Consider the following 144179-nt stretch of genomic DNA (forward strand, 5'->3'; position numbering starts at 1 on the left):
CTTTGAGACCCATCCGCTTCACCCTGGCCGGTGTCCCCAGGGCTCACGGCGAAGTGCCCGGACAGGGGCGAGGGTCTGCTCGGGACGGGGCGACTCCAGAGTCCGGGAGCAAAGCCGGGTCCGGGACGGGGCGGGGACAGGAAAGCTACTGCGCCGGGAGGGCGGAGGCCAGGGCGCCCCAGCCCCCCGCCCCCGCTCCGCGCCGGCCGTGACGTCAGAGCCGGACCCGGTAAACTGAGCGGCGGCGGCCGGGCGCTGGGGTGGAGACTGCGACCGGTGCCGCCGGCCAGACGGAGCCCACGGCGGCCAGGGCGGGCAGCTGCAGACCACCCCGAGGTAAGGCCGACCCCGCTCCCGGCCCGCGGGGCTCGGCGCTGGGGACTGATCGCCGCCCGGACGCAGGGAGAGCGGGGCCCGGCCGAGGACAGGGGAAGCCCCCGGAGGCGCCACGCGCGGGGTTCCGAGGGGTCCCGGGAAAGCCGAGGTGCAGGACGCCTGGTGCGCGGGTGGCGCGCAGCCCTTTCCGAGCGCGCGGAGGGTGAAGTGGGCGCGGGCGGCGGAGAGCCGGGCGTGGCGGGGGATCGCGCCCCGACGGCGCTCGCCGGCGTTATTACCTCCGGAGCGCAGGTGCTGGTGAGAACGCGCTCGCCGCACGTGAGCCGAGGGTGGGACGCCGGGGACCGTCTGGGGCCGCCAGGTGAGCGCCGCTCCCCGAACGCCCCTCCAGCGGGCCGGGCCGGGCGAGCCCTGGGATCGAGGGAGCCCGCGGCCCCGTACGGTCCCTGACCGCGCGCCGCGCCCGCAGCTGAGCCCAGGAGTCATGGCCCTGAGCGAGCTGGCGCTGCTCCGCCGGCTGCAGGAGAGCCGGCACTCGCGGAAGCTCATCCTGTTCATCGTGTTCCTCGCGCTGCTGCTGGACAACATGCTGCTCACGGTTGTGGGTATGTACAGACCCGGCGTCCCAGTCCCCCGGCGCGCCCCGCTTACCCCAGCGCGGTGCGGGCAGGTTGGAGAGAATACGTTTTTCAAAAAGATGTTCCCCGCCCGAGACTGTCTCGCTTAGGCTAGTGGCCGCGTTTGCGGCTTCGTTTTCCTGGAGGTCCGGTCAAAAAACTGTGATATCAGATAAAACCCAGAACTTTTGTTTCCTCCTGATAATTTCCTGCTTCCCCTTGTCACTTTCAACGCGATAAAAAAAAAAAATTTTTTTTTAATATTCTATGAAGGAAGAGCAATTTCCAGGATTCAGAATATTATAATAATTATTACGCCCCCCGAAAAAGGTGGGTTAATAATGTGGTCTGTCACCTAAAGGAACAGTCAGCATACCTCCCTCCATAGAAGGAAGGGACATTTAAATGTAGCGACTCTGCAGATGACTTGACATGGACACATGTCAGGACTCCTATCAAGAGCAGTTTTAACTGTTGGTTTTCATCTTTTTTTGCTGTAATAGATTTTTGAACAGCTACATAATTGACATCCAGGTCTCTTAATTAGCCCCATGAACAACAGGTTTGGCACGCATATTTTCCTGAAAAATACCCCAATTTTTAATGAATAAAAAATACTTTTTAAAGGGTCATTTCCCTTGTCTCTGTTTAAGTTTTTCTCTCTGGACAGTTTTCAGAGCACCAGAGAGTCAGGTTTTCACTTCCAGAAATATGGGAGCTTTGGGGCTCATCCCAGTAGAGTAAGAAGGGCCTGTGTCCTCCTTTGTCTTGAATCCTCTGTTATACACATGCCCAAAGCTTCGATTACATCAGCTTTCTTTTCCTTTATGAAAGTCTCAGGAAGTCTTGAATTTGCCAAGTTGTATGAAACATTGCTGCTTCCCCCTCAAGTAATAGAAAGATAAAGTGAGTCTAGTGCAGAATTTCCGAATTATTACTTCCTGCAGGTTAATTTTTTTTTTTCTCTAAGACACATAATGAAATTTAGGTTTCTGTTTTCCTGATTCATTCACTTAAAGGTCTTTCTAGCCTCTTTCTGAGAAGCCCTGGTTGACCCCAGGTCAGCACGGACCAGATTTCAGATTGCATCTTTTTCCTTTCCTAAAATAGTCCTATGAAGGAGCCCTGTGAGAAGCACAGGGAGCTCTGGGGCTGGTCAGGTCTGCTGGCCCTGAGAGCTCTCACAGCCTCTGGGGCTTTGTTCTCAGAGCTTGTTGTTTAGTCGTTCAGTCATGTCCGACTCTTTGCAGCCCCTTGGACTGCAGCCCACCAGCCTTCCCTGTCCTTCAGCATCTCCTGGAATTTGCTAAAACTTAAGTCCACTGAGTCAGTGATGCTCTCTAATCATCTCATCTCCTGTCACCCCTTTCTCTTTCTGCCCTCAATCTTTCCCAGAGCTAAACAACATAAAATTGTTCAGTGTCGGTGCAGAGGTTCCCTTTCCTGAGGCAGGCACGCCACTTCTCTGGGTCTCATTTAGCATTTGACAAGACCACAGTTTTGATGGCTTTGGTCCCAGGGAAGCTTTCAGTGTAATCACCGTTGTCCTGCTCTCGTCCCCAGTCCCCATCATCCCGAGTTACTTGTACAGCATTGAGCATGAGAAAGATGCTCTAGAAATCCAGACCGCCAAGCCCGGGCTCACAGCCTCCGCCCCCGGGAGCTTCCAGAACATCTTCTCCTATTATGACAATTCCACCATGGTCACCGGGAACAGCACCGACCACCTTCAGGGGGCGCTGGTGCACGAGGCCACCACGCAGCGCATGGCCACTAACTCGTCCTCGGCCCCTTCCGACTGTCCCAGTGAAGACAAAGACCTGCTGAATGAGAATGTGCAGGTCGGGCTGCTGTTTGCCTCGAAAGCCACTGTCCAGCTCCTCACCAACCCATTCATAGGACTGTTGACCAACAGGTAGGTTATATTGTTTTGGTCAAGGAGCTAAATATTCATAATATTGTTCCAGATCATTTTGTGTCTCATTCGTTGATCAGAGTCTGGAGATCCAAATCTGGAGGGGAAATCCAGTCTCCTTCACCTTGTGTTTCCATCTTGAGTCAGTCGAGATTTCCCACTTGGTGCTCCTCTTCATTGCCACCGTGGCCATCATTGTGGGATTGTATGTGCCACTTAGCTTTATCTTCTCTTCCACCTCTGGTCATGGACTTCCCAATAGACAGCTGAAGTGGTTTCCTTCAGGGCTGGCTTGGTCAAGGCTCGTGTGGATGGCCAGGTAGGGAACGTGGCATGTGATCCATAGTCCTGCTGATAGAGGAAGCAGCTCTCTGACACTGAGGCCCTGGGCAGTGCACCTTCCCCTGCCACGTGCTGAGCTGTGTCCACGTGCACACCAACGAAGAGAATTTTTTTTCCTCAGATAATTCAAGCTGCCCACACAAGCTTTATATTAATCCAGATGTTCTGGAGTCTTTTGAGACCCAGTTTTTCTGAATAATGGTTCACATTTCCATTGTTGGTGGCCATCCAGCTAATATTTGTTTGTCTCCAGCTAAGTTGGTCCAGCTCTGCCCAGGACTTGGGGGCTGCAAGCACAGGACAGGGGGCTTGCAAAAGAGGGGAGGAGGTGTCTGTTGCAAAGAGTGGGAGCTGGTAGAGTGAGCGGTGGTGGTGGGCTCCCATCTAAACAGTGTGACCCCAAAAGCAGAGATTTGAAAAATGGTGGAGGGGGGCGGTGCCCAGAGTCCTACCTGTGAAGCAGGCTTAGACGCACAAAGACAAGGACCAGAGGTGGGAAAGAGAGCAAAAGAGGGGTCCAGAGAACTGAGGAGGGCAGGTCTGGGGGACTGGGCGGGGCTGGGCTATGAGGAGCCCCACGTGCTAGATGACAGTTGTTGCAGGAGCACTTGGGAGCCACTAGAGGTTCCAAAGCTAAGTTGAAGAGTCAGGGAAAGTGAAAAGTGAAAGTGTTAGTCACTCAGTCCTGTCCGACTCTTTGCAACCCCATGGACTGTAGCCCACCAGGCTCCTCTGTCCATGAGATTTCCCAGGCAAGAATACTGGAGTAGGTTGCCATTTCCTCCTCCAAGGCCCAGTCTTTTATTAAAATATTGCTAATCATATCGAGATGGTGACAATAGAGGGGTCCTGTGCGGCTGAGAGTGGGGCCAACTCTGGAGGGCTGGGGGCTCTATGAGGTAACGAGGCCTCGGGTGGCAGCAGGGGCTCAAAGTGACCACAGCAGGCCTGCCTTCCTCCACACAAGCGGCCCTCTGGAACAACGATTTCTGGTAGGGTACCCATGGTGAGTCGGATGGAAGCAGCTTTTCTACCTCTGCGATGTGATTTTCTGGACTGGGTGGTGCCATTGAATCCATTTTAACCCTCCCAGGCCACATCCAGCCTGTAGGCTGTGTGGCAGTGTTACCAGGCATCTGCCTAAAATGCTGAGCAGATGAATGCAGGACGCTGGGCCGACTGGGAGCCCACCAAGAGGCACCATTATTAAGGTGGCGTTCGGCATTTCGTCTGTTCTTCAGGAGGAAAACCAGGCAGACCCCCGTGGTTTACAGGGTTTTCTTTCTTTTCTCACGCCTAAGAGCACTCCTTAAAATGCATCTGGTATAATTACAGAAAACAGCTCAGGGTTTTGTATTCTGAGAAAGTAAACAGCTCAAATACTATATGGGAAAATTGAGGACATTATTGTAATAACACCTTGCCAGTCACTTGAACATGAATGTCACTAGCTGTACAGCGCAATACTTAGAAACTTGGCGGAAATGATGTGAGTGTTCCAATCTTCCAAATGTAAATGGCAAATGAAAAGCTTTAAAAAAAATCCCATTCTCGTTTCTAATGCTTTGCTTATGCCAAGGGGCGGGAGCTTGTTTAAAACCAGCGAGACTTTTGCCCTATTATATACTCCAAACACTTGGACGTTGCAGCCACCTCAGCGGTAGAGAATCTGCCTGCAATGCAGGAGACGCAGGAGACGCAGGAGACGCAGGTTCGATCCCTGGGTTGGGAAGATCCCCTGGAAGAGGGCGTGGCAACCCACTCCAGTGTTCTTCCCTGGAGAATCCCATGGACAGAGGAACCTGGCGGTCTTACAGTCCATGGGGTTGCAAAGAGTTGGATGCGACTTAGCATGCATGCATGCAAGGCTTGTGTTTGGGCCTCCTAAAAAAAATTATCTTCCAAGAGAAAACTAATTTCCTTTAGTGACCTGTGAAATTTAGTCTATTTGTATGGTGGAACTTGTCAAGAACAAAATTTTCCTCCCTAGCTGATTTCTCCCAGCTCTCCAGCAAATTTCAAAATAATCTTCATCTTCTAGCACTGCCTTGTAATGTGGAAATGGAAACAAATTTTAATATCAATGCAGGCAGGAAAAACAATTGAACAAACTCAGTTGTCCCTCCAACATGGTCATGATAAGTAATGTTTTCTAATATTTTCCAAGCCCAGTAGATATGAATTTGGGGACTTGCAGCATTTCTGGGCACTCTGCGGCTCTGCTCAGAGAAGTGATAAATATATTTCTGTTTACCGACTCTTCCCTTGTGAGCCATTGCAAATAGCCTTTTGATGTAATTTGTGCCAATCACATCCGCAATTACCAACGAGATATGTGACTCACATTTTCAGGGTTGTAAAGAACTGAGTTTAAAATAGCATTTTACACTTGGTTAATATGTTTCTGATTAAAGAGTAGTTAAAACATGAAGCATCAGATCTTGAGGAGGCTTGAGCAAAAGCTTTTGGGGGTGTCTTAGTATTTTTATAGTAGTGGTCCCCAACCTTTTTGGCACCAGGGACCGGTTTTGTGAAGACAATTTTTCCATGGGTAGGGGGTGGGGGATGCTTTGGGGATGATTCAAAGGCATTACATATATTGTGCACTTTATTTCTGTTCTTATTACATCAGCTCCAGCTCAGATCACCAGGCGTTAGATCCTGAAGGTTAGGGACCCCTGCTTTATAGCCAAAGGGGTTTGCCACTCACGAGGAAAGGATTCCTCAGTGACTCAGTGGAATGAAATTGCAACCACTCCAGTATTCTTTCCTGCAAAATCCCATGGACAGAGGAGCCTGGCTAGCTATAGTCCATGGGGTGGAGAAACAATCAGACACAACTTAGCGACTAAACAAGTCAGGAGGAGAAAGCATTTGTCCAGACTCTGGCTGATGTCTTCCTGTCTTCTGGTTCTTTCCACCAGCTTACTGTTAACCCAATTTGTACCTTTAGTTACGGAATATAAATAATATAGGTAAAATCTGCCTTTTTTTGCATCTACTTGGGCTCTCCCTGGGTGCCCCAGGCTGAATGAGGAAAAGTCCAAACAGTGAGTTGTTGGATGCAATTTTTATTCAGTGGGAGGGAGTTTAGGAAAAATCAGCCTGATCTGAGGGATCTCAATCCTCACCCACCTCCCTGGCCCTAGAAAACTATCTTTTTCCATCCCACGATGCACGCTGGCCCAGTCTCCTGGTGTCTCTGCAATGCTTCTGACAGTGGGGAAAAAAGAGACCTCTTGCATCTCCAGAGATGTAGTAGGGAGCTTGGAGCCACTCATTTCTAAAGCTTCTTGCTGTAAGCAGCAGCTACTGCTGCTGCTAAGTCACTTCAGTTGTGTAAAATGAAATACCCAACGTCACACCCATCATAACCCGTTGAACCCCCGCATTACAGTCCAGCACCCCATTGTTTGTGGTCACGATGCTGCCATGTGAGTGGCTTTTGTGAGTGGGTAACAACAGAAGGCAGCCTCCTGTCTTTTGTTTTAAATATTGGGTAAGATCTCATGTTGAACCATGAAAAAAAATATCACGATTCTTCAGATCAGATCAGATCAGTCGCTCAGTCATGTCCGACTCTTTGCGACCCCATGAATCACAGCACGCCAGGCCTCCCTGTCCATCACCAACTCCCGGAGTTCACTCAGACTCACGTCCATCGAGTCAGTGATGCCATCAGCCATCTCATCCTCTGTCGTCCCCTTCTCCTCTTGCCCCCAATCCCTCCCAGCATCAGAGTCTTTTCCAAAGAGTCAACTCTTCGCATGGGTGGCCAAAGTACTGGAGTTTCATCTTTAGCATCATTCCTTCCAAAGAAATCCCAGGGCCAATGATGATTCTTGGGAGTATTTAAATGCTCACTTTGCTGCTAGATGGTACAAGTAATTCCCGTTTCATTTCTTCTGTAGGTAGCATATTTTCACTGAATAATTTGTGACCAGATAGGGAACAAAGGACATTTTGACTACGGTGAGGGTGGTGATCACAGGCCCAGTAACACACTTTCCAAAGCCTGTGGGTGTGTGTCTTGACTTGATTGCCATCTTTGAGGCTTGTGTGACTTCTTTTCTGATTCCAGTTTAACTCTTCATTTCATGATTGCACTTGTGAGTGAAATGGAGTGGAAGGACTTATACGAGCAACAGCTGTTGTCCTTTGGCCCAGTAAGTGGACTTTAGAGGTGCACACACATAAAAAGCATGTTCCAGGGGGGTAAACAATGTGAAAACCACCTTTACGTTTCTCTCTTCCGTAAGTCAAGTTAAGAGCATGGCACCATGGTCTTCACTTGCTTAACATAAGGCTTACATAGTAGTTGTATCTTTAGACCCAAGACATTCCAAATGAACCCAATGGCTTGGGAAAGGGTTAACTCTGGGGACGGGGGTGGGGAGAGCTCCCTCCTCAGCTTGTCGCTGTCTCAGTGGTCTGCTTTTTATCAAACCAGCATCAGTGGCTTAATTTATTTCCATAGTTACCTAGTATATTTGAAAGCCAGGTATTCTTCCTCACAAATCTTAGCTCACATCTGAACGACAGGGAGAAAGCTGCAGGGCATGAAATCCCCACCAAATCGACTGTGTGCTTTTGTGGGTTTTTTTTCTCTAGCTTTAGGCAGTTGGTCTGAAGTGGGTTCTATAGCAATAAGCAGTGACCTTTTCACAAAGCGTCTCCATGGACAGGGAAATCAGCCATTCTGGGAAGGGATCTCCCATCCCAGACATCGTGAGGATGGAGAGGGTGTGACAGAGTGTTTGCTTTGAAATCAGAAGAAGCTGGCCATGGATTTGGGTCCTTCCCATGGGAGCAGAGCCCTCACGTGATCTGTGCATCAAGGAACACCTGGGAGAGTAAGAAATTCAAGACTCATGTAGCTCACTCCACACATGTTGTAACTGAAAGAGACAGACCCAGGGGCTAAACTTAAGGATTTTCTTTTATTTATGAAATGGTTGACCACAAGCTTCCAAGCCCTGTCAGACTTTTTGTGACCCAATGGACTGTAGCTGGCCAGGCTCCTCTGTCCGTGGCATTTCCCAGGCAAGAATACTGGAGTGGGTTGCCATTCCCTTCTCCAGGGGATCTCCCCGCTCCAGGGCTGGACCCTGTGTCTCCTGCACACCACTGAGCCACTAGGAAATGTAAAATACCTCTCTGTTCACTGCTGTTCACCATTTAGGAGTGTGTTGAGATAATTGCAAAGGGAGATGTCACCTCTTGTCTCCTCTGGGGCAGTTTGTTCCCTTCTCTGTCCCCTATTCTGCGTCCTTGCTTTGGTCACATACCCAGAAGAGGGAACCGAGGCAGATGTTAGCAAGCCTGGGACAAGAGCTTACATTAATCTCTGTGGTAAAGATAAACTAGTCCGTAGCATAGAGAACAAGTATTGATTGCCAGTGATAATTTAGGAACATAATAGGGTTTCGCCACTGACTGTGTATGGATACATAATACATGTAACTTTTATTGCTTTGCACTCTCTTCTAGGATTCAAATATACAATTTTTACTGTTATTCCAATTGGATTAACTGTTCCCTGATGCCCTGTGGAGATGACTGTGGGCCAGGATGACTCACGAAGGGGTGATAATGGGATGCTTGGGTAAAGGTTTGCCGCATCAAACATGGCTCGGCTCAGTATCACTTTAATTGAGATGGCATTGAATTGCGGCAGGAGGCCAAATCAGACATTTATGACTAATGTCAGTTGAGGTTCTGACCATTTAGGAGACATTGTGGGGAGGGAGAAAGGACAGTGGCCATCTGCCCACCACTCAGTGACCCTGGGGCCTTGGGCAGCTGTTCTGAGGCAGGTGTTCAGGGGGACAGGGCATTCTGAGGGTGGAGAGCCAGGAGCTGCCCATTGGGCTGCATTTGCCTTGGGGCTGAGCTCCAGAGAAGGATGCTGCCCAGCACTTGCCACTGGGCAACCCTGCCAGTGGCTTGGCCGGTGTTGAAAGCGTAGGGCACACGAGTCTGGTAGTGAGAAGGAAGCAGCAGGATCCCAGTGATACCCAAAGTGTGTGGTTTGCTCTGCAGTTGTGGCTGAGTCACAGGCTCCACCTTTGAACCTTGACTTTCTCATCCGAGATGGGGGTTTGGACTGGCCAGCCTTTGAGTTTCCTTCTAGCTTTGCCATTTGGTTCTCCAGTCATGCTTTATTAAAATCCCAAAGCAACTGAGAAACACAACAGTAGCTGCTGCATTTTTAGAGAAAAACACAACACCTGGTCTTGGTTTAAAAGAATCATCCGTAAGTGCGCAGCCCTGTGGGTACCAAGCCACCTGGTATTAACAGGTACTGTGGACCCACGTTCCACGCACCCCGTGTGAACCTTTGCTCCTGAGACTGGTGTCCCCACCAAAGTGTATACTAGTAGGGCCCGGCCTCATCGACACTCAAGATTATGCCCTCTGCCCTGACTCTGGGGCAAGTTACTTAAATCTCTTGAGCCTCCATGTAGCCATCTGAAAATAGGATTGGAGCCAGCTACCACATGGAATTGTGACAGTCACAGGTGACTCTGCACGCTTATCATCTCCAGGAGTGCTGGAGCCTCCTGCTAAGAAGGCGCTCACACCAGCTGTGTCCTGCCAGGTGACCTTGGTCAGTGGCCAGGCTGTCAACTGGATGTAATATTACTGGTATTCCAATAGCTTTGGCTTAAGTCAGTGGTTTTCCAAGCTGGATGTTGAAAGGGATAAGAAGCCTCTGTTCATTCCAGGGCAGTTGTGTGTTCGTTCTTCCCCCAGACATGCAACATTGTTCAGTTGCTCAATCGTGTCTGACTCTTTGCGACCCCATGGACTGCAAGCACCAGGCTTCCCTGTCCTTCACCAGCTCCTGGAGTTTGCTCAAACTCATGTCCATTGAGTCGGTGATGCCATCCAACCATCTCATCCTCTGTTGTCCCCTTCTCTTCCCTCCCTCAATTTTCCTCAGCATCAGGGTCTTTTCCAGTGAGTCAGCTTTTTGCAGCAGGTGGCCAAAGTATTGGAGCTTCACCTTCCAATGAATATTCATGGTTGATTTCCTTTAGGATTGACTGGCTTGATCTCTTTGCAGTCCAGGAGACTCTCAAAAGTCTTCCTCAGCATCACAGTTCAAAAGCATCAATTCTTTGGCTCTCAGCCTTCTTTATGGACATGCAGCAGTTGCTAAGAAAATAAACTGCCTGTGACTTCTCTCGGAGCCTCCTGGAAGTTTCCTTCATCAGTTTCCATTAGTGCCATGTTGGATCTGGTGTTGTGAGCAGGTTTCTTTTGCCTCCAGAAGTAAGCACAGAGCAGTCGGTTCGGGGCTGGTGGAGACGAGCAGCTGTCATTTGACGGCATCTGAACTGCAGTTCAGCACCTCGGTATCTTTCCTAGTTCACCAGATTGGTTTCAAAGCCTGCTTTGTGAGTTACAAGCTCACTTCAGGTTACAGCAGAGGAGTCTTTGCATTGGTTTGTGGGGTGGTGATTGCCTGAGAATGCGATGGTTTTATGAGGCTATTTGTTTCCTGGATGCACATGAAGCAGTTAAAAAATTATGTAAGTGGGACCAGAACTTTTAGAAAGTTCTGTTCAAAACCATATATGCCTTTTGGCTACCTGGGGAGGTTAGTAAAGTAAGTCTGCAAGGAGAAGGACTGGACGGAATGGCCCTGAGTGGAATTAGCCCTAGGACATCAGACAAGTCAGTTTTTCATACCTCATCTGTAACATGTGGAAGTGGTCCATCTGCTCTTATCACATCAGGGAGCTCATGGGTGGAAGTGCTTGGAGAATGGAGTGTAACCTTAGGTGAAGGTATTGTTATGATTTTTCATTCCAGCCTTGAGTAGAAGAGCCCTCCCAGGCTGTGTGACTGGTACTCAGGGCTCCTTGTTCCTTGTTGGGTTTCTCTCCAGGGTCTTGAGTGTCTGGGACTGGAGGAAGATGAGGCCTGGAGATGCTCAGGGCTATTCTGGGCTGTGACACAGATCTCCTCGAGGGCTGTAGCTCAGCCAGTCCTGGCCTCTGCTTTTTTGTGATTTGTTCCTGGCAGAAAGGAGGCCAGGGGGCAGGAAGCTGCTTTACTCTCATGTGCCATCTATATGACAGGGACCAACCTGCTTGCTTAATCTGCGGAAACAGGTAGGGAAAACAGGAAGAGAATGAGGGATGAAGCAAAATTTCTAAAGCACTTGTCTATGTTCCGGGTGCCCTGGTAGCAGTTTAATAGCCATGTCTCATATCATACCCTCTCCACCTCCCAGGTGGTACCAGTGGTAAAGAACCCACCTGCTAGTGCAGGAGACATAAGAGATGTGGATTCACTCCCTGGGTCAGGAAGATCCCCTAGAGAAGGACATGGCAACCTACTATCTAGTATTCTTGCTTGGAGAATCCCATGGACAGAGGAGCCTGGTGGGCTACAGTCCATGGGGTTGCAAAGAGTCAGACATGACTGAAGGGACTTAGCATTCCACCTCTGGGAAGTGGGTGGTGGTCTCTCTTTGAGCCTCAGGGGAGATCTACTTGAGTTAAATGGCAAGGCCAGGTGTCCAGCCAAGGGTGTGATACCCAGACATTGAGGTCTCCCCACCTCTCCTGTCTGCCTGGTGGCGGAGCCCTGTGCTCTGTGGTCTTATGGAGCAATTAGGATGTTGAAATTTTTGCACAGAAAACAAGGTCTGTATCAGGGTCAAGGTGAAGATAGATTTGGAAATGTCCTCGTTTCCTGATGCCTCTTAGACGTACTGCAGTTGTGTCTGCTGCCCATGGAATCTCTTGATGACCTTTTACTAGAATCATTTGATTGCAGCTGTCCCTCTGGGGAAGCTTTAGCCAAGACTCTAATTAAAGAAAGTTTTACAAAATGCTGGAAACAGGGGCTGTGTATTTGAATGTGTTCTGGGTTACTTGCCAAGATTTTATTAACATTTATGCCAGAGAAATTTCCCCTCAGAGTGGCAGTCCCTAAATGTATTCATGTTCTAAGACAGTCAAACACCAAAAGGTCACGGAGGAAGCACCAACTATATGAATTTTTAGAAAAGTTGACCAGACGCTTATCCACCAGATCCCAAAGACTAACAGGAGAAACTCAATAGAAATACGGAGCAGTCACTAGGTTCTCTCTGTGGTTCTGTTTTGCAGAATTGGCTACCCAATTCCCATGTTTACGGGATTCTGCATCATGTTTATCTCAACAGTTAGTAAGTGTCTAACATTTGCCTTCTGAGTTTGGGTCACTGGGTGGGCTCTGACCAACACCAGCTGGGAATTGAGAACACAGCTGGGATGGGAGTGGGGGTAGGTATGTTGGCAACAACTGCAGAAAGGAGTGAGGGTCTTCAGGGCGGGTGAGGTCTTCAGGGAGCCAAAGCATGATGTGATTAATCCAGAAGTACCCTCACCAAGTTAAGGGAGGCCTTTAGAAAGGTCCTGTTTGAGCAGATTTGGTCACCGTGCCAGCCGGGTCTATACTGACTGTGGCCTGGCCACTCTCTCCGCAGTGTTCGCCTTCTCCCGCAGCTACGCCTTCTTGCTGATCGCCAGGTCCCTGCAGGGCATCGGTTCCTCCTGCTCATCTGTAGCTGGTAGGTGTGGAACCAACTAAGTCTGTGCCCCGGGGGCTTTGGTCTGTGGGAGGACCATGGGCACCGCCTTGGCTGGCGACCCTTTACGAAATGAGCTGGAATAATTCAGGCAATCAAGGTATCGGTGGTGGTGGTGGGTGATGGGTTTTTGGATGTTGCTTGACCTTATGTTTTGTTGGTCTGGCAGGTGTGGGAAGACCACCGTCTGGGCTGGGGGTGGGCAGGGGTGCGAGTACTGAAGATAATTCTGTTGCTTCCAGAGCTTGGCTGTCACCGTTTCTTTCCCTGATTAGGCATGGGCATGCTGGCCAGCGTGTACACAGATGACGAGGAGAGGGGCAATGCCATGGGGATCGCCCTGGGAGGCCTGGCCATGGGGGTCCTAGGTGGGTGAGGGCTGCCGTAGAGGGAAGGGTCTATCCCGTGTGGGACACTGAGCCCCTTTGCACTCTACTGTCCTCTGTCTCCTTCCTCCTTTCATGGAGACTTTGAAAAATGGGACATGTCCTGACCTGGGTGGTCCTGGGCTCCCCAGTCCTCTCTTCCCAATCCAGATGAAAACGAGTCTTGAACAGGATGCTCTGCCAAGGTCCCTGCCCTAGAACATTCTCTGAGTTTCCATCCCGCCCGAGGACCTCCCCACTTTCTGAGCCTGCCTCCCCGACTTGCCCTGGCTGAGCTCCCAGACCAGGAACAGGCACCTCCCCTGACAGATCCAGGTCATCTGCCTTCTCTGTACATTCCTGACCTTCGTCTGGGGGCCCACAGTCCCTCCCTGTCTGCTGCTTCATAAGGACCCTGCAGTCCTCCCTGGCCTGTTTTCCTATGCATGTCTGTGCCTGGGCCTTACTTCTCTCTGACCTTTACTTGTGGGGTTTCCCTCCTAGGCTCTTGCCCATGTCTCAGGTGTAGAACCACTTAGAGGAGTTGCCAGGGTGGTTTAACACTCCTGAACAGAATATAGGGTGGTCCTTTCACATACTGTCTGGAACCAAGTAGAGGGGCTTCCCGGGTGATGCTCGTGGTAAAGAATCTGCCTGCCAGTGCAGGAGACTCAGGAGAGGAGGGTTTGCTCTCGGGTCAGGAAGATCCCCTGGAGTAGGAAATGGCAACCCACTTCAGCATTCTTGCCTGGGGAATCCCATGGATAGAGGAGCCTGGTGGGCTACAGTCCATGGGGTCACAAAGAGTCAGACACAACTGAGCAACTGAGCACACATCGCAAGAGGAGCACAAAGAAGATGGTTCTGGTCGAGGGGGTGGTCGGCAGTCCTGGGCCTGGTACCAGCCCCGCTCTGTCTTTCTTGCAGTGGGCCCCCCCTTTGGGAGTGTGCTATACGAGTTTGTGGGGAAGACAGCTCCATTCCTGGTCTTGGCTGCCCTGGTGCTCTTGGATGGAGGTGAGTGAGTGAGTCCCCTGGGACCCCTGGCCGTGACCTCGGGGCCCTCGGGCTCAGCATCCTTGTGGGCAGTTGCTCGGGGCCACACCTCTTCTTTTTCCTCCCATAGCTATTCAGCTCTTTGTGCTCCAGCCGTCCCGGGTGCAGCCAGAGGTGAGCAGCAGGGCCAGGTGGGCACTGTGGTGGCCGCATGGCCTCTTCTAACTCCTGTTTTCCCAATAGAGCCAGAAGGGGACACCGCTCACCACCCTGCTGAGGGACCCATACATCCTCATCGCTGCAGGTGGGGCTCCCCCAGCACCCTGGCACTTCCCCGTCAAGCGGGTGGGGGTGGGTGGCGAGGACCAGTGTTGGTTTTGCTGCTGGAAACATTGCTGCTGCTGCTAAGTCTCTTCAGTCATGTCCGACTCTGTGTGACCCCATAGACGGCAGCCCACCAGGCTCCTCCGTCCATGGGATTCTCCAGGCAAGAACACTGGAGTGGGTTGCCATTTCCTTCTCCAATGCATGAAAGTGAAAAGTGAAAGTAAAGTCGCTCAGTCATATCTGACTCTTCGCGACCCCATGGGCTGCAGCCTACCAGGCTCCTCCATCCATGGGAGTTTCCAGGCAAGAGTACTGGAGTGGGGTGCCATTGCCTTCTCCGTGCTGGAAATGTTGGGCTGTAGAAAAACATAAAAGGCACAAAGAGGTCACACATCAGAAGAAATGTTTTTCTTCCGTCGTTGATTTCTGACACAGCCGAGCTGCTTTGTTGTTTTGCATTTGGGGCAAAGATGTCTGAGTCACAGAGATGCCCTCCATGGAGGATTGTTTGGGGCCAAGCTTATTCGCTGTGTTTGTGTCAGCGGGCATCACTGTTTGGCCTTGAGCTTCCGGAATGGGTCCGTGGGCTCCCTGCAGGCATCTTAGGTGGGTGGTCTGATTTCACCTTGCCATCTGGGAATGGAGACCGACAGCAGGGCACTGGAGGGTGAAGGGGCGCCCCCTTTCTGCAGAGGGTGTCCTGTGCAGTGGCCAGAAGACATCCTTTGTGTTCTTAGCAGAGAGAGGATCAAAGGAAGCTGTGGGGTGCTGTGGCTCTTGCGGGGGATAATGGGCTGTATCCATCCAAGTGACCATCTTCCCAGGACCATCCCTGTGACCTGGGCCTGAAACTGCCTCGTGAGGAACTAGTTTTAGGTGGCCTGGGCCTGGACACAGTGGTCAGCAGCAGCCTTTGAGATCAGGGGAGCCGTGCAGTGTGGGTTCCCTCCTGTTAGGCTTAGGTGTGTCTAAGCAGGGGTCACAGACATGAAGGCTGATTTTTTTTTATTAATATTTAAAAATTTTTATTGGAGTATAGTTGCTTTATAGTTTTGTATTAGTTTTTGCTGTGTAACAAAGCAAATCAGCTATATATATGTATGTATATACATATATGTGTCCCTCCTTTTTTGAAGCAGGCTTGGCAACCCACTCCAGTATTCTTGCCTGGAGAATCCCCATGGACAGAGGAGCCTGGCAGGCTACAGTCCATGGGGTCACAAAAATTCAAACATGACTGGGAGACTAAGCACATCCCTCCTTTTTGGATTTTTCTTGCCATTTATGTCATCACCGAGCATTGAGTAGAGTTCCCTGTGGTATACAGTAGGTTCTCCTTAGTTATCTATTTTATACATGTATCAATAGTGTGCATACGTCCATGTGGAATCTGAAAAAGTTGGTACAGAGGATCTTATTTACAAAGCAGAAATAGAGACACAGAGGTAGAGAATGAACGTTTTCTTACCAAGGAGGGGAGGAGCAGGTGGGATGAATTATGAGATTGGGGTTGACCTATATACCCAGGCAGACTTTGTTAAGCCGTCTGCCACTGGGTTTGGTTCAGGGGGCACGCATGTGGCCCTGGTCTAGACCTTGTCTGTCAGACCCGTTGACCAAAGGGTAGTAAGCCTACCGTGGTGACCGCCTCCTGGAGGAGGCCTTCTGTGTGCCCCCTGCAAGACAGAAAACATTCCAGAGCTGGGATTCCCCTGGAGCCCTGGCTGTCAGAGCTGAGGATGAGAGATGCCACCCTGCACCTTGGGGCAGATGTGTGGGCAGGTGTTGCTGCCTGTGACCTTCCTGCCCCTGCCTCTCTCTGACCTTCTCTGACCTGTCTTGTTCCTATGTGCCCCCTGACCCGCCATGGAGGAAGTACAGAGACCCAGCCAGCACTCAGTGTCAGGCCATCACAGGTCTGGGCAGCCTGGCCAGGGGGAGGGGTTAGTTGGGAGCCTGGTGTGTCTCCTTTGTCAGTTTATGGAGATGACTGAGTGATGGATGACACAGAGAGGTCAATACCACTGAAGGAAGATTTTGTTAGTTGCATTTCCCAAGAAAAGGGAGCATGCCACACTGCTCAGGGCCACATGGGGAACTGGTTTGGTCAGGAGGCACAAAGGGGCTGGGGAAAGCCCAGGCCAGATCCTAGGGGCTTCTATGTGAATATCAGGGCAGGGTAAGCAGCTTAGGGTTGGCTAATTTCAATAATCCCAGTCTGGGTGCTCTCCTCAGTTCCCTGGGTGAATTTAGGGTGGGGAGGGGGCACTGGTGTCGTGGGTCAGAGTTGCTAAAGAGGGAGCTCAGAAGATGGGCTCTGGTTCACAGGGGAGACAGTTTGGCCCTATAGTTAATGTCAAATAGACAAATACAGAATCTAAGGAAACACAAAATAGGTGAGTGAAGGTAGTCCAGCCATTTCAATATCATTTTTATGTTCTGTCTTTAAATTTACAAAGAATGAAAAAAAAATTTTTTTTCATCTGTAAGCACCTTAATTATGGTTGCACGATGTTCTTTGAATCAGAAGTCTAGAAAATTAGAGGATTCACAGCGCAGAGCAGAGGAAGCTTTCAGAATAAAGGGGACAGCGGTGTGTGTGTGTGTGTGTTTCCCAAAGGTTCTGCATTTACAAAGGGTTCTGGTTAACACAGTGATGATGGATATTTACCCTATAGGTATAGTTGTTTAAAAAGAAAAATTCCTCACCAGCATATTTGCACCGAGTGCACTGGAATTTCAAGCAACCAGGGGCATCATTAGAAATATCTGTGTGATTGCACAAAGTGTAGGAGCCTCAGGTTGCCTGAGTCTGTGTGTGATCAGTCTGAGCTGCTGAGTGGCCTCAAGCACATTACTTTCCTAATAAATTGGGAAAGTTTAAACCTAGTGATCTCTAAGCCTTTCTCCAGTTCCAAACTTTATGACTCTGAGATGCTAGTTGTCTCAAGTACTTAAAAGAACAACCCTCCCCACTATCCCCTTGATCTATTATTCTTACAAAAGTAGATGTTCTGGATATCTGAGCTGATTGTTCTGGCTGTGGGCACATGGGATTTAGCTGTGTTTGGGAATGGTAGGGGACACTGGAGACCCCAAACAGAAGGACACTAACCCTCTTCCTCCCTTAAAGGGTCCATCTGCTTCGCAAACATGGGGATTGCCATGCTGGAGCCAGCCCTGCCCATCTGGATGATGGAGACCATGTGTTCCCACAAGTGGCAGCTGGGTAAGACTGGGCTGGGCACTTCTGATTCTAGAACTGTTGTCCCCAGGGTAGGTCTCATTATTGTAGCCCTGCTGAGCTGCTGGTGGCAGGATGCTAAAGCGATTGTTTCTGTTTGACACTTAAGGGGGTCAGTGCTTAGGTTAGCAGTGAGCTTTGGGGTTTCTTTCAACTCCAGTTTTTGCATCATGCCTGATAGAGGTGCAGTTAATGCAAAGAGCAGAAATGAGAGAGGAAAAAATGCATTCAGTATTTCCTCATGTTTCTGAAGCTGAACTATTGTATTAAATGTATGTGGATAGCAATCAAGTTTATGGAAAAGATAATAACAAGAAACTTAGTTTTATTTTTCAAGGGGGCTTCCCTAGTGGCTCAGTGGTAAAGAATCCACTTGCAGTGCGGGAGATGCGAGTTGGTCCCTGGGTCAGGAAGATCCTCTGGAGAAGGAAATGGCAACCCATTCTTGTATTCTTGCCTGGGAAATCCCATGGACAGAGGAGCCTGGTAGGCCACAGTCCATGGGGCTGCTAAAGAGTCAGACCGGACTTAGCAACTAAACAATTTTTAAAAAAATTGAAGTTCAGTTGATTTACACTCTTTTGTTAGTTTCTGATGTACAGCAAAGTGGTCTAGTTATGCATGCATGCGTGCTCAGTCACTCAGTCATGTTTGACTCTTCAAGACTCTGCAAACTGTAGCCCACCAGGCTCCTCTGTCCTTAGAGTTTTCCAGGAAAATTTCGTCCTCTAGATCTTTCCAACCCAGGGATCAAACCTGAGTCTCTTGTGTTTCCTGTATTGGCAGACAGATTCTTTACCACTGTGCCTCCTAGGAAGGCCCAAGCATATATATACATATTCTTTTACACTATGGTTTATTACAGGATATTGAGTATAGTTCTCTGTGCTATAGAGTAGGCCCTTGTTGTTTATTTATTTTATATGTAGTAATTTGTATCTGCTAAGACCAAACTCCTAGTTTATCCCTCCCCCACCTTCCCTATTCAGCAACTATGTATTTTGTCTTCCATGTCTAAGTCTGTTTCTGTTCCCTAAATAAGTTCATTTGTGTCAAATTTTAGATTCTGCATATAAGTGGTATCATTTGCTATTTGTCTTTCTCTGTTTGAGTTACTCCCTTAGTATGATAATCTCTAGGTCCATACATGTTGCTGGAATGGCATTATTTCATTCTTTTTATGGCTGAGTAGTATTCCATTTTATATATATACCACATCATCTTTATCCATTACAAACTTAGTTTTTAAGAGGATGAATTTTTTAGAGTATTTTTTGTTTATATAGTAATTCATGCTTATTGGTGGCTGTCAGCTGGTAAAGAATCCACCTGCAATGCAGGAATCCTGGGTTTGATCCCTGGATTGGGAAGATCCCCTGGAGAAGGGAACGGCTATCCAGTGCAGTATTGTGGTCTGGAGAATTCCATGGACTGTATAGCCCATGGGCTCGCAAAGAGTCAGATATGACTAAGAGACTTTCACTTTCGCTTTCATGCTTATTGTTCAAAACCAAAGTACAGGGAATGAGGAAGTAAAATTTTTTAAAAAATCTCATGCATCTTTCCCCTTCTCCCAGCCCAGTCCTCTGTGACATAACAATTTTGTGTCTTTTCTGGTTCTGTGCCATCTGTATGAAGTGCTTGAAAACCCAGCCCTTGTGAAATCTTGTTATTTACATCAACATGTGACCTCTTTTTTTCATGCTTCTGTGTCAGAATGGGTAGATTTACTTTTCACAGTTAAATTTTAATTTTTATCAAAATTGCACATGTACATAATTTTTAAGCAAAATATTATACAAGTCGTAGTGAAAAGACAGCAGTCTTTTCTCAGTGCCTTCTCATCTCCAATCTCTTCCTCAAATTTTGTTCACCCTCAACTCTTTTAGTTGTTTCCTCTGCTAATTCCTTTATGTCTCTCAATAACGTGTGCACCCTTATTTTTTGATTTTCCAATTTCTGACTTGTCCACCAGCTTCCTAATATAATAGATGAAGCTTTAATGCCATTGTTGCTCTACCTGAGAATATCAAACAAACAACTCACGTGTTTTCTCATCCTCTATTCTCCTAAAACAGTTCTCTACCAGGCTTTGTTTACATTGGCTTTCAGTGTTGACATTACTGTGACTGTGTAAATATTGTTCAAAGATGAGCCATATAGGGTTCTGTGATTATTTCCTTTTAGTGTGTGTGTGGAATCTCGTTTCCTAACCAGGGATTGAACCCAGGGCCCCTGCAGCAGAAGCGTGGAGTCTTAAGTACTGGACTGCTGGTAGTTTCTTTCTCTTTTACAAGCTGCCTGTTTTTCCTGTAGGTAGTAATTGCTGTCTTTCCATTTCCTTAGACTCCTGTGTAGCATTTGTGAATATATCCCTCAAACTCTCCTGCAGAGATGAGAGACCCTCTAAATACAGCCAAGTGCATCCACAGACCTATCCTTTCTGTGTTTTTGCTTGTTTGTGGACATCTGTTCCATGTCATTCTGTTTTCCTGCTCCAGTCTAGACTTGTGCTCTAGGCCATCCTGAGACTTTTCTCTTCTAATATCTGGGCATCTTCTTTGCCTCTTCTGTTTCCTGTGCCCTCCTCTCCTGCATTCGTCTCCTTGGTTTACATTCTCGTTATGCTGGAACACATCGTCCAGCAGCTTCCTGAGGTAAAAGTTCTCTGGGATCCTGCATATCTGAAAGTGTCTTTACAGAGGAGGGCATGGCACCCCACTCCAGTGTTCTTGCCTAGAGAATCCCATGGACAGAGGAGCCTGCTGGGCTACAGTCCATAGGGTTGCAAAGAGTCAGTCATGACTGAAGCAACTTAGCACACATACATGCATCCTTACCTCAATTTTATCCTGAGTTTGATTGCCTTAGTCTGTTTGGGTATATTATTCTTGGTTGGAAATGCTTTTCCTTCAGAGTCTTATAAAAAAATTTTTTTTTGACCACACTGTGTGGCATGTGGGATCTTAGTTCCCCAACCAGGGATCAAACCCATGCTCCCTGCCTTGGAAGTGTGGAGCCCTAACCACTTGACCACCAGGGAAGTCCTCCTTCAGAGTTTTGAGGCCACTGCCCTGTTCTTCTGGCAGCCAGGGTTGCTGCTGAGGAGGCCAGTGTCCTCATTCCCCATCTTCTGCAGGAGCTTGAAGGGTCTTCTGTTTGTCTCTAGGTTTTGAGCACCCACGATGGTGATTGACAGGAGTCTTGTTTTCCTCCGCTCTGCTGGGCAGTAGCATGGGCTGCCTCCTCACTTGGGAAACCCCTTCTTTCAGTTCTGGGAAACCTTTTTATATTATTTCTTTAATCCTACCCCGCTTCCATTTTCTCTCTGCTCTTTTCTGGTGCTTTGGTTGGTTGGATGTTGGACCCTACATTTTATGCTTTAATTTCTTATCTTGCCTTTCCTGTTTCCACTAATTTCTTCATCTTCATCCTCTGAACTCGACCGAGCTTTTATAATTGGTGTCATCACGTCATACATTTGAAGAGTCTTTTCATATTTTCTCTGAGTGGTTTTGTGTGTGTGTGTTAGGGAGTGGTGATGGGGTTGTTGAAAGAATATCCTCTTACTATTTGGTAGGAAGACTCTCTTCACCTCCTGTTTCAGCCTCCCGTGTCATTATCTGGGGTCTTTGAGCCTCTTCAGTTCAGTTTCTCTCAAGAAACTGTCTTCCACCAGGTGAACCACCGAGGACGGGGCGGGTGAGGGGGCAGTTCACCCTCTTTGTGGTGGACTGCCTCCACTCTCAGCCTTTCGTTCACAGCACCCACAGCCTGCAGCTCCTGAGCGTCCTGGGCTCTGAGGCACGAAGGTCTCACTGCTTCTGCCCACTCTGTGTGCGGGTAGAAGGTTCCAGAGCTCTCTGCCATGTCCCTCGCTTCTCTCCCTCTGTTTGATCTCCCTCTCACTGCATTTTGCTTTTTCATTTTGTTTCTCCTTGAGCAGACAGGGGAGGGTCTGTAGTTTTCTTTTATTCCTTTACTAAAATTTAAGTGGAATTTAGAAAACCCTGTAGATTCAGTCTGCCCTGTTTAACTGGATATGGCTTCCCAGATGGCTCAGTGGTAAAGAATCTGCCTCTAATGCAGGAGATGCAGGTTCAATCCTTGGGTCAGGAAGATCTCCTGGAGAAGGAAATGGCAACCCACTGCAGTGTTCTTGCCAAGAGAATTCTATGGACAGAGGAGCCTGCTGGGCTACTGTCCAGGGGTGTCGCAAAAGAGTCAGAAATGACTTGGCAACTAAATAACATCATTCCTTTTTTAAATTTAAATATTTATTTATTTATTTGGCTGAGCAGGATCTTTAGTTGTGGCGTGCGAACACTTAGTTGCTACATGTGGAATCTGGATCCCTGACCAGGGATGGAACCTGGGCCCCCTGCATTGGGAGTGTGGCATCTTAGCCACTGGACCACTAGGGATGTCCCCAACATTCCTACTAGTGATTTCTTTCTGTTCTGTGTTATGATTATACCATACATTTCCCACCTGTCCCTAGCTGGACATTTGGTTTCATTCCAGTTTTTGCCATTAGGAACCACACTGCAGTGAAATATCCTTTCCATGTATTCCTACTCAAGTTTGAAAGTACCTATGTCTATAGGGCAAATTCCTAAACTTATTATGTTTTGATATTTGGTGGCCTTGCACTAAAACAGGTGTTTTCAGCCTTTCCCCATTGAGTGTATGTGAGAAAGGGGGTCTCATATTGATTTATTTCTGCTTTGTGAGTGAAATTGAGCACCTTTTCATATGTTTATTATCCATATCTATTCCCTTTACTGTGAATTTCTGATTAATATCCTTTGCCCATTTTTTTCTATTGTTTCATCCTTTTTAAAAAAGTTGTGTTCTTTGTATGTTCAGATATTAATCTTTATCAGATGTTTTGCAAATATGGCCCTTTGTTGTATGTCTTTTGACTTAATAGGTATTCTCAGGTTTTTTTGTTGTTTTCCTTTTTGTCACTTGGAACATTTAAAATGCCCTGAGTCATATTTAGCAGGCTTCTTCATCGTTTCAAGTCAGGTTCAGGAAGGCCTTTCCTATGTCAAGATTATTGTTTCACTGAGTTTTTTGCATTTAACTCTTGGTTTTACAGAGAATGCATTTTTCTGTAAAAGAGTGTGACAAGGACCTGGTGTTACTGTTTTCTTTATAGCCATCCAGCCCTACAGCCAGGCACCCCTGGAGTCCATCTGATATTTCCCATGTCCAACTTGCTGGAAATGACCGTTTCATTCTCGGGTCTGTTTCTGGGTTTCTCTCTTGTGTTCCATTTGTCTGCCTGTATCCCCTTGTCAATACCTTACTATTTAATTACTGTAGCCTGAGAATCCTGCTTAATATCTGGAAGACCAGTTCTTGCACATACACATTTCTTTAAGGATTTATCAATTGTCCTTCCTAGAGGTTTAGTTTCTTTTCACGGTTCTTTCACATTACGTACTGACATCTTCAGATGGAGACTCTCAGTTCTGAATAAGCCCACATTTTTAGAGCCCCCCAACTTTGTCTGGTAGCTCAGCTGGTAAAGAATCAGCCTGCAATGTGGGAGACCTGGGTTTGATCCCTGGGTCAGGAAGATCCCCTGGAGGAGGGCATGGCAACCCACTCCAGTATTCTGGCCTGAAGAATCCCCATGGACGGAGGAGCCTGGCGGGCTGCAGTCCATGGGGTCGCAAAGAGTCAGACACAACTGAGTGACTGAGCACAGCACCGCATAGCACTGCCTTCCTCGGGTGAGCTTGCATGCCCCTTGCAGACTGGAGGCTCCCCAGGGTCCTAAGGCGAGCTTAGTGCTTCGCAGGAGGCATGGACTTCTGTCCTCAAGTTAGTGAATAGCAGTTTTGCAAAGGATGAGACGAGCTTCCGTCTCAGTGCTGATACCAGTGGATGACATCATGGGAGGTGTTTTTCTCGGGCTCTTTCCCTCTGGCCTGTGCTGACTGGGGCCTCCAGGGGTCCTCAGGCAGTGCCCTCTGTGTGTGTGTAGGGGGGGGAGGGGGGTGGCGCGTGGCTGTGAGTGGAGCTACGTGTTGGCTTTGCACGTGCTCCTGGGCAGGGATGCTGCTCCGATGTTTCTGTTTTCTCCAATTAACTGACTTATCGCCCTAATTGACCATGTCCTGGCCGTACGCAGGGCTCTTCAGCGGCTTCGCCTTCTTCCTCTCCAGACACGTAAACACAGTCAAGTCTTTCACGTCAGTCAGGGACCCGGGCCATCCGGATTAGATAGCCGGCCACAGGCTGCCTAGATTTCATCAGGAGGACCTCCTGCAGGGCTTATCTCTCCGGCCAGATGGTCCCCCAACCCCATACCTTTCCACCAGTGACCTGGCTCCTTCCTTGCCTCAGAGCTAGATTTGTGTTTCCTTCAGGGAATCAGATTTCTGTTCCCATTTGCAGTGTCATCTCCTGTGGGAGGGGGGAGGGGGAATCTCCCCCCACCCCCACCCTGTGGGCCCTTGGCACCTTGCTGCCCACCTCTCCCGAGCCCCTTGGGCCCCTCCCAGCCAGGTGAGGAGCCCCCAGGCTGGGCCTGTCCCCGAGGTGTGGACCCAGTGACAGGAGGCCGCACAGCTCTTTCCCAGAGGCCTGGCAGCTCTGCCCCTCTGGTCTAGGGTCTTGTGAGGTGGGGGTTGAAGCCCACTGTTCTTGGCCCTGGAATATGAACCAGGGCTGGTGGGTGGAGATGATGGGAAGGCTTAGGGCTTGGTGTCAGGGTGCCTGCCCTGTCCTAGGAGGTGCCCCTGAAAGGCTGTCTGGAAAGGTAATCAGTTGCTAGCCCCGGTCTCTAAAGCAGAGATGGATGGCCCCCTCTTGGAACACTGGAGCAGTTCCTCCGTGAGGCCCACTGAGGTCTCTCTGAGTTCCGAGAGGCTGGTTCTGTCGATGGTGTAGGTGGTGGAGGTCCCAGAAGGCAGAGGATGCAGAGGCTGTCAGAACATGAATCGGGAGCTTGGAGCCTGAGGTCCAAAGAACACGTGTGGCCCTGTCTGCACCTTGGAGAGAGAAGGGGGCCTCTGGGCTCCCGAACATGTACCCTGTCTGTTTCCCCATGGCGCAGGCTGCTGGACCAGTGGGGGCGCCTTCAAAGGACGGCCTTCAGCTCTGTGAAGTGAACATCCTTGCTCAGGGCCTTTCCTCTAAATGGTCAGCTGATTCTGGGCACCTCCTGTGTGCCGCCATGGAGCAAGTCTGCAGGGAGACAGATGAAGTGCTCCCCGCCCACAGCAGCTTACCGCAGTGTGGGGAAGGTCAGCGTGCCAGGGTGAATGGTGGGTCAGGTGGGGTGAGTGTGGAGTGACAGGGCACAGGGATCGGGCTGGGAGGGCAGGTGCCAAGGCTCTTGGTGCTCACTTTGCCACGTGATCCTCAAAGCCTCCCTGTGAGGTGTGTGCAGTGGGAGCTGTTGCCGTCTCTGTCTTGAGGTTCAAGTGACCCATTCAAGCCTCAGCTGGTAAATTCCCAGCTGAAATGAACACCTTGCTGCCTGCCTCCTAATTCCATGCTTCTGGCTAGAGAATCATGAAGTTGGTGTTTCCCATCTGAGAATACAGCTGACCCTTGAACAATGGAGGGGTTAGAAGCACTGACCCTCCACACAGTTGGAAATTCGCTATAATTTATAGTTGCCTTGGTTTCTGTGGTTCCACATGTGTGGATTCACCCAACCGTGGGGCATGTAGAACTGTAGTATTTACTACTGAAAAAAATCTACACGCAAATGATTCTGAGCAGTTCAAACTCATATTGTTCAAGGGTCAGCTCTGTTTGCTGTCCGTGGAAAATAACGTGTGCTGGCTCCTGGGTTATGCCTCTGTGCTCAGCATCCCAGCTGGTTTGCTTGGGAAGACGTAGCTCATCTGGGGTGTCCCCTGAGCTTGTCTGCATCCCTGCTTTGAAGTTTCGGCTTCAGAGATGCTTCCCATGTTTCACCTAGGGAGTCAGGAGTCACCAGCAAGCCATTCTGGCCAGATGCTGTACCAACCACTTTCTCCAACCTCTGCTCAGGTTCTGGGCCAAATTCAGCCTAGAAGTACGTTTTGCTTGGCTGGCACAGGTGTTGGCATGAGGTTTATGTTTTTAAAATATGAATTGCCAACGTGTAAAAATTAGGAGACTTCATGTAAGAATCTGGAGTTCCAACTTTTCTAGAAAAACCAGATGGTCTCATTTGGGACTTCAGTCCCCCAGGGCAGTCAGTGTCTGGGCAGAATGGCAGCTGTGCCCTTAGGTGGGTCTGGGGCCTCCCGCTCTGTTTTCTTTTTGTTTCTCTGATGCTGAAGCTGAATGTCAGCGGCTCTTTATCACAGTGCTCGTGCTGTCGCTTTTCAGATAGTTTGCGTGCTTTATTCATTAATGCCTCCCTGACACTCATCCTCAAACAAAGGCCCTCGTGATTTCTTACATTGCCAGACTAGTTTAGTTCTCTGCTATGCCCCTTCCAGGGTCAGGTTTAAACACCAGCTGCTTTGGGGAGCTTTGCCAGCCAGACTCTGGTTCCCAGAGCACGGCATTGGTACCTGTGTGCATCCCCAACTCAGTTCAGATGTCCTCTGATCCTTTGAAGAGACTCTCATGGTGACCAGGACCATGTTGTGGCCATGGTCTTTGCCGCAGCCCAGCACTGAGCTGGGCATGAGCTGCCGGTGATGTTTGCCGTGCCCTGTCACCTCCAGCACTTATGTGGCCGCTGTATGTTGCTAAGTGCGATGGAAATGGTTTCCTGGAACGTGAAATGAGATTGCACTTAATTGTTATTTTCCAGATTATCAAATCTAAAATGATTTGGTTTTAGATTTAGCTCCGGTAAGCAATGACTGTTGAAGTCCCTTCTGTTCTGGGAAGCTTGGCTTTTCTGGAGGGTTTTTTTTTTTTTTTTTAATTAATTTTTATTGGATCATAGTTGCTTTACAATGTTGTTTTAGTTTCTACTGTACAGGAAAGTGCAACCTGCTGTATGTTTACATATATCCCCTTTTTTGATTTCCTTCACTACTGTGTATCTGAGGGTTTGATGGCTTGTGTTAGTGCCTGTGGGGGAGCAGTGGAAGCCAGTGTGTCTTTGGAGAGGTAAGATCACACTTGCTGCTCGTGTGCTGGTGAGCTGCCTGTACAAGGAGGACTCTGGCTCTGGGCCTTTGGAGTGAGTGGGGACCTGCTGAACATTTATACAGTCAGATGATTGGGAACAAAGCAACATTTACCACTTGTGGGCAAGGCTTAGGAACCAACCTGGTGTTTCTGGATTTCAAGGGGAAATACCAAAAGTGTGAAAAGTTTGAAAAGCCATCTTTGGAAAAGAGATTGTCCTGTTGTCCTAAGGATGGATTGAGGCCAGATGGAGTGGACAAATGCCCTGGCCAGCAAGCGTGGGCTGGCTTGAATAGGCTTTCCTGTTCAAGGCAGAGAGGTATGTTCAAGGCAACCATTGCCCTCGTCAGCTGTGAACTCAGCTTGGGGCTTGCAAAGTTCCTCTCCTGGGAAAACATGAAACTGTCAGTTACATAGGATTTGGCCACAAAAAAATGACCACATATTTATTTACTTATTTATCTGGCATGGACACATGTCCATAAAGGTAACTGAAAGCAGAATGGGGCTTCTCTAGTGGCTCAGTGGTAGAGAATCCACCTGCCATTTTAGGAGATGCGGGTTTGATCCCTGGTTCGATCCCTGGAGGATCCTACATGCCACGGGACAACTAAGCCCATGTGCCACTACTGAGCCTGTGTTCTAGAGCCCAGGAACTGCCACTGCTGAAGCCTGTGGGCCCTAGATCCTGTGGTCCCCAACAAGAGAACCACTGCAAGGAAGAGTAGCTCCACTCGCTGCAACTAGGGAAAAGCCTGACCAGCAATGAAGACCCGGCATAGCCAAAAATAAATAAATAAATCTTAAAAAAAAAAAAAAAAGCAGGATGTAGAACCGTAGGTATAGTACTAATTTTTTTTTCTTTAAAGACACAAAACTGTCTTATGCATTTATTTATGTACATAGGACTTGCAAGGCAAAACAACTGTGGGATTATCTGAGCGATGGAACGTGGGAGAATTTTAATGTTTTTTTCCTTTGTGCTCATCTCAGTGTTCCTGACTTTTGTCAGTGCCTGTGTCTTTGCTCTGCTGTACACATACGAAGGGAGGCACCTGGGAGCAGATCACCACCACTGCTCACTGCCTTTGTGCTCATCTCAGTGTTCCTGACTTTTGTCAGTGCCTGTGTCTTTGCTCTGCTGTACACATACGAAGGGAGGCACCTGGGAGCAGATCACCACCACTGCTCACTGCCTTTGTGCTCATCTCAGTGTTCCTGACTTTTGTCAGTGCCTGTGTCTTTGCTCTGCTGTACACATACGAAGGGAGGCAGCTGGGAGCAGATCACCACCACTGCTCACTGCCTGCGGGCGCCAGCTGGCGGCTGCACAGCCCGGAGCTGTCGCTGTCGTCCACCCCAACTCCCCTGGTAAAACCCGCCACCAGGCAGAGGTGGGGGCGAGACGAAGCCCACGATAGAGGGAGGAATCGCATTTCTAGAGTGTTGAGGCGGCTGGCGGCTTCGTGTGGACGGATAAGCTGTGTGGAGTCCAGACTAGCTCCATCAGACACCGGATATTAGCTGCTTGGGTGCAGCTCCCAGGGCTTCATTTCCTCAGCTCTCATCACAAGCGTGGTGCCTCACCATTATTAGTTTTTCTCACACGTGACTGATATCTGTACTGATAAGGTGTCCCTTTCATAAATTTACAGGCGTGGCTTTCTTGCCAGCTAGCGTCTCTTATCTCATTGGAACCAATGTTTTTGGGATCCTCGCACACAAAATGGGGAGGTAAGATGAAATGAAACAACCCAACACTCAGTTACAGTAACGAACTTACTTTAAAAAATTCCAAGTGTTTCTAGTTTCAGTACTGTTAGAAACTTTCACTACTATAAACTGTTATTTCCACTGAAAACCTGGATGGTGGGGGTGGAGAATCATTTCTTAATGGTGCTTTTTTGTTTTTTGACAGATGGCTTTGTGCTCTTCTAGGAATGATAATTGTCGGAATGAGCATTTTATGTGTGAGTAAAAGATGACATTTGGGGAAAAAAAAAAAAAAAAAGATGACATTTGGCAGGTCAATAATACAGGTTACAAATAACCTGTAAATGAAACTTTTGCTTTGGGCAAGAGTCACCAACAAATATGGCAGTTTGAAGTTTGTTGACACTTAGTTTTATTAATCTTCCATTTTCTTCTCATTTTTTATCATGTTAAAAACTTCAGACAAGATTCTCCAAAGGGTTTATCTTTATTTTACCTCAGTTGGAAATTACTTAGAATGTTTTATTACACTGTTTTTATTTCACCTTGTTCCCCTCTCCCTGTGCATCTGAAACATTACAGTGTCTTGAACACTTTAGGGCAACCAGCCAGAAACAATAGCAAGATGTTTTTCTAGAATAAAACATCTTCTACCAAAGGCTAATATCTAGCCCAAATGAGACCTTCTGGTTCTTTTAAAAAATGGAGTATGGTATGGGCACTTCACTGGTGGTCCAGAGGCTAAGACTTTGCCCTCCCAGTGCAGTGGGCCTGGGTTTGATCCCTCGTCAGGGAACTAGATCCTACATGAAGCAACTAAGCGTTCGAACGCTGCAGCTGAAGATCCCGCATGCTGCAACTAGGACCCAGTGCAGCCACATAAATAAAAATAACTATTAAAAAAATGGAGTGTAGACTAGGCTGAACTTTCACATATGGAAGTGAACTAGCTTTTCGTGGTGGTCACAAAACCCATTTCAACTCTATTAAAGATTTGGAGGGTCCTCTTCTGCCCAAACCCCGTCTTGCGCCCTCCTCCTAATTCCTTCAGAAGGGAACACACATAACTGGCCAGAGAAAACCTATCTTTAAGACTTTCTGTGATAATTCAGAATTGAATAGCATGTTCTTTTGGCATAACATGTATTTCCTCTTACAGATTCCTCTTGCAAAAAACATCTACGGACTCATAGCTCCCAACTTTGGAGTTGGTTTTGCAATTGGTAAGTCACCGGAGCCTTGTGCCTAAATTTAACACTTTGTTTCCCCAGTACCAAGAAAGAGTTCCTCAACTTCCCTGGCAGTCCAGTGGTTAGGACTCTTGTACTTTTACAGCAAGGGCTTGGGTTCAATTCCTGGTTGGGGAACTAAGATTTTGCATGCTGCACTGTGTGGCCAAAACAAACAAACAAACAAAAAAGAAAGAGTTCTTACTTGGGCAGACTTCAGTTCAGTTTAGTTCAGTTGCTCAGTCGTGTCCAACTCTTTGCGACCCCATGAATCGCAGCACGCCAGGCCTCCCTGTCCATCACCAACTCCCGGAGTTCACTCAGACTCACGTCCATCGAGTCAGTGATGCCATCCGGCCATCTCATCCTCTGTCATCCCCTTCTCCTCCTGCCCCCAATCCCTCCCAGCATCAGAGTCTTTTCCATTGAGTCAACTCTTCACATGAGATGGCCAAAAGTACTGGAGTTTCAGCTTGAGCATCATTCCTTCCAAAGAAATCCCAGGGCTGATCTCCTTCAGAATGGACTGGTTGGATCTCCTTGCAGTCCAAGGGACTCTCAAGAGTCTTCTCCAACACCACAGTTCAAAAGCATCAATTCTTTGGCGCTCAGCCTTCTTCACAGTCCAACTCTCACATCCATACATGACCACTGGAAAAACCATAGCCTTGACTAGACGGACCTTTGTTGGCAAAGTAATGTCTCTGCTTTTGAATATGCTATCTAGGTTGGTCATAACTTTCCTTCCAAGGAGTAAGCGTCTTTTAATTTCATGGCTGCAGTCACCATCAGCAGTGCTCAATTTAAAATTTCTAGATGTTTGACAGGAGGCTGCAGCAGCTTAGCTCATGTACAGTTTGTAGATTGTCCACAGACACTGGCTTTCATGAACTAGTCATTTATTTCCTGAAAACCAGTATTGTAAAAGCCTGATATTTACAGAAGCAAAACGACACTCCCCTGCTGAGCCTGGGCAAACAGGAGAGCTGCTTACTCAGAATCCATCTGTTTGGGCTCATATCTATACACAGACTTTCTCATATGAGGCTGGGGGACAAAGGCTTCACATGTAGTTTTCAATAAGGCTTGGTACAGAAAAGGTAGACTGATGTATTGATGACCAGCTGTACTGCGGGAATTTTCACAAGCAAAGGGGACAAGTCTTTGGAGCAGTGTGAGGCACAGTAAGTAATGTGTTAGGAAAAATCTAGTTCATATTTTAGATAAATAGCACATGCTTGTTTCTCACTTATAATATACAGATTAATCATGAAAAGGTGAATCTGTCGCCGGGTAAAGGCAGAAGTTGGATCTTTGGTACAGTAGAGAGGATGGAGCCTTTGCTGACGCCTTAGACCAGGCTAGGTTATCCCAGCTTATGTGCATACATATACATATACACATACACATACATATGTGTATACATACACATAGCTTCTCACAGCGCCCTCATAGCATCACTCACAATCATAATTTATTTTTCAACTCTTTGCTCTGTTCACCCTTATCCCAGCATCTTGCACGTTTCAGGTGATCAGCACGTATTAGTTGAATGCAAGAAATTTCCCTTACCCTCCTGCCTCTGTAGGGGTGCAGGTGAGGGGTCTGATGTTTGAATGCCCTGCCAGGTGTGTTCACAGCCACCGTCTAATTCAGCCAATCATTATCATCTGCATTTTATCCATGGGGAGAGTGGCGTTCAGAGAGAGAAGGCATGACAATGCTCCACCACCCAGGGGTTTGGATTTAGAACTCCGAACACACACGTCCTTTCTTTATGCTTCCTGTTCGCTGACTGTTCTAGAGACCAGAGGTTCTAATACAGGTCTTGGCAGTGGTGATGGTTTTTGGTGTTTTAGCCAACTAAAGGAGCAAACCTCTTTTGATTTTAGTTTCCTGAGTAGGGCCAGGCAATCCCTCAGACTCTTTCCTGTTCTGGTTCCTTCTGATTCTCTCTATGCTTTCCAACTTTAACTCTCATAATCTAAGAGTGAGGCCAAGCTGTGGGTGGGGAGGAGGCTGGGTGAGGCGTGTAGTGTACCCATTCTTTGAGGGCAGAGGACGATGTGGACCAGAAAATAGTGAATCAGGAAAGCACCTACAGGAAGCAGGCTCAGGGTTCACACAGCCAGTAACCAGCATCCCTCCGGGTCTGTAGAATGGCAGGCAAGCCCCTAGAGGACTGGGTACCATCTACCAGACAGTGGAGGACAACATGAGGCAAGACAGGGAACAGGCAAATAGCAGTCTGAGTTCCAGTCCCAGCCTCAGGCACCTTTAGTCTGTCTTCAGTGAAAGGTCTGTTGTAGGGAGTTTGCCTCAAGACTTGGCAGACAGCAGTGAATAATCTTGGCAGGGTTGTGAGGTTAGGACACAGTCGTTGACGTTCAGCCCACTGTTGGTTTCCATCAGTTTTCTGTAGACTGTCTGTGTTCCCTGACTGTCCACAGGCATGGTGGATTCATCAATGATGCCCATCATGGGCTACCTGGTCGACCTGCGGCACGTGTCGGTCTATGGGAGTGTGTACGCCATTGCCGATGTCGCGTTTTGTATGGGATATGCCATAGGTAAGGACGTTGGGTTTCCAAAAGAACTTTTTTTTCTCAGTACACCATTGATAATGCCTACTGAAAATTATTTAAACCTTTGCATCTTTCTGCCTACATCTAATTCTCTGTTTCCTGAAAGGTCCTTCTGCTGGTGGGGCTATCGCAAAGGCAATTGGATTTCCATGGCTCATGACAATTATTGGAATAATTGATATTCTTTTTGCTCCTCTTTGCTTTTTTCTTCGAAGTCCACCTGCCAAGGAAGAAAAAATGGTAAGAAAAATTTTAGGATGCAGTTAAGTGTTTCTTGATGAGTTTAGCATGGTCTTCTGGCTGGTGTCTTATGGCTTGGTTCTAAAATATATTTCTACTCCTTTTGAACAGAACTCCCCAAATATAAATTGTAAGAGTTTCTTTTTAGTTTATACCACGTGGAGCAGATACTTCTTTGACTGTATCAAGCATTATGTTTATACATTTGAAGAGTGAAATAATTTTCGTACATAGATTAGCTGTTAGTATAGATCTCTGTCAACCAAATATAAACATAGATTTATATTGAAAATTAACAATTAAATTTTCAAAGATTCTTGAAATCTTGAACATAACTTTTTAACCTCCTGTGCTCACTCCTAAGATCAACCGTTTTTGGTCCTGTTTGCTTTTCTGCTAACCCTTACAGTTTTCAGTAGTAGCGTCTTAGTCTTTACTGCATAAGACTCTGGAGATGGTTTTAATGTAGGCAATAGACACTTATGGAAAAACATTGTTTTATGTACCTTTGGGCACATGTGAGCACATCTTTATAACGTTTAAGTTAATAATTTCATGACCAGAATCCTAGCTATAGGCAAGATATAGTATTGAATATAAAGTGTTCCCCTTTTGAACAAATTCAAACTTATCAATTCTAAATTTGAATTTTGAAATGCATCAGTCATTTTACCCTTTCCAATAAGTGTTCATACCTGGTGCTGCTGCTGCTGACTTTTTTTAAACGTCCGATGCTGGAGGACATTCATCTGGTTAAAAGAAGAGGGCCTTAGATTAAGAGTGAATGAGAGAAGCAAGGCCGGGGGAGATGGTCTTTTTTTGTTTAGTAATGGATGTGAGGTTCCCTTGCGCTGTGCTCTTGGGAATACGTCAGAAGTTCTCCATGATGTTTGAACTGAAATGGGTTTTAAGGCTTTGGCATTTCTTAATTGCCCCCTTCATGATCTTCCCCAAAGAGCAGGTTTAAAGACAGACACAGACCCTGAAGTTGGGTCGTGTGTAGTCTTTGTTTTGGGCATTTGGGGCATTTACTAACATGTTCAGTATATTTAAGAAGTGTATCCAGCACTGAGCACTGGTCTTATGCCCTTTATTATATATGATTTAAGTAGGTATCTTTGAATTATTCACACCCATCTGACTCTTCCTCTTGCTGACGCCTCCCCAGCTCCGAACAACGTTCCCGTCTCTCTCAGGGCACTTCCTGTTTTCCAGCCTGGTCATCGGAGTTCCCTGGCCACCTTTGTCCGACCCCAGCAGAGTTCCTTGGCCCCCATCAGGGTCAGGAAATTCTCTGCAATCACAGAAAATAGTTCTTGTTCTGTAGCCACTGTATCAATCTGATTAAGGCTGAATGAAGATTACTCCCAACCCTATTTAACCAAAAAAAAAAAAAAAAAAAATCACCTACAAATGATTCTGTCACCCAGGAAACTGTGCAAGACTCAGGAGGTAGTGCAGGGGCCCTGGAGCCGAGCTGTCTCTCTCATAGGAAGACGATTTAGCCTTGACCTCACAGGGTGGTTTGAGGATTCAGTGAAAGAATCCCAGCAGAGTGTGACCCCCATGTCTGCACACAGTAAATGCTCAATAAGTTGTCACTAGTTTCCACATAACCCCACTCTCCTTTCTTGCTCTTCCCTAACTCTGACGCACTCTGTCATCCAGCAGTCCCTCAGGTCCCTCCCTCTCTTCTCTCTGTTGAGATGAGAACTCTCATAACCCAGCACTGCCCAGTGGGCTTCCCTTGCCGAGCAGACGTTAGTGGCTACTGTGTTATCCGTTTGTCAGTAACAGCTTCGAGGGCTTATCTGAGGTCTTGGAGGAAGTGGGTGAGGTCAGGGGACTAGTTCCCACTCTGGGGTCCACACATGATGGGCAGAAGGCCTCTGTGCCTCTTCCCACATTTAAACCAAGGCTTTAGTTCATTTAAAAAGAAAAGCGCTGAAGGAAGTGGAAGAGACAATCCTGAAAGACAAAGTGATAAGAAGGGCCAGGCTTCCAGAAGCTACTGCCACTGTAAAATGTCCCTTAATAAGTGCCTAGCAAGATGAATCATTGAAAACCAGAGAGAATGTGTGTCTCCCTGCCCATAATTGATGCCTGTAATTGAAGGCATCACGTCAGATCCATTTGAGGGGCACGATGGTGACATGGGAAGGTGGCAGCCAACAGCCGCTGCCTGCTCACTGTGCAGGCAGGAAGCAGCCGATAGCACCGAGTGATGAGAGGGAGCGAGGGCAGGAAGCGGTGCGTGCCAGGGTGGAGAAACGATTGATTACCACCCACTTGAGAAAATCCAATACCGCCAAGCGCCGGCATTCAGAATCAGCAGTTACCAAGTGCAGGGGACAGGAGAGCCAGAAGGCGTACAAGTCTTAGCAAGTAATCCCTTCATTAGGAATCATTCTGATTAAGTGGTGCGTGGACTTAAGCTTGAAATGGAAAGTTCGAGTGCCATTTTATGGTTCCCAAGTCATCCAATCATGAACCAGTTTGTGAGCACCTGAGTTTTGCATTCATTTGGTTTATTGGATTTCCGGGATTTTGTTTGTTTGTTTGAAATCAGTGTTATCATACAGGCAGAGAGAAAAGCCTGTTACTGTAGTCCCTCTGCAGGTATAAGAAACACCAGCTCTGTCATTTGAGGCAACTGCGTTCCACTTATAGGAGATCGATTGTAGCCTCTGGCTCTCAGAGTAGCCAGTGAGGAAACTGGTTTCTGGAATGGACTTTTTTCAGGTTAAAATTTTTTTAAAGATAGGGCACATTTCTTAGGTCTCAGTGGACATGAGTTTGAGCAAACTCCAGGTGATGGTGAAGGACAGGGAGCCTGGCGTGCTGCAGTCCATAGAGTTGCAAAGAATCACGACTTAGCGACTAAACAATTTAGGTCTTACTCTTCAAGTTTCTACTTGTTGCTCAGACAGGAAAGTAGGCGATTTGAGGACTGTAGCTTGCTTTTACTGGCTGATCCTGATGCAAAACCATCATTTTTTTTTTTTTTTAAAAGATAATGTGGTAAATAAGTCTTTTCGAGCACACGGGAGCTCTGGTATCTTTCAATGTCTTTAAGTCTGGAACTCTTGCATTTTAATGCTTTGATGGTTTCACTGTCCTAGCTTCATATTTATGTTATTTTTACACTTCACTTGGTCCAGCATGTTTTCACTGTTTTGGAAATCCTGACTCTATGGTGTCTGATATGAAACCAGGCATTTGGCAGGACTGGAGCTCAACTCTCAGGAATGGGCTTTGCTCTGGATACAAATGACAATCCCCTGCACCCCCCCCACCCCCTTTCTACTTCACTTGAGAGTCAAACACACCTTTCTCCCCACAGCAGTGCACGGAAGACTGTTCTAATTACCAGGCTGCTCCCTAGGCCCCTCTGTATGCGTCCCTCATGCCCGTGACTTACCCACTTGATGTTGTTCATGCCTCTCTTTTCATGGCACTTTTGGACTATGACATGCCATCTGGCTTAATCTTGTATAACTTAAAAAAAAAAAAATGGCACAATAAATCTTTCAAAAGAGTGTCCAGAAGCCAGTAAGCTAGGTTTTAAAAGTTACAAATGATCTTTTAAGAAAGAAAACTCCTTTACCTGGTACAGGTAGTGTCAGCAAATGCAGTGGGGTTAATAAGTTCTGAACAGTGCCAAATAATTGGTCTGACTGAACGTCTTCCCTTGCAATGCAGTTTTTAAATTGGGTCCCTGTTATGTGCCCAGTGCTAGGTTCCAGAAGTCCTTAAGTCTATATAGTGCATAGTATAATGGTGGACTAGCCAGGGGAGAGGCCTTTGTGGTAAGGAAGAAGGATGGCCATCCTTTGCAAGGCTGGCTCTCCGCCTGTGGGCCTGGGGTTAATAAGGCCTCTTGCCTGGCCTTCAGGGTCCTACAGTCTGGGTTTGGTTGGTCTTTCCTGTGATGTGGTCTCACTGTACCTCAACATCAGATCTCAGGGTTGGCAGGAGGGTGGGGGAAAAGGCAGGCTGCTTTAATGTCCTGCAAGCTTCAAGTCCACCCCTATCTTCTCCACGTGCTTTCCCCAAGCACTTAACTCCCAGTCAGCACTCTGCCCACAAACCCTCTGGAACCCTCACTTGTGTGCAGTGAGGTTCCTAAGTTGCTGGAGAGGACCTTAAAGGCACACATCTGATAGGAGCCCAGTAAGCTGTCGTCAGCTGTGTGACCCTGCTTTGTCCCAGAAGATGCCACACATGAGTCATGTGGTGTTTCTCACAGCATGTTGACACCAGGGTCACCAAGGGTAGGAACCTGGGATTCGATGTTTAACCTGCCCCATCGAGTGATCCTGGGCACATTTCTTTGAGGACTGTGACTCCAGAGGCAAGACATGGAGCTCTTGATGGCTAAAGCTTTTATGTTACAAGCACATACCCATGTGGCAAGAAGGGTCCTGCTGTCTATCACTTCAGTTACTTTTAAAAAAATTGAGCTCTCCATGAAGTCCATGTATCAGTTCGCTTGGCAAGAAGCATAATAATGAAAAAAAAAACTAGAGTTGAATTTGCAGCTGACAATTTGAGCTGGCAGCCTAACTTAGAGAGTCACGGAAGTCCTTATCATCAGAGGCCACATGGCAGATCATTTTAGAATTTCTTGGGAAATGATAAATGGGTTAAGGAGACACAGAAGCTTATCAAATCTGCGGGACAAGAACTGGGAGGAGCAGCTGACAAGTGCCAACATCGGTTGCAATAGGCCAACAGAAGATTAATTTAATCCAGATAAATGTTGCCATTTAGATTTTCAAATGCACAAAAAGGCACTGGCGGGATAGCTTACGTGGAGGGAAACTGAAAGACAAGCCTGGTGAGAGAATTAATTTCAGTTGCACCCAATGTCACGCTCTGCACCCCTGGCTGTCCTGTGGGGGCGTCACCAGAGCAGATGCTGGCACAGGCTGCTTGGGCTTGATCCACCCCATTTAGCAATACATCTCTTGGTCAAGGTCTTTGACCCCTGTGCCTACACAGAGGGTGATCAAGCTATCACATAGGGCTGTTGTGAAGTAGAGGTGTATTGAAAATGCCTAGATAGCACAGTCTTGGCATGATAAACCCCATCGCTATACTCAACATTACGTGCTTGGTCCGTATACCTCCAGGAGGAATGATGACTATAGCGCTTATCAACTGAGGATCAATTGATCTTTAAAAGGTTTGTTACAATAAGGGAGCACATAGAATTTTTAAGTGTATGAGAGAAACATACTTTTTATTAATAAAACACACTTGAGCAAGAAGAGGCCAGCCAGGACTTGGGAAGACATCCTTCCGAGATGCCATATTTAAAGATAAGGGCCCTCTGATGCTTAATCCAGGGAAATCAAAGGGGCCATACCTGTGGCCTTAACTAAGGAGGATCCGCCCACCCTAAGTATAAACTAAACCCAACCTAAATACCCCTTTCTTCATAGCTTACAGGTTCCTCCAAATCAACTTAGGGTCCCTGGCAGATGTAATAGGAACACTGCAGAGACTGCTTCTGCTGCCTCCTCCTGCCTGGTATGTCCACTCTAGAACTCCAGGTCTTCTAGGCCAGGCACCTGGCAGTGGCACCAAATTACTGGTTGGTTAATATCGGGTGGTACTGTAGGAAGTTGTCAAGCTACTAATCCTTCGTCTTAAGCAGTCTCTGGCTTCTCTTTGTGAACCAGTGAGTTAATGTATCTGCACCTGCTCTCTCTTAGGCTATCCTCATGGATCACAACTGCCCCATTAGAACAAAAATGTACACGCAGAACAGCAGCCAGTCGCATCCAATAGGTGAGGATGAAGAATCTGAAAGTGACTGAGACCCGCAAAAGTCCTCCAATACCTAATTGTATAAAAGTGTTTCCAGTGAAATGACTCATCCAGAACTGTCTTAGTCATACCACTCATCCCTGGTGAAAGTCATACAATCAAAGGTTCTTTCTTTTCCACGGTTATGATCGATTGCCAACGGCCTTATAAAGAAAAAGCAGCTTTTCTAGGGGTTTGTATAAATAGTGTTGAAAACTTTATTTTATGTATTTGATTTTATTAAATATTATACAATATATTTTGACGAAATATAGTGTAAATCTATAAATATTTGAATCCAAATCAAATATAATTTTTTAACTTACATTCACAAACACCTGGGCAAAAAAAAAGTCTTATATTTTTTTCTGAATATTGGTAATGAGTGTTTAAAGCACACATTATCTCCGAGACACTTCCAACAATGAGAAACTAGAAGGAAGTCTGAAAAAAGAGAGTCAAGTAAGACGGCATATATTAGGTAGTGACACTGAATGTTACTGAGCTTGGAATTACAGTTGACCTGGAACAATACAGGGTTTGGGAACGCCAACACCCCACACAGCTGAAAACAATCAGCCCTCGTGTCCGTGATTTCACGTCTGTGGATTCAACCAGCCATGGGCCACGTAGTACTGCGTCTGTTATTTGCTGAAAAAACTCTGCATATAGGGGCACCCATGCAGCTCAAATCACGCTGTTCGGGGGTCAATTGTACTATCAGTATATTCATGAGGTAAAAGCTAGTTATCTCAGATGCAGAAGAACTTGAGTCAGTCTCTTTCGGATTTAATCCACGAATCTCAGTTGGCATTAGTTTTCTATGTAATCACCTACCTGGAAGCAGATGGTTGTAAATTATATGTTTACATGTCTTGTGGTTGGCAGCAAACATTAAAGCCAATAAGGGTAAAACAGTGAATGTTCTGAAAGCAGAGAAAAGCACCCAAATATATAGTTATGAACAACCAGAAGCTTTCTCTTTCAGATACATACTTGTCTTACCGGATGACAAAGATTGAGAAAGAAACACCTTATACTATCAGGATTGTTGAAGCATGATGAGATATACCAACATCTAGCTGAAGTTTTAGAAAAGAAATTTAAAAAGCTAATAGCTGCTGTGACGTGAAAAAAAAAATATCCCAGACTATAATTTTCTTTTACCTGGAAGTCAAGTGTTTTCTAGGGATCTGTTTATTTTTTTTGATAACTATTATTTTAGATGAAGATGAAGGAGGAATAAAACTGTCTTGAATCATGTTAGGAAAACAGGTAAAAATAATAGGGTGGTCAGGGCACACTCCCTTTCACATGCAGGAAAAACCCCAAACATCTAAAGATGTCTATGTAATACTGTATCACCTAGTGCTGTGTGATGTAGTTTTTCTGAGCATGATAACATTGCTGTGCCTTTTCGATGTAAGTACTGTTAGTGAACATTGTCTGTTTACATCATTTTGTATGATATGAAGATAGTGTGGAATGTCTCAAAAACACTTGCTCATTCTGTAGTTCTGTAATGGTAAACAAAAACTACCTGATGTCAGTTTTTTTGTTAAGCTAAAATTGTTTCTGTTAAACTTGGAAAGACTCTACCTTTTACTTCCCTAAGAAAGTAGCTAATACTTCCTTTCATTTTCTTCATGAAGTTTTTTGTGGGGCTTTGATCTGAAGTCTGGTTTTTTAAGTGCATGTGTGTGTTGGAAGCAAACTGGCTTCCTACTCATGTATTTGCATTGGGCGACTCACACAAGGCCTCTGCTTTGCTGGAGATGCTTCTATGGCTAAAGCAAAAAACCGGGATTGTTCTCTACTTCTGTAGGGGAGACCCTTAAAAAACAGGGTGCTGCAAATCAGTTCTCTTGGAGGGTTTGTAGTTCTCCCCACTCCTAATACTATATAGCTTTAAAAATTTTTGCCTGTAAGGCTTCAGTCTCAAGAATGACTGGCAGCTATGTCTGCTGGTGATCCCTAGAGATCATATAAATGTTATTCAGACATGTAGTGAGAGCAAAAGGAAAAGCTGTATCTGATGAGGAAAAAAACTATAAGGTCTTTCATGTAAGTAATATTCTGGGGTTGGCAAAATATGAAAAGAGGGGCTGTTTTTAAATATGTGTATCAGAACAAAGAACACACAGCTCTCTGAACTGTTTGTTTTGAGCAGAGGTGGTTTTTATGTTTGTACCTAGCAAAACAGATACAAAAAACTTAATGAGGTAGCAATGAATACTCAGTTCTTTCTTTTGACTGCTAAGTGTATCCACCTACATTCTGTTTTAGCTAGTTTACCTAATAAATCTTCTGAACACTACTGTGCCTGTTGTTTTCCTTTGTTAACCACATAATATCATCAGAATAAAATATGTGAGAACATATTAACTGTGGATATTCAATTAAAAACTATTCTTTTTGCTTGCAGGCGTCAGGTAAAATCTGCTCCAGACTAGTTTGAACCATATTTTCTGGCTTTGCAAAATTTGTTTTAAATTGAAATCTGTAACTAGCCCCATGGTGTCAATGTGGAACCAACCAGTAAGTTACCCTTGCCTCTCTAAAGTTGTACTGTATTCCTGATTGCTCTGAGTAACTATGGGTGATAAAAATAACTATGATATGCAGCCACTTGACACAGGAGATCCACGGCCATTGAAGTACCATGAAGTCTAGGATGTGCTTGTGTGCATCTTTCAGGGGTGAGAATCCATGGTTTTAAACAGATCTTCAAGTGGATCCATGGCTTAAAAAGGATTAAGGGAACCTCCCCCAATCCCATTTTTAAAGAAAAGCTATTATCTCTCAGTTTAGAAATAAACTCAATATATTTTAAAATTAAAGTGATTTTGAAGTTACTCACTTTTACGGGAACTTAAGACTTTATTATTTTACTATTAGTAAGAGCCAAATGTCTTCAAACTGCCTTTCGAAAAATTCCGATATACTTAAATTTAGAACTGACAGTAACCTGCAAATCTTTACTACCCTGTGTTTTTTCCTCTCAAAATCACGAACGGCCACAGGATATTTTAACTAGTTCTGATACTTAAGAATGTAAGGCTTGATATTAAGAAATGTGGCATATGAATTGATTTTAAAATAATGCTAAAACGTTGCTCAACTTGGCTGTCTAAACATTCATCTGAATACCGATATGTGGAAAATATACTTTAAATAGTCTCGTTACTCCTAGATAGCAGAGGCAAATAGATAAATCTGATATTTCACAGCATAAAAAAAGAGTAAAACCAAATTTAATGCTTTTAGACAATTTTCAGAATAGCAATTTTGTTTAGCAAAAGTGGACTTTTTAAGCTTGTTTTCATGGTCCAATTATACAGGCAATAATTCCACAAAGATGCAGTATTTTTTTCAGATGTCGTTAAATGAAGATATTCTTGTTTTCTTGGTAGTTTTTATTTATTATTATTTTTAAGCTATTGATAACATAGCATGGCAGAAAGATTACATCAGGAATGTGATATAATACAACTGTTTTCATTGAAGCTTTAGACCTTACTATTCCCTAGACGGCTGGGAGGGTTCCCCTCCCTTGCCCTAAAATACAACTGTGATGCCTCTATTGCCTCTCACCAGTAAATAGGAAAATACCGCACTACGCTGAAGGTACATTTTACAATCGTCATTAGCAGCATTTCTGAGCTTTCCATAATTGTGGTTCTACAGAGTCAGATACTTTAAAAACATGAGCAGATTTTTATGAAAGCAAAGCTTTGCATTATTTCTACAGCTGTTTCAAATGCATCCGTTTCAGCAGCATGCTTGGATGTCACTAAAACTTCCATGGTATAATCCAAAACCACCAGTCACTTACTCTACCTTCCAGGTTGTCAGTGGTAAGTGATTTTTTTATGTTAAGATGAAAGTTTGTGATCACACTGGGCAGATTAAACTACTGTTTACAGAACAGTATTTTAGCTTTCAGTGAATCTGGTGTATAGAGACTTATATAGCAGTGTTCTTTTAAAATGCAAGCATGCTTAAACAAAAAAGGGGGCATACAGAGATATATTTTTGTTACAAACTTGGCCAAGAAAGGTACTTAGTTTCCTTGTATTTTACTTGATAATAAAACAGCAAGAATGAGAACTGGCTATTGATTTTAAAACTGGAATAGCTTTTCTACCCATAAAAATGTTTTTACCATCCATGTAAGTCATCCCTTTTATTTGAACAGCTTTTTACTATTCAGAGAACTTCCACAGTTATGCTGTTGTTACCCTCACAACAATTCTGTGAGGTAGTTAAGAGGAAGTTTTGGTTTATTTCTACTTTAGAGCCGGGGAGACTGCAGCATGGAGCCCTTCTGTGGCTTGCTTATGGTTACACAGTTTGCTAATGGCCAACAGAAGAGCTTCAACTTAAACTCTTGTATGGAATCCTGGGTTATGGACCTGGGCCAGAATCCTTACTATTATATGATGCCTTTTCCTGCCAGTTATAAAAGCGGTGCTATCTAGTTTTAAATTCATGTCAGTTTCACTATATAGCAATTATAGTAGCTACCTACGAAAGGGAAAAACATGTACATATCTTTTATAGACACATAAAAGGCCAAAACTTTTATGGTATACCAACAAAGGTCATGCTCACATGTTTTCCCTCAGTCATGTGTTACCGAGGCTCCACACAATGAACTATTACAGTAGACCTTCCTTTTAAGACACCTGGTCCCAATTCCTAGGTATCTATGCTCTCCAATTTTTTTTTTAAATGAATAAAAGTCTGAACTATAGAAGCATTCAGAATGATCATTCCTTTAAGTCTGCAGATGTCAGATAAAACAATAAATGTTATTTTGCATGATTCCTTTCATTTACAACATTCTCATGCATGAAAAAATTTCTAAAACAAAATAGCCAAACCAGATATCAACAAGGTCATTTTAAGAACAGTCCTCTGAAACTTCTAATATCCTTGCACATGCTTTATTTCCTATGGGAGAACTGAAGCTGAAAAATAATCATAAATGCTTAAAACTTCTACTTGAAAGGAAAGTATCAATATTTTGAAAGATTATATTTCAAAATCCTATGGTTATTGTTTTTTTTTTTAGTAATCTTGTTATCCTCTCAAAATTTGTAACCAACTGCATTCTATATTTATTCCCTATTACATTTTGTTTTTCAATGCAAGCTCTTCAAATTAATCACTATATTCTTACTATACTTAAACTGCACAGAAGCTTTAGAAAAAAATTTCACAGAAGCATAAAAAACAAGCAATATATGTATTTTTTTTTTTTTTACTAAATCAGCATAACTAACTAAAGCTGCAGCATCTGCTTTCATATTACATTTGGCAAAATCAAAACAGAAAGCATCACCTCCAAACCCCAAAATAACAAAAATCTCAAGCAAGTAGAAATGACAAACTTTATAACACAAAGTAAGATTCAAAACCTGTTCCCTCAATGATTGCTGTTGTCAAGTTGGGCATGCAGCAAATTTGTTGTTACAACCGTGATGGAAGTGAAAATATTTCAAGAATCTGGACAGTATGCTATTTAACACTAATTCAAAAACTAGGAAGAGGAGGGGGAAAAAACACAACGAGACATCACACATTACAGAAACACAAAAAGTCAGCTTACATAATTACATAATTAGAAAAAGTTAAAAATAAATTAGTAAAAATAAATTCCCAGTATAAACCCAAAAAAGCATAGCTATAAATGCAATCTGAAACAACCAATTTAGTGGGCTGGTCATGTTTTTGCTGGAAAACCACCTTTTCCACTCTAGTTCTCACGCAAGTAAATAACTGTGAAGAAGCAGGCCAAAGTGCATAATAAGAGGGTTTAAACGTGGTTGTATCTATGGTACTTTAGATGCCACTTTTCCTCAATCACTTGAAAGTTTAAATATGGACTGTTACACAGACTCAGATGGGCCAAATAAGTCATCTGATATGCTACTGAATGGCTGAGAGTCTATGAGATGGGTTATTTCACTGTCGAGGTCTTCTTCTGTGTCATCTGTGTACTTGCTGATTTTCTTGGCATGCTGGTCTAAAGACAGACTTTCTAAAGATTCAATATCTTCAATGCCTGCTCTGTAGTGGATCATGAGAAGTGTTAGAGCTTGTAACCTTTCACTAGATTTAGCCAAAGACGCAGAAAGAAGTGACTTTTTCCTTGTATCGGTTGTCTCTTTTTCTTCTCTAACAAGGGAATTATTATGTTCCAACTCCTGATCAATTTCATTCTGCAGTTTATCTAGCATGAACTCTAGTTTCTGAATCCTCTCCTCTGTAGGCAAGCCCCTGTACAGATCACGACCGATCTCTTTAACGGCAATGAAAACGCTATCATCCAGACCACCCTCCTTTCTCACTAACTTTATTCCTGCGCTGTTGCCCCGTTTAGAAGGGCTGTTTGAACCACAGACCTCTGTGTCACTGCCTTCATTGTCTGATGTGTTGGGTGTGTGTTTTGGTGAAGGTTCTACTAGATCAGTTCCTGGCTCAGACAGGCGGGTTTTGGAGACTGGACGCAGGTTTAACAAACGAGAGCTCGTATTGATAATATGCCTCGTCAAACCTGTTGTTATGTTGACTGACTTCCCAGCTTCAGTATCAACACGAGGGGGCAGGCCTAAGAGGGTTTCTTGTCCTTCCAGCCTGAGATTTTTCAGGGCCCGGTCTATCCGCTGATCCGTCGTTGCTCCACAAAGAGGAGTCTCAGCTAGACACTTTTCCTGACATTTTTTATGGCAGACATAAGCACAGAACATACACTGGGAAGCAGCTTTAGTCCAGACTTTTTTCTTACAGTAATCACACCAAGTTGGGTTCTGGAACTGAGTGTCCTGGAAACTGTGTTTATTTTCTGTTAAACCCATTTGTCCAACAAAATGCTCCTCTTTAGGCAGGGCAGACACCTCTTCGACCAAATGGAGTTCTTTTTCTTTCTCTAAGTTAGTAACTACGTGGTCTGGCTCTCCTTCTTTCAAATATTTGAAGTGAACAGTAATGTCACCGTAGCAGAATTTGTCATTGAACCCCTTCTGCATACTCAAATTTCGTAGTGCAGTTCTCGTGACCATGGCCTTAGGTGACGGGGCTTCCAGTCTGAACTTGGAAAGGTACTCCATGTTTGAAGTAGCTAAGCAACCTAACGCCACCTCTTCAAGTTTCAAGCTCACGTGCCCCAAGCAGATGAGACCCCCTAGTTTGAAAGGGTCCCTGCACCACAGCGCAATGTTTAAGTACCTGTGGCAGGCTTCTATGTCAAAGAAACAGCTGGCTCTGGTTCTTGTCCATTTTCCCAGCTTCTTGCGATAAGGAATTTCTGATGATTCCCACGTTTGATGGTCATCTGAACTGTCCTTAGGTGGGCAGGTGCTTTCAGAAGTCAGATATTTTGCCACTTCTTGCTTGGCTAAAAACTGCTTAGCTACAGCTGCTTCTTCTATGTGATCCAGATTCTTCACTTGCTTTTCAGCAGGTTTATCTGCAGGAGGCGGTGGCAGCACCTTCTCTGGCTTTTCAACAGAAATATCTGGTTCGGCCAGAGTCGGGGCATCAGTAGAAGGCAAAGGAACTCTGACTTGTGGTCGTGGTGGCACAGGTGGTTTGAAAGAGGGTCCTTGGGTGGGTTTTGACACTTGTGCTGGTTCTGTTACCTCGGAAGATTTGAGGGCTAAGGGCTTATTTCCTTCTTTGGATGGAAGTTTTGGTGGTGGTGGGTAACTTCCTACAACTAATTTACGGTTTAGAACAGGTGATATAGTTCCAAGAGGTTTAACAGCAAGTGTTGTTGGAGTACGTTTGGGGCTGTGACTTAGTGACTGTGCCTCCTCTCGGGCTTCAGTTTGTGCTCTGACATCACTTGCTAAGTCTTCAAATTCAGAATCCAGGTCTCTATTTTCAGCATCTACTGCCAACCCAGTTGCTTCCTCTTCAAAGTTCGGTTGGCATGAGCCTGACAGAAAGTTTTCTTCCAACTGTCCAAAGTTATCTTGCAGCACTGTACCCTGATTACTCTGGCCAACAGGCCTCTCATAATATACCAGCACTCGGTCACCAGCCTGCTTGATGAGCTTCAGCACCTGCAGTGTAGATGTGATTTTCACGCCTGTTTTAAGATTTTAAAAGGGAAAACATAAAATTACTGCAGTAAAAATTACCTAAATTCACTAAGTATAACTGCCATTAATTCATGATCATTTAACTAATGGAAAAGCAACAGTGAAAACTGTAACATATGTTGTGGGCTTATGGATACATCAGTGTACTGGTTCTTAAACTCTGACTGCTCCAGTGTCCTGGAAATGTTTACCTTTCTAAACCAAATGATGCCATGAAAATCTTAGGAGGGTGTCAAGCTGCTAACTCCTAACTGCTTCCCATTCCTTTCTAGGTTTAAATGACATTTTTTCTCAGTTTGAATTGAAGTGAACCGAGTGAAACCTATTGAAAAGGATTTTATTAATGGTTACCCCAGGCTTAAAAATGATGGGAAACTGATTCTACTGAAGGAAATTCTACAGCGCTTCAGGGATTATAAGCTAGTGATAAATGATTCAAATTAAGAGACCGGTGCTTGAACTAAACTTAGCAAAATACTATGCTGTGAATAGTGGATGCTTACAGATTCTATTAGCCCTACCCATGAAACGAATCTTTTTCAGGACGAGAAAGAATAAGGAAGGGATAGGAGGGCTTTAAAGTTAACCAAGTTGTTTATTTCCTGTATCTGTATCAATAATACCTATCTTAAATTTTCATTCTATTTTCTGATAGGTGCTATATTAATTCAAAAGGCACAGAAAGAAGCACAGTGGAAAGTCTCCCTTCCCTGAGGCAATCAAAGCTAGCAGCTTCTGATGCATTCTTCTAGGGACATTCCAGGTTTAACTTCAAAAGGTCTCCCCGCCCTCCCTCAAACAGTACTTACCTAAGCAATCCCCTTCTATAGGACTTTAAGAGAAAGGTGAGTCTTGGCTTTCCAAAGATCCTACAGCCATCCTCAATAAATCAAAATAGTATCAGCCCCATCTAATAACCTGACTTCAGAGTTCCCCAACCTCAATATTCTCCAGCTGCCCAGGCAAGAGCATGCTTTAGATCTGGTCATCACTTGGAACTTTTCCACATCAAAGATCTTCTACTTGGAAATGAACTTCTGATCACAGTCTCTTATTTCCACCTCTAACAAGCCTGTCTGCTAACTAAATCTGTTTTGAGGTAGTGTCCATGTCTGGTCATTCCTCCTTTTGCTCTCATAGTCCAGCTGGTCCACTTGCCTCCTTCCCCAGGCTCAGTCTCAAGACCTTAATGGTGTTCACATCAAGCTTTTTTATGCTTCTGCTCCAGCCCTCTCCTCTTCTACCATCTGCCTGTCCCGATGATCCCTATCTGGGCTAGCCCCCTCCCTGCCGCTGAGCTTCCTACCTGGAGACAGCATCAAGTTACGCCATCTGTCTCCAGTGTGCTTTTCAGTGCTGCTTTAGCATTCTTTGAATTGGTCTCTAAACAACTAAGTCTCCAAACACCAGCTTCAAATCTTTCTTATTCCCCTGAAACCCACCGTTCCTGCTCTTTCATTCTATAGATGACATCACTTTATTTACTGAAAAGACCAACAAACAGCTGCCTTTTCTCCCTGCCCATCATTTTCCGGACTGAGCTGTCTGAGAGGGAAGCCGCCCTTCACCTGTACTCTAGATTCTGTTCCCCATCTCCATCAGGACTTTGCTCTGTCGATTATTCTTGCTGAAATGTTAATTCCTGTCCTTCTTTTCCTTTAAAACCTTCCGTTTCCTGGGTTTTACAGCGCTGTGGTGATTTAGCTCTGATCGTCTCTCCTTACCAACCCCGCCCCCCCCCACCTGTATTGGTCCCTTGTATGAGACGTCCCCGTGGTTTTGTCGCTGGCTTCCCCGACCGCTCTGCTCTCTCCCTAGATCACACCCATTCAGTAGTCTCAACCACCAACTTTTTCTCTGGGTGGAGGCCCCTCTTCTTCAATCTATTCCCAAAGGCTTCTGGGTATCACCACCTGGATGTTTTGTTGATAAAGTTAAAACTTCTCTTTGACATTCTCATCTTGCTGTCCTTACTAGTACATGAATCAATTTGCTGCCCTCCCAGTTAACCTGATTTGAATCGTGGAGATGGTGGACTCAAGATTCATTCTGCTGTGAATCCAAGAGTTCCAGTCCATTTTCCTCCCTGGCTCAGATGCTCCTGACCGCTTGTTTCAACTACAGTAGTAAACAGCTTTTTACTATGATCCTCACTTAGAGCGTCCTTATTTTAATCACCAAACATATGCTGCTTCCCAACTTTCCTAAAACACTGGTTCAAAACCCTTTAGCTAAACTCAATCATACGGAAATCAAGAGCTAACATGACTTCATGATTCATCCAGCCTTCAGCTCTACTCTTCCCTCTAACCACACTATGTTCCAGCAAAACTGTAGTCTGACATAAAAAATAAGTCCGTCTGAAGATCTGAGGTAGGCACAACTTCACATCAATCTAAACTCATCCTTTGGAACCAGCCAGCCAAATTTGGCTTATTTTCCTTTTGGAATATTTCAAATATACACAAGAGCAGAGGAAATAGTAAAATGAACTCCATCATTGAGCTATTTAAGCTATAACATTTTGTCAGTCTTATTTCAACTATCACCATTCCTGTTACTAAATATTTTTTAAATGATACATATGTGCATAAATGAAGTACAGTGATTAAAAAAAAAGAATGTGTATTATACCTGCCCCTTATCTCAATATTATAATTTTTAACAAATGTTAGACATGAAGAGGTGACTTTTGTTTTTTCACCCCATCTATATTTATATTGCTTGGATTTACTTTTGATAATAGATATTTATGACTTGTGTAATTGAAAACAAAAATCTCCCATAAAAGGGCCTAAAAAGGAAAATTTTAAGCTGTAGGTAAAATCAAAACAGGGTATGTATAAATGTAAAAAATTTATACTGAACTGTGATTTTTGGCTGAGGGATAACTGTTATGTTTATGTTAAATGACTATGTAACAGATGAGGCCTATTTTATAGCCTTATTATCCTAGGTATTTGTGGACCAGAGTCATCATCTGGGAGCTTGTTAGAAATGTAGAACCTGGAGCCCCACCCCAGATCTACTAAGTCAGAACCCACATTTTAACACCATGCCTGGGTGACTGGAATACACAAGAGACTTTGAAAAGCACTGTTTCAAAATTTTCAAATTCTAATTTTTCAATATTTTGAAAATTAAAAAATTTTCATTATTTTATTGTCATGATGGATGTGAATTAAAATAAAGGCAGAGTTTCTTTGACATATAACCAAAGACAACTGCTCCTTAATTTAGGAACTAACCTACCTGGTTATTTATTGTCTTAGCTGTGACAGAATATTCCACATAGCCTTTAAAAGCTCAACTGTAACCAACCATGTGTTTAAAAAATCTCTTGACAAGTCTAGAATGGGTGGGCCCGGCACTACAAAGATCTGAAGAGGTTTAGACTTTTCCCCACTGGTGTCCGTAAGTTAGCCTTATTGATAATTTACATGCAAGCAAATGATCTGCCAATCAATAGATTTGCAGTTTTTATTATATCAATGCAACTGACAGGAAGGCATGCAGGTGACACGTTTTTCTACCAGTGACAGTGATTTGGGCTGCACTCTGAATGTCAGTCCATCAACCAAAGGCTGGCCAATAAGGAACAATACGGCCAGCAAATGGGGGTCACAGGATAGATCGGGTATGCCCTGTTAGACAAGGAATCTCTCTCCTGTTCATTATCTAGTCCTAAGTGATGGGGGTAGTAGTGCTAATTCTGTCAGTTTTAGGCTCAGAGTAGTAATGGTGGTGAACATACAGAAAGATAATTGTTGACCTGCCCTTTCATACTCAGTAAAAAACAGAGAAGTAAAAGAAGGAAAATGGTCTAAAGAGGAAGTATTTTAAAGATTTATACATTAGAACTAAAATGATACCTATTTCAAATTTTTAAGGCTTCCTTCAGATTTTTACTTATAATAATGAATTTTTTCCCATTATAAAAGTAATGTGCTTATAGAAACAAAGAAGGAAGAGGAAAAAAGCCCCACATCTACTCTCTGGTTTTCTTGATAAATGTCAAGTAAACTGCACATCAGCATAATTACCTCCAATAGCAATCAGTCGATCTCCCCGCTGAAGGTTAGCAATTGCAGCAGGTGAATTTGGGGCCACAGTCTCAATTATGACGTGCCCAGCATAGCCGTCAGTTGACTGGACAAGACGAAGTGTAAGTCCGACACTTTGTAAATTCCCCTTTATTAATTCAACCTTTGATAAAGAGAAAAAAATGAAAACAGATTCAGTGGGTTCACAGTGGTGGAGTGAAAACACGAACACACAGAGCACTACAGCTGATGCTTTTACGCCTTGGTGATTATTACAGACCGATAAAAGGTAGGAAATCTCTATTGTGACAACAGAAACTAACCTATGCTTAGATTGCACATGTGGGCCATTGGAAACATGAAACACCTTATCTTACATATGTTAGGAAAGATGCATGCTTGCTGTAGAAAATTTGAAAATAAGGCAAAATGAAAATCACTCCTAGAACTGCTGTATTTCGTATTCTCATATATAATATATATATATGTGTGTGTGTGTGTGTGTGTGTGTGTGTGTATATAAAGTTGAGATCCCATTATAAATATAATCCTGAATCTTGCTTTTTTGAAATAAAATGGGAATAATCTTCTATTAATATCTATTAAGATGTGCTTGGGAACTTCCATTTTTTGTAGTATATTGTTAAATTTTTCGAGGTGGGGGGGAGTTCATGCTCATGTTTTATTAAGAGTTATCTTGTGAAATATCCTGTTCTAACTCATCAAGATCATTCTGTTTTCTAAAGAAATACCATCCAATTTATTAGGAGTATGTCTCTCAGACTCATATCATCTATAAATTTAAAAAAACAACATATACTATCTGTCCTCATTTGAATCACTGATTTAAAAAATGGATAGAATACCACAACCCTCTAGATGACAAGAATTTAATCTGTTTATTAAGTTAAATTATAAATCAGTCTAATTGTATTATCATTCAGGCCATGTCTATTCTTCAAGCTACCTCATGAAGGACTCTGCCAAATAATCTGCTAATATCCACATATATCACTGTCTGTAGTGCTTTAATTGATAAATCCCACTTAAAAGCCAGAAATTCAATTCCCCTACCTAATGATGCTGGCCTAATGATGTTATTGAAAGTTGTTCTTTAATATGGGTGTTAATAGATTTTGAAAAGTTATTTTTATATTAAGGAAAATCTTACCAATATTAATAATATGTTCAAGAAATGGGAAATGTAGTCAGGTTTTTAACTATTTAAAAGTTTACCAAAAAATCTACTGAAACAATCCTTCCATAAAACATTATTTCTGTTTAAACCTCCAAAAACATTGGTCCAATTCTTGCCTCATGATATAGTAAATATCACCTTATAATGTTAAAAGCATTTTTCAGTTAATAAAGCCCTAAAGAAAACTTTCTCTCAAATCCATGAACCTATATATATTCTTAATATACAGAGTACCAAAGCTTAAAAAGAATGCAAATTCTTCTACTTTCAAAAAGTTAACGATGTAAATGGATAAAAAAACTGCTAAACTGTATGAGTCTGAGAACTGTAAAATTTAAAAATTAACATTTAGAACGTGATTTTTTGTGATCTCGTCTCTTTGTTCCTCAAGTGGAATGGAGATGGGGGATGGTGGGGTTGAGAAGGGAATTGAGTCCAATACAGGCTTCTGCACGATTCAGTCTCTTAATTTATTTTCTCCCTGCCAATCACATTATTTCCTTTGCTTTTCTTATTTCAAATGATCCTTGAAGTAAACATTCCAGATGGAAAAAAGGTTTTTAGTAGGAATAATTAATAAGGGCAAATACTGAATTACTTCCTTCTCCCAACTTTTATAGTGATTATTAGTAAATGCTCTTAATTTCATACATAGGGTACAGAGCTTAAGACATTATTTATTTCATCTCCTTTCTTATTAAAAGCTTATTTCCTTTTAAGCTAATAGTGCTGACCCATCTACTTTCAGAATTAGTTCCAGCCTTCTCTGATACACAAATTTAAAACTTACAATTAAGTTGTGACAATGATTCAAATAAAGTATAAAAACCCCTAATAATTAAAAACCTGAGAAAAATTTTAAAGAAAATATTTAAAAATGAATATCACACAAAATTTTTATTTTAATGAAAATTTAAGATAATGTTTACGAGACCACTCAAATATCCCATACTTTTAAAACAAAACTGACATGTCCATTTGGGTGCAACTATTTTTAAATTAAGAATAGCAAAATAATTATATAATTCTCCCCTATATACATGTATCTACATTTTAAATTTTTATATGATTATTGGATATACCATGTACTATAAAATATATGACAAAATAGAAACTTTTAAATGATGAGGTGAAAACAGAAATCCTAAATATTTTCCTTACATCTGGTAACAAAATTTTAGGGAATTTCACTAGTAGATGAAGATAATAATCATAATCAAGTGGAATTGATTCAGGAATTCAAGGTTGATTCAAGCAGCCAGGAGTCAATAGTATAAGTCACTTTCTACTTTCTAAACTCTATCATCAAAATTGATAACTATTATATTCATTTTTAAACTATTTTAAGCCATCAAGGTTAACTGAAAGTCAGCTATGTTTAAAACATTATAACTATATAAATATTATTTATTGAGAATCTGGACATCTTTATATTTTCTGTCTTGTATAGTCTTTTGTTTTTCTTGGAGGTTTTCTTAAAACAACAGCTTTCACTTTAAATGCAGGGTTTATGTAATAAGTTCTGTTTCTGCAATTAGCTCTTAAATGCACCTATCCATTTGTTTACATATTAAATTATTTAGCATTCAAAGGGAAGTTTTTCTTTACCTCTCCCTCATTCCTGCCTAAAAGAAGCCAGTTAATAAATGCAGAAAGAATGATTAAATTTGAAAAATCACTCTTTTATAATCTCCCAAAAGGGGAGAGAAGCATTTAGATTAAAAAAGACAGAGACAAACACTAAAGAGATGTAACAACACAATGCAATGTGTGAATCTTGGTAAGACGTAAGAATAGGGGGAAAAAGAAAATTCACAAAAACATTATGGGACATTGGGAGCATTTTAATATAGACAAACAAATTAAGGAATTATTAATTTTTTATGTGTGATGATGGTTATTGTAGCATCTATCCACCAACAGAACATGTAGTAAAATGTTCTATTTTTAGAAGATTCATACTGAAATACTTAGAGGTGAAATAAAATGTCTTCAACAATCCTTGCCTATGACTTTAGGCAAATATTAAGTTCTGTGAATGTCACTGACAAAATGACATGTCTTTTTCATATGTGGAGCTGTGAAAAGTTTCAGTATTTATTATTATTCCTATTAGTAAGACTTGGCATCACTAGTCAAAATGGGATACAAAAGGAAATTTAAAAACCAATCTGCTGTAAATGAACTTAATATACTGCTCAACAAACAAGGCAAACATATCATGAAACAAACATTGATTCAGGACATTAGAATATTTAAACTATTTTATATCGTACAAACGTTAATTTACTTTTATAGGATCAAGACTGAGAAGCTAAAAATAATTTTATGATCACATAAAATTTAAAACCTTTAAAAACTGTCTCGTTAGAAAAGACAAAGATGGTGACTGATGTCAACATTCAATAAGAGAAGAGCAGCCGGTTCAAACCCACTAGGAGAAGAATGGGCTCAAGCATGGTCTTTATTAATATTTCTGAAATCTAGAAACCAGCACAGTGATGATAAATATCTACTTTTTCACAAAATAATGTTTTTGTATTTCTATCGAAATTATGTTTCTATCCCACTAGAAAGTTCCCTCTATAGAAGACTAAAGACATATCAAATGAAAGGGGAAGAAGTCAAGAAAAGCAATAGCAGGGAGATAAAAAAACTGTATTTCTTATGGACAAATAAGAACATATATTTTGAATGAGGAGAGTGAAAAAGTTGGCTTAAAACTCAACATTCAAAAAACGAAGATCATGGCATCTGGTCTCATGACTTCATGGCAAATAGATGGGGAAACAATGGAAACAGTGACAGACTTTATTTTTTTGGACGCCAAAATCACTGCATCACAGCAGATGGTGACTGCAGCCATAAAATTAAAAGACGTTTGCTCCTTGGAAGAAAAGCTATGACAAACTTAGGCAGCATATTAAAAAGCAGAGACACTACTTTGCCAACAAAGGTCCATCTAGTCAAAGCTGTTTTTCCAGTAGTCATGTATGGATGTAAGAGCTGGACTTTTAGGAAGCTGAGCACCAAAGAACTGATGTTTTTGAACTGTGGTGCTGGAGAAGACTCCTGAGAGTCCCTTGGACTGCAAGGAGAACAAACTAGTCCATCCTAAAGGAAATCAGTCCTGAATATTCATTGGAAGGACTTACACTGAAGCTAAAGCTCCAATACTTTCAAACATGTTCAGGCTGACCAGGCCCTGTGTTAGAGACCATGATATACAATATGTCATAAACTCAAATTGCTGTATTTATTAACTACACAGCTACAAATACATTATGAGTGTAGGGGGGAATCTGCTTGCATCTAGCCAGGGGCATCTGCTGCCTGCCCCTGCAGGGACTTGGGGCCTGCGAGATGGGTCAGAGAAGGGAGGAGCATGAGGGCCGGCACTGTACCAGCAGCTCCTCCTGACAACACAGCCTGCCTCTTCCATAGACAGGGGCCTGTCTAGCAGCTCAAGGGGACTCGAGGCTTCAGAAGTGGGGTGCTATCCTCACTAAAACCAAGTCCCCCTAAAGCAGAGTTCCCTTACTGAGTTTGTGGTTATTCTATCTAAAGCTGTATTTCCTTTCTTTGTCACCTCTTACTCCAATCCTGTGCTAACTGAACAGCAATCGACTAGAGTCATAGCTAATTTCATGGCTGCAGTCACCATCTGCAATGATTTGCAGTTAGTCATTACTGCTAACATCATTGTAGATGTCATTTTTAAAGTACAAACTCAAGTTGTTTCTCCAGGGCAAGTTTAGCTAACAACTCCCTGAGGAACACCTGGCCTGAGAATCATAAGCCAGAGACACCCTGACTCCTAAAATTATGATTAAGACATGCCATATACAGTAAGTGAAGAAGAACTAAAGAGTCTCTTGATGAAAGTGAAAGATAGTGAAAAAGTTGGCTTAAAACTTAACATTTAGAAAACTAAGATCATGGCATCTGGTCCCATCACTTCATGGCAAATAGATGGGGAAACAGTGGAAACAGTGTCAGACTTTATTTTTGGGGGCTCCAAAATCATTGCAGATGGTGACTGCAGCCATGAAATTAAAAGACGCTTCCTCCTTGGAAGGAAAGCTATAACCAACCTAGACAGCATATCAAAAAGCAAAGACATTATTTTGCCAACAAAGGTCCATCTAGTCAAAGTGATGGCTTTTCCAGTAGTCATGTGTGGATGTGAGAGTTGGACTATAAAGAAAGCTGAGCACTGAAGAACTGATGCTTTTGAACTGTGGTGTTGGAGAAGACTCTTGAGAATCTCTTGGACTGCAAGGAGAACAAACCAGTCCATCCTAAAGGAAACCAGTCCTGAATATTCAATGAAAGGACTGATGCTGAAGCTGAAACTCCAATACTTTGGCCACCTGATGTGAAGAACTGACTCACTGGAAAAGACCCTGATGATGGGAAAGACTGAAGAGGGGAAAGAGGAGAAGGGGACAACAGAGGGTGAGATGGTTGGATGGCATCACTGAATCGATGGACATGAGTTTGAGCAAGCTCCGGGAGTTGGTGATGGACAGGGAAGCCTGGTGTGCTGCAGTCCACAAGGTCGCAAAGAGTTGGACATGACTGAGCGACTGAACTGACTGACGTACAGTATGTGATTAATAGATATAAATTACTGTATACAAAAGATAAACACCAAAGCAACAAAGATTTACTCTATAGCACAGGGAGCTATATATTCAATATTGTGTAATAACCTATAATGAAAAATAATCTGAAAAAATACATATATAAAACTGAATCACTGTGCTGTATATCTGAAACTAACACACATTATAAATCAACTATAATTCAGTTTAAAAAAAGAAATGTCATGTAGAACAACCTAGTGGTTACCAGTGTGGGGAGGGAAGTGGGAAGGGACAAGACAGGAGTAGGGGTTAAAAGGTGGCTCAGATGGTAAAGAATCTGCCTGCAATGCAGGAGACCTGGGTTCAATCCCTGGGTCAGGAAGAGCCCCTGCAGAAGAAAATGGCAACCTGCTCCAGTATTCTTGTGTGAAGAATTTCATAGACAGAGGAGCCTGGCAGGCTATAGTCTATGGGGTTGCAAAGAGTCAGACACAACTGAGTGACTACCACCAACACCAGGGGTTAAAAAACAGCAAACTACTATGTACAAAATAAGTAAGCTACAAAGATGTATTATATATGCAGCACAAGGAAGATGAATCTGCCTGCCATGCAGGAGAAAGAAAGAAAGTGGTCTCTCAGTCGTGTCTGACCCTTTGCGACCCCACAGACTGTGGCCTGCCAGGCTTCTCCGTCTATGGGATTTTCCAGGTAAGAGTACTGGAGTGGGTTGCCATTTCCTTCTCCAGGGGATCTTCCCGACCCGGGGATCAAACCCAGATCTCGTGCATTGTAGGCAGATGCTTTACCATCTGAGCTACCAGGGAAGTCCCAGCAAGGAGACCTGGGTTCAATCCCTGGGTCAGGAAGATCCCCTGGAGCAGGAAATAGCAACCCGCTCTAGTATTCTTGCCTGGGAAATCCCACGGACAGAGGATTTCTGGTGGGCCACAGTCCGTGGGATCGCAAACAGTCGGACATGACTGAGTGGCTGACACACACACAACAAGGAAGACTGCCAGTATTTTAGAACAACTATAAAGGGTATACAACCTATAGAACGGTGATCATTATGTTGCTCCCCTGAAAGTTATATAATACCTTACACATCAGCTATGCCTCAATTAAATCACTAGGTGATGATTAATCTTGTGACTTTCTTACCCTTTAAAATAGCCCCTAAATCAAAGACCAAATTGGAGTGGATCTAAGATTTGTCTCCCACTCCCTTGCTTGGCACCCTACAAATAAACCCTCACTTTGATTCATACACCTGTTGTCAATGTTGGGCTCCTACGTCTCGGCACACGAGCCTGCTCCATAACAAGAGGACCCCCAGGCTGGCAGCTCCAGGTCCTGGAGTGTCAGCGACAGAGAGGCTCTTGGAAGGGTACAGGTCTAGGCATCTCCAAACTCATAAGCTGCATCCTCAGGGTCTCCATGAGGCTTGAGCTGCTGTCCCTAGCCCCCAGGAGCAGCACAGTAGGCTTCAGAGTCTGGGATGAGCAGGGAACTGCTGGAAGACATCCTTGTTGGGCAGGAGTACACCCCTGCTCCCTGCCCTTGTAGTACCCTCATGTGCTAAGTAAAGTGGGCTTTAATATCTATAACTTGTATCTTAGTAGTTGATTATACTCTGAACTGTTATGAAGAAATTCTTTAACTGTGCTATAAACATAATCAATATACCAACCTCTAATAGGAATAGAAAAAAAAAATGTAGGATGGAAAAGTGTTTTCTCTGTGGCTTAGCATGTATCAATTGACCTGAATTTTGCTGAAACCAAAAGATAAATTTCTACTGGAACAGAAATACTATTTCCAGTATTCTTTTGCATGATATACCAAAAAAAAAAAAAAAGCTTATCAATTGTCAAGAACTGCTGACACATACTAACTAAACGCCATTACCTGAGCTAAATCACTAGTCAATACATACAAGATTGCAGACAGCCTGCATTTAACTTCACCAATAATGTTGGACTCAGGTTAAAAAATTCTAACTGTATGTGTACCTATCTGGTGGACAGCAATTCAGTAAAAACACCAAGATAGCCTTTAAGAGCTTTCACACTCTGACATAATTTTAGCCTTTCCTGGACCCAGCTGTGATGCCTTATTTTCACCTAAGAGGTTGGGAAACAACATATTGATTTTTAAATCCCTTCCTAATAGGGACATAATTTTATACAATGGATAAGAAGAGAATATATTTTAATAACACATCAATATAACTCCTTTACAAACTGTTCTGTTACTTGAGCTTGTAACATTGAGCAAAAAACCAAAAATGCAAGAAAGAATAAAAGGATCTATGTGAAAGACCCTTGAATTACTGTGACCATGTATACTTCTGAGTATTTGTTCATCAAAAAGCTTCTGAAAAAGACATCATGAGGACTATTTCCTAGCTTTTTTGGTAAAGTAGGGGGAAAGGAGGAGAAATGACACAACAGCCTGTACACATACATACACAGCACCTGTATAAAACTGAACTTTTTAACAGATCACCTTTACTTGGCTTGCTTTGGGATGTGGCATTTAAATTCTGAATATTTGGGGCCCAGTCAATTATGATTAAAGATTTATCCCCAAACTCTGATTTATATTTGAGAGGTCAAGATTTCTAAAACTAGAACAACTTTTATATTAAATATAAGTTTCTGAGCTGTTTGCAAGGGAAACTTCGAAGTACAACATACTTGGCACAGAGTGTCTTAGAGGTGTAACTTTCTGGTCATTTGCTTAAATACCAGGTATCAGATCAATCTGTTTATGGCTACAGGGCACAGAATACAGCCAGGCTTGGGACCAACAGTTTACTGTCCATCTCAATTAGAAGCAGCAATGAGGCCGTTGAAGAGCTAGAGCCAGATTTCACATTTTTTGTGTGTGTGATCATTTTTCTTTTTTAATTGGAACATAATTGCTTTACAATGCTGTGTTAGTTTCTGCTGTATAACAATGTGAATTAGCCATATGTATACACAGGGGAAACAGTGGAAACAGTGTCAGACTTTATTTTTCTGGGCTCCAAAATCACTACAGATGGTGACTGCAGCCATGAAATTAAAAGACGCTTACTCCTTCGAAGGAAAGTTATGACCAACCTAGATAGCATATTCAAAAGCAGAGACATTTCTTTGCCAACAAAGGTTCGTCTAGTCAAGGCTATGGTTTTTCCTGTGGTCATGTATGGATGTGAGAGTTGGACTGTGAAGAAGGCTGAGCGCCAAAGAATTGATGCTTTTGAACTGTGGTGTTGGAGAAGACTCTTGAGAGTCCCTTGGACTGCAAGGAGATCCAACCAGTCCATTCTGAAGGAGATCAGCCCTGGTATTTCTTTGGAGGGAATGATGCTGAAGCTGAAACTCCAGTACTTTGGCCACCTCATGCAAAGAGTTGACTCATTGGAAAAGACTTTGATGCTGGGAGGGGTTTGGGGCAGGAGGAGAAGGGGACGACAGAGGATGAGATGGCTGGATGGCATCATTGACTCGATGGACGTGAGTCTCAGTGAACTCCGGGAGTTGGTGATGGACAGGGAGGCCTGGTGTGCTGCGATTCATGGGGTCACAAAGAGTCGGACACAACTGAGCAACTGATCTGATCTGATCTGATCCATATATCCCGGAGAAGGCAATGGCACCCCATTCCAGTACTCTTGCCTGGAAAATCCCATGGGCGGAGGAGCCTGGTAGGCTCCAGTCCAAGGGGTCGCTAAGTTGGACACGACTGAGTGACTTCACTTTCACTTTTCACTTTCACGCATTGGAGAAGGAAATGGCAACCCACTCCAGTGTTCCTGCCTGGAGAATCCCAGGGACGGGGGAGCCTGGTGGGCTGCCGTCTGTGGGGTTGCAGAGAGTCGGACACGACTGAAGCGACTTAGTAGCAGCAGCAGCATACATACATCCCCTCCCTCTTGAGCCTCCTTCCCACACCCCTATTCCACCACTTTATGTCATCACAGAGCATCGAACTGAGGAACTGAACTTCCTATGCTATAGAGCAGCTTCCTGCTGGTTAGCGATTTTACACATGGCAGTGTACATATGCCACTGTTACTCTCAATTCCTCCCACCGTCACCTTCACCCACTGTGTATTTTACCATCTATCACATTTAAAAATCAAAACCATAACTGATGATTCCACTAACTCCATTAGTTAGTCTTGGGGCTCTAGACTACTGGGTAACTATGCTGCTTCCAAAGATTCAACTGAATTCTCAACTGTTTTCCACTAACGTTTATCACTCGACCAGAAAAGAGGAGATACTATGTTTATTAGCTGTCTTCTTTCAAACTCTTATTAGCAAAGAGAATTCACAATTTACCGTCTTTTTCACAAAAAAGTGTAACTCTTAAAACATACATATGGCAAATGTCTTGTTTTTATCACTTGGCAAACAATTATCAACTCCCATAAACTTTTTCAAAGACCTGGCATTAAAATTAACCACTTCATAAAGGTTTAAATCATAACAGATCTTAAAACTCATAAGCCAGATAAATAAAAAATAAAATAATCTGTCAGATAAAGAGAACTGCCACCACAGAAGTAAATTTTCATGCCTTGTCCCAAATGATGACAAAAATTATTTTTAAAAGAGATGGGTGTTTCTTAAAAAGGCATATATTAATAGTACAGGGGATAAACCGTAAATTCTCTCACAAAGACTTTACAAGTACACATCTTTTTTGTTAGCTGCTGCTGCTAAGTCACATCAGTCGTGTCTGACTCTGTGTGACCCCGCAGACGGAAGTCCACCAGGCTCCTCTGTCCCTGGGATTCTCCCGGCAAGAATACTAGAGTGGGCTGCCATTTCCTTCTCCAATGCATGCATGCTGCTGCTGCTGCTGCTAAGTTGCTTCAGCCGTGTCTGACTCTGCGACCCCATAGACGGCAGCCCACCAGGCTCCCCCGTCCCTGGGATTCGCCAGGCAAGAACACTGGAGTGGGTTGCCATTTCCTTATCCACCAGTTCTATGCTATTGCTGCTGCTGCTGCTAAGCCGCTTCAGTCGTGTCCGACTCTGTGCGACCCCATAGACGGCCTCCTACCAGGAGCCTCTGTCTCTGGGATTCTCCAGGCAAGAACACTGGAGTGGGGTGCCATTGCCTTCTCCTTCTCTTTTTGTTAGCAGAATGTCTAAATTTTCAGTCATCACATCTTAATGAATGGGTAAAAAAAACAACAAAATAAACAACAAAAATACTGAAATAAACTCAGTACTAGGACCAATTCAAATTCTTCGAAGAAAAACTGCTATGTCTGAGATGGCCTGTATTCAGTATTGGATTTGAATTTTAGCTCTAACATTTACTAGTTTTGTGGTCTCAGGCAAGTGAGTTATCCTCTATGGGTCTTCTTTGTGAAAAGGGGACACTAATATCTACCACCCTGGGGTGTTGTCAAGATTAAATGAACTCCAGGAATAAATGACTAATACAATCCAGGCACTTTAATTATCTCTGTTCAGGTGGATGAGGAAGACCTCTTTCTCGGATAAAAATACAAGTGAGACCCCTTACGTGTTAAAATGGAATGCTAGCTTGGCCACCTAATAATCTTGTCTCTAAGGCAACTGGATGGTAAATTAGGGCTGCATCCTTTCATTGCCTCATCTGAGAGACAACAAAGATGTACAGATATGCTGAGAAAAAAAGTCCGTTATAAAAATACAATTGACCTAAGAGATCCAAAGAATAATAATGACCCTTTGCTCAGGTTCAAAGGCTCTTAGGAAAGCAAGCTGAGCCAAATGATTCCCTTGCCATACCCTAGGTTTCTTCTCTTTCTTTTTAAACGTGATTGAAGTCTGCATTAATATTTTGATCTGACACGAATGTAAATTTTACACAACCATTCCAGTGAAATAAAAAGCTCTGAAAAGTACGTCAAGTCTGAGCTGTTGCAGAAACAACGCAGTGGAACACTTTTGCTCTTTTTAATTCCTTTGTCAAACAGAAACAGCTGATTCTGAATCACCAAGTCAACTCGCAGCTCCATATATTGTCAACTGTCCTTCTGCAGGGTGATTTACACCTCACTAAGAAAGTATGAGAGCTTTAGAGCTGGACCATTATTTATTTTGAAATAATTTCAAACATACAGAAACACTGTACTAAGGGTTTCCATTCATCCTAAATCCAGACTTACCAATTATTAACGTTTTCCTACTTTTTTCCTCTCTCATATTTTTTCATGAACCATTTGAAAATGAGTTGCAGGCGTGATGTCCCCTCAGCATTAAATATTTGACCGTGTATTTCCTAACAAGGACATTTTGTTATATAACCACAGCACAGTTATCAAGGTCAGAAGATTAACATTGATATAATACTATTATCTAATTTATAGCCTTGATTCTAGCTGGGATGCAATTTTGAAATACCTACTAAAAGCTTTTCTTTTTTGGGATAATCTTTGATCAAGGAGTCATTTAGATCAGCGGTCAGCAAACTACAGTTATTTCTAAAAAAGTTTTACTGGAAAACAGCCACACGAATTTGCTTATGTACTGTCTCTGGCTGCTTTAGCATTAAACAGGTGAGTTGAGTAGTTCTGAGCCTTAGCATCTTGCCCACAAAGCTTAAAATATTTCCTATCGGCCCTTTATAGAAAAAGTGTGCCAAACCATGACTTAATGAATGTATGTGAATACATACATATATATACACACAGAGCCATTATATATTTCTCTACAACATCAAAAAATTGGAAAAAGTCCAAATGTTTACCAATAAATGGTTGGTTAAATAGATTATAGTACACGGTGGAGTATCATGCAGACATTAAAAAAAAATAACATGTATTGAGATAAAAATATGCCCTTGGTATATTGCTAAGTTGGAAAAAAAGCAGGTTATAAAATATACAATCTCATTTTATTCTTATTTACAGAACCATGTAATACCTGTGTGTATATGCTTGTATCTATAAAGTTCTTCTTAAAAGTTATTAGTGGTTTCTTTGGAAAGTAGGAATATGGCTGGCTTTTACAGCTTTATTTATAGCCTTCTCTCTTTTTTTTTAATATGGGCAAAAAAAGAAAGCTCATACCAATTTCCAAACATATATCAATTTTATCGTATATAAATTACTGATTTTACTGTTAAAATACACAAATATCCTCCAATTTCACAAATGAGTGTAACAAAAACTAAAACTCTGCTTCATGATACCTACACTTCCTTATGTTCAATGGTTTCCTACTTAGACTTGTGACAACATTCTCATACGTGTGCTAAGTCACATCAGTCGTGTCCAACTCTTTGTGACCCCAGGGACTGTGGCCTGCCAGGCTCCTCTGTCCAAGGATTCTCCATGCAAGACTACTGCAGTGGGTTGCCATACCTTCCTCCAGGGGATCTTTCCGACCCAGGGATCGAATGTGTATCTCATTGTGGTTCCTGCATTGGCAGGTGGGTTCTTTACTACAAGCACCACCAGGGAAGCCCAAAGTTCTGATCAGTTTACAAAAGATAATCATCAGCTGTGATGAGCAATAGCTAGTTGATCTCTATCTTTCTTCTAATAGCCTTTAATAACCTTGTAGATGTTTTTAAAAGTAACCATCTGAAAGTCTTAAAACAATACTATCCCTTCAGGAAGCTATTTCCTTGTCCTCCTCACCTTGTTATAGGAAGAATCTAAAAGAGAGAGGGGGATTTATAAGAATGTACAAAATATCAGATAGCACTAAAGACACTGGTGCAAAAGAGGCGGCATTTGGGTCAAGTTCAATAATAATAGTTACTGTTATAGTTACCATGACACTGGGCTAAGTGTCCAACCATTACTAGTATTTCTTTTTTAGAATTATGAAATAACTTGTTCACTGGCACAGAACTAGAGTGGGAGAACCGGACTTGAAGCCAGCATTCATGGAGACGGCATAGTAATGCAGAGCCCCAGCTCTGGAGTCACACAGCCTGGGTGTGCAGACTGTCTCACCATCTGCTTAGCTGGATGATCCGAGTCAGTTACTTTCTCTCTGTGCCTCAGTTTCCTCATACATAAAATGGAGATGATAATAGTGCCTATCCTTGAAGAGTTGTTATAAGAATTTAATGCATGCGTCTTAAAATCCCTAGAGGCACAGAGAAATCACTGGTATCTTCTTATTGCTCCTAAATACCACTGGACTGAACACATGTGGGCAAGGAGCTGTAATACACTGCAGGATCTCTGATAAAACCTAACACTTTTCTAAACTGTCTATTTCCTAGTTCTGTATCCTGCATCTGAGTGTATGACTCAGAAAATGAGCTATCTGGCTAAGTGGATTTCTATGGGAAGGTGCTACTGTGCCTTGAACAGAATGTTTTAGTTCATGACAAAGTAAGAACTTGGGGAATCAGTTTTACTTGGATCGCGGTGAACTGGAGAGTTCTAATAAAAAAAAACCCCAAACCAGTGTTTAGGTCTCATTAGTATTATTTCCTTAACGTGTTCTCAAAGGCTCTTTAAAAAAATTTTTAGATTCTTACTATTCTTTTGCGAAACCATTCTGCTTCTCTTTATCCTTGAATAAAGAAATCTAAAAACAGAGTGAAGTGAAGTGAAGTGAAGTGAAGTGAAAGTCGCTCAGTTGTGTCCGATTCTTTGCAACCCCATGGACTGTACAGTCCATGGAATTCTCCAGGCCAGAATACTGGAGTTGGTAGCCTTCCCCAACCCGGGGATCGAACCCAGGTGTCCTGCGTTGCAGGCGGATTCTTTACCAGCTGAGCCACAAGAGATATTTCAAATGAAGTGTTCAACTTACCAGATATTAAAACTTTGAACAACAGCACTGAAAATATTAAAAACAAATGAACAAAAAACAATAAATCAAAGCAGCACATTTAAAAAAAAATTATCTCCGGACTGACCTCTGACCATCACTGTCCCCTAACATATTACAGGTACAGTGATGTGTACTCAGCACATCCAGAATGAGACCTCCTTTCTCTGCTTCCTTTACCCTCCTCATGGCTCTTGTCTTTCTGGTTTTTCTCTCATTCTCCAAAACCCTCCATTTTCCAGTGGTATCTGAGCCACTCTGATTCTATTTTCCACTTGCACCATTGTTCTGTTTTAGACTTCCATTACCCTTCACCTCTTCTATTTCAAGTCTTTCCCTTGTCAAATCATCCTTGCTTTTACCCATTTGCTGCCAGGTTTAGTGAACATTTTATTACCTACTATATGCCAGATATTGTACTAGGCATTTTAATATAGAGAATCTCATTTATCTATAGGAGAAGACAACGGCACCCCACTCCAGTGCTCTTGCCTGGAAAATCCCATTGATGGTGGAGCCTGGTGGGCTGCAGTCCATGGGGTCGCAAAGAGTCAGACACGACTGAGCAACTTCACTTTCACGCATTGGAGAAGGAAATGGCAACCCACTCCAGTGTTCTCGCTTGGAGAATCCCAGGGACGGGGGAGCCTGGTGGGCTACCGTCTATGGGGTCACACAGAGTCAGACATGACTGAAGTGACTTAGCAGCATTTATCTACTGGTTCAGTTGGTAAAGAATCTGCCTGCAATTGCAGGAAACCTGGGTTCGATCCCTGGGTAGCAAAGTTTCCCTGGAGAAGGAAATGACAACCCACTTCAGTATTCTTGCCTGGAGAATCCCATGGACAGAGGAGCCGGGCAGCCTACGGTCCATGGGATCACAAAGAGTTGGACACGACTGAGCAGTATTTGAGAGACAAATAAAATACTTGTGAATGAGATAGGTTTGGGGACTTTAAGATCCTCCTGCCAATAAGTGAAACAGCTAAGACTCAAAGTGAGAGCCAAGTCTGTTTAAATCAAGATTGTGCTGACATCAGTTTCATTCTAAAAGCCTCCGTAACTGCTGTCTGGGAGTTAAGTCAAATTTAACATGATCCCACTGCTTTTACTCTTGTTTTGCATGATCTACCTGCATTACCAAATTCTTTAGCCAACCTGGAGGACTCAATGCATGCTCACTCACTCAGTTGCTTCAGTTGTGTCCGACTCTCTGTGACCCTATGGACTGTAACCCACAGGCTCCTCTGTCCATGGGATTCTCCCATGAATACTGGGAGTGGGTTGCAAGAACACTGGAGTGGATTGCCATGCTCTCCTCCAGGGGATCTTCCTGATCCAGGGATTGAGTCTTTTTATGTCTCCTGCAGTGGCAGGCGGGTTGTTCTTTTTTTTTTTTTTTTAACCACTAGCGCCATCTGGGAAGCCCCCAATGTATCCTAAACATGCTCAAACATTCATACTATTTATTTGAATTTACCCCATGTTTTCCACCCTTAAATGCCCTCCCTATTACATTTCAAAATCCTACATATACTGTGAAGCTTGGCTCAAATGTCACCTCAAAATATTCTTTCCTGGTTTTCCCAAAAGAAAGCTATTTACCCTCCAATGGAACCTTGTAATACTTTATCACGGAACTCTCTTAGAGCATTCATGTGCTAACAGGAATATTGATGCTTATCATGTTGTTGTTGATCAGTTGCTAAGTCGTGTCCAGCTCTTTGTGGCCCCATGGACTGCAGCAGCCAGGCTCCCCTGTCCTTCACTATCTCCTAGAGTTTGCTCAAATTCATGTCCATTAAGTCAGTGATGATATCTTACCATGTCATTCTCTGCTGCCCCCTTCTCTTTTTGCCTTCCATCTTTCCTAGCATCAGGGTCTTTCCCAGTGAGTCAGCTCTTTGCATCAGGTGGCCAAAGTATTGGAGCTTTAGCATCAGTCCTTCCAATGAATATTCAGGTATGTTCATTATATTGCTGATCTTATTTCCTCCTCCTTGAAGGAAAGGACCACATTCTCATCACCTTGCACCTCATGCTCACTTTCCTCTTTCTCATACTCAATGCTTTATACTGACTTGATTTGGAGATACTTCTGTATTTTAACCTAAATTCCTACTCTTTTCACAGGATTTCACAATCATATTAAACACAGAAAACATGAGACAGAAAACTGCATCCTTCATTTCTAACGAAGATGAACTTAAGAGTGGAAATGCTAAATAGGATTTACTACTAAAGCTCAAAGGTATTTAGTTTATTTAAGAAGCCAAATTATAGAGGGTTATATATGGTTAAAATTTCACTGAGTCCCTACTGAATTCATAAATATTATCAAATGGAACTAAAGCAGAGTTTTCATAAAAACTGACATTTTCAAAAAAGCTTTATTTGTTTTAATCTTTCTCTTCCTTTCGACAAGATTAAGACTGTAAATGGCAAATGGTTAAACAGGAGCGCCAAAAAATACCATCTGCAAGGCATCTGGCCTTAAACAAACACACCAAAATGCCAGCTCTGAAGTATCTACCTTAATGTGTTTATAAATTTGTCTCTTATGTTCTTACTTAAAATCACAGTTCTTTAGGGAGCTCTTTTCAACAGTTTGTATGTACACACAATTCATGGACATATAATATTCAGCATGAACTTCTAAAACTCTCCAAAACTAAGAAAGAAGCGAGGCAAGTAAAATTTTAGATCCCAGTCATTTTATTTCAGGATATGTTGAACTACACACATTGGATAAGAAGTTCTGGTATTCTTAATAATGCCATTATACTATTATGTGCCACATGTGTAAATTCCTCACTCTAAAAACCAGGCCTCTTGAATACTGATCAGTAAATCTGTGGTTATCCTTAACCTAAATATTTTTATTTGCTTAAAACATACATCAGAGATAGACTTGAAGGGAGAAAGGAGACAGAAATGTGACTAAGTCATGCTGAAAGTTTGGAAGAAACACTGTGGGATCTAAATTTTACTAGCCTTACTTCCCTTTAAGTTGTGGGGAGTTTTAGAAGCTCTTGCTGAACACAGGGAAGAATTATAATATTATTAGCAGAGGCTAGAGGCTGGAGCATCAAGCAGATTTTTCCAGCAGAAGGTACGAGTATAGTGAATTTGTGTCCTGTGAGAAGTATGGAGCCATGAAGGCCGCCAATCCTCCTCGTCCCCTCCCAGGACATTCACCGAACGACTGCAAAATACCAGGAATTCTAATAGGTGCAGGACACATAGCGTAAATAGAACAGAACATATTTGTGCTCCTGCAAGGTCTCTCAGCAAGTACGTAGTGTGCAGTGTTACCAGAGACCTTTTAAGTACCCTTCTTTTAGCATCTGATTATCACCAGGGCTATGAGATTTACCTTCACAGACCCATAGACTTAGTTCCTTGACTCCGTAAATTTGATCATTCTATTGTTTACTTTTTATATTTATATTCTTCCATTAATCATTCACCTGCATTTGTCTTTTCAGCTGAAGAACATTAATTTTTTCCCATCCATTTATCTTTATGTAGCTACCTCACTTCCATGTAAACTTTAGTTCTTTCTCCCTAGATTACCTAGCAAATATACATTTGTAGTATTATAGAAAACAGAAATGTACAAACAACTTATTCTGAGAATTTCTTAGCTTTAAAATCAGCATATTCACTTTGTGACACTCACTCTAATGAAAAGCTGTCTTGTTTTGGAGGTACGATATAACTGTCTATTTCTTTAGGGAAACTAGATTTCACATATTTTAGGCACAGTTTGGAATTCTTTCTTACACATTTGTCCTAAGAGCGCGTTCTCAATTCTGTACCTCTTAACGGGGCACATTCTAGAAGTTTAATGATATGTGCAAAGCTGAGTTGCTTTCTCTATATTTGTGTTGTCGGATATAGTCACGTGGTTGAACACTTGAAATGTGGCTAGGATGAATTGTGATCTGTTGTAGTTGTAAAATCTGCACCACATTTCAAAGACTATAAAAAAAAAGTCTCCTTAAATTTTATGTTATGCGGAAATGACAATGTTTTAGGTTTATGGGTCAAATAAAAGATTACTAAAACTGTTTACTGGCTAATTTCTACTTTTTCAAACGTGGCTACAAGAACATTTAAAATTACTTAAGTGGCATGCATTTTATTTATATTGGAGAGTGCTATTGTTTGCGAAAACTCGTCAAAGGCCTGAACTCAATCATCCAGGATATTACATCCAATCATTTTTACCGTTTCCCCTTATCCTTAAGGCAAATCTGTGACAAAATATTCTCCTAGTAATTAGATGATTTGGGAACCTATAGTATGGATATTCATCAAAAGCTTTTTGAAAGTTGAGAATGCATTTACTGTTTCCATTTCTTTTATATGTTTGTTAAGCATCTTCATACTAGACAGGAAAGATTTCCATATACATTGCATTTTCTCCCAAATGACTAGCTTCCTTCTACAAAATGCTTCCTGTATTCAGTGGCCCTAACCTTCACTCTGGAAGTAGAAGAAGAATCATTCAGTTCAGTCGCTCAGTCGTGTCCGACTCTTTGCGTCTCCATGGACTGCAGCACACCAGGTGTCCCTGTCCATCACCAACTCCCGGAATTTATTCAAACTCATGTCCACAGAGTCGGTGATGCCATCCAACCATCTTATCCTTTGTCGTCCACGTCTCCTCCCGCCTACAATCTTTCCCAGCATCAGTGTCTTTTCTAATGAGTCAATTCTTCACATCAGGTGGCCAAAGTATTGGAGTTTAAGCTTCAACATCAGTCCTTCCAATGAATATTCAGGACTGATTTCCTTTAGGATGGACTGGTTGGATCTCTTGGCTGTCCAATGGACTCTCAAGAGTCTTGTCCAACACCACAGTTCAAAAGCATCAATTGTTCAGTGCTCAGCTTTCTTTATAGTTCAACTCTCACATCCATACATGACTACTGGAAAAACCATAGTCTTGACTAGACGGACCTTTGTTGGCAAAGCAATGTCTCTGCTTTTTAACATGCTGTCTAGGTTGGTCATAACTTTTCTTCCAAAAAGTAAGACTCTTTTAATTTCATGGCTGCAGTTACCATCTGCAGTGATTTTGGAGCCCCCCAAAATAAGGTCTAGGACAGTTTCCCCATCTATTTGCCATAAAGTGATTGGCCCAGATGCCATGATCTTAGTTTTCAGAATGGTGAGTTTTAAACCAACTTTTTCACTCTGCTCTTTCACTTTCATCAAGAGGCTCTTTAGTTCCTCTTCACTTTCTGCCATAAGGGTGGTGTCATCTGCATATCTGAGGTTATTGATGTCTCTCCCACCAATCTTAATTCCAGCTTGTGCTTCATCCAGCCCAGCATTTCTCATGATGTACTCTGCATATAAATCAAATAAGCAGGGTGATAATATACAGCCTTGACGTACTCCTTCCCTATTTGGAACCAGTCTGTTGTTCCATGTCGTTGTAACTGTTGTTTCCTGACCTGCATACAGATTTCCCAAGAGGCAGGTCAGGTGGTCTGGTACTCCCATCTCTTTCAGAATTTTCCATAGTTTATTGTGATCCACACAGTCAAAGGCTTTGGCACAGTCAATAAAGCAGAAATAGATGTTTTTCTGGAACTCTCTTGCTTTTACAATAATCCAACAGATGTTGGCAATTTGATCTCTGGTTCCTCTGCATTATCTAAATCCAGCTTGAATACCTGCAAGTTAATAGTTCATGTACTGTTGAAGTCCGGCTTGGAGAATTTTGAGCATTACTTTATTAGCGTGTGAGATGAGTCCAATTGTGCACTAGTTTGAGCATTCCTTGGCACTGCCTTTCTTTGGGATTAGAATGAAAACTGACCATTTCCAGTCCTGTGGCCACTGCTGAGATTTCCAAATTTGCTGGGATATTGAGTGTAGCACTTTCACAGCATCATCTTTTAGGATCTGAAATAGCTCAACTGGAATTCCATCACCTCCACTAGCTTTGTTCGTAGTGATGCTTTCTAAGGCCCACTTGACTTCACATTCCAGGATGTCTGGCTCTAGGTCAGTGATCACACCATTGTGGTTATCTGAGTCATGAAGATCTTTTTTGTACAGATCTTCTGTGTATTCTTGCCACCTCTTCTTAATATCTTATGCTTCTGTTCAGTTCAGTTCAGTCGCTCAGTTGTGTCCAACTCTTTGCAACCCTATGAATCACAGCACGCCAGGCCTCCCTGTCCATCATCAACTCCCGGAGTTCACTCAAACTCATGTCCATTGAGTTGCTGATGCCATCCAGCCATCTCATCCTGTCGTCCCCTTCTCCTCCTGCCCCCAATCCCTCTGAGCATCAGGGTCTTTTCCAATGAGTCAACACTTCGCATGAGGTGGCCCAAGTATTGGAGTTTCAGCTTCAGCATCAGTCCCTCCAATGAATACCCAGGACTGATCTCCTTTAGGATGGATTGGTTGGATCTCCTTGCTTCTGTTAGGTCCATACATTTCTGTCCTTTATTGTGCTCATCTTTGCATGAAATGTTCCCTTGGTATCTCTAATTTTCTTGAAGAGATCGCTAGTCTTTCTCATTCTATTGCTTTCCTCTATTTCTTTGCACTGATCACTGAGGAAGGCTTTCTTAGCTCTCCTTGTTAGTCTTTTAAACTCTGCATTCAAATGGGTATATCTTTCCTTCTCTCCTTTGTTTTTTGGTTTTCTTCTTTTCACAGCTATTTGTAAGGCCTCCTCAGACAGCCATTTTGCTTTTTTGCATTTCTTTTTCTTGGAGATAGTCTTGATCACTGTCTCCTGTATAATGTCACAAACTTCCATCCATAGTTCTTCAAGCACTCTATTAGATTTAATCCCTTGAATCTATTTGTCACTTCCACTGTATAATCATAAGGGATTTGATTTAGGTCATACCTGAATGGTCTAGTGGTTTTCCCTACTTTCTTCAATTGAAGTCTGAATTTGGCAATTAGGAGTTCATGATCTGAGCCACAGTCAGCTCCTGGTCTTGTTTTTGCTGACTGTATAGAGCCTCTCCATCTTTGGCTGCAAATAATATAATCAATCTGATATCAGTGTTGATTATCTGGTGATGTCCACGTGTAGAGTCTTCTCTTGTGTTGTTGGAAAAGGGTGTTTGCTATGACCAGTGCGTTCTCTATTAGACTTTGCCCTGCTTCATTCTGTACTCCAAGGCCAAATTTGCCTGTTACTCCAGGTATCCCTTGACTTCCTACTTTTGCATTCCAGTCACCCATGATAAAAAGGACATCTTTTTTGGGTGTTAGTTCTAAAAGGTCTTGTAGGTATTCATAGAACTGTTCAACTTCGGCTTCTTCAGCATTACTACTCAGGGCACGGACTTGGATTACGGTGATACTGAATGGTTTGCCTTGGAAACGAACAGAGATCGTTCTATTGTTTTTGAGATTGCATCCAAGTACTGCATTTTGGACTCTTTTGTTGACTATGATGGCTACTCCATTTCTTCTAAGGGATTCTTGCCCATAGTCGTGGATATAATGGGCATCTGAGTTAAATTCACCCATTCCAGTCCATCTTAGTTCACTGATTCCTTGAATGTCGACATTCACTCTTGCCATCTCCTGTTTGACCACTTTTAATTTGTGTTGATTCACGGACCTAACCTTCCAGATTCCTATGCAATATTGCTCTTTACAGCATTGGACTTTGCTTCTATCACCAGTCACATCCCCAGCTGGGTGTTGTTTTTGTTTTGGCTCTGTCTCTTCATTCTTTCTAGAGATATTTCTCCACTGATCTCCAGTAGCAGATTCATTGGAGTCTATATTAAGGCAGATTATCAAGCTCAATCTTTGGCAATTAAACATGGCTGACCTTATTATGAAGGCTCTTTCACTCAACTTCCATCTGCCCACAGTCTCAAAGTTCTCCTTGCCTCTGGTCTAAAATAATCCACTAACACCACTCCCGAATTGTCTCCTAATTATCAGACTACCACACACAGTCTAATTTTTGTTAAGAGGTAGTGGGATTGGAGGGAACAAGAACAGATCCTATGAGCAAAAAGACTTTGGTTCTTTATATATGGTAAAAGAATCCAGTATTTCGTAGACTCTGAAGTATTACTTACATGACATATTTGGTTTACATGTTTCTTTTCCTATACTGACAGTTCTTAGAAAGTAGGCATCATCTCGTCAAATGTTTCTCTAATTCTAGTCAAAGTCAAAGTCGCTCGGTTGTGTCCAACTTTTTGAGACCCTATGGACTATACAGTCCATGGAATTCTCTAGGCCAGAATACTGGAGTGGGTAGCCTTTCCCTTCTCCAGGGGATCTTCCCAACCTAGGGATCGAACCCAGGTGTCCTGCATTGCAGGCATTATTTTTTACCAGCTGAGTCACAAGGGAAACCCAAGAATACTGGAGTGGGTAGCCTATTCCTTCTCCAGCGGATCTTCCTGACCCAGGAATTGAACTGGGGGTCTAATTCTAAGAGTAGGTTAAAAGAAAATGAAAGGGAATCTGATATAAATTATTTATCTCTCAGAATCAAATCCTTTAAAAAAATGAGGTTTTGATAGGGAAGCGGTAGTAGAGAGAAGGAAAAGTACCAATCAAGTAAAACAAAAAGATAAAGTCTAGACTCTAGATGACTTCTGACTTCATGATTTTGGATGTGGCTGATCCTATCTAAAGCCCTTCTTAGAGCAGTGGCCAATTTCAAGTTGCCAGCTGACAACACATAACCCTCTAAAAGGAATACATTCATTCTGATTAAGAGTTTCAAATTATTATTTATGGACTCTCCCCAAGTGGTTAGCAGAATGCTTTTCAGGAATTTATTACTTCTTATTTTTCAGACAAATCTGAAATGTCATGACATCTCCTAATGTCTTTAACGGTTCTCTCCGGCATCTACATACTGGGCTACGTAAGTGCTTAATAAGACATTAAGTGCTGCTGCTTTTCATTCTGAACACGTGACTGTAACAGTAGCTCTCTTTTGCCCATCTACTATATATCCAGAGAGGAGTCCTTGCTAATTCTTCATCACCTCAAAGGAAGACATCGGTATTCTTTCTTCCTGTTTGATAGTGACACATTTATGTGGATGGACTGCCTTAACAGTTATTTAGATTTTTATCCTTCTACCTCTAATTAGAGAAGGGAAAACTTAAATCTTACAAGAGACAATTGCTATCAAGGGTCTCAGGGCATAGTCTGGTAGACTGGAAGGAGAGGGAATAGGGCTAGTATCAAAAATGTACATTAAAAAGCTTGTCTTAAAAATTAAAACTCCTTTCATATTTTTATTCAAAATGGAGAACAAGGGAAAGCTAGACTGAACAGCCGGGTGCCAAAAGGCCTCCACTGCTTTTCCCTCAACCCCAGAATTTCCACAGCTCATTTTCATGGTGCCTTCTTCTCTTCTCCCCAAATGGCCTCAAGAATTTCACGTTGCACCAAGAATAAAACAATGTTTGAAGACTCCAGTGGCAGTTTGGATAACTGATGGAAGAGAAGACATGGACGGCACAGACAGGATAGTAAAGAGAGATAAAAGAAAAGAGTACTTCCAGATAACCTATCTTATGTCCAGGAGTAAGGGTAAAGCAAGTGGGTGGTCAAGGATGAGTGAGCTCTAATTCTGGGAGGGTAAGACTCAAGATCTCTCCTTCTTTAAAACCACGTATGTCTAAGTGACATTTATGAGATCTGTTTGCTTTACCATGCACACAATAATGATTATGTGTGATCAATATGTTTAATATGTGTATATGTTAAGTTGCTTCAGTCATGTCTGACTCTTTGCAACCCTATGGACCATAGCCTGCTTAGCTCCTCTGTCCATGGGATTCTGCAGGCAAGAATACTGGGGTGGGTTGCCATGCCCTTCTCCAGGGGATCTTCTGGACCCAGGGATTGAACCAGTGTGTCTTAGGTTTCCTGCATGGGCAGGTGGGTTCTTTATCACTAGCACCACCTGCGAAGTTCCATGTTTAATAGATGTCAGGTTAACTGTATTGTCAATAGAGCTGAGCTATACTGTTGTCTTCATCGTTTCCTACTGAAATATCATGGCCTGAAACTTTTTTAAAATCTGAAAACTCCTTAAATTTGTTCCTTAGTAAAAAAGCAAACTATCATCATCAAACCTGTATAGTGCAACAGACGGAAATAAATCATAAAGTACCCTGCCTCTTTTGGTGCAAGTAAATACATTTTTAGTATTGACACTGTCATCACTTGCAAGATGATCCTCTAATTTTTGTTTAAGCCTAATTTCCAATTTATTCCTCATTCTATCTCATGAGGAATCTTTACTTATTATTTTTAAAGAACAAAGGCTACCATAAAGTACTTCATTTACCCTATGAGCTCTTTTATTGTGCAAATAAGCTAACAAACAGGGCACCGAACTGAGTGTCTGATTTTGATCCAAACTTTCCTCAGATTTCTAATACGGTAGGAAGTAGGTTCTATGCAGGGTATTTATTAAATTATTCTTTTAAATTATTCTCTGACATTCCAAATTAAGAAAAATTTCACAAGACAATTAAGTTCTTTTCTTACTTAAGCCACTATTCATTAGATTTAGCTAGGACTTACACCTATTGCATTACAACTGTTCCACTTCCATCGCCAGCTCCAACATCTGTGCAATACCAAAAATTCAAAACTTTCCATTTATTATTGATCTTACCCAACTTAAGAGCATAAGGTACATTACACTTTAAAAAAAGGTTTGAAAAACTCAAAGGCATATTTAAAACATGTAATTAAGTTTCTTTCAAATACTTTTTTTAGCACATTTATTTTTTAATGATAAACTTTTTTCTAGCCAAATTTGCAATGTATCTCATATTATCAAATCCTATTCTCTAATGCTTTACGTAGTCTTGAGAAACACTGTGATTCTCCTCCCTAGGGTTATTGAATTCAGACACATGTGATTTAATGCCTGGAGACACTTCAGTGCTGCTGCCATTTTTGACACCAGATGTAATTACTAACCTAGAATTCCTTCCCCAAAACTACCTATGACATATGCTAAGATCTAAAATTATGACTCAAGATTAAAGTCTCAGTAACCTTTGCTACAAAATATTAAAGCTGTCTAATCGCATATCTTTGCAAATATAATAAAGGAAACTGAAAATGCCAACAGCAATGGCAAATTAGGACCCTTTCATATCTAGACAAAACAATGCTGGTTTTCACGTATTTATTTATTTGAGAACAAACTGTAAACCTGGCTATTTTCTCTGAGAAGTTGCTTCAAATTGTTTGAGATGTAACAAAGGAAAGGTGGCATGAACAACCACAAGAGAAAGGGGAGGTTTTCCTATAAAAAACTATTTTGACCCTGTCACTCAGTTCAGTTCAGTTCAGTCCTTCAGTCGTGTCCAGCTCTTTGCAGCCCTATGGACTGCAGTCCCATGTCCCAAATCCTATGCTCCTAATTACTTTCACATATTCAAACTCTGGGGGTCAGCCCATCCTCCCTTTTCAGCTTTATTTCTCCCTCCTTTCCCATACTCATTGAAATTACTCTATTCCAAAAGAATTTCACAGTGTTCAATTTTTTTACATAAGAATGTTCACAATTACTACATAGAGAAGCTGGCAACAATTCAAAAGTCAAAGGGACATCCATAAAAATACCACCTAACCATTAAAAGTCAAAATTTTTGAAAGCATGGTAATATGTTTATGTACCTGTTTAAAAAATTGAGAACTGTCTTTTTTAAAATGCTATGAAGAACAACAGACTATTCTAGAAATTCCAAAAAGTACCCTTACTGCTACTGTGAAACAGCTAGGTAATACAGTTCAAAAGTACTCATTCACCAGTATAATGAAGACAAAAGAGAGAGCTTTCTTAAATACTGGCTACCGAATAATAATCATAGGATTAGTTATACTGCCACCAAGAGTTAAATGTGAACAGCTAAATATTTAACTTATTAAACACAACTTTAAAAACACAATAATTTATTCCTGCAAAAAACTACTGATGTACTAAACAGATCTTACCTTAAAACAGACTAAAAGTAACTTTGGAGCGGTCTGGGGTACCAAAAGCACTCTTGGAATTTTATTATTCAGTTCAGTTCAGTTCAGGTGGTCAGTCGTGTTCGACTCTTTGCGACCCCATGAATCGCAGCACACCAGGCCTCCCTGTCCATCACAAGCTTCCGGAGCTCACTCAGACTCACGTCCATCGAGTCAGTGATGCCATCCAGCCATCTCATCCTCTGTCATCCCCTTCTCCTCCTGCCCTCAATCCCTCCCAGCATCAGAGTCTTCTCCAATGAGTCAACTCTTTGCATGAGGTGGCCAAAGTACTGGAGTTTCAGCTTCAGCATCATTCCTTACAAAGAAATCCCAGGGCTGATCTCCTTCAGAATGGACTGGTTGGATCTCCTTGCAGTCCAAGGGACTCTCAAGAGTCTTCTCCAACACCACAGTTCAAAAGCATCAATTCTTTGGCGCTCAGCCTTCTTCACAGTCCAACTCTCACATCCATACATGACCACAGGAAAAACCATAGCCTTGACTAGACGGACCTTTGTTGGCAAAGTAATGTCTCTGCTTTTCCATATGCTATCTAGGTTGATCATAACTTTCCTTCCAAGGAGTAAGCGTCTTTTAATTTCATGGCTGCAGTCACCATCTGTAGTGATTTTGGAGCCCAGAAAAATAAAGTCTGACACTGTTTCCACTGTTTCCCCATCTATTTCCCATGAAGTGGTGGGACTGGATGCCATGTAGGTCCCAAATCCATTCTCTTCTTTCCATTGCCTTGGCTACCACCTAGTTAAAGTAGCCAATGCCTCCCCTAAATGCCTCTTAACTGATCTGATCTCTCTGCAGGTTTACCCCTGTCCTCTTGTGATTCTTTGTCTGTGCAGGCAGACGAGTATCAAACCTCTCCCTGGGACAGCACAACAAAAACAGGGTCTCTTGTCTTGAGATACAAGAGACTGTTTCCCCAGCAGCTAACACAGTGCCTGGTACAAAGTACGTGCTCACAAAATATCTGATGAATCAATGAATGAATGAATGCTCTGAATGTACATACTTTTCAATGTTTTCAGAATTATTTCCCTCTGATCCCACAACTATGAAACAACTAAAGTTATAAAAAGAAAATTAGTCAAACAAGGTTTTTGATGCAAGCAAGCAATTAATATCATAGCTTTATGTGATTCATTTTATTATGGATGCATTACAAAAAAACAAATAAGAGCTGTTCATAAGTATTTGCAAATGACTAAAAATAACTCGATACAGAAATATTAAAAAAACACTTATAGAATATAAACTTTATACAGATGTAAAACTAAGCAAATTTATCTTACCATCTTAATAGAACTCCTTTGCTTTTCTTCCCAAACACCAGTACTCAGTTCAAGTGTGCAATGAATATTTGCTTCAGTGTCATAAGATCCAAAAATAAGTAATCTGAAGTATAAAATAAAATATAGGGACTATTATACCAATTATATGTATTAAACTTTTTCTTCCTGATCATTATACCAAAAGTTAATAAATTACTCTGTTAACAGAGGAAAAAATTTAATTAAATGCTTGGTACATGCTCTAGTAGAAAAGTGAAATAAAATGAAAAATCAGATGAAACTCTAGGACACACTGTTTCTAAGCAGCTTATTCAAAGAAAGTAGTATCTATTCATGAGGTTAAAAAAATTGACCAGACATCTATACATAGTAGCAAATGCTATAGATTTTCAAATCAGGCTGTTGAATTTTAAATATAAGTTGCAAAGTGATGCATATATACAGTATGATGCCATCTCTGTAAAAATTAAACACATAAAATAGTATAATATAGTTGCTTATGAACGCGTGCGCACACACACACACACACCTCTCCATCCACTAATGTGACTTGGGCAAATTATTTAACTTCTCTAAACTCATGTCTTCCTCTGGAAACTTCAGGCCAAAACCAGAAACTTACCTCTTAGAAGCAGCTGTTGTGAGAATAAGAGACAATGCACATAGGCATTTAGCATAGTGTTTAGCAAACAGTCTGGAGAAAGAAATGGCACCCCACTCCAGTACTCTTGCCTGGAGAACTCCATGGACAGAGGAGCCTGGTGGGCTGCAGTCTATGGCATCTCAAAACGTCAGACAAGACTGAGTGACTACCGCTTAGTGAACAGTCAGTGCTCACTATAGGTTTACTATTTCTATTACGGTGAAAACAACTGTCACAGAATAACTGTGCCACTTAATTTTACTGTTTAATATTTAGATCTAAAAAGGAAATCTTGGATCCAATCTTGCGATGATATAAAGCAGTTTTTCTTATTGAAGGAAAAAAACGTTACCCACATGTTCAACTTCTATATTACATATCTCCTAAGTCAGAATGTAAGTCTGCCAATGTGTTTTAGGAGTAAGTTTGCAAATAGCTTTAGCATTAATCACCATTTTGATTGTTACTCTATTACTTTATCTCTACACAAAGATCATAGGGACAGGAGTAAGATAATGAAAGAAAAGTGGATAAAAGACCTTATAGTATTAAGAGAAAATTATGTCCTAAGGTTGGAGAACTGAAGAAAACCATGCCCATACCTCACAAACTCGTTTCATAAACTGAAAAGTCAGAATAAACTCATAGCAAAAAAGTTCCTAAATTTAAATAATTTTTAATCTTAAATGGAAATTTAAACTTACTACCTAACAATTTATTGCCAAGAGCATTAAAAATCTTCATAATTCAAAAATACTAGGCTTAAAAATTGAGAATTTTCATTCAGCAAAGCTCTGCTGCCACCATCTGTTCAAAAGAGCAAACTACCTGAAGGATTTACTGTCGATCCAGAGAAGGCTATGCACCATCTGCTGCTGCTGCTGCTGCTAAGTCGCTTCAGTCGTGTCCGACTCTGTGCGACCCCATAGACGGCAGCCCACCAGGCTCCCCCGTCCCTGGGATTCTCCAGGCAAGAACACTGGAGTGGGTTGCCATTTCCTTCTCCAATGCATGAAAGTGAAAGTGAAGTCGCTCAGTCATGTCCGACTCTAGCGACCCCATGGACTGCAGCCCACCAGGCTCCTCCATCCATGGGATTTTCCAGGCAGGAGTACTGGAGTGGGGTGCCATTGCCTTCTCCAATGCACCATCTAGTACTCCCAAATTCTCAACAAGTATTACAGGATTCAGGAATGAGAAAGCATAATTCTTGCAATCCTTCCCTAAAACCATAAATCATTCTATATTTTTGACAACACTTTAAAAAAATTTTAAAAACATGTAATAAAAAGTAACCAAAAAGTAAGCCATAGAAATAAATGTCTGATAAGAAATAAATTTCTTTTTTGTTTCAGAAAATAAATTGCTGATAAGAAAACATAAAAGCAAACATTTTTGACCTTAATCAGGCAACAATTTCTTAAAACAGGAGACCAAAAGCACAGGTAACAAAAGAAAAAATAGGTGAATGGAACTTTACTGAAATTAAAATTTTTCTCCTTCAAAGGATACCACCAAGTAAGCAAAGACAATCCACAGAATGTGCAAATCAGATGTCTCATAAGGACCTATTATAACCCGATTGAAAAATGGACAAAGAATATGAATAGACATTTATCCAAAGAAGATATGCGAACAGCCAATCAACACATGAAAATATGCTCAACATCATTAGTCATCAGGGAAATGCAAATTAAAACCACAATGAGATACACTTCATACCCACTAGATGGCTAATGTAAAAAGAGAGAAATATGGGTGAGGATATGGAGAACCTAGAATCCTCACACATTGCTGGAGGGGTTGGAAAATGATGTACTCACTTGCTCCTTAAAAAGTTAACATAGAATTAACATATATGACCCAGAAATTCTACTCCTAGATATATAATCAAGAAAAATAAAAGCATACATTCACACAAAAACTTGACATGAATGTCCATGATAGCATTAGTCACAACAGCCAAAAAGTGAAAACAACCCATATGTCCGTGAGGTCATGAGCAGGTAAATAAGATACGGCATATGGCATATACACACGATGAAATATTATTTGGTAACAAAAGGCAATGAAGTGATGATACATGCTACAATATGGATAAACCCTGAAAACAAGGTAAGTGAAAAAAGCCAGTCACAAAAGACCTCGTACTGTATGGAATGTCTGCTGCTGCTGCTAAGTCGCTTCAGTTGTGTCCAACTCTGTGCGACCCCATAGACGGCAGCCCACCAGGCTCCCCCATCCCTGGGATTCTCCAAGCAAGAACACTGAAGTGGGTTGCCATTTCCTTCTCCAATGCACTGAAGTGAAAAGTGAAAGAAGTCGCTCAGTCGTGTCTGACTCTTAGCGACCTCATGGACTAAAGCCTGCCATGCTCCCCCGGTCCATGGGATTTTCCAGGCAAAAGAGTACTGGAGTGGGGTGCCATTGCTTTCTCCGATGGAATGTGTGGAAATAAGCAAATTTACAGAGGCAAAAGTAGCATCAAAGATCACTGATCATAGATCACCATAACAAATAATAATGAAAAAGTTTGAAATACTCTGGGAATTAACAAAATATGACATAGACACAAAGTGAGCAAATGCTGTAGGAAAAAATGGTGTTGACAGACTTGCTCAATGTAGGGTTGTCACTTAATGTAGGGTTGGCACAAACCCTCAATTTCTAAATGTAATATTTATGAAATACAGTAAAGCAAGGCGCAGTAAAACAGGTATACTTGTGTATCTCTACTGCTATTTCATGTAGTAAAACTATTTTCATGCTTCTGATATCTGAATAGTTAAAGAATTTGAGAAAATTAAGTACAAACCCCGATGACATAAAGCCAACACTGTGTTAAAATGCCAGACTCCAAAATATTTCAGTGTGATGTTGGTATGCTATACACTTACATATGATACCTTCAACAAAAGTGAACTGTGAAATGAACTGTGGTGAGAAAAATAGAATTCAACAGACTATTGGTTAAAAAGGTCTGGGGGAAGAGAACTAGGGAGAATAGGAATTGACTGCTACTGAGTGTGGAGCTTCTGCGACAGGGACAAAAATATTGTAAACTCAGACTGTGGTGACAGCTGTACCTTCTCCCTCTGAAGCAAGTGTCACTACTTCCCTTCAGGTCCTGGAGGAGAAACACTGTCTTGAACTTTATAACCTCTAATATTAGAAATAACCAATACTTGACCAAGTCAAAGTTCAATGAGATCATAACTCACCTAGACTCAAATTCTTAACATTCCTTGGCTGCTTCTGCCTACACCACCCACGTATTCTGTCACTCACTAAATCCTGCCCTAGGTATACCCTTTGGCCCTTTCGTTTCTACTAATACATGTATTTCAAGAACTTACTTCCTCACTTTTAACCTATAATACCTCTTAATTTGTTTCTGGGCCTTCAATTTCTCTTACCATGCAATGCGTACTATAAACAGCAATTTCTGAAAACAAGTGTTATCTTAATGTCACCTTCAGGTATCTTTAATAAGTTCATCAGAAGCACTTGATTGACAGTTATGGCATCATGGTGCAAAGGGAGGGAAAATTCAGATATAATACTCTTGAATTTTTATTTTTCTGACCACAGTTCATTTCACAGTTCACTTTTGTTGAAAGTATCATATTTAAGTATATAGCATGCCAACATCACACTGAAATATTTTGGAGTCTGGCATTTTAACACAGTGTTGGCTTTATGTCATCTGGGTTTGTACTTAATTTTCTTAAGTTCTTTTGCTATTCAGATATCAGAAGCATGAAAATAGTTGTTTTACTACATGAAATAGCAGTAGAGGTATACAAGCACACCTGTTTTACCATGCCTTGCTTTACTGCTCTTTGCTTTACTATATTTTGTAAATATCACAATTTTTAAAATTGAGGGTTTGTGACAACCCTGCATTGAGCAAGTAAGGCTATCAATACCATTTTTCCTACAGCATTTGCTCACTTTGTGTCTATGTCACATTTTGTTAATTCTCAGAGTATCTCAAATTTTTCATTATCATTATATTTGTTATGGTGATCTATGATGAATGATCCTTGATGCTATTATGTAATTATTTTGGAGCACCATGAAGAAGACAAACTTGTTTGACCTTAAAAAAATCTGTTAATGTACCTTTTATTTCAGTTGAACAATGCAGTGATAGTTTCAAGTGGAGAGAGAAGGGACTCAGCCATACATATACATGTATCCAGCAATGGCACCCCACTCCAGCACTCTTGCCTGGAAAATCCCATGGGCGGAGGACTCTGGTAGGCTGCAGTCCATGGGGTCGCTAAGAGTCAGACACAACTGAGCAACTTCACTTTCTCTTTTCACCTTCATGCATTGGAGAAGGAAATGGCAACCCACTCCAGTGTTCTTGCCTGGAGAATCCCAGGGACGGGGGAGCCTGGTGGGCTGCCGTCTATGGGGTCGCACAGAGTCGGACACGACTGAAGCGACTTAGCAGCAGCAGCAGCAGCAGCAGCATTCTTCCCCAAACTCCCCTCCCATCCAGGCTGCCACATAACACTGAGCAGAGTTCCATGTGCTAAACACAGTAGGTAGTTGTTGATTATCCACTTTAAACATAGCAGTGTGTTCGGGTTCATTCCAAACTCCCTAAGTATCCCTTCCCCCTGGCAACCATAAATTCATTCTCTTAAGTCTGCGAGTCTCCTTCTGTTTTGTTAAGATTATTTATCTCATCTTTTTAGATTCCACATATAAGGAATGTCACATATTTTTTCCTTCTCTGACTTACTTCACTCAGTATGACAATCTCTAGGTCCATCCATGTTGCTGCAAATGGCATTATTGCATTCTTTTTAAAGGCTGAGTAATATTTCATTGAATATATGTACCACATCTTATTTCATTCCTCTGTCAATGGACATTTAAGTTGCTTCTGTGTCTTGGCTACTGTAAATAGTGCTGTGGTGAACACGGGGGAGAATGTATCCTTTCTCATCATGTTTTTCTCCAGGGATATGCTGGGGAGTGGGATTGCAGGGTCATATGGTAGCTCTATTTTTCGTTTTTTAAGGAACCTCCATACTGTTCTCCATAGTGACTGTACCAATTTACATTCCCACCAACAGTGTAGGAGAATTCCCTTCTCTCCACATCCTCTCCAGCATTTACTGTTTCAAACTCAATTGACTTTTGAAAATAACAACAAAGGATTTAGACTATTACATAAACTTTACTGGTAAAACAGTGGCAGGATTTTAGAGCACTGACTCCAGTTTTGAAAAAAGTTCTGCTGTGAATAAAATACTATCAAGCAGAACTGCATGCTACAGAGAAATCGTCTATGAAAGGAAGAGTCAATCAATGCAGCCAATTTCTCTGTTGTCTTATTTTAAGAAATTACCATGCCATCTCATCCTTCAGCAACCACCACACTTGTTAAGTCACAGGAGCCATCAACATTAAGGCAAGATTATCCACCAGCAAAGAGTTTATGACTTGCTGAAGGCTCATATGATGGTGAGCATCGTTTGGTAATCAAGTCTTTTATAATTAAGGTATGTACATTTTTCTAGACATAATACTATCACACACTTAATAGACTACAGTACAGTGTAAACATAACTTTCATATGTATTGGGAAACCAAAACATTCACGTGATTTGCTTTATCGTCATGTTCATGTTATCGTGGTGCTCTGGAACTATGCTTATACAATTACGAAAGAAACAATACTATTTCCAACACAGCAATCTCAGGGAAGAGGAAGTGGGGCAAGAAAAGAATACCTACGTAAACCTAGGGCAAGTGAACTCCAAATTTAGGATCTTCTGAGAAGCCTGCTTCTAGTCAAAAGCAACCTAACTACAGGAAGATCCCTTATTATACCCCCAGAGAAGTGTACAGAAACTAAGGGAAACATCATTCAATTACTTTATTTATCTCTTACTGCTAGAAGAACATAAACAGTTAAATAAAAACAGGCATAGGCATAAGATCTCTAGGAATTCAGTTCATCTTGTGGAGTTATATGTCCAAATTCAGAGTTACAGACCATTACCGTTATAGATCTACATAGCTTTTTAAAAAAACTCTAAGAATAATATTCAGCAACAGTGCCAAGTAATTCTGTTTTTCAACAGCTCACTTTGAGTGGAAGTTTTCCCTTAAACAAAATTATATATCTCATGTTTGCTCTAATTTCCTTTTATCTCTCCTCCAGCCTTTATATAAATGATGCTTCATTATTAATACACATTTCTATGTCTCAAGATCTTCCTGAAAAGGTAACTTAAAAAATGGCTTGCCTTCAAACAGATTTTAAAAAAAAAAATCCAAAATTTATATACTTCTAACACAATATGAAAAATTTAAGAATCAAAATTTTCTTCAGCAAGCTAAAAAAGAACAAAAAACAAAAAAACACAAAGACTATGAAGATAGAATGAGTGAAGGATTTTGAAGTCAAACAAACCTAGCTTCAAATTCCAGCTATGTGGTTTTAAGCAAGTAACTTATGGATCTCAGTTCTTCATATATATTACTAATCTCATGAAGATGTTCTGAGGACTGAAATAATGAATGCAAAGTGCCTACTATATATATATGTATATATATTGCAGATAATAAGTAAATGCTATTAACAAGAAAGGTATCTGTGGAATCATGCACCCAAATATATTAAAATTTAGCTAGATATTTTCTGTTTTGAAAAAAGACAAAACTGTCAAATAGTAAAGTAAATGCAGACTATAAGGTACATCTATTTACCAACTACTCAGAAGGGAAAGTTAATATTTAGCATTATTTACCACAGATAATTTTTTTTTTAAGCTACTACTTGAGTCAAAAATAAACAAGTGAATGTACTCAAACTCAATCCTAAAATAAATAGAAGATTACAAACAAATGTAAGCTAGAATTATATCTTGGGTTTTAACTTTTAAAATAGCTCATGAATTTGAAATGAATTTCAAAACTCCATGTTAACAGCCTTCTCCATGGAAGAACCAAGTACTTCACTATATAATATGGATATAACGCTACTTAAAAGTATTAATTCCTTCTGCCAAATTTTTATGTCAAAGCTGCCTCTAATAAAAGAAACAAGACCAGCTGATTTTATTTCAAAATCGTTTAATCACACAATTAAACCCTTCCCTTTGCCTTATAAAAATTTAAGTAAAAATATGTATTTCTGGTTCTAGAAGGATGGTGGTAGTGACAGCATAGTTTTGAGTCTCCCAAAATCCTCCCATAAAAGCAGAGAGAACAATCAGGAAAACCAAGGCACAACCTGTCAACAACATCTACAACAAAACCAGGTGAACAGTACTTCAGGTGATAGTGGTAAAGTGGTCACACAAACTCTCCAACAGACTGCAGTTATAAAAAGTGGATAAAAAGAATCGTAAAAACACATTTAAAGGCAATGAAAACCTTCCCAAAGCAGAGAGAAGCCAGAGGACAGTCGAATTTCAAAAATTTTCAAGGAGTACAAATTACTAGCTTGGGGTTTACATAGCTCAGGGATAGAGCTGCAGGAAAATGGTGGTATAGTTCATGCAGCAGAAAGTTGAAGCTTTATGGGTTTTAACTATCAGAGGATGGAGTGCAAAGCCGACAGAGCAGCTAGAAATTATGGGGTGATCCCCAGGGGCAAAGAAACCACTGAGAGGCTAAGTTCCATCTCTGCTCAAATCCTTGGCTGACTGCTATATACAGGAGGAGACTCCAGGACACCAGTCTAACACGGCAGCAGTGGGAGACAAAGCAGAGAACGGAAACATGCTGCTGCTGGGAAGATGGAAAGGCGGGAAGGGTAAGGAGACAAAGTTTGCAACTTGAGGAAAGGAAAGCCAACTGCCCTCTAGAACATAACATCAATCATCCCAGAATATAACAGAATCCAAGTTTCCACAACTCATTATTTCCAATGTCCAGTTTTCAAGAAGCAGCAGCAAGAAAAAGAAAAGCAAAGAAAAAAAGACAAGGTCATGTCACAAGCATATAGGAACCAGTTTGAAGAGGCTCCAAGAAGCTACATCTGAGAAAATTTAGGCACCAAAATAATTAAGCATGGTAAAGAATTATAACCATTGAAAAAAATAGGAACCCATGAGTGCATGCTGATAACAGATAATTATGGGATAAGGGAGAACTCTTGGTAATAAAAGTAGAATGCCAAGGGCTATTGTTTTTCTGTATTTGTGTTAACATTTAAAAAAAATTTTAAATGATGTATTTTTGGAACCCAGTAAAACAAAACAACACTCTAAAAGGTGCTGAGAAAACAGAAGCTTTACAACACTCTAAGTAATGACTCAGTGAGGAACTGACCTTATTTAGAACTTTTATCTATAATAAGGACAGACTATCTTAAATATACTGCTTTAGAGTACAGAACTCTCACACGACAAAACTTTACAGGCTTTGTTTTCACTATTAGCTCGTTTCTTAAAAATATAACTGGTTGCTAAAACCAGGAAAACAAAAGAGAGATGAGATGAGATGAGAAGAGGCCCACTACACTGTTTAATGTCTTTTATACAAAGATGTAGGGGCAAATCCCTTCTAGAACTCTCTTCCCTGAAAAGCAGGCACGGTTTATCCAGAGATTAAAAACTAAGAAACCTATCAAGTTTCCTTCTCCAAAAAACTGACCTCTCTTCTACAAGGTTGTTTTTCATCTAATTTATCTTCTATTTAACTGCACATGGGAATATTATTTTCTTTTGCAAAGTATCCAAAATCCTCTTAGAAGCTGAACTATAAATTTAAAAATAATCTTAATAATCTTAGTGACTGCAACACTAATGTGAAATAATTTCGTCTTCTAATAGCAGTACTACAAACACAGCAGTTGAGTTCTTCTGTGATTAAAAAACTAACTTTAGTCAATGCAAAAAAAAAAGGCAACTTCAGAATGACTGTGTTTGCTTTCTAAAACATTTGATAAAAGCAAGGTGTAAGAACCAATTTTTACAAACACAACTATGTTTGCATTCCCAAGCTTTATTTGGGAAATTCAAAACTGTATTTCATATAATTAGAAAACAACTTCCCTTCACAGTGCAAGATCCTTTCAAATTAATATATTCAAATTCCAGTTCTCACAGCTAAATGTCCAAAAAACCCACTTTTCTAAAAAGATTTACTTTTTTCTTGATAAATGAGAATGATTACATCAAGGCATAACAAAAGAAGTTACATCTACTGAAGCCTTAGTGTGTAGTAATGGAAACCCACTCCAGTATTCTTACCTAGAGAATCCTGTGGACAGAGGAGCCTGGTGGGCTGCTGTCCATAGGGTCACACAGAGTCGGACACAACTGAAGCGACTTAGCATGCATGCATGCAGGCACTGGAGAGGGAAATGGCAACCCACGCCAGTATTTTTGCCTGGAGAATCCCAGGGACAGGGGAGCCTAGTGGGCTGCCGTCTATGGGGTCGCACAGAGTAGGACACAACTGAAGCGACTTAGCAGCAGCAGCAGGCACCATAGTTTATTTACCTATCTCTGATCACAGTTACCAGCAAAGCAGCATACTTGACCATTTTTACAGATGTGTAACTTGCCCAAGAACATGTAACAAACAGTAAAACCGTATCACCAGGATGTGAACATAGCACTTGCTAACTCAAAAGTCAGGATTATTTCTACTCCGCGTTGCCTTCTGAAGCATAAAGCTGTACAACTCCAGTATTTTCAGTAAACAGTTTTCTATGAATACTTCTAACTTGTTTCCTCTTTGGCAAAATTTTCTCTTAAATTACAACAGCTAAGTTTGGTAAATCTTCACACAGACTTCTGGCAGTCTGAAATTCAAAATAAAGTTAAGAAAGAAAAAAATCCTCACAGAGAACCATTTTATTATTTCAAAATAAAGTTTAAAAAAATAAAGAAATCCTTGCAGAAAGCCATCACTGTCTGTGGGTGATGAGTATGATCCTTTCCTGGATTTCGGGAAAACATTATTAAAGTTATATTTTACTTGATTCAAGGTCAAGTTCAAAAATGCTTAAGAAACAAACATTTAAAAGAATATTAAGCTAAGTGACTTCCCTGGTGGCAGAGTGGATAAGAATCTACCTGCCAATGCAGGGAACATGGGTTTGATCCCTGGTCCAGGAGGATTCCACATGCTGTGGAAGCCCATGTGCCACAACTTCTGCGTCTGTGCTCTAGAGCCCATAAGCCACAACTACTGAGCCTGTGTGACGCAACTACTGAAGCCCACGTGCCCAGAGCCTGTGTTCCACAGCAAAAGCCACCACAATCAGAAGCCCACGCACTGCCACAAAGAGTAGCCCCTCTCAGAGCAGCTAGAGAAAGCCCGTGTGCAGCAATAAAGACCCAGTGCAACCAAAAGATAAAAATTTAAAAAACATATTAAGTTAAAACTATAACAACACTGGGCTTCCCAGGTGGCTCAGTGGTAAAGAATCTGCCTGCCAATGCAGGAGATGCAGCAGACGCAGGTTTGACCCCTGGATTGGGAAGATCCTCTGTAGGAGGAAATGGCAACCCACTCTAGTGTTTTTGCCTAGAGAAGCCCATGGACAGAGGAGCCTGGCAGGCTGCAGTCCATGGGTTGACACAACTTAAGAGATGGGTTGACACAACTGAAGAGACTAAGCATGCACGAACATAACAATGCTAAGTGATCCCTATGACACTGTAACAACCTGCACATGTTTAAATAGGTCTCAAGGAGGAGAAATGTGAATACGCATGCCTAAACGTTAAAAACCCAAGAAACTTTGAATCATGATAGCAGGCTAATTTAGAACAATTTTATATACATACAAGTGGTCTACAGATATGTTCTAATCTTAATTGGTTTATGCTCTTTCAAAAATTTGATCATTCTAAAACGTTCTTCTATTTGTTTCAAATATTTTCCTATGAAGCTGGGTTTCAAAGAGGCAGAGGAACTAGAGATTAAATTGCCAACATACACTGGATCATGGAGAAAGCAAGGGAGTTCCAGAAAAACATCTACTTTTGCTTCATTGACTGTGCTAAAGCCTCTGATTGTATCGATCACAACAAACTGTGGAAAATTATTTAAGAGATGGGAGTACCAGACCATCTTAACCTGTTTCCTAAGAAACCTGTAGGCAGGTCAAGAAGTAACAGTTACAACCAGACATGGAACTCAATGGTTCAAAACGGGAAAAGAAGTACAACAAGGCTGTATATTGTCAACTTCTGTGCAAAGTACATCATGTGAAATACTGGGCTGGACAAATCACAGGCTGGAATCAAGACTGCCAGGAGAAATGTCAACAACCTCAGATATGCAGATGATACTACTCTAATGGCAGAAAGTAAGGAGGAACTAAAGAGACTCTTCATGAGGGTGAAAGAGGAGAGTGAAAAAGCTGTCTTGAAACAACATTCAAAAAAACTAAAATCAAGGCATCAGGTCCCATCATGTCATGGCAAGTAGAAGGGGAAGAGTAGTAGTGACAGATTTTATTTTCTGGGCTACAAAATCACTGCTGATGGTGACTGCAGCCATGAAGTTAAAAGACGCTTGCTCTTTGGAAGGAAAGTTATGACAAACCTAGACAGCATATTAAAAAGCAAAGGTATCACTTTGCCGACAAAGGTCCACGTAGTCAAAACTATGGTTTTCCCAGTAGTCATGTATGGATGTGAGAGTTGGACCATAAAGAAGGCTGCATGCCAAAGAACTGATGCTTTTGAACTGTGGTGTTGGAGAAGACTCTTGAGAGTCCTTGGACAGCAAGGAGATCAAACCAGTCAATCCTAAAGGAAATCAACCCTGAATACTCACTGGAAGGACTGATGCTGAAGTTGAAGCTCTAATACTTTGGCCATCTGATGTAAAGAGCTGACTCATTGGAAAAAACCCTAAAGCTGGGAAAGATTGAAGCCAAAAGGCGAAGTGGGTGGCAAAAGATGAGATGGTTAGATAGCACTACCGACTCAATGGACCTGAATCTGAGCAAATTCCAAGAGGTAGTTGAGGACAGAGGAGCCTGGCATGCTACAATCCATGAGGTCACAAAGAGTCGGATGCTACGTAGCAACTGAACAACAACTTTTCACATCACTAAGTGAAGCAGTCATGGTAAAAATATCTTAAGAGCTCTTAAGCCTTAAGCTTCCAAAATGGAAATAAACATTATTTTGTTCTTCCTCCAAAAAGGGGGGCATTATTATTTGTTCTTCTGTTTTTTCTAGAGTGTCACTTTCTGTTTTAGAGATTACAATAAACCACACAAGATGAATTTATATTCAGTAGGGGGAAAACATAAAATACTGAGATTATAATAGTACATTTCCTTTAGTGTGAATTCTAGAAACTTGGAAGCTATATGAATTGAGAGTTCTATTTTTATACTAACAAAAATGTTTAGAAGAAAATAATGTAAAAAAGATTTTAATAAAAATGAGACGAATGTTTCGACTTCTCAACACTAAGACAAAAAAGAAGCAAGGATGAGTTGAAAATAATAATTTATTCTCTCCTCCACTAACGATTTTAAGTACTCCTTAAACTATGTGAATAATACATAGCACCACAACACTAAGTAACTTTACATGGTCAGGTTTCTAACCATAGTGACTAAAAACTATTGAGACAGCGTGCTTGTTTCCAAGATTAAGCTGTCACCCGGGAAAAGGTGCTGGCACTATATAACCCAAGCCTACAAGGACTAACATAAGAACATGGAACCACTGTCCATGCTTTGTCCTTCAACTCTCCAGAAATACTGGTCTTTATTTTTATTTTCTGACAAGGTGATACAGTCACAAAAATCAAACAATACAAAAAAAGTTTACAGTGAAGAGTTTGGATCCCACCTTCACCCCTGTCCATTATCATTAACCCAGTTTCCTTCACCTTTTCCCCATAAAAATCTTTATTGGTTTCTTGTACATTCTTTCAGAGATTCGTTATACAGGTCCTTATTAAAATAAAGTAGGATACATATACTTCACAAATTGTCATGTTTTTCTTTCTATCATTGATATCAATTCAACATGACCTAAATAATGCCTCACTATACTCTCTTGATGCCTTCATGAAGTCTTGGGTCCAAGACTGACCCAAGGCTTTAGGTGAGCAGTATCTCAGATATAGCAAGAGAACGGTGAGCAAAGGAGATAACAATAGCTAGTGGTTAAAAGCCACAAGCAATAGACACAAGAGCTTGGTATGTTTAAATATCTAAGGCTGGGAATGGCGAACTATGTGGTCCATGGACCAAATCCAGTCCACTGTTCATTTTTCTATGGCCTGTGGGCTACCAATGGTTTCCACATTTTTAAATGGTTAAAAAAAAAAAAAACTTTATGACACACAAAAATTATAAAATTCATATAATACAGCTTTATGGTTACACAGTCAAGTCATGCCCATTCATTTACCTACTGTCTTATCTATGACTGCTTTCTTACTACAAGGCAGAGTTGAGTAGTTGCAAAAGAAACCATGTGAATGCCAAAGCCAAGACTATTTACTTATCTGGCACTTTAGAGAAAAAATCTGCCATCCTCTTCTCTTAGGAAGGTCTATTTGGCTGAAGCACTGTGAGTGAGGGGCTGAGTACAAAAAGAAACTAGAGAGGTAAAGAGGGACACGCACGTCATGGTAATGATTTGGGTCTATAGCCTAAGAGGAATGGGGAAGCCATTAAACGAACTTTAAGTAAGAAAGAGACAATCAGATATGCATTTTGAAAAGCTTATTCTGGTTGTCATATTGGTAACCAGTGTTAGGAGATAAGGGAGGAGGCTAATGTAGTAAGTAGTTCAAGCGAAGTATAAACACAGCTTAGACTATAGGGATGGAAAAATAAAGAGGCTGGGCCAGATTATTTCTGAGATTCACTTCCAGCTTAAAATTTAAGAATCACAAGGGTTTACAAGTCTGGTTTTGCAACTTTCCAGGGTATTTTTAATTATCAAAAACAATTTTCAAAACTGTTATGCTATGAACAGCTTTCTAACAGGTAGTAAGAAATATGCCAACAGAGCATTCTGTATCTAAGAAGTCTGGAAATTACTGCAGGATAAATGATTCCCCCCATTGGCATGCTTTCTAAAATATAGTTTATATTTTTTATAAGTTGGAAAGGACTACTCTTATGAAATTTACCACTAAAGAATTTACAGATAATATAATATAAATCAACACAGAGGGGAACAAGCACAAATACTGCTCAAGTACGTTTTTGGTATACCTTCTTTCCTCTAAGGTAGTAATAACAAAGAACATACCTGCTACATTCTAGCAATGTAACTTTAAGGCGGCCTTCAGTAAGTGCCCATTGTTGTATATGGATAAGCTCTTCGTCGTCGTCTTCAAATCCTTGCAAGGTTTGGAACGGGAAAAAAGGCTTATACCTGACAAAAGTAAAGATAAGTCTAAATTTCTGAATAATAAACACCACACTTTAAAGCACTGTAACAAAACCTACCTGTAGGAAAACAACACAAAACAAAACACCTAATACCTAAATTATAAAACCAGTTTACCCCTGTCCCTCATAACTGGCTGCAAATGCTGCTTTCTCTGCGGCAGTCAGAACTTCCTGGTTTTTCTGGCATGCCCTCACTGACCAGGCAGGACTCCAGGAAGAAAGTTAAAGAAAATCTAAGGCCAACCAGTGGGCTCTGAAACTTGAGTTGGGAGGAGAGAGATTCTTTCTGGACCAGATGGGAAGTGTTCCTACAGTAACAATATCAAAATTCAGAATGCACTGTTCCATGGAAACAATATAACTGGATAGTGATTAGTACTAGATACTGATAAATAATAACACAACAACAATTAACAGCAGCAAAGGTATTTATCAGACATGTTTACTATTTGCCAGGCAGTGTGCTAAGAGCTTTACATGCTTTGTATCTTATTCATGCTTACAATCCTGAATGGGCAATATTACTAGCTTCCCTTTCCAGATGAAGTGAGGGTTAGAAAGGTTAAAGAATTTGTTCAACATTACATGGTGAGTGGCATAACCAGAATTCAAGCTATTCTGACTTCATCAAAGCTCAAACTACATAATGCTTCTGTTATGTAGTGTTTATACACATAAACACTTCAGTTACCTATGAATTATTCAGGTCTTTACGTGTTCATTGTTAATACTCTAGGTTTTTATGGAGATGCTTGTTGTGAGTTACAAACTTCAGCTTTAAAAATCTTTACTTTGACACATACTTCGTACTTCTCCATTTAAGCAAAGGACAAAAAATAAGAGAAAATTGGACCTGAGGGTCTATAGTTTTTGACTAACTCTCCTTGCTGTCACTAGTGGAGAAGGCAATGGCAGCCCACTCCAGTGCTCTTGCCTGGAAAATCCCATGGACGGAGGAGCCTGGTAGGCTGCAGTCCACGGGGTCGCTAGGAGTCGGACAAGACTGAGCGACTACACTTTCACTCTTTACTTTCATGCATTGGAGAAGGAAATGGCAACCCACTCCAGTGTTCTTGCCTGGAGAATCCCAGGGACGGGGGAGCCTGGTGGGCTGCCGTCTATGGGGTCGCCCAGAGTCAGACACGACTGAAGCGACTTAGCAGTAGCAGCAGCAGCTGTCACTAGATACGACATTTGCCTGCTCAAAAGCTTTATGCCGTCTCACTAACCATACAATATAAAAGATATCAAAAGTTCTTGGTTTCATGTTCAAGGTCTACCAAAACCAATCTTTCCAATAGCATTTTTCCTTAATAGAAACTTTCCAATCTAGAAGACTAGTCACCTCATGAACCCAGAAGATGCCATGTGTATTCCTGCTTTCAAGCCTTTTGTACAAAGTGAAGGTTTCCCTATTCCTCAAAGCCTGCTGCTGCTGCTACTGCTATGTCGCTTCAGTCGTGTCCGACTCTGTGTGATCCCATAGACGGCAGCCTACCAGGCTCCCCCGCCCCTGGGATTCTCCAGGCAAGAACACTGGAGTGGGTTGCCATTTCCTTCTCCAATGCATGAAAGTGAAAAGTGAAAGTGAAGTTGCTCAGTCGTGTCCGACTCTTAGCGACCCCATGGACTGCAGCCCACCAGGCTCCTCCGTCCATGGGATTTGCCAGGCAAGAGTGCTGGAGTGGGGTGCCACTGCCTTCTCCGTCCTCAAAGCCTACTCAAACCCTAAACAATCAGCTTTAGTTCCTGTATCATGGTAGACCATACACACTGCTTTCATTCTTCTTTATCTTATAGTTATTTAAAAATTGCTGGGCATTTATGCCTTGAAATCTCAGATGTACTCTGGTCTCACAATTATCTAACCCCTGACACAGACCATCAGGACTGAAGCATGTATTGATCTGGTTTATAAAAATCCAACACTAAAAATGAAACAAACATTAAGAAAATACGAATGGCCCTCAACAGTTTATACTGAAAAAGACTGTTAGAGGGAGAGAAATACTATTTTACGGTTGCCCGCTGAAACATGAGTAAAGAAAAACACCTCTTAGGGAAGGTGAGCAGACAGACAACGCTCAGCGCTCTTCTGCTGCTCCTGGAACGGATGGAAAACAGAAAGACGCCTTTAGTTTCTTAATTTCCACTGAACTTCTTTGATTCAGACAGACTGGCACCAAATTTCTGAGAGGAAAAAAGTTAGAAACTACATCTATCATAGAAATGACAGATGATGTGGTAGCTGAATGTTTTTAATAAGCCTTATGACTCCTGAAGAACATGTTACAGTCACTCTATTAAAAACAAAAAAATCGCAAAAAGCACTATATACACTAGCAACTTTGAATAATCCAGGTGCTAAATCACAGCTGCTGCATGAATTACCTTTTCTTGTCAAATATAAAGCTAAAATTCAATTAAAAAATTTCTCACAGGTGTGTGACTTTAATGTTACAAGCAGTAAAATCTAATTTCGGTTTATTAATACTTCTAGGGGTGCTGCTGAAAGGATTTCTGCACAAAAATAAACTAAAATTAAAAAATGTATTCCATTTAGAAACAGCACACTAAACAGTGGGATAAAGCTACTTGTTCAACACCCTCTCATCACTCACAAAAACAGAATCAAAATGGCTTAAAGACGTTAAGACATGACACCATAAAACTCCTAGAAGAGAACACAGGCAAAACATTCTCTGACATAAATCATACCAGTATTTTCATAGGTCAACCTCCTAAGGCAATAGAAATAAATATAAACAAATAGAACCTAATCAAACTTATAAGCTTTTGTACTGCAAAAAAATAAATAAATAAACAAAACAAAAAGATGACCTACAGATTGGAAGAAAATATTTGCAAATGATGCAACTGACATGGGCTTAATTTCTGAAATATACCAACAATTCATACAACTGAACAAGAAAATAGCCCAAAATAAAAATGGGCAGAAGATCTAAAAAGACATTTCTCCAAAGAATAAATACAGACAGCCAGTAAGCACATGAAAAGATGCTCAACATCACTAATTATCAAAGAAATGCAAATCAAAATTATTACAATGAGGTACTACCTCAAACTGGTCAGAATGGCCATTATTAAAGAGTCTACAAACGACAAATGCTGGGGAGGATATGGAGAAAAGGGAACCCTCCTACCTGGTTGGTGGTAATATAAGTTGGTGTAGTCATAGTCACTCTAGAAAACAATAGAGAGGTTCCTCAGAAAACTAAAAATAGAATTACCATATGATCCAGGAATCATACTCCTGGGCATATATCCAGACAAAACTATAATTCAAAAAAATACATACACCCCTATGTTCACAGTAGCACTATTCACAACAGCTAAGACATGGAAACAACCTCTACATGTCCATAGACAGATGAATGAATAAAGAAGATGTGCTACACACATACAATGAAATATTATTCAGCCATAAAAAAGAACAAAATAATGCCATTTGTAGCAGCACGGGTCAACAGATGCAACTAAAGATTATTGTACTAAGTGAAGTAAGTCAGAAAGAGAAAGACAGATACCATGTAATATAACTTATCAGTTCAGTTCAGTTGCTCAATCGTGTCTGACTCTTTGGGACCCCATGAACTGCAGCAGGCCAGGCCTCCCTGTCCATCACCAACTCCTGGAGTCCACCCAAACCCATGTTCATTGAGTCGGTGATGCAATCCAACCATCTCATCCTCTGTCGTCCCCTTCTCCTTCCGCCCTCAATCTTTCCCAGCATCAGGGTCTTTTCAAATGAGTCAGCTCTTCGCATCAGGTGGCCAAAGTATTGGAGTTTCAGCTTCAACATGAGTCCTTCCAATGAACAGCCAGGACTGATCTCCTTTAGAATGGACTGGCTGGATCTCCTTGCAGTCCAAGGGACTCTCAAGAGTCTTCTCCAACACCACAGTTCAAAAGCATCAATTCTTCAGCACTCAGCTTTCTTTATAGTCCAACTCTCACATCCATAAATGGCCACAGGAAAAACCATAGCCTTGACTAGATGGACCTTTGTTGACAAAGTAACGTCTCTGCTTTTGAATATGCTGTCTAGGTTGGTCATAACTTTCCTTCCAAGGAGTAAGCGTCTTTTAATTTCATGGCTGCAGTCACCATCTGTAGTGATTTTGGAGCCCACAAAAATAAAGTCTGACACTGTTTCCACTGTTCCTTTTTTTAAGGCCAAGTCACGTGGCATGTGGGATCTTAGTTTCCCAACCAGGGCTTGAACCAGGGACCCCTGCATTAACCACTGAACCACCTGGAAGTCCCTGCAGAATCTAAAATATGACACAAATGAACCTATCCATGAAAGAGGAACAGAATCACGGACATAGAGAACAGACTGGTGGTTGCCAAGGGGGAGGAGGGATTTGGGAGAGGGATAAAGTTGGAGGTTGGGGTTAACACATGTAAGTTTTAATATACAGAGTGGATAAACAACAAGGTCCTACTGTATAGCACAGGGAACTATATTCAACATTCTGTGATAAACCATAATGGAAAAGAATATGAAAAAGAATGTATTTATATATATGTGTATAACTGAGTCACTTTGCTGTATAGCAGTAATTAACACAACACTGCAAATTATACTTCAACAAAACAAAACAAAAAGCCACTTGTTCAGCAAGTTAATAAACAGAACCCACACACTCTCAAAGAACACTTGGTTTTCAAAACTTTTAGTCCAAGTCTTTAGTAGCTCAAGTTCATAAAGGAATCCAAACAATGAAGCAGGCTACTTCTATAACTTCCTTTTGTCTTCCCAAGGGAACATTTCATGCAAAGACAGGCACAATAAAGAACAGAAATGGTATGGACCTAACAGAAGCAGAAGATATTAATTAAGAAGAGGTGGCAACAATACACAGAAGAACTATAAAAAAAGATCTTCATGACCCAGATAATCACAATGGTGTGATCACTCACCTAGAGCCAGACATCCTGGAATGTGAAGTCAAGTGGGCCTTAGGAAGCATCCCTACAAACAAAGCTAGTGGAGGTGATGGAATTCCAGTTGAGCTATTTCAAATCCTAAAAGATGATGCTGTGAAAGTGCCGCACTCAATATGCCCAAAAATTTGGAAAACTCAGCAGTGGCCACAGGACTGGAAAAGATTAGTTTTCATTCCAATCCCAAAGAAAGGCAATGCCAAAGAATGCTCAAACTACTGCACAACTGCACTCATCTCACACACTAGTAAAGTAATGCTCAAAATTCTCCAAGCAGACTTCAACAGTACGTGAACTTCCAGATGTTCAAGCTGGATTTAGAAAAAGCAGAGGAACCAGAGATCAAATTGCCAACATCCGCTGGATCATGGAAAAAGCGAGAGAGTTCCAGAAAAACATCTACCTCTGTTTTATTGACTATGCCAAAGTCTTTGACTGTGTGGATCACAACAAACTGCAGAAAATACCAGATCGCCTGACCTGCCTCCTGAGAAATCTGGAAGCAGGTCAAGAATCAACAGTTAGAACTGGACATGGAACAACAGACTGGTTCCAAATAGGAAAAGGAGTACGTCAAGGCTGTATATTGTCACCCTGCTTATTTAACTTATATGCAGAGTACGTCATGAGAAACGCTGGGCTGGAAGAAGCACAAGCTGGAATCAAGATTGCCGGGAGAAATATCAATAACCTCAGATATGCAGGTGACACCACACTTATGGCAGAAAGTGAAGAGGAACTAAAGAGCCTCTTGATGAAAGTGGAAGAGGAGAGTGAAAATGCTGGCTTAAAACTCAACATTCAGAAAACTAATATCATGGCATCCGGTCCCATCACTTCATGGGAAATAGATGGGGAAACAGTGGCTGACTTTATTTTTTGGGGCTCCAAAATCACTGCAGATGGTGACTGCAGCCATGAAATTAAAAGACGCTTTCTCCTTGGAAGGAAAGTTATGACCAACCTAGACAGCATATTCAAAAGCAGAGACATTACTTTGTCAACAAAGCTCCATCTAGTCACGGCTATGGTTTTTCCAGTAGTCATGTATGGATGTGAGAGTTGGACTATAAAGAAAACTGAGTGCCGAAGAATTGATGCTTTTGAACTGTGGTGTTGGAGAAGACTCTTGAGAGTCCCTTGGACTGCAAGGAGATCCAACTAGTCCATTCTAAAGGAAATCAGTCCTGAATATTCATTGGAAGGACTGATGCTGAAGCTGAAACTCCAATACTTTGGCCACCTGATGCCAACTGACTCACTAGAAAAGCTCCTGATGCTGGGAAAGATTGAAGGCAGGAGGAGAAAAGGACAACAGAGGATGAGATGGTTGGATGGCATCACAGACTCTATGGACATGAGTTTGAGTAAGTTCCGGGAGTTGGTGATGGACAGGGAGGCCTGGTGTGCTGCAGTCCATGGGGTTGCAAAGAGTCGGATACGGTTGAGCGACTGAACTGAACTCTGTCTTCCCACCCTATCACAAAATCCTTTCATTAGCCTTTATCTCTTGTTAACTACCAACTTAAAACTGTCAGTTTTCTCACTCAAGTTCCCAGAAGACAAACCTTTTACAAGCTATCTGTATTTCCTCTTGTAGAAAACTTTAAAAACCAATATGGGAAGATGGACTTTTATAACAGCATGAGACACTCCATTGATCTGCTCCCAGTAAAACTGGGGAAATTATTAAAACAAATATTAAGGTCTCTGGAAATGGTTCCAAGGGCAAACAGCAAGTAAATAAACTTATAATCAAGAAAACCTATAGAAACGTGGTAAGAAAGGTGACAATCTGTGGTGCTGAAGTCAAGACTGCTCCCACCAATAGGCTCAGCAAGAAAGATATTTCACTCTGGACTGCTGTAGCCAAGAACACAGGATGCCTTGCCATCACCACCACCCCAACTCCAATTCCCTGTCAGAGGAAAGAACAGGTCATCAGTGTTTCTCATATGGCCCTCGACTACCTATGATAAGGTTAAGTTCAGGGCAAGAATGCTCAAGAAATTGGGAGCTCCTTTCATTGACCCGGTCCCCACTTGAGAAATGCAGACTCTATCTTGGGCATAGCACACTAAGGATTCTGCCATCTTGACTGTCCTTGCCCTGGTTCATGACACAGTGGTTCTCTGCCAAGAGAGGCAACCCAAGAGGACCTCAGGCTTCTGCCACCCCGCAAGGCTTCTGTCACCCCCTCATCTCATTTCCATCTAACATCCAACAGCTAGAGTCAGGGAACATTCCAGGGCATTGTTGAAAACAAAAGATATGTCAGAGACTTAACATGCCACTAAAATAATCCAAGCAAATCACTAAAACAATCATTAAACAAACACACACTAAACCCTGGGAGAGGGGGACAGTATCCAGTTACTACAGTATTTTATCTAAAATATTTGGTTTCCAACAAAAAATATGAGGCATATAAAGCAACAGGAAAGCATGATCTGTAAAGCAGAAAGAAAGCAGGCAACACAAACTACAACCTGCCAGTTAAAACGACCAGGTGTTGGACTTAACAGAAAAAGACTTTAAAATAGCTCTTAAAAACATGCTCGCGAAAAAAATGTTTAAAGCATGATTAAAGAAGTAAAAGGAGGTATTATGACAATGTCATACGAAATCTTTAATATCAATGGATACACTGATATATTTTTAAAAATATGTATTTTAAAAAAAAGTGTGAATTCTGGACTTGAAAAATACAATAAAATTTAAAGTACAGAGAAATTTTGAAGTTCAACAAAAGGGCTCTGAACAGTAGCTATGAACTTGTAGAAGAAAAAAAAGTAGTGAACCGGAAGACAGAGCAATAGAGGTTGGCAAGCCAAAAAATGGGGGGTGGGGGTGGCCTGGGGGGGGCGGATGAAGAAAAACAAACTGAGCCTTAGAGAAATGATATCATTAAGTATACCAACATAGACATAATGGGAGTGCCAGTGGGAGGGGAGGGGAGAGAGAGAGAAAAGCAGAAAAAATATTCAAATAGAGGTAGCTGCTGCTGCTAAGTTGCCTTCAGTCGTGTCCGACTCTGTGCAACCCCATAGACGGCAGCCCCCTAGGCTCCTCCGTCCCTGGGACTCTCCAGGCAAGAATACTGGAGTGGGTTGCCATTTCCTTCTCCAATGCGTGCATGCATGCTAAGTCGCTTCAGTTATGTCCGACTCTGGGAGACCCTATGGACAGCAAACCACCAGGCTCCTCTGTCCACGGGATTCTCTAGGCAAGAATATTGGAGTGGGTTGCCATTTCCTTCTCCAAAATAGAGGTAGCTAGTAAGCCCCAAAGCCACAAATTACATGATTTCATTCATATGAAAATCCAGAATAAAGACATCGACAGAAAGTAGTTAGTGGTTGCTTAGGGTTTAGGGTGGTAGGTGGGTAAGGAGGATGATGGTTGAGGGTATGGGGTTTTGTTTTTGAGGTGATAAGAAATGGTCTAAAATGACAGTAGTGACACACCACTGAATTGCAGGTTTAAGTAGCTGAATTTGGAGTATGAATTATATCTCAATAAAGCTACTTTTAAAAATCTAACCCAGTTACCCAGAGATAATTGCTCTTGTCATTGTTTTGATATGTAAATGTTTGGTTAGAATTATCTGATTAAAGAAACAAAACCATAAATGACACTTCCCATTAAAATAACTTATAGGAGACACACCGTTTTTCGAGGCAGAAGCCCAGTGTGTCCCTCTTTGCCTGACAAAATAATAAATCTATCCTTTCCTAACTAACATAAAATAAAGTAACTTACAGGTTGTTTTAAGGCTTATGAGAAAGAGTTACTGAATGGCTACCATACCAGGTACTGACTGTATAAAGCACTTATTTGCTCACGTAACTCCCCCAAACCAGGCATCAGCACACTGTACATAAGGAAACAGCCCTAGATGGCTCACAAACACTATACCCTGGAGCCCAAACTGGAACCTGTATTAGTTTCCCAGCACCGCCACAACAGAATACCATAGACTGGGTGGCATAAAAAACAGAAGCTTGTTTTCTCACAGTGGAAGTCAAAGATCAAGATGCCAGGAGAGCTGGTTTCTGGTAAAACCTCTCTCCTGGCTTACAGACAGCCACCTTCTTGCTGTATCCTCTCATGGCCTTCCTGCTGTATCCTGCACACACCCTCTCTGCACACACACTTCTGGTATCTCTTCCTTTTCTTGCAAGAAACCAGTCTTACTAGGATTAGAACTCCATCTTTATGAACTCTTTAACATTAATTACCTCCTTAAAGGCCCTATTATCTCAAATAGTTACACTGAAGGTTAGGGCTTTAACATTTTGGGGATACAATTTGTCCATAAAAGAACTCAAACATAACTCCAGAGCCGGGTCTACAGTTCCTGAGGCTGACTTGATGACCACCCTGATTTCTGCTGGAACACATGCTCTAAACCTGGTCTGCAGTTATCTGACAAGGATGGGCATGGTTTCACATGTACTACTGTGCTTGAGTCTCACTCAGCAACAACAGGGTGAGGCACAGCTGCAGATCATTTTCCCATTTCACACAACAGGTTCAGAGAGAACAAAGAGCCTTGCTGATCCTTTATTAAAAAGTTACATGAAATACATGCCAACAAAATGAGGGTCTAAAGCAAGAAAGAAGAAAGTAATCCAGGAAACGGGATTCAAGTCAAGAAGGCAATGATGCCCTAAACCCAGATGACAGGACTGTGGCAAACCAAGGGACAAGTCCAGTTTGGGGAAGGTGATGAAAACTCCAAGAAGGAAATCTCCAGAAAATAGGGAATGAAAGAAGAAATAAGGAAGAGATTCATTTTTCAATTAAATCTTGAAGATTTGGTTAAGACAATTTGGTAAGAGGATAAAAAAGAATTCAAACTTGACTCTAGGAACTAATTTGAAAAGCTCAAAGATTTTTAAATTGTAGTATAGAAAAGGAAGCATAAACCAGCATATTTGGCAGTTCTGCAATAAAAAAAAATTGTACAAACCTAACAGTAAGGTATATATATATCAATCAAGGAAGATTTAAGTCTGAATAGAACATAATTGTTATTATATATAAAGAAGGATGCAGTTCAGTGAATGAACTGAAAACAGTGACATAACTGGATTGGGAAAAGACAGAAAGGAACGTGCTGCTGCTGCTAAGTCGCTTCAGTAGGGTCCGCCTCTGTGCGACCCCATACAGGGCAGCCCACTAGGCTTCCCTGTCCCTGGGATTCTCCAGGCAAGAATACTGGAGTGGGTTGCCATTTCCTTCTCCAATGAATGCTGCTGCTGCTGCTAAGTCGCTTCAGTTGTGTCTGACTCTGTGTGACCCCATGGACAGCAGCCCACCAGGCTCCTCTGTCCACGGGATTCTCCAGGGAAGAATACTGGGGTGGGTTGCCATTTCCTTCTCCAAAAGGAAGGTGAGAAGGTATCATTTAGCTAAATCTTCATCTATCTTAGAAGGAAGTCAATCAATAGAAAATATTTAAAGATGTTGAAGCAAGACACCTGACTGTATGACTTTGTTGAACAATATAGGCAATGTCATAATTAATTAGCTAACATTTACTGTCACAGCTAACGTTTACTGAGTACTTACTACATAAGTCATTTATTAATTCTCGCAATTTTGTAAGACAGATACTATAATTAATCCCCATTTTGTAGATGAAGAAACTAGACACAGAGAGGTTAAAAACTTGCTCAAGGTTACACAATTAGTAAGTGGTAAAGCCAAGAAGAGAATCTAAGCAGTGTGGCTTCAAAATCTATGCTATTTATCACTGCCTCTTAAATTAAAAGTTGCTAAAAACAGAAATAGTACATACAAATGGTACTGAAGACTGTGACTTACGGGAGGAAAGTAGAGGGTTTAGGGAAGTAATCATTGGTTTTAATTATCAGTCCTTCTATTATGTTTGATTTTAAAATTATGTACATTAACTCAAATAAAAAGACATGCGTGCATGCATGTAAGTCGCTTCAGTCCTGTCCAACTCTTTGCAACGCTATGGACTGTAGCCCGCCAGGCTCCTCTGTCCATGGAATTTTCCAGGCAAGAATACTAGAGTGGTTTGCCAGGCCCCACTCCGGGGGATCTTCCCGACCCAGGAATCAAACCCGTTGTCTTTTAAGTCTCCTACACTGGCAGACAGGTTCTCCAAATGAAAAGACAGACGATATCAAATGCTGAAAAGGATGTGAAACTGCAAGTATGCTATTATAACTACTGCAAAACTGTGTGGCTATATCTACTAGATCAGGATAGGCGCTTACCTATGGCTCAACAATCCTAGATACCCAACAGAAATGTGCATAAATGTTCACCAGAAACATGTATAAGAATACTCATAACAGCAATATCCAACTGTCTATCAACAGTAGAAGGGATAAATCGAGGTACATGTGGAAGACCCCACAGCAAATATAATGAACAAACTATATACACAATAACATGGAAACAATCTCACAAATGTACTGTTGAGTCAAAGAATCAGAAAAACAATGAGTGTAAACACTATGGCTCAATTTATACAAGTTAAAAAACAGGCCCCCCCCCCCCCACCAAAATGCAATGGTGGTAGGCGGCAGGACAGTAGTTACTCCTAAGAAGAGCAGGGAAGGTAGCACATGAGGGACTTCCTGATTGCTGGTAATATTCTATTCCTTGTTCTGAATGCTGTTTTGTTCATTTTGTAAAAATTCACTAAACTGAACTTTTACAGTTAGTATGCTTTTTAAGCAGTGAGTTATACTGCAGTAAAAGTTTAAAAGAAAAACCATGTTTAATTTAAAAATATGTTACTCTGATAACATTTTAAAAATACATATTTAAAATTTTACACTTACAAGAAATGCCAAGCCTTCTTCTCATATGTGGATCTGAGAGAATCTTTTTTAACATCTAAAATATGTTTTTGCTCTAAGATGTTTCAAGACTGTTCTATAAGCACCCTGAATGCCAGCTGGTGACATCTCCATCACATGGCAGCAGTAAAACTGTTTGCAAACACTGTGATCTTTAGAGAAGAGGCTTTACTACAAACCCAATATAAAAATATTCTCAGGCCTAAATCTACTTTGGACTTCACCAAGGGTTCTTGCATCCTTGCCATAATAATAAATCAGCTAAGAGTTTTCAACTCAATGAAAGGGAAAACTTTTTACCAATTAAGAGATAATAATAACAATAAAAAAGGCATAACTGTCTCGAGACATTGCTTGCCTTCTATTTCTCAAAATATTCATGTAGAGGTTGGATGAGGCCTTGTCAAGGAGGCAAGGTGTTGTGTAAACATGATTTAGAGTCATACAAACACAGATTATAGTCCCAGTTCCTAGATATTTGTTTCAAAATAATCAAAGGAGGGGAGCATGGGAAGATACAGATGATCAAAAGTGACTACAAGTTCATGACTGTCTGGCTACAGATAATGGGGTTTATCAAACTATTTCTTTTAACTTTTGAGTAAGCTTGAAATTTCCCATAATGGAGAATTAGAAGTTTATTCTATATACTAAAACAACTTGAATTCTCTCTTTTTCTTTCCTTTCTTTTCTATACTTTCCTTAGCAACATCATTTGCTCTCACTGCATCTATGAATTCCATATATTTATGCTTAAAAGTAAATGGAATATCTTTGCTTTGAACTTGCTCCTCCTTTCCTGTTTTCTCTTACTGGCATCATTGATTTCATGAACTTTTATAAATCTGAAGTTAACTTGTACCTCCTCCTCACAACCAACCAGTTCCACCTCTGCTCCCCCAATTTCATACGGCTAAACTGTCTCTTCTACTATTCTTCTGCGTTCCCCACTAGATTGGTTCAGGTTATCAATGATTACTCAGAATTTTGTGACTTCTAAAATTATGTTTCCTCTTAAAAAAAGACTATTTTCTGAACCAAAAAGAAGAGGCTTTGTCCTTTATTTTCTTTAAAAAGCAACTTCACAGGACTAATTAGAGAGTTCACACATGTCAAGCACCTCAGAGAGTTCTCAGCAGGTAACAGGTATACAAATGCTAGTTTTCTCCCTTCTCTGTGCTTGAGTCTCATCAAACTGGCTTTCTTCATGTCCCTGAAGATAGTACACAGTGTCCTGATTCTGTTCCTTTGCTATTTCTTCTACCCACACTAAACTTCCATCCCATCTCCCTAGGTCTAAAGCCACACCATCCTTCAACAATCAGCTTAAATGTCATCTCATCCCTTCAACAAAGGTTTACTGTGTTCAAGAATGGAGAGACCAATCACAGTCAGGCTCTCAGAGACTAGTCTTATCTCAGGCTCAGGAACATAAACAGCACTACCTCCTGCCTAATGAGCAGTAGAACAAGCAGATATGAGCAGGCCACTGGGAGTTCTGTGTGGTTTTTGCCTTTTATTCTGACAGTCTTGACTTTCTCACATTAAGAACTAGCAAACATAATTGTGCTCCCAAATCTCCTAGACCAAATATATAAACTAGATAAATCAGTGGTGATCGTTTCAAAATGTGTCTCCATTCATTGTTCTTCAGAGGCACCTCAGTAGTCATTTAAAGAAAGAGTTCTCCTGGTGCATTTAAATATCATCACAAACCTCTATTAGTCATAACTTGTATGGTGCCCATTATTATGCAAAGTACGGTACACATACAAAACCGTACATAATGAGAAAGAAAACAAAGTACAAGTAGTTCGAAACACTCTTTATTTTCTACATTGGGAAACTATGGACCTAAATTTCAAATCTTCTATTTTATGTAGACAATTCATCTGATATTACACTAAAAAGACAACTCATACACCAGGCTCCTCCACTCAGCAAGGTTAGCACAGCCATATTATTTCTCCTGAGAGACTTGTCTGCCTGCTAATCACTCTGATCTTGTAACTGGCCCCAGATGGTAAGTTCCTAATTTACACTATTCAAGTTCTCCTTCAAAGTCACCTCCTCTCTAACCAGCAGCCCCCTCCCCACCCCCACCGTCTGGTCACAGCTTCCTCAACTGTACTCTAAAAGCACTTGACACACATTTCTGTTATGTCACTAATCACCCCGTTTACATGTCTGTCTGTCTGTGGTTCTCCCACACCTCCCACTGCTCCCAGCTAAACAGGGAGTTGTCTGAAGAGAGGAAACATCTGTAGCAGGTAGTCCCGAGGAGTGGTTAAGAGCAGACTCTGGAGCCAGACAGCTGGGCTTGGGGTCCTGTTCTGCCACTTTGCAGTGACATGACCCTGAGTCAACTCTTGCCTTTAAGCCTCAGTTTCCTCATATCAGAAGGAGGACAGTAATAACAACTATCACAGTGCTGTTACAAGGACTACAAGAAATAATGTAAAGCACGTAGCGTCCTTCACTTCTCAGTTTCTTTTTTACATGGTAGTTTAAAGCAGTGGTAAGGACACAGATTTTAGTTAAGACTTAGTTTTGAATTTCAGGTCGAACACTTATTAGCTTTGAGACCTGGGCAAGCTATTTCAACTTTGAGAGCCTCAGTCTCTCCATCCGTAAACGTAGTATAATAATTAGAACCTATCTTATAGGGTTACTCTAAGGATTATTTGAGAACGTTCACATAAAGCATTTGGCATAGGGAGATGCACTAGAAATATTTCCTGTCAAACTTTCTATTTATTTATTTGAAGGCTGGTCTCCTAGAGACATGTCAGACAGAAACTTCTTCCCTCCCACAAGGAACCATCTCCCATCTCGGGACTTAGCATTCACCATGGATGATGTTCAAGATTGTAGGTGTTTGTCTTCCTTGGACTTAAGATTTCACATGACCATGGTTTCAGTCACTCTACTAGCTGACCTTTTAAAAACTGTGTCCTTTGTGTGGATATAAACTTGCAAGTGCAAAGAAACAAGTTGAGAATAGCCAGTATGCTTCCCTACCTTAGGCATCACCTTTATACTTCTGTGTCATTAAGCTTTTTAAACAAAGGCTTATATTAAATTGAATATATTATGACACTGCATGGGTTTCTTAAGGAAACCCAGGAAACCCACACAGAATTGTTCTATTTATGGAATTCCTTGGGGCACACTAGGTGGATAAAGTTCATACTTGGGAAAATGATTTTAATTTCTGTACTCCTGGGGAGAAAAAAGTACTTCTGAGTGGTAATGAAACTAATAAAAACAAGGATAACAAATAATATTACAAAAAAACTTTCCCTCCTGCTCATTCATCCATACACCCTCTACCTAATATGAGAGGTTCACTTTTATCCAAACTCCTAATTCTGAACAGACTAATCAAGGTCTAAAATGTTACAGAATTTTCTGAAGTGGTTTATATATAGGCTGACAAGAGTGATAACAGAGGCTGCAAGTCCCTCACTAAAGAACTCAATAGCTGGTGACTCAAAGGTGAGTCAGTGTTAACTGATATCCTATGCATGAGAGAGATAAAGTATCAATCGAGATGAGTTGCTCAGGAAACCAAAGCAATTCTCTTGACCACGTCTAATAAATCCATCTTTTTATGTTCATCACAACCTACAACGTGAAGGTCTCTTACCATGGCCTGTGACCAATTACATTGACACTCTAAACTTTCATGATGCTTAAAATAAAGGTAAGCAATTGATCCCTAAAATGGCCTTTCAATTAGATAAACTATATTCATGGGCTTTACTGCAGACTAAGGTTGCCATGATTTGTCTCCTCATACTTCACGAGTTTCAAAATACCTGAACTAAATCTGTGCTATCTACCATTCCAGAATGAGTAAACAAAAGCTATCATATTATGCTACAAACATTTACTTAAATTCTTCCCATGTTAAGAGTCTGCAATTCTAGTCCTGATTAAAATCCAAACTTAAATATTGAGAACTAATAACCTTCCCAAATATTAAAATAGACCAGATATCATCACCTGAATTTTACAGAATATTGTACTTAATAATGGTGAGAACAAAACAAAAATTTCAGTGTGTTATAAAAATAATTATCATACGATGAAATTAGCTATAGAAGAATGACTCTTAACTTTAGCTATACCAAGTTTCACAGAACTAAAAGCTTTGAATAATTTACTTGCTTGACCAAATAACTAAGGTAGAGAGACTGTGCAGTCAGCAACCACATCCGTCCTTAGTAATGAGTATGAGTATAACCTTACATGCACGAAAGGCTATTGTGTGAGGAGGACAATGAGTTAGCACACACCACCAGATACTCTGTTTAGTAGATACTGATGCCTGCATGAAACAGCTGTACTAAGAACACAGTCATTTTCAAAACAGAGATTCTTATAGCCAGCTACTAAACAGAAATACTATCTCCCCATATTGCTACTGAAGATTTTACAGCCAAAAAAAAAAAAGCTAAAAACAATAGTCACTTATAACTGCAGATTATCTAGGAGGATATGGAGTTGATCCTAGCAGAAACACCATTTCTAAACAAACACCTATTCAATAACAGGCACATACCTCACCAAATGAAACAAGTAACAGTAAGTAACAGGTACTTAATACAGAAGAATGCATGCATGCTCAGTCGCTTCAGTTGTGTCCCACTGTCTGAGACCAGGCCTCTGTCATGGGATTCTCCATGCAAGAATACTGGGAGTGGGTTGCCATGTTCTACTCCAGGGGATCTTCCCCACCCGGGGATCAAACCTGTCTCCCCAGCGTCTCCTGCACTACAGGCAGATTCTTTACTGCTGAGCCACCTGGAAAGCCAGATACAAAAGAATAAACTCTTCTAAAACATCTTTACTGTTGTGCTTGCTAATCAGCATGTTTGTTTTAAGTACATATCAAGAAAAACTAATTATGCTGGGGAAGGGGAAATTGTGCAGCTTTTTAATCAAAGTTATGCAAATCAAAGCACAGATATTTCTGTAATTCACCTAGCATATCATCAGCTCCTTTCCCCCTACAATATATAAAGAATTCATGGGCATAAAATAAAGACCCAATGTGCTGATTACAGAAAAAATACATGTTCCGAAGCATTCAACTGGTTTTAAGAAAACTGGTAATTATGTGAAAATAAGTTTTATTGTTATTCTATATCAGTCCAAGGGAAGGATGATAATCTAGTTTATCAATACTGACCTTTCCAAAGAATGTGAAAATCAAAAACCAAGGTTTCTAGAGTGTTAGAGAAGGTTGCAAATGGATTCATGTTTGTCTTTGTAAGAATCAGAGGAAGAGAGAGGGTGTCCATAAGGTGCCCGACAGACCTTGAAGTCAGCACTGTGAACTTCTGGAAACCTCAATTAGCATCATTTGAGTGCATGTCTGTGTGTTGGGAGAGAAGGCATCCCTCTTCAGTACTGATTTTATAATCAGAATTGGATTACATATCATTAGTCTGTGTTTATAATGACAACCTTCAACCATTAAAAAAAAAAGTTAATATATTCTATACATTCCATTTACAGAAAGTCAACGAACAGGTATTCTTCAAACTAAATTCAAAATCCCAACACTTCAGTTACAAGGCTGAGTGCACTTTGTGAGAATTTAAGTGTATGCTTAGGATTTGGGCAGTTTCTATATCACACACAGAAACACACAATGTATCAGTAAAAAGTCTGTGCAAAAAAAAATAATAATTCCACACATAACACACTAATGTACTTTTTTATATAGGATAACTAAAAGTAATAAGGAAGCAAGGACCTGAAAAGTGACAGGGTGAGCTCTTTGGCTATCTGTGGGAAAAATATTCCTGGAGAACTAGCTAAGGCCTCGGATGCAAGATTGGAGTGTAAGAACACCCAGGAAGCTGAAACAAACTAAGTAAGAAGAAGAGGTATAGAAATATAAGGTCAGAGCCAGAGAAAATAAGAGATATAGAAAATAAGGTATGGCCAGGAGTGGAATAAATCAGTGAATTAGACCTATACATACTGCCTGGAGGGATGTTCGTGTTACACCTACAAACCAATTTTCATGGTCACATTTATATTACACTCTCCATTTTTTTATTAAGGAGAAAAGGATGGGGACATGGAGAGGGAGAGAAAGAGAAAGAGACAGGTACCTCTTCAGTATATAAGAGGCTTGTATATGTGTGTTTGAGCTTAAGAGTTGTATTGATGTACCTGTGATTGAGCAGAGCTGGGTGTACACCACAAACTTAACAATGGGTATATCGAGGAATGAAATTAAAAGGGAGAGGAGTGTATTTTCAACTCCTTAATGCTCCTAAATACAATACTTGAACACTGGCAAAAAAAAATGGGGGAAAAACAAAACAAAACAAAAAAAATACTCCTTCAAAAAAATTCTCCTTCATAACATACTCCTTCAAATCACAAGGAAAAAAACTAGTATCTACTCAAAGATATATAGAGAAATGTCTGTGGTACCATTATTTATATTAGTGAAAAACTGGAGGAAAAAATCAACAAGAAATTGGTTAACTTGTGGTACTTGCAATCAGTGTAATTCCAAGCACCTTTAAAAAGAAAATAAAGCAGGTACATTTAAAAACCTAAGATACAGTGAGTAACACAAACAAAAAAAGCAAGATGCTAACAGTGGGATACCAACTGTTTTTATAAACTAGTAACAAATTACAGGGGCTTCCCAGGTGGCACTAGGGGGTATATCCATCTGCCAATGCAGGAGACACTGGTTGGATTCCCTGGGTAGGTAAGATCCCCTGGAGAAGGAAATAGCAACCTGTTCTAGTGTTCTTGCTGGGAGGATCCCATGGACAGAGGGAAGCTCCAATACTCTGGCCACCTGATGTGAAGAGCCAACTCCTTGGAAAAGACCCTGCTGCTGGGAAAGATTAAATGCAGGAGAAGAAGAGGGTGGCAGAGGATCGGATGGTTAGACAGCATCACCAACTCAATGGACATGAATTTAAACAAACTCCGGAAGATAGTAAAGGACAGGGAAGCCTGCTGTGCTGCAATCCACAGGGTCACACTAAGTCTGACATGAACCAGTGACTGAACAACAAATTAGAATACATTTAGAAAAACATATGGAAGAACAGTCCCTGAATTTAACAGTTTTAAGAAAACATATTACAGGAGATTTTCCACTGTGATTTTCTCTAACAGTTAGATTTTCCCTGTTTGTATTTTTTTTTACAATGAGCTTATCACTCATTTGAAAAGATAAATTTTTTTTAACAGTATCACCTAACAAATTTCTGACATCTCTAGCAAAATGTGACAAATGTAGGATAATCAATAAATGTGTACATTCAATTAGTTACTAAAGCAAAGATATATTTATTCAGTAGATATCATATATGACATTTATTATCTTTAATTAGATAGATATTACTTCATCTCCATTTTACAAATATGGAAACTGAGACTAAGAGAAGATAAAAGCCTTTTGTCCAAGGTCCTTTTGAGCAGCAGAATGCTGAATTAAAGTATATGGTAATCCAAAGCTCTATTTACTGGAATAGATAACTGAAGTACTTCTCTGTAGCCTCAAACAAAAGAATGAAATAATTCCACAGTACTGGCAGCTTCTCTGTAACACCTTCAGTTCTACTCATTTGAAGGTAAATAATTAACACTTACACCTCATTTTTCCCTACAAATACAGTAAGTATGTGGTTTTATTGGAGTCTTAGCAATTTGGCACGGAGAAGGCAATGGCACCCCACTCCAGTACTCTTGCCTGGAAAATCCCATGGATGGAGGAGCCTGATAGGCTGCAGTCCATGGGGTCGCACAGAGTCGGACACACTGAAGTGACTTAGCAGCAGCAGCAGCAATTTGGCAAGAGAGATTTTGAAACTACTCTGTAAAACTTCTGCTAATGACCAGGTAGGCGCTTTACAACTTTCCAACGAAGTATGATGTGCTCTGATGTCATGACAAAAGTGTTGGTAGGTCCTATGATGTTAGAAAGAAACATAGGGATTTAACAGCACTTGTTTCGTGGTGACAATATTCGGAGGGTATGGGAGAATTAGAAGGGAAAAAATGCTGGGTCAGTGAGCCATAGAAGCCATACAAGAAGGCCAGCAAAAGTATGAAGTGCTTAATAATTATTTCAGAAGATTAATTTTAGTTGTATTTATGGGAACAAAATTGTATTCCTTTGTGTTTACTATGCAACCTGGGTTAAGAACCCTAGACAGGTTTCCAGGGGACCAAAAATTCCATGAAATTAAACTGTTTATGCATTTTTCTGCCAAGTACCACAGTTATCATTAGCTTTCCAAAAAGATAGGACCCTCAAAAAAAGGTTTAGAAGTACCTTTCAACATATTGTATATGCACACATGTTCCTTTTTTGTATACACTTAAGCACAGTTTTGTTGTTGCTTTTTTTTCAGGGCTTTCTGTTTCACAGTTGAGACCAGGGATTAGCAAACCTTTTTTAATAATGGACCAGAAAGGAAATATTTTAGAATCCATGGGCGAATATGGTCTGTTGCACATTCTTCTTCTTTTTGTTTGAACAACTTTAAAATGTAAAGTTAAAAAATGTAAAAGCCATTCTTAATTTGTGAGTCTAGCACCAATTTGTTTGCGAACTCCTGGTATATTTAGAGTAACCACTGATTTATCTCCGTAGAAATAACGCAGCATGGCTTTGGGAGTCCAGGACTTTTTAAAAGGACTCTGAGAAAGTCACTAACCCCCTGGAAGTCTCCAGTTTCCAACGTCTCTGTAAAAATGAGATACCGACTTCCTATACAGTTCCTGTAACTATGAAAAAAGAAAGATAGCAAGTATGTGGAAGTACACACACAGTGCTTTGCATATAGTCAGCAAACTGATTTTATTACCTGTGCCTCTATCTCATGCGATAGACTAGCAATATTTATAAGTCAATATTAACTGTTTGATCAGGCATGCTCCTTCAACGCAATCTACTCTATAGTGATCTGCTTTAGCTATTTCCAGTAACAACACAGTGGGGCTTTCTCAGAAGCCAACAGATCTCTACACTACTGATTAGACTCCAACAGCTTCCTCATTATTATTCTTCTCTTTTCAATATGTAAGTCAAATTTTTAGAGCAAAGATTTAATTCTCAATATACTATTTTTCCATCTAAAGAGTTTTAAATGTCTAAATCATAATAATTCAAAATAGCTGAAGAAAACCCAACTTGCAAGAAGTTAAAACCAGCACTAAACTGGACCACACTCAGGTATTCCAAGGTCACAAAACATTATACAGCACAAAGTAATCAAGTGCTCGCCTAGCAGACACTGATGGCTCCTCTTCATTTCTCACGAAACTGAAGGTCTTAAATATATACAAATGCCAGTATAATGAGCTTTAACTGTTTTTTGTTTTTCCCAGGAAGAGTAACCAGCTTGAAAGCATGAACTACGCTATAACCATTTTTATCATCATACTCTTACCACAACACTAGGTATGGTGTGTGTGTGTGTGTTTGTTTTAGTCACTCAGTATTGTCCAAATGTTTGCGACCCCATGGTCTGTAGCCCACCAGGCTCCTCTGTCCATGGAATTGTCCAGGCAAAAATACTGCAGTGGGTTGCCATTTCCTTCTCCACCTGGTATGGTAGTCTTCAGGAAAAAGTTACTAAAAATAAGTGACTATTTTAAAAATGACAATTATTTATCTAAGACAATGTTATCTTACAATTCCATTTATATAGAGATACTCATCCGAGCAGAAGTACAAGAAAAAACAAATAAAAAATTAGCTAATACATTACTCTAGAATAGCTAGAGTGATATTCCAATGTCTTTGTCTTCACTGTCCCAAAGAACCAAAGGTGAGCTTTATTTCCTACCAATATGAGTAAGTAAAATTATGATTAGTAGCTATTTTAAAGTTTTTCCAGCCTAAGCCAAGATATCTTTTAAAAGCTGTCCATATACAGAACGAAAAGTATGAAAGTGTAAGTGAATAAACACAGTACAATACATTTAACTTTACAAATGATTTTGTCAGCTTTCAGAGAATTCACTTTAAAAATTTTTAAGAAGACATTGATTACTAGAAACTATCTTTACCTCCAGTATTCAATAAAATTTTAAAAAGTTATAATTAACATTAAGAATAAATGTTTTTCTTTCTCAACTCAGACCAAGGAAGAAATAACACAATTAGAAGCTACTTTATAGAGTATGAAGCTTTCCAGACCAGGCCTAATTTAGTTCTCTGAAATTAATCATATATTAGAGAAGAAACAGATAATTATACTAAAAGAGCCTATCGAACTAAATACAGACCTATCCTCAATCTCCAGTCACTAAGAATATGTGAAAATTTTCTACAAATATATATCAGAACATTGAATGAAACAGTTTTGACAAAATCGTCATGCTCAGAAGACATTCCATGAACTTGAAAAGTGAAGTTTTCCAATATTTGTTCCATACTCATTTATTAAATTCAAATAGTGTCAATAAGTAGATGCCTCCTTCTTTGTAACTCAGAGAAGTAAACACTTATACATAGTTAATTGATGACCCATACTTTGCACTAAAGCAAAAGTCCAGCAAACTCAAGGGAAAAGCAGCCACTGTCTACTTAGTATCACTATACTGCAGAGAAACGAAAAACATTTCAAGGGATTTTTAAAAGATTTCCAATAGAATGATGTTTTTAATATTCAACATTATAATGATAATATCTTTTACAAAATAAAGTTGTTCAGTGAAAGGCTTTTCAAAGATATAATGTTTAAAAAGGGATCAAAATGATCACCCTCTACTACCCAGTTACTAACTCTCTTCCCACTTGCAGTGAAGAGCAAGAGTAATGTTCTTCATTTAGTAAGCAATTTCAAATGTATACAATGCCAGGCCAGGCAAGTGTCATCAGTAAATGTAGCAAGTGGGTGGGGACTCACTCTATGTACCAGCTTCCTGTAGCTGTGACTAGACTCCATCTCTCCCGTCTTATTATTGCTGGGACAAATGCAAGCCTAGTGCTTTAAGACCTTCCAGATTTTCCTGAGAGAAGCCAGAAATCCAAATCATGCAATATTTTCCATTTTTAAATGCTGGCAATGAAGAAACAAAAAAACTATAGTGCAGGCCAAATTGAAAGGACCTACGAACCAGATCTGGCCTTTCAGTATGCAACCACTGCTGACGACTTAGCAATGATACCCCAGGAAGAGGAGCATCAGTAAGAATCTCAAATACCAGACCTGCAAACCCTAAACTCCTCAGGACTATTACTCAGATTTCATGCTGAAGATGGGTTCCCCACATAGTCAAGAGCACTGGTAACCCACAATTCTCTGCTAATAGGAAATTAAATTTAAAAAAATTTTTTGAGAACAAAAAAAAAAAAAGAAAAGAACACTGATGGTAATCTTTTCCTCTTGAAGACTAATTTTTGGTTAATAATAATTTTAAAAATGATGGCTTTACTATTTTAAAGAAATACTATTTTAAGAAAAAAATCAAAAAAAATAACACTGATAGTGACATTGGAATATTAATAAAATTAGAATAATATGTAAAAAAAATGTATACTCATTAAAAAAATACTACAACCTTTACCAACTATGTTAGCTGGGTAAAATGAAGTGTCTATCAGCTAGGTCCTTAGGAAAGCAGCCAACCACTTGAGCTGCCCTCTCATCTCCTGATGAGAACTGGAAGCCCTGATGGTCCACTTTAGACTTTTACTTTAGCAACATGAAAATGGAAAAACAAATGAAGAGGGGGAATAAGTGACAACAAGGCCAACTGTGAAGATATTTCTGCTTTATAATAATTTCAAGTGCCAAAAGATCCTAAGACTCAAAACAGTTTTCTTTACTGCTATAGCTCTACTAAGTAGATTAGACAGCTTAAAAGGATAAACTAGCAAGACCTTCTATTTGGAAACAAAATCTGCTGGATTAAAAATGAAATGCTAAATAGGGCAGCACCCAAAGATTTAACCTTATGATTTAAATTTAAAAGGAATCTTTCGCAAAACTAATTTAAGGGGGGAAAAAAGCTGTACAGTCATATGCCTCTTAAGAGTTCTCAGTTAATTTGGAAGGATACCCCCCACATACATTATTTTGATGGCATACTTTAAAAAATCCCTTAAGGACAACACAGTATAGTTTAAGAAAAAAGGGCAGTCTGGCTTTATCTGAGCTGGATTTCACCATCTGACAGTTGTGTGACTTTAAGCAAGTTATTTAGCTACTCTGAGCACTCTTCCCCCATCTATAAAAAAGGAGAAACCACAGCTATTTTAATTCTCATTATGAGAATTGTGACACATCTTAAATGTATTTTAATTTATTCTCTTTGCTGAAACTTGAATTTGCTCCACAACATCAGTAGTTTAAAATATTCCTGGCAGAACAGCTACACACAGATAAGAGAACTCAACACTTTGTGAAGCAGCACTCTCCATCCTCATACGTCTATCATTCTCTTTTACTAAACTAAAATCAGCTTCCTAGTTACTTCAGTGTTACCCACTAATGACATTCTAGCTAAATCTTATTAAGTACAGCTAATTCAATCCTCACTAAACTCCAACCTCCATTAGGGTTGAGACTGTACTGAAATCCTGTACCCAGAAAAATGGTAAGCACATAGCAGACACACAGTAAATATTTACAAATTGAGTGATATATTCTGTGCAGTACTTACTATTGAAATGCTTTGGAATATAGAGCACAAGTGTGTAGACTTCTGGAGGTGACCATTTAACATTTAAGGTTTAAAAGTTCAAATATCATAACACCCAAACACACCCAAGATTTTTATGTTTTCTAAAAATCCTTTTGGATACAGTAAATAAAAGCAATTTGACTATATTTTAAATGATGATGCTATTCAATTAAACAGATGCTAAAGTTCCTTCAAAGGAAATAAACCTATTAATGGCTCCATGACTCCTAATCATAATTTCCTTCAGATTTAACTGAATTTCAAGTCGACATTGAAAACAGCCAACCAACTTAAAATGACATGTAATCCCATTGCTGCTGCTAAGTCACTTCAGTCGTGTCCGACTCTGTGTGACCCCATAGATGGCAGCCCACCAGGCTCCCCTGTCCATGGGATTCTCCAGGCAAGAACACTGGAGTGAGTTGCCATTTCCTTCTCCAATGCATGAAAGTGAAAAGTGAAAGTGAAGTCGCTCAGTCGTGTCAGATCCTTAGGGATCCCATGGACTGCAGCCTGCCAGGCTCCTCCGTCCATGGGGTTTTCCAGGTAAAAGAGTACTGGAGTGGGGTGCCATTGCCTTCTCCATTACCACTGGCTATCCTGCAAATAACCCCCAAATATTAGTAATAGCTTAGTCAAGTTTTTGGCATCTTAAAGCCACTTAGAAAATATTAGAACTGAAGTTGTGAAAACATATCAAAATCTGTAACAACTTTCTCAGCCACACACTGCTATAAACACCTCACTGCTTAAACACTGCAACTCACTGAGAATTTAGTCACATATTCCAGCGCTGAAAGAGTAGGTTTCATAAAGTATGTTCTACTTCACAGAACAGGAAATCAGTAACCAGTTCACCATCTTCTTCAAATCTATGGAAATTTTTCCATTATAAATTTCTGCCACCTGACGGTTTTAAGCTGTCACTATGCTATTAGCCTAAACAAACGCAACTACTAAGGCAAACCTGCCACATAACACAAGTCAACTCCATCCCAAACATAAAACATTCCTGAATTACCTGGGTCATTGATGTTTTAAACTGTGGTAGCAAATTAGTGATCTAGTAACATGTAACTTCCACTAAAGGGAACTAGGTAAGGCAAATACCAGACTGACATAATTTTATGGCAAATAAAAACTTCCAAAAGGGTTAAACACTTTAAGTAAAATTAAAAATGTATCTGTTTTAGAATAACCATATATGACCCTTCAACACTGACAAGCCTTCCCAGACCAAAGTGAAGACTAGCCCCACAAAACTTCTTTTCCCTTTCCACTTCTACGATATTAAAAATAAATAAATAAAAACCCAAACCCTTGTACATTAATCACAAAAATCAAGCCGCCAAATATCGGTAGGCTTTACAAAGTCAAAATCACTACCCATCTTAAAATACTACCTGCTGGGCAATTTCAGGTACTGTGGGAGGAGCCTACAGCCAAGTAGAGTTGAAAGGTCAGGAGGCAGCCTGGGGTTGTGCTACAGAATTTACCCCAGACGACATTAACACTAAAGGTACAGAGAAGTACAAGATGTATAGGCTCCCAACTCGTTTCCAATTTGCAATGGAAAAGTATTCCTTTCCGATAGACTCTGCCTCTGCCTTGAAAGTTGCCAAGTGACATGTAATCCCACTGCTGCTGCTAAGTCACTTCAGTCGTGTCCGACTCTGTGCGACCCCATAGACGGCAGCCCACCAAGCTCCCTTGTGCCTGGGATTCTCCAGGCAAGAACACTGGAGTGGGTTGCCATTTCCTTCTCCAATGCATGAAAGTGAAAAGTGAAGTGAAGCACCACGGCAAAACTGGCCTGCGGTTGCAAAATACAAGAGCTCTGGGCTCCCAACACACTCATCATGCCTGTACTTGGTATCCACGCACAATTTCTCAATGTGGCCAAGGCGATGCTGCAATGCAGCAACCACCTAGAGAAATAGTTTCTCAACAGTCCCAGAGCCGTTCGGGGAGGGAAGGACTTCCCTTCCATTTTCAATATGTTGCTTCGACCCGCGCTGACAGCACCGTGGATGACCAAGAGCACACGGAAAGGCTTCCAGCTCCTTATTAACGCCCTTCGGAAGCAAAGAATGTGGGCACTTAATCGAGGGCCCTGTCCAGGGTGGGGAAGAGCCCTGGAAAGCAGGGGGTGTATAAGTCTTTGCCCTTCCCACCCAACGACGGAGACAGTGCCCTGCCAGGCTCAGGGTCCCAGAGCCAGGGGGCCCTCGCGCCCGGGCGACCTTCCGCCGCAACCTTCCTCTCACCTGATCTTGTAACTCGGGAGGGTGTGCTTGCGCTTGATGATCTTCTTGAGCTGGTTGACGATGAAGGAGGTGAGCTGGGGCAGGGGCCGCCCTTCGAACTGGGAGCGCACCTCGAAGTCGATCAGCGGGTCCTCCACGAAGGAGAAGAACCAGTGGGTGAAGGGCACGCGGGTGAGGACGAAGCGCAGCCTCCCCACCACCCGTGACAGCTTGACGAACAGGTAGGCGGACTTGCCGAAGACCAAGTCCACGTCGATGGCCAGGTGGAAGCCCCCGTTGTACTCCACCTCCGCCTCGAAGGCCAGCTCCTCGGGGGTGGTGGCGGGGGGCAGCGCCTCCCCCTCGGGGCCATCGGGCTCCCCGGTGGCCGAGGGCGCCACGGGCCGGAGGAGCCGGATGGTCTTGATGAAGGGCACGGTCTCGCCCAGGAACACGTCCCGCAGGCTCAGCCCCTCCAGCAGGCGCCCAGCCGTCTTGGTCTGCAGCAGCTCCTCGAACTCCACCTTGATCTTCTTGGTGACCCAGCGGCGGGCCAGTGCAGTGTCCCGCAGCTCCCGGAACAAGAACAGGATGATGGCGTTAAGGAAGTAGCAGGTCTCCCGCGTCGGCGGGGCGGGGGTCTCGGGGGCCGGGGTCGCGCCGCCCTCTGGGGGCCCGCCAGAGGGCTCCTCAGCCCCGCCGCCGCCGCCGCCATAAAGGTACTCTCTCAGGGGCAGGTCTGGCACCGGCTTGATGTAGCGGAAGCCGTCGGCCGCGCGGGCGGCCTCGTCCGGCGGCGGCTCGGGCTGTTTGCGGTAGAGCAGCAGGAACTGAGTGAGGAGCGTGAGGAAGGAGCCCAGCACGGCCGACGCCAGGATCATGAGGAGCAGCCCCATCCCGCCGCCGCCGCCGCCGCCTCCGCCCGTCCCGCCCGGGCCCTTGCCCCAGCGCCCACAGCGCCGCTTTCTTCACGCCGCCCTCCCCGCTGCCTCCATCTTGAGGACATCGGGCGGCGGGGGTCGGAGCAAGCGGCACGCTGGGCCTCGTCCGGGGGCTCCGGACAGCGCGATGCGGCGCCCAAGCCTGCGGCGGCCTCGCGCTCCCTCAGACACTCCCGGAGGCGGCTGCCGTGGTGGCGGTGGCAGCGGCGGCGGCGGCGGCGGCAGTGGTGGGGGCGGGAGGGGGCGGAACGGCGCCTCCCTCCGACCGCCGCTCATTGGACGAACGGCGCGTGACGTCAGGAGCGTACTCGCTCCCGGCGGCGTCGCCTGGCAGCCGGCACCCGAGCATGCGTACGCGGTTCCTTCTTCACCTCTCGGGCGCCCTTCCAGCCCCGCCCCCCACGGCAACATTCTAGTCCTCCGCAGTCCACGTGGCTGTCACTTCGGAAGTCGCTGTCCCGATCTAGGAGGGTAACCGGGGCCACCGGCTGGAGGAGAAGAGGCCGGGCGGAGAGGGCGTGGCGGCGTGTTCTTGATCCCGATCATCCCGTTATCTTTTAATGCACCCATCCCCCTTCATTGGCCTCGGTCCCTGTCTGTTACCTCTGCTGCAGTGTGATTCTTCCTCTCGCGCCCCTGAGAATGGGCTGGCGGCTTTCCATGCAGGGCAGCGCCGCAGAAGATCTGAGCTAGCGGTTCGGAGACTTTCCAAGCCGAGGACAAGATTGCATTGCCTCGGAGACTGCCGTAACCGACCATCAGTCTGACCAACAGACGCTCTGCGTCCGCAGAGGGTGGGCCCTGGGAAGGAGGGACAGACAAAAAAAAAAAAAAAAAAAGCCTCAGATGCGAACTAACTTAACTACATAGATAAATATTTGAGATTTAAACCAGAAGGACAGAAAAGAACCGCTACAAGGAATAAATGAGGAGTGAGATGAACTTGCTAGATGATTGGAAGATGAATAGTCACCGTCTAGCTCTTGGAGTGCGTTAAGCCCCTGGGTGTATTGCCACATTTAGTCCATTTAAGAGACAGTTTTAGTTAGCCACCATCCGTTTTACAAATGCAAACGCTGGCGCAGAGGCAAAGGAAGTTGCCGGGTTACACAATGGAGCCTGGTTTGTCTAAAACTAAACCCTAAGTCCTCAGTCACCACTCTGCACTAGGATAACAAGATTGCTAGAGAAGGAAGGCGGCTGATTGGTTCCCTGGGGCACAGGAAGGGGGAGTTGGGAAAGGGGGAGGGGGAGGTGAGGAAAGACTTCAGAAAATTTTGCACAGGGTAGCACCTTGAGGAAAGCCATAGAGTTGCCCAGCAACAATGTTACTCCCCCTGAAGTCTGGTTACATCATAAATGCTTTTGTGCTCCAACCTCGGGGACAGCACAAAGATCTTCCCCTACTCCCACACAGGTCAGATCAGTTCAGTTCAGTCACTCAGTCGTGTAGGACTCTTTGGGACCCTATGGACTGCAGCACGCCAGGCCTCCCTGTCCATCACCAACTCCCGGAGTTTACTCAAACTCATGTCCATCGAATCTGTAATGCCATCCAGCCATCTCATCCTCTGTTGTCCCCTTCTCCTCCTGCCTTCAATCTTTGCCAGAATCAGGGTCTTTTCAAATGAGTCAAGTTCTTCGCATCAGGTGGCCAAAGTATTGGAGTTTCAGCTTCAGGATCAGTCCTTCCAATGAATATTCAGGACTGATTTCCTTTAGGATGAACTGGTTGGATCTCCTTGCAGTCCAAGGGACTCTTAAGAGTCTTCTCCCACACCACAGTTCAAAAGCATCAATTCTTCGGTACTCAATTTTCTTTATAGTCCAACTCTCACATCCATACATGACTACTAGAAAAACCATAGCTTTGACTAGGTGGACTTTGTTAGCAAAGTAATGTCTCTGCTTTTTAATATGCTGTCTAGGTTGGTCATGCTTTTCTTCCCAAGGAGCAAGCATCTTTTAATTTCATGGCTGCAGTCACCATCTGCAGTGATTTTGGAGCCCCCCAAAATAGTCTGTCACTGTTTCCACTGTTTCCCCATCTATTTGTCATAAAGTGATGGGACCAGATGCCATGATCTTAGTTTTCTGAACTAAGGGTCAGAATACTCCATACCTAAAAGTCTCGTTGATTCTGGATGGCCTTAAGGGGCCAGGGCAAGGCTCCTCTCTAGTCCTGGAAGATTCCCCAAGCCAGTGACTGTCCTGAGACTGGGTGAGTCCAGAATGAAAACAGAATTCTGACCCAGCTGGAGCAGGCATAGAACTCGGGAACCAAGCTGATCTCATCTTTCTTACTCATGCCCAAGTTGGAGAAGGCAACGGTGACCCACTCTGGTACTCTTGCCTGGAAAATCCCATGGACGGAGGAGCCTGGTAGGCTGCAATCCATGGGGTCACAAAGAGTCTGACACGACTGAGCAGCTTCACTTTCACTTTTCACTTTCATGCATTGGAGAAGGAAATGGCAACCCACTTCAGTGTTCTTGCCTGGAGAATCCCAGGGATGGAGGAGCCTGGTGGGCTGCCGTCTATGGGGTCCTACAGAGTCGGACACGACTGAAGCGACTTAGCGGTAGCATGCCCAAGTATGAGACCAGAATGGCTCCTTTACTATGAAAATGTAATCCTGCTGAGAGAACTAGGCTCAAAACCATATTCCACATCCTGTGGAAGCCCAGAACCCTGCAGGGATAGTTTCCTGTGATCACCTCTGGCTCCTGCTTCTGCTTCTGGGCTGCTGTCTCAGTTCTACACTCTTTAAACCCAAATGGGAAATGTAGACCCTTAATATCCACCAAAAACCTTTGTAATAGTCCTGTACCATTGTAGTAAGGCTTCCCTGATGACTCAGAGAGTAAGGAATCTGCCTGCAATGCAGAGGACCTGGGTTTGATCCCTGAGTAGGAAAGATCCCCTGGAGAAGGAAGTGTCAGCCCACTCCAGTATTCTTGCCTGGGAAGTTTCATGGACAGAAGAGCCTGGTGAGCTACAGTCCATGGGGTCGCAAAGAGTCAGACAGGACTGAGCCAATAACACGTTCACATTGTACTAAACATCACAGAAGCTGGAGGTGAGGTGGAAGATTATCTGAGTAATCTTCACATTACTGAGATACTTCAAATTGTGCGTTAATGCATTATGCATCTTAAAATATTCTTCGCCCACTTCCCTCCCCCACACAGAAGTTGATGATTTTCCTGGGAGTCTCAGTCTCAGACTCCATCTTGCAGGCTCTTCCCTATTCTGCCCTCCTACCTCATCCTTACTCCTCAGATTACCTCTGAGAACCTCCAGTCTTCTCAATCCATTATATAGGGTTGATCAGGTGCCCAGCAGAATTTGTCCCCTAAAGTTCTGCCCCTAAAGTTCATTCATTTGTGCTCATGCTCAGTCGTGTACTAATCTTTGCCACCCCATGGGCTGTAGCCTGTCAGGCTCCTCTGTTTATGGGACTTGCCAGGCAACAATGATGGAATGGGTTGCCATTTCCTTCTCCAGGGAATCTTCCAAATCCGGGGATTGAACCGGCATCTCCTGCATTACAGGCAGTTTCTTTACTGCTGAGCCATCAGGAAAGCCCATGTGTCAGGCTTAGTGTTACAGATTTTATGTGCCTTATCCCATTTAAAAATCAAGATGTCCATAAGCGTTGGCCCTGTCCCTCCACCCTGCCCAGGCCTGGGATAGCCAGTCCACCCCCTGTCTAGCTGACCTCATCATAGCCCATCTGGCCAACCCACTCCCACATTTCAACAGTGTCTGCCAGTGCAAATGTCTGCCAGGTTGGGGGCTTTTCTTCTTTTGCCTTTCATTAAGGGCAGCAAGCCCAGGGGTTCTGAACCTTGGCACTGTTGTCATTTGGAGCTGGAAAATTCTCTGTTATGAGGGATGTCCTGTGCATTGTGGGAGGTGATACTGTGTTCCTAGAAGCTTATCATTTTTAATGGCATTCTCTGGAAGAATAGAAATTCAGCAACCTTTTAAAAATATTAATGCTAGTTCACAGAAACTCAAAAGTCTGAGAACCGTTGACCCCCAGCTCTCAACATTTATGATTCTGAGTATGTTTTTGAAGGAAGTAGTACTTAGCCAGCCTGCTGACCTTTTAATGAGTTTCAAATGATGTCATTGAAATGTATCTGCCCCACCAGCCTTCCTGGGAAGTATCCATTTCAAGGGGAAAGGCAGTTGAATACTGGAAGATGGGGTACAAATAAAACCAGCATTCTCACCAGCCAGATAGAGGCGTGAACCACTTCTGCTGTTAAATTCTGAATTCCTCTTCGTGAAGGAACAAATAAGATGAGAAAGCCAAAGCATGTGAATATGGAGACTTTGTGAGTAACCTACTAACCGTTTATAAAAATGATACAAAATAATGCAAATATCACAAGATATGGAGAAAACCGTAGAGAAGTTTAGAATGCACTGAAGATAGTTAAACAGAAAGAAGAATCTTAGAACACTGATGATACTGAAGCTATATACAACCTTGCAATCCCACCTCTGGACCTCTTTTGCTTTAGAGACATATATCCCTTAAGCTATCTAGCTATTTCTCAGGTCTCTGTTGTTGTTGTTTAGTCGCTAAGTCGTGTCCAACTCTTTTGCGAACCCATGGGATTCAACCCGGATATAGGTTCATCACGTCTTTTTGTCATCACTTGTACGATGTGTCTTATAAACCACAGTGTTTCCCAGTCCTCAACGTAGAGCTTGGAATGTAGTAAGTGCTCAACTGATAGTTATTAAATGAATATATTCACATGTCATCCTCTCCACTTTTGGTGAGAGAGAGCTACCCTATTTTTCTGAAACTTTGAGACTACTTGTTTGAAGGAAGAGGTTAGGGAAGAGGCAGTGCTGATATCAGAATGCCCCATTAAACTGAGAGAAGAGACACTGCCCTTGGCTGCACTTCCCTGCAAAGCAGAGGAAGGTAACTGTGGGGGAGAATGATAGGCTGCAGCTGCAAAAGGCTTGAAGTTTGTAAGCCCTTGACATCTACTGGCAAATCCAGATCTACTGTTGGGAATCAGTGTAACAGTGGGGTCTCAGGGCACATTCACCTCTTTTGTTTTTATATTCACTCCTTCAGTCAGTCAGTCAGTTCAGTTCTCAGTCGTGTCCGACTCTTTGAGACCCCACAAACGGCAGCACGTCAGGCCTCCCTGTCCATCACCAACTCCTGCAGTTCACCCAAACCCATGTCCATCGAGTCGGTGATGCCATCCAACCATCTCATCCTCTGTCGTCCCCTTCTCCTGCCCTCAATCTTTCCCAGCATCAGAGACTTTTCAAATGAGTCAGCTCTTCGCATCAGGTGGCCAAAATATTGGAGTTTCAGCTTCAACATCAGTCCTTCCAATGAACACCCAGGACTGATCTCCTTTAGGATGGACTGGTTAGATCTCCTTGCAGTCCAAGGGACTCTCAGGAGTCTTCTCCAACACCACAGTTCAAAAGCATCAATTCTTTGGCGCTCAGCTTTCTTTACAGTCCAACTCTCACAACCATACATGACTACTGGAAAAACCATAGCCTTGACTAGATGGACCTTTGTTGGCAAAGTAACGTCTCTGCTTTTGAATATGCTGTCTAGGTTGGTCATAACTTTCCTTCCAAGGAGTAAGCATATTTTAATTTCATTGCTGCAATCACCATCTGGAGTGATTTTGGAGCCCCCAAAATCAACTCAGCCACTGTTTCTACTGTTTCCCCATCTATTTGCCATGAAGTGATGGGGCCAGATGCCATGATCTTAGTTTTCTGAATGTTGAGCTTTAAGCTAATTTTTTCACTCTCCTCTTTCACTTTCATCAAAAAGCTCTTTAATTCTTCTTCACTTCCTGCCATAAGGGTGGTGTCATCTGCATAACTGAGGTTATTGATATTTCTCCTGGCAATCTTGATTCCAGCTTGTGCTTCCTCCAGCCCAGTGTTTCTCATGATGTACTCTGCATATAAGTCAAATAAGCAGGGTGACAATATACAGCCTTGATGTACTCCTTTTCCTATTTGGAACCACTCTGTTGTTCCATGTCCAGTTCTAACTGTTGCTTCCTGACCTGCATACAGGTTTCTCAAGAAGCAGGTCAGGTGGTCTGGTATTCCCATCTCTTTCAGAATTTTCCACAGTTTATTGTGATCCACACAGTCAAAGGCTTTGGCATAGTCAATAAAGCAGAAATAGATATTTTTCTGGAACTCTCTTGCTTTTTCGATGATCCAGCGGATGTTGGCAATTTGGTCTCTGGTTCCTCTGCCTTTTTTAAAACCAGCTTGAACATCTGGAAGTTCACGGTTCACGTATTCCTGAAGCCTGGCTTGGAGAATTTTAAGCATTACTCTACTAGTGTGTGAAATGAGTGCAATTGTGCAGTAGTTTGAGCATTATTTGGCATTGCCTTTCTTTGGGATTGGAATGAAAACTGACCTTTTCCAGTCCTGTGTCCACTGCTGAGTTTTCCAAATTTGTTGGCATGTTGAGTGTGGCACTTTCGCAGCGTCATCTTTCAGGATTTGAAATAGCTCAACTGGAATTCCATCACCTCTGCTAGCTTTGTTCGTAGTGATGCTTCCTAAGGCCCACTTGACTTCACATTCCAGGATGTTTGGCTGTAGGTGAGTGATTCACTCCTTAGGTGATCTAATTCAACCACATGGCTTCATGTATTAATACTGTGCAAAACTAAGCTGATATTCACCACTACTGGTTCTTCGGGAAGCCCTCTATTAATGGTGCCTCTGTTCTTCCAGGTACTCAAGCCAAAAGCTTCGTGTTGTCCTTGGCACCTTTCTTTTGCATATATCTACCTCTGGTCTGTTGATCAATCCTGTTGGTTCTATCTTCAAAATATATTTGAAATTTTACCAATTCAACATCCTGGTTCAAGCACCATATTGGGCCTGGATTTTCAGAGCAGACTCTCCACTGGCCTCTCTCTTTCTTCCCTGGCCACCCTGATGTCTGTTCAAACACAGATGCCCCTGTGACTGGATTAAAGCATAAGTCTGATTGTTTCATTCAAGTGCTCAAAACCACCAGTGGTGCCTCGGTGGGCAGAATAGTGACCCCCTCAAAGATGTCCACATCCTAATCCCCAGGACCCTTCCATATGCTATGTCATACAACAAAAAGGAATTAATGTTGCAGATGAAATTAAGGTTGCTATTCAGCTTCCTTTAAGAGAGGGATATTATTCTGGATTATCCAGTTGTGTCCAGTATGATCATAAGAGTCCTTAAAAGTGGAAGAGGCAGGGAACTTTCCCAGTGGTCCGGTGGCTAAGACTCTGAACTCCTGACACAGGGGTTTGATCTCTAGTTAGGGAACTAGATCCCACAGGCCACAACTAAGAGATTGTATGCAGCAACCTAAGGTTCCACGTGCTGTAACTAAGACCTGGCACAGTCAAATAACCAAACAGAAGTTGTATCTTTTTTCTAAGTGGAAGAGGGAGGCAGGACAGAAGATCAGAATGACGTGATGGGGAAAGACTCAGTCCACTATTGCTGACTTTGAAGATGAAAGAGGGCCAAGAGCATGAATAGTGGCGGCCTCCAGAAAGGAACACTTTAATTTCCAACCGGTGAGACTGCTGAAAGTTGGCCTTTTGACCTCCAGAACTGTAAGAGAATAAATTTGTGTTTAGCCACTGTTTGTGGTTAATTTACTATAAGAGCCACGAGAAACTCATACACTTCCCTGTCTCAGGCAAGGTGAAAGCTGATGTTGAACCTTGAAGTCCAAGGTTCCAGATGACCTGGTCCCTGTTGCCTATCATCTTCCACTTTCCACCTCATTCACTCTTCAGCCACCCTTTAAATCCAGCCATTAATCTACAGCTTTGTAGAAGGAATGAATGACTTTGAAACTTTGTTTTCCAGAAGAGAAGTGACTTGCCCTGGTGTCCCAGTAGGGACTTGAAGTCAGGACTCCTGCTCAGCTGCCAGTGGGTTACTAATTCCATGGTGCTTAGCTTTTATTTCAGTTACCTTCCCTAAAACGTCATGTGGTTACATTTTCCTAACCACCTACTGAAGTGTTTAAATTCTCTTTCAACAAGGGAGTCTTTCTTCTGACCATATTCCTTGCCAGAAAAGTAGCTCGTTTCTTGCTGTCTAAAATTCAAAGATAGGGACTTCTCTGGTAGTCCAGTGTCTAAGCCTCTGAGCTCCCAATGCAGAGGGGTTGGGGTTCAGCCCCTGGTCAGGGAGCTAGATGCCACATATTGCAACTAAATATCCTGTGTGCCCAAGACCCAGTGCAATCAAATTAATAAAATAAATAAAACTCAAAAACGGAAACATTTTCTCTTGAAAAGGCAGAGGAAGATATTCCCAGGGCATCAGACTATAGTGATCAAGACAGGCAAATTCCTTAGAAGAGTCAGGTGTGGTTTTCCTTCAGTCAAGGAGGTCTTTACTGTGTGGATCCCTGTTTACACCCTGGGATGTAGGGTGAGCTAGGTATTTAGAAACCAAGACACTTTTCTAAGTAATGTTGGCCTTGTCAATCTGAGTGTAAATAGCCCTCCTTGTTTTGCTGACTTGGCACTTATATTTCCAAAAGAGAAGGTCTGATTGGTTAGCTCCCCAAGCCCCCTCACCCCTCATTTGTGCTGAATCATCTCAGTGTTGTTCAGCCTCTCTCGTGTTTAACTGGTATGTGTTGCAGGCTGCTCTGGGACCGATCTCTGGTCTACTCCGCTCTGGCCACAGGAGCAAAAGTGGCTTCCTCTACAAAGCTTGTGGGTACTGGCCTGGCCAGTATAGATATAGCACCTAGTTATGTCACTGGATATTTTTTTGTCTGTCCAGCATTGGTTTCATTTGGAAACTCCCCCTGGATCAGGGGTCTGCAAACTTTTTCTGTAAAGGAGCAGAAAGGAACTATTTTAGATTTTGTGGGCCATGAGTTCTCTGTTGTAACTACTCAACTCTGCCATTGTAGCCAAATACAGCCACAGGCGGTAGATAAACAAATGTCGCTGTATTCCAAGAAAGCTATATTTACAAAAATAGGCAGGGGGCCATAATTTGCCTACTTCCTGGTCTAGAAGATCTGGAACTTTGCCCTGTATTCACAATCCAGCCTCACTAGCCTCCTCTCAGAATCTTCATGCTCCAATCCACAGGGCTCTTTTCTTAAAGGGCTCCCAGCCTGAAACATTCTCCCAAGCGTTTGTAGGGTTAACCCCTACTACCAACCTAGATCATTGCTGAAATGTCACTGCCTCAGGGAATTCCTCCCTACTTCCCTTGTAGCTCAGCTGGTAAAGAATCTCCCTGCAATGGGTTTGATCCCTGGGTTGGGAAGATCCCCTGGAGCAGGGAAAGGCTTCCCACTCCAGTATTCTGGCCTGAGCAGACATGACTGAACAACTTTCACTTCACCCTGAGACTGGGCCAGATTCCCCTAGTTCCCACTTTCCTAGAGTACCTACCTCTCCTTCATGGCATTTTGGATCATCGTGGCAATTTTCAGTCTTTTCTTGTTAATTTGCTCTCTGTCTCTCCTCTAGACATAAGGGCGAGGTTCTGTCTGTTTTGTCCTGAACCAGGCATAGTTCTTAGTGCATAGTATTAACTCAGTGTGTATTTCCTGAAAGAGAGAGACAGAGGAAACAGAGGGAGAGAGGGAGAGAAAGGAAGGAAAGAAGAAATCAGACCTCAGAATGAGCATCTAAGGTAACACAGTTACATGGGACATTCTTCTTCCCTGTGTATGTTAAAGTCGGGAGAATATGAAAAGCTGGCAACACCGGCACTCCTGCCCACCTGTTCGGATATCTGGTAGCCTTTGGTGCTTGGGGATGTTCCCTGGAGGTGACCTCAAATCTCTGGTCTGACTGCAAATGGAACTGTGTCCTTGCAGCCCTTTCTGCCTATATCTTGACCCTCCCACATCACCTTCCTCTGTCCAAGTTCCCCACAGCACTGTGCACCAAGGTCGCCTCTCCTAACTACCCTTTCCCACAGTTACTCTGGCCTCCTGGGGTCAGATCCCAGCTCCAGGACTTAGAGGTTATATGACCTTGAGCAAGTCACTTAAACTCTACAAACCTCAGAGTCCTCTCTGTAAAGCAAGGATAATAAAATTACTGGTGACACAAGACTATTAAGAGGATTTAATAAGGTAATATGTAGAGAGTACTTAACAGGAAGTCTGACACATGCTTAGTGTCAATAAGTTATTACTAGCTAACTTTCAGGAAAAGAATAATCTGATTATCTGATTGAATCAATGGGGCCCAGTCTTAAAATATGTGGACTCAGGGCTAGGGTAGGAATACTGAAAATGTTTGAAAATTATAAATCAGGCTGTTAAAACAGGATTTGCCTTCTCCTTCTGCATTATGAATATGGGTTCACAATGGCAAAGCTTTTAAAAAAATCTGCACGTTCTAGTTTTTACGTGGCTAAAAGTTGGCAAAATATCAAGGACAACTGAACTTAATTATTATTGTTTATGTGCTATTGATGGCCAAGAAATATTTGCATTGTTACAAAGATTCCTACTCAACCCCCAGAGAATTTCTGGAGTGAATGCATGATGTATATGTGTTCATTATATGTCCGATTCTTTGTGAACCCATGGACTATAGCCTGCCAGGTTCCTCTGTCCATAGGATTTCCCAAGCAAGAATACTAGAGTGCATTGCCATTTCCTACTCCAAGGGATCCTCCAATCCAGGGATCGAACTTGTGTCTCTTGCATGTCCTGCATTGGCGAGTTCTCTATGAGTGCTGCCACATGGGACCTTTAAAAGGAAATTTGTATAGTGCCACCTGCCCTTACTGTCCCCTACTGCCTCCTGCCCTCTCCACACTCTATTTTTTAGCTAAGCAGCAGTAGGGCCACAACTGTTCAGCAACAAAATACACAGCAATCAAATGCTTTAATTCTTTATTTCCTGATTGATAGCAGAGTTTCAAGGAAGAACTTGGACAAGTAACTCAATAATAAACACATCAAAATAAAGCAGGGCTTCCTTGGTGGCTCAGAGGTTAAAGCGTCTGCCTGCAATGCGGGAGACCTGGGTTTGACCCCTGGGTAGGGAAGATCCCCTGGAGAAGGAAATGACAACCCACTCCAGTATTCTTGCCTGGAGAATCCCATGGACAGAGGAGCCTTGTGGGCTACAGTCCACGGGGTTGCAAAGAGTCGGACACGACTGAGCAAGTAGAAAAGGAAAAAAAAAAAAAAAAAGAAACAGGAATAAGATACTGATCTGCAGAAAATGCCAACACTATTTTTTAAATCAGGACAAAGTAACCAAGATATATTGCTCATAAACACCTGTTAAAAGCTTTTTAAAAACAAAGGTAACTGCAATGGGCTAGGCCCTCAAATAAAAACTGGATCAGGATGCGTGCATGCTAAGTTGCTTCAGTCATGTCTGACTCTTTACGACCCCATGGACCGTAGTCCACCAGGATCCTCTGTTCATGGGATCGAGATAGAATTCCTATTTTACAGAGGGGAAATGGAAGCACAGAGAGGCTAAGCAACATGCAGAAGGTCACACAGCCACTAAGTGGCAAAGGAAGAAAACGAATCCAGGTTCATGTGTCTGGATTCCAACCTGGTGACTACCTTGACATACTGGCTCTTTGCTCCCTACCATCTCACATCCAGAGAACCAAATAATCAACATTAGTGAAGAAAAATTCAGTGGGACTCCTGGCTAAGCATCTTTATTCTTCTTACTCCTCAGATTCTCTAGAAAGACAAATAAAGCTTATTAACACCTTGCAAACAGTTAATAAGCATGTGTTAAAAGTTAGTTTTAAGATGTTGTAAAACAATATTTTCTGACCTATCCTTTCCTATTGAGTAAAAACCTGACCTCTGAACTTAGAAGTACTTCTTCCCTCTAATTACAAAACTTTGACTTGCTTCATCTTTTGAAGACCAACCGGCTTTACGAGGTTATTACAAGTTGAAAAAGTGCCAAGACGGTCTTGAGTAACAAGATGGGGAAACATACCGTAGTACTAGGAAGATATCGACGTATCTTTATGTTTTATGTTTTGTTGATATCTTTATGATTAGTGAGATTTTTAATAGGTTTGTTGAAATATTTTTCACATACCATAAGATTCATCCATTTAAACTGTACAGTTGATTAGTTTTAATATATTCAGAGTTGTGATGCCATCACCATAATCTAATTTTAGAACATTTTTATCACCTGAAGAAGGAACCTCGTGCCCATTAACAATCACTCCTCATTTCCTCTCACTCCAACCCCAGGCAACCAGGAATCGTCTTCTATCTGTGTGCCTAATCTGGATATGTCATGTAAAAGAAATGACACAATATGTGATTTTTTGTCGCTGGCTACACTTTGGCCACCTGATGTAAAGCGCTGACTCATTGGAAAAGACCCTGATGCTGCTAAGGATTGAAGGCAAAAGGAGAAGAGGGCGGCAGAAGATGAGAGGATTAGATAACATCCTTGACTCAATGGACATGAATTTGCGCAAACTCTGGGAGATAGTGGAGGACAGAGGAGCCTGGCACATTGCAGTCCATGGGGTCACGAAGAGCGAAGAGCGGGAAGTGAATCAGTGACTGAACAACAACAACTTGCACTTAGCACAATGCCTTTAAGATTCATCCATGCTATAGCATTTGTATTTTATTCTTTTTTATGACCAGATAATATTCCCTTGTATGAATATACAATTTGTTTATGCATTTAGCAGATGTTAGACATTTAGGTTTCTCTGCTTTTTTGGCTATGACAAATAATGTTGCTATGAAACAGTGTGTACAAGTGCTTGTGTGGACATATGTTTCCATTTCTCTTGAATATATACTTATGACTACAGTTGCTGGATCTTATGGTAGCTCTATGTGTAACCTTTTGAGAAACTACTAGGTTGTTTTTCAAAGCAGTTACACCATTTAACCCTCCACCAGCAGTGCATATGGGTTCCAGTTTCTCCACTTGCTTGCCATTGCTTGTTTTCTTGATTTTAGCCATCCTAATGAGTGTGAGGTAGGATCTCTTTATGGTTTTGATGTGCATTTCCCTCACATCTAATGATGATCTTCTTTGGAGAAATGTCTTCTCAAATCCTTTACCTATTTTTAAATTGGGTTACTTGTCTTTTATTATTAATTTACAAGAGTTCTTTGTATTTCTGGATATAAGTCCCTTCTCAGATATATGATTTGCAAATATTTTCTCCCATTCTGTGAGTTGTCTTTTCATTTCCTTGATGATTGGGCTTCCCTCATAGCTCAGTTGGTAAAGAATCTGCCTGCAGTGCAAGAGACCCTGGTTCAATTCCTGGGTTGGGAAGATCCACTGGAGAAGGGACAGGCTACCCAATCCAGTATTCTTGGGCTTCCCTTGTGGCTCAGCTGGTAAAGAATCTGCCTGCAATGCGGGAGACCTGGCTTCAATCCCTGGGTTGGGAAGATCCCCTGGAGAAGGGAATGCTACCCACTCCAGTATTCTGGCCTGGAAAATTCCATGGACTGCCTGGTGGGCTACAGTCCATGGGGTGGCTAAGAGTCGGACACGACTAAGCGACTTCACTTTCACTTTTCACTTTCATGCATTGGAGAAGGAAATGGCAACCCACTCCAGTGTTCTTGCCTGGAGAATCCCAGGGATGGGGGAGCCTGGTGGGCTGCTGTCTATGGGGTCGCACAGAGTTGGCCACGACTGAAGCGACTTAGCAGCAGCAGCATACAGTCCATGGGGTCGCAAAGAGTGGGACATGACTGAGCGACTTTCACTTTCACTTTTCCTTGATAGTGTCCAATGAAGTATGAAAGTTTTCAATTTGGATGAAGTCAAATTTATCTGTTTTCTTTGTTTGCTTGTGCATTTTGCATCATTACTTAAGAAATCATTGCCTAACCCAAGGTCATGAAGACTTACCCCTATATTTTATTGTAGAAATTATAGTTTTAGCTCTTACATGTAGGTAGTACATAATCCACCTTGAGTAGACTTTTGTGTATGGTGTGAGGTAGGGGTCCAGCTTCATTCTTTTTCATGTAGATATCCAGTTGTCCCAAATCATCTGTTGGAAACACTTTGTCCTTTCCTCCATTGTATTGTCTTGTGCCCTTTTCAAAAATCAGTTGACCATAAATGTGAGTGTTTATTTCTCAGGAGTCAGGTGATCCTGCTTGTCGCATATATTTAAGAGAGGTGGGCCAGGTAGCTGATAGGAACTTTGTGTATGTTAGTCTGCTTCTAGACTTTGAACTGTCTGTAGAATGATTTGAATCAGCCATCCTTAGAGTAATTGCTCATGCTGTATGATTAGATATTTCCTCTCAGACAAGTTAGATTCCTTAGAGACTGTTCTTTGATTCTCCTGGCTTAAAGATACAGATCAGAATGTCAGGGTTCTGGGAACTGTTTAAGGGGAGAAATCAGGAGGAATTCAGAGATCAGCGTGCATCCATTTACAAATTTTAAGTTATTTTACTACAGCACTCATGCCCTCAGCTGTGCTTTACTCCCTTCAAATATTATAATCCCAGTCTTCTGCCAGGGTGAGAGGGGAGTAGTGATGTGGAGTGGGAGGAGGGAATTATTTCTCACACAGCTTTCAACTAAGTCCTCCCAATTTTAACTAATTTTAATCTCCCACCTTTACTTTCATTTCTAGAGGTATGTGGTGCCACTATTTCCTGAGTCTTTTGAATTTTCTCCACATTCCCCATTGCCAATTTAGAATTTGGCTTCCTTGTGTTTGTCAAGTCAATTAACACTCATCTGTCTAGTCTCTGGGCTTCCCAGGTGGTGCTAGTGGTAAAGAACCCACCTGCCAATGCAGGAGACACAAAAGATGCCAGTTTGATCTCTGGGTCGGGAAGGTCCCCTGGAGGAGGGTCTGGCAACCCACTCCAGCATTCTTACCTGGAGAATCCCATGGACAGAGGAGCTTGGTGGGCTACAATTCATATGGTCGCAGAGTCGGACATGACTGAAGTGACTTAGCGTACACACACATCTGCTTTCCAGAATTTTGATATTGTCTCTTAGCCAACTGTCTCTGTGCTTGTGGATTTAGGTATTAGAACAATTTTCTTTAATATAGTTTTAAGTGAGATTTTTAGGAGGAGGAAAACCAGATGCTTGGCTTAATACACCATCTTTGCCTGGGAATCTGATAACCATCTATTTTAAAAACACTAAGTGAAGGAGCAGGATGGAGTGGAGGCCTTTCTTCTCCTTGCAGTCTGTTTTCCCTTGGATTCCATTATGCTGTCCTCTCCCAGCTCCTGTCTTTAATCTCTGATTATTTCTTTGGTTTCCTTTGCTGCCTCTTCTTCCTTTCTCTGTCCCCTAAATGATAAGAACCTCCACATTTGGGTCTTTAGTCCTCATTTCTGGGGCTTCCCCCATAGCTCAGTTGGTAAAGAATCCACCTGCAATGCAGGAGACCCCAGTTTGATCTCTGGGTTGGGAAGATCCCCTGGAGAAGGGAAAGGCTAGGGTCCTTGGTCCTCATTTCTGGCCTTTTCATCCTCGGCCTCATTTAACAGCCTTCATCTCAGAATAGCCTTCCCAGACCATGTTTTCTAAGCTGTTTTCCAAACCCATTACTCTGTCTCGCCTCCTGATTATTGCCTTCACAGCACTCATCACTATGTGAAATTAAGTTTATTAGCTTGTTTATCCTGTCTCAGCCCATCAGAACATAAACTCCATGAGCTCGGGAACTGCATCTGTCTTGTTTAGTGATGTATCAAGAAGTACCTGCTTGGTAAGTAATAAATATTCAGTAATGCTGTCTGAGGCTTCCCTGGTGGCTCAGACGGTCGAGTCTGCCTGCAATGCTATCTGAAGCCGTGAGTGAAAAATCTGACCTCTCCTGGTGTGGACAGAAGGGAACCCTCCTACACTGTTTGGACTTACGTTGGTGCAGCCACTGTGGAAAATAGTATGGCGGTTCCTCAGAAAATTAAAAATAGAATTACCATATGATCCAGCAGTCCTGCTCCTGGGCATATATCCAGACAAAACTGTAATTCAAAAAGATATATGCACTTCTATGTTCATAGCAGCACTATTCACAATACCAAAGACCTCTAAATGTCTATTGAGGTTATTAATAGATAATGAAGGTGTGGTACATATATACAGTGGACTACTGCTGCTAAGTCACTTCAGTCATGTCTGACTCTGTGCGACCCCATAGACGGCAGCCCACCAGGCTCCCCCGTCCCTGGGATTCTCCAGGCAAGAACACTGGAGTGGGGTGCCATTGCCTTCTCCGGCAACGGACTACTACTCAGCCACAAAAATGAATGAAATAATGCCATTTGCAGCAACATGGATGCAACTAGGGATTATCATACAAGGTGAAGTAGATCAGAGAAACACAAAACCATATGATATCACTTATATGTGAAATCTAAAATATGACACAAATGACTCTTATGAAACAGAATCAGGGACATTGAAAATAGACTAGAGGTTGCCAAAGGGAAGTGGAGTGGGAGAGGGCTGGACCGGGAGTTTGGGATTAACAGACGCAACAGACGATATGTGTATATGTGTATATATATAGTGGATAAGCAACAAGGTCCTACTGTATAGCACAAGGAGCTGTATTCAAAAATCCTGTGATTTTGATGGAAAAGAATAGGAAAAAAGAATGTATATATCTATAATAATCATTTTGCTGTACAGCAGAAATAATATAACATTGTAAATCAACTATACATCAATAAAAATATTGATTAAAAAAAGATCAGACCTCTTCCTATATTTCTTCACCTTTATCTTACATCCCTGTCTCAATACCTATCATACCTAACCATCAGCAGTCCCCTGAGTACTAAGACTTTATACCTCAGGGCCTTTGCACAAGCAGTTCTCTCATAATGGAGTGCCCTTGTCTTCCTGCCAGCTTTCCTCTTTTTTCTTGAAATTCTTTCTCCGAGCCTTCTGACACCCCTGCCTCCAGACCTCCCTGTTCTCAGTACAAACTTCTATCCTTGACTCAGTCACTCCACAGGGACTTTTAATTTGCTAACATACCCGTCATTCCAACATGACTGTGTTTCTTGAAGGCAGGGATTACATTCTATCTGTGTTTGTAACTCCAGCCCGGGAATTCAAAGTGTGTTAAATGAATGATTTGGATACATTTGGTTTATGCGTACTCCTGTGCGTAGATGAGCACACTGATATTGTACGACTATTGACACTATAAGTCACACTATAAGGGCGTGTTTCTTATACATACTGAACAGGAGCTTAGATAATTACTGGATTCATTGACAAGTAATCGATGGTTTATTAAGAGCCTGATCAGGCTTTATACACACATATTTAAAAGAAATCCATTTGAGGACCAGAATGCATTGATCAAGTAAACTGATGACTGTCAAAATTTCTCTTTTCTTGGAACTCTATAGAAATTGACTGATATGCTCATTCAGCCCCAGGAAATTCTGCTTTCATTTGTGCTAAAGCTACTTTGCTCAAACCACTCTTGGGCTCATTACATCCTCTAATACCTTTGATCAATAGGTGGAAGGTGCTCATGGGTTTCAGAAGTTTTTACCCTCAGTGTCTCATTTCCTGGCTCAGACCGAAATATCTTTGGACTGAAGACAATTCAAAACCATCTATCCTGTCCAGTTTAGACCACATGACTTTTTATGGTTATTCCCATCAGAGTGAGAGTAATTAAGACTTTGACTGACGAGTGTATGATTTTTTCCATAAAATTGCTTAGCTGGGCAGACTTTCTTCTTCCACGTTCTTTAGTGACCTCAAAGGTCTCTGGGGGTGGGTTTGGGTGGGGTCTCATTCTTAAAGAAAAGGAACCAAAATGTCTTTGACCAAGGACAAATTCCTACTCCAATACTGAATACTCCATGTTGTCTAATGAACAAATCTGACACATGTTCCCAAAGTATTATGAAGGTTAGGGAACTTCTACTTTGAAACTACTCTCTACTTTGCAAAAGATCCTTCAAGGGATTTCATACTAATTTTAACCACAAAACCACTGCAAATGGCCTTGCATTATTCCCTTCCCCTACCCTTCATGTTCAGAGGTCATATGTAAGCAAAAAAGTGAAAAGTGAAAGTGTTAGTCACTCAGTTGTGTCTGATTCTTTGTGATCCCATGGACTGTAGCCCTCCACGCTCCTCTTGTCCATGGGATTTTCCAGACAAGAATACTTGAGCGGGTTGCTATTCCCTGCTCCAGGGGATCTTCCCGAACCAGGGATCAAACCCTCATCTCTTGTGTGTCCTACATTAGCAGGCAGGTTCTTTAGCACTAGTGCCACCTGGGAAGCTGACACATAGTAGGACCATACTAGGTCCTTCTCTTTTCTCTAATATCCACAGCCCTCAAAGGTGCCAAATCTCCAAAAGGTCTTCCTGGTGATGAAAATGCTGACTTTGCACCAGACCAATTTGAGTGTGACTCCTGGGGATATGAAAACAACCCTCAGAAGATCATGGTGTTGCCCCATAAAGAGCCAAATACAGTGTCTGATAACTAGGACGTGCTCAATTCACCACACTATATTATCATCAATACAAATCCAGAAGAGTCTAGAGAAGACTCTTCAGATATCTCATATCTTCAGATATGACAGACCAAGGCTTGACTCCATCCCAGAACTACCAAAAAAAAAAAAAACCAAATTGCCTTTTATTTCATTTATTCATTCTTTAGAATCTGTAAACAGTTTGAGATCTTTGCAGATGTAATTAAGTTAAAGATCTTGAGATGAGATGATCATGAATTAACCAAGTGGGCTCTTAATCCAATGACAAATGTCTTTAGAAGTGACAAATGGGGAGAGAGGCAGAAGAGAAGAAGTTCATGTGAAAATGGAGGCAGCGATTGGAGTGATGTGGCCACAAGCCAAGGAATGCCAGGAGCCACCAGAAACTGGAAAAAGCAAAGGATTCTCCCCCTAGAGGCTTCTGAAGGAGTCTGGCCATCTTGACACCTTAACTTCAGACTTCTAACCTCTAGAACTGTGACAGAATAATTTCTGTTGTTCTAAGTCACCCACTTTGTGGTAATTTGTTACAGCAGTCACAGGAAACTAATACATAAGGAACAGAAACACACACTCAAAGCTCAGAGGGTAAAGCGTCTGCCTTCAATGCGGGAGACCTGGGTTTGATCCCCGGGTTGGGAAGATCCCCTGGGGAAGGAAATGGCAACCCACTCCAGTATTCTTGCCTGGAGAATCCCATGGATGGAGGAGCCTGGTAGGCTGCAGTCCACAGGGTCACAAAGAGTCAGACACGACTGAACGACTTCACTCACTCACTCCAAGTAACTTTGGCAACAAGAAAGATGGGGAGTGGGCATTTTCTCAGGAGACACAAGGGGTATCATGGATTCCAAGGATGGAAAGTTCAGGCCGGCCTCATAAGGGACAAGGATCAGGATTCAGGAAGGTGGGAATGGGATGGCTGTCTTGTTCATGGACACTTGACCTCGTCATCCTCCCTATCAGCAGTCTGGCCTTCTCTGGTTCTTCATACGTGCAGCCAACACAGTCACCTTCAACATGACTTGTCTGCACATCACATTTCAAGTGCATAAACAATTCTATCCCACTTGACAGGTCAGGGAGAATCTGACCTTCTTTCCAAGTCTTCTTTCCTGCATTAGACAATGTCCTTAGCTTTCTAAACTTCTGTGTCCTCAAACTCCTCGCTCTGGTATAACCGCATTGTATCACAGAGGGGAGAAAGCAAAGAGCTGTCCATTAGATTCTTGTTTTAAACATGACGTTAATCTACTGGAAGAAAAACATTATTGATTTGTGTCTATGATTGCCTTCTGAAACAACTGGTGTGTGCTACTCTTGGCAAAATATTTGGCTTGTTTGAACTCAGATCTTAATTTTTAAAAATTCCTATTTACTATTTTTGCATTCTTCCTTCGAAGGGCTCCTTTTGGCTAACTGGCACAGGAGATATTTGGAGGTGGAAGGACTTTGCCTATAATGCCTTTGATCCACAAAACAAAGCCTCAAACCAAACAGAAATCCAAGCCAAGCAGTGGTGTGGCAGAACAGGAGAAACAAGTTCTGGGAGAGAATCTCATTACTCGAAATTCAGGAAATAATCAAGGAGAATTTGCTGAGTGCATGATATGCACAGAAGTAGAGCTAGGATTGTGCATGCATGCTCAGTCACTCAGTTGTGTCCGACTCTTTGCAACCCCATGGACTGTAGCCCACCAGGCTCCTCTGTCCATGGGATTTTCCAGGCAAGAATACTGGAGAGGCATTTCCTTCTCCAGGGGATCTTCTTGACTTAGGGGTTGAACCTGCACCAGGTAAGAGCTGGGATTACAGAGAGGAATAAGCTGGACTCTGTGCTTCCCACATGGAGCATGTGACCATGGGAGAGGCAGGCAGAGATAAAAGAAAATGACCCAGATGAATGCATAATTGCAAGCTACAGCTAAGGTCATGGAGGAGAGGGATTGGCACAGACAGTATGAATAACTTGGGCAATTAGCCTGAGGAGTCAGGGAAGTCATCTCTGAAGAAGGCACGTTTCCCTGAGATCTGAAGGTGTGTTGGTGTTTAACTAGATGAAGCTGATAGAGGTGGGGAGATGGGGGATATTCCAGGTAAAGGGAGCATTGCATGTAGATACTCATTATGCCATCCAGGTAGAAAGTCATAAGATGTAGAGACATCATACACATGCAGACCGACTGACGTGTGAAGGAATGAGACATCAGGCAGTTATGTGCTGCTTTTCTGTACATCCACAGATACAAGAGGTTGCATGAGGCTTTCCACTAGGCCTCTGACTCCAGCTAACTCTCACTAGAGCCTCTGGCATCCCTGGCCTGACCCCTCAGGGCTCCCTTGGGGTCAACATCCTCTAAAGTGTGTCAAGGAGCTCAATCTAAAGGAGACTAGGCAAGCCTGGATGGGAGGGGGGTTTGAGGGAGAATGAATACATGTCCATGTATGGCTGAGTTCCTGCACTGTTCACCTGAAACTGTCATAGTATTGTTAATTGGCTATACCCCAATACAAAATAAAAAGGTTAAAAAAATAAATAAAAGTGCTTTAGGCAGACAGAAAACAGATTTTGTCAGAAAGAAAATTTATTCTGAAATGAGGGACTGTTTTGTCTTATTTTGTCTCTAAAGGAAATCAACCCTGAATATTCATTGGAAGGGCTGATGCTGAAGCTGAAGCTCCAATACTTTGGCCACCTGATGTGAAGAGCTGACTCACTGGAAAAGACCCTGATGCTGAGAACGATTGAAGGCAGGAGGAGAAGGGGATGACAGAGGATGAGACGGTTGGATGGCATCACTGACTCAGTGGACATGAATTTGAGCAAACTCCAGGAGATGGTGAGGGAAAGGCGTGCTGCATTTCTTGGGGTCACAAAGAGTTGGATACGACTTAGTAACTGAATGACAACAACAAAGGGAGAAGGTGGGATTCCTAGGGCATGGGGAGGTGTCCCCTGAGATTTTTCTATTTGATGATGTGCTTGTCTGAGAAGGCTACCTGGAGGAGTCAGTTTATCACCCTAGAAGGAATCAATGCTGGCAACGTTAGTAGGAGCGTCTACCTTCTCCCCTGGACATTGACCTTCACTGGCCATTTCTGATGGCCCTCTCCTTCCCACCTGCCCCAGGAGCCTGGGCTACACCTCTCTTGTGGTCCACTTTATAGTGCTTTCCTATCTGTCGACTTCCCCGGCTAGCTTTTGGGCTCTTTGAGGGACTGTGTCTTTTTCAGTTTTTGTTCTGTGCCTGGAACCTGGCAGTTACATGATAAGCATTCAATAAATATTCATTAAAGGAATGAATACTTCTACTACTGCTTCTAAGTCGCTTCAGTCGTGTCCGACTCTGTGGGACCCCATAGATGGCAGCCCACCAGGCTCCCCCGTCCCTGGGATTCTCCAGGCAAGAACACTGGAGTGGGTTGCCATTTCCTTCTCCAATGCATGAAAGTGAAAAGTAAAAAAGTGAAGTCACTCAGTCGTGTCCGACTCTTTGAGACCCCATGGACTGCAGCCTACCAGGCTCCTCCGTCCATAAGATTTTCCAAGCAAGAGTACTGGAGTGGGGTGCCATTGCCTTCTCCGAATGAATACACAGACCTTATTAATTTACACTCTGTTTAGTACCAAAAATTTTGAATCTGAATCATGTTGCTTAGTAATAGATGAGAGGAGACTGGATGAAGGATACGGTTCACACTGCGTTGTACAGAGCCGTTGCTCAATTGTGACATACCGAGTGGGTGGTTACTAACATCTCCATGTTAATGCTCTGGTACAGGCGGTGCAGTGATAAAGAACCCTGCCAGTGCAAGAGATGCCAGAGATGTGGGTTTGTTCCCTGGGTCAGAAAGATCCCCTGGAGGAAGGCATGGCAACCCACTCCAGTATTTGTGCCTGGAGAATCCCATGGACAGAGGAGCCTGGAAGGCTAAAGTCCATGGGATCTCAAAGAGTTGGACATGACTGAAGGACTGAGCACACACACACATACACACACACTCACACACACACACCCAGCACAATTCAGTTCTTAAAGGCATTGATTTTGTAACAAAGTGGCACTTTGGGGCAGGATTCACATATTCCTAAGCTAGTTATTTCAGTGAGGCAAAATCTTCCAATTACCATTCTTTTTTCACATAAGAGAATATATTTCTGCCCTTCCATTAAAGATAGGACATAGGCTTCTTTTGTTTTTTTGTGTGTCTTATTCTTGACCTTTGTAGAGCAGGACAACTAGTTCCCCTAATTTGTGAGTGTGTGTGTGTATGTGCATGTTCAGAAAACAAAGGCTCAAAGTCCTTCAGCAAAGGCAGCTGAAGCGCCTCTGTCTCCTCCTTGCATAATGAGTCCTGCCAGTTAGGGCTATGCAAGGGTGGGAGGGGGTGGCGACTTGCCAGCGTGGTCTGTGGCATTTGGATAAACAGACATCAATATTTATCAGAGCTGCTCCAGTGTGCTTCCACA

At 42.1% G+C, this 144179-nt stretch overlaps 2 protein-coding genes across 5 annotated transcripts; one reads left to right on the forward strand and one right to left on the reverse strand.

Annotated features, from left to right (window-relative positions):
• The first annotated feature begins 206 nt into the window (after window positions 1-206).
• Window positions 207-40902, forward strand: SLC18A2 (solute carrier family 18 member A2). 3 transcript variants are annotated; one of them, XM_044935239.1, is made up of 16 exons: window positions 207-336; window positions 806-941; window positions 2517-2868; window positions 12339-12397; window positions 12698-12781; window positions 13075-13167; window positions 14092-14181; window positions 14291-14334; window positions 14404-14464; window positions 17621-17716; window positions 28489-28567; window positions 28752-28803; window positions 29706-29769; window positions 32226-32345; window positions 32576-32600; window positions 38321-40902. In XM_044935239.1, the coding sequence occupies exons 2-16, from the start codon at window positions 821-823 to the stop codon at window positions 38394-38396; spliced, it is 1416 nt and encodes a 471-aa protein (XP_044791174.1). In that variant the 5' UTR covers window positions 207-336; window positions 806-820; the 3' UTR covers window positions 38397-40902. The 3 variants fall into 3 exon arrangements, with proteins under 3 accessions (XP_044791174.1, XP_006071757.1, XP_044791173.1); XM_006071695.3 differs by having other exon boundaries at window positions 208-336; window positions 32467-32600; XM_044935238.1 differs by lacking the exon at window positions 207-336 and adding an exon at window positions 380-697 and having other exon boundaries at window positions 32467-32600.
• Window positions 40903-41648: 746 nt separating this feature from the next.
• PDZD8 (PDZ domain containing 8) lies at window positions 41649-121131 on the reverse strand. Of its 2 annotated transcripts, XM_025274099.3 has the most exons (5): window positions 120257-121131; window positions 93341-93466; window positions 78473-78575; window positions 50569-50731; window positions 41649-46512 (listed from the first exon to the last, which is right to left on the reverse strand). In XM_025274099.3, the coding sequence occupies exons 1-5, from the start codon at window positions 121129-121131 to the stop codon at window positions 44309-44311; spliced, it is 3471 nt and encodes a 1156-aa protein (XP_025129884.2). In that variant the 3' UTR covers window positions 41649-44308. The 2 variants fall into 2 exon arrangements, with proteins under 2 accessions (XP_025129884.2, XP_025129885.2); XM_025274100.3 differs by lacking the exon at window positions 93341-93466.
• Between the last annotated feature and the right edge of the window lie 23048 nt (window positions 121132-144179).

This window comes from Bubalus bubalis, chromosome 23 (assembly GCF_019923935.1).
Source record: "Bubalus bubalis isolate 160015118507 breed Murrah chromosome 23, NDDB_SH_1, whole genome shotgun sequence".
In the NCBI taxonomy this organism is placed as follows: Eukaryota; Metazoa; Chordata; class Mammalia; order Artiodactyla; family Bovidae; genus Bubalus; species Bubalus bubalis.

Coding starts and splice junctions, on each gene's coding strand:
- SLC18A2 (XM_006071695.3), top strand. CDS start 821: ATGGCCCTGAGCGAGCTGGCGCTGCTCCGCCGGCTGCAGGAGAGCCGG. Junction 14,182..14,290: donor CCTGGTGCTCTTGGATGGAG/GTGAGTGAGTGA, acceptor TTCCTCCCATAG/CTATTCAGCTCTTTGTGCTC. Junction 14,465..17,620: donor ATACATCCTCATCGCTGCAG/GTGGGGCTCCCC, acceptor CCTCCCTTAAAG/GGTCCATCTGCTTCGCAAAC.
- PDZD8 (XM_025274099.3), bottom strand. CDS start 121,131: ATGGGGCTGCTCCTCATGATCCTGGCGTCGGCCGTGCTGGGCTCCTTC. Junction 93,467..120,256: donor CTCCCGAGTTACAAGATCAG/GTGAGAGGAAGG, acceptor TACTTTTGTCAG/GTATAAGCCTTTTTTCCCGT. Junction 50,732..78,472: donor AAAGGAGTTCTATTAAGATG/GTAAGATAAATT, acceptor TCTTTATCAAAG/GTTGAATTAATAAAGGGGAA.